The sequence below is a fragment of the Dendrobates tinctorius genome, unplaced genomic scaffold, assembly GCF_039654945.1.
Source record: "Dendrobates tinctorius isolate UK_male_01 unplaced genomic scaffold, ASM3965494v1 ptg000086l, whole genome shotgun sequence".
Classification (NCBI taxonomy): domain Eukaryota; kingdom Metazoa; phylum Chordata; class Amphibia; order Anura; family Dendrobatidae; genus Dendrobates; species Dendrobates tinctorius.
Genome location: NW_027361754.1, coordinates 21,101,758 through 21,245,936, shown reverse-complemented (window position 1 = coordinate 21,245,936; position 144,179 = coordinate 21,101,758). Strand labels below are relative to the sequence as shown.

Sequence of the window (144,179 nt, the reverse complement as noted above, 5' to 3'; positions counted from 1 at the left end):
GAGGATGCATGTAAAAGGGCATTCACAGAAGTCTCCTTTCTGTATAGATCAGTATGGATATGACCATCGTCCTGTACCTTTAGAATGACATCAAGGAATGTAATTTGGCGATGGTGAAAGACATACGTGAGATGAATGTTGAAGCAGTTTTTGTTCAGACCACCCACAAACTCATGTAACTCAGAGACAGGGCCCTGCCAGATAAATAAGATATCATCAATATATCTGAACCATCCTGCAATTTGGGGGGCGGCATGTGAACCATCCGAGAAAATCTCTTGTTCCCAATATCCCAAAATACATTTGCATAAGATGGCGCACATGCCGCCCCCATTGCAGTGCCCTGCCTCTGTAAAAAGTATCTATCCTTAAAAGTAAAAAAGTGGGTGAGAACGAACTCCAACAACTCCAACACAAGCTCACGCATATCTGGATCCAAATTACTTGTTTCAAGGAAAAATCTGGATGCCCTCAATCCATCTATATGTCGAATGCTGGTGTACAGCGATTTGACATCCACTGTCACCAAGATCATATCCGCATCCACGCACAGACCATGCATTCTCCTTAGGATGTCGTTGTGTCTCTGACATAGGAGGGTAGCGTCTCGACTTGCGGATGCAGATAGTATTCAATAAACTTACACATCGTATCACATAACCCCCCTGTTGTGAGTTCATTCTCTGGTCCACCAGTTTTGAGTTCTCCTTGCAGACTCCCTCTGGTGGTAACAGGAGGTAGTGAGGCTGATTTAATCAGTAGAGATCTGCCACCTGATAATGAGGATGACGATTGGACCTCAGGAATCTCAGACTGGATTTAAGACAGCCGACGCCCTATTCTGGTGCTGGTGATTCCTTGTGGCTTGTCAGGTCTTGGTTTTCAGCTCTGTTCCAGTCATCTAAAGCTAAGTTTTTCTGCTAATGTTCACACTTGATTTTGTTGGTCTATTCAGTTTTTTGTGTGGTCAGCATTTCCACTCTTATTTATCTGTATTTGCCAATTTGCTTTTTGTCCCTTACTAGATTGGCCTCTTGTTGCTCTGTCTCAGAATATTTCAGAGTGCTGATATAGTGGGAGAAGTCTAGTGACTTCAGGGTTAATTTTGCTATCAGAGGAGTTGGACATTATTTTTGTAGGGTTTTTTGCAGATTGCAGACAATGTCTTTCCTTTCCTTTCCTTTCTAGTTAGTTTGGGCCCCATCGTTTGCTCAGCCTATTTTCCTGCCTGTGTTTGTGCTTTCATCTTGTTTCACCGTCAATACATGTGTGGGGGCTGTCTTTCCTTTGGGGTCTGCTCTGGGGCAGTTAGTTTTCCCCTTTTCATGCTTCAGGTTTATTTAGTCCTCCGGCTGTGACGAAGCATCTAGGAACATTGTAGGTATGCTGCACGGCTGCTGCTAGTTGTGTGGTTAGGATCAGGGATCTGCAATCTGCATAGTTACCAACCTTTCTGGTTTTCTGTGACTTAGCTTGTTTTGCTTTTTTCTCCTCTGTGACCCATTCATAAAAGAATCACCAGCCATGCCGCAGATTCTAGGGTACTCAAAAGCAGGAAAAAGTTGTTAAAAAAGAAAAAAAAAATTGTCAGAATTTTTCTATATATTTTTTCCAGTGTACAACCTAAGTTTCTTTTGGCAATTACTCTGATCTGCTCCTTATCCACGTTTTCCACGAAGGCTTTTGTGGATTCAGGAGCAGCGTTGAATCTGATGGATTTGGACTTTGCTAAACGTTGTGGTTTTTCCATGATGCCTCTGCGGACGCCTATTCCTTTGAGGGGTATTGATGCTACTCCTTTGGCGGAGAATAAACCTCAGTTTTGGACCCAGGTGACAATGCGACTTGCCCCAGACCACCAAGAAAATTGTAAATTTTTGGTGCTGCATAATTTGCATGATACTATTGTTCTGGGTTTTCCTTGGTTGCAAACTCATAATCCAGTTTTGGATTGGAAATCTGGGTCTGTGGTGAGTTGGGGTTGTCAGTGTGTTCTTAGGGACGCTCCTGTTTTCTCCACCTCTCCTCAGTCTCATGATATTCCTGATTATCTAGCCGATTTTTCTGATGTATTTAGTGAGAGCAAGTCTGCGTCTTTGCCTCCTCATAGGAGTTATGACTGTGCAATTGAGTTGATGCCTGGGTGTAAATTTCCCAAGGGTCAGCTTTTCAACTTATTAGTACCTGAACATGATGCTATGTGATCCTATATTAAGGAGTCGTTGGAGAAGGGTCATATTAGACCATCCTCGTCACCTTTAGGTGCTGGGTATTTTTTTGTGGCCAAGAATGATGGTTCATTAAGACCGTGTATTGATTATCGCTCCATAAACAAGATGACGGTTAAATACCAGTACCCGTTACCTCTGATGTCTGATTTATTCTCCAGAGTTAAGAGTGCCTGCTGGTTTACTAAGCTTGACCTCAGGGGGGCGTATAATCTTATTCGCATCAAGCACGGGGATGAATAGAAGACGGCGTTTAATACTCCGGAGGGACATTTTGAGTACCTGGTGATGCCTTTTGGGCTCACTAATGCCCCTTCTGTCTTCCAGTCCTTTATGAATGATATGTTCTGTGACTTTGTGGATAAGTTTTTGATCATCTATCTGGATGATATTTTGATCTTTTCTAGTGATTGGGATTCTCATGTGGAACACGTCCGGACTGTGTTCCGGATTTTGAGGGAGAATTCCCTGTTTGTTAATGGATCAAAATGCCTCTTTGGTGTACAGAGGATTTCATTTTTGGGATTTATCTTATCTCCATCGACTATTGAAATGGACCCGGCCATGGTACAGGCCATTTATGATTGGGTTCAGCCTACTTCTTTGAAGGTCCTCCAGAAGTTTTTGGGTTTTGCTAATTTCTATCGTAAATTTATAGGTAATTTATCTGGTATTGTCAAACCACTGACTGATCTGACCAAGAAGGGCGCTGATGTGCTGAACTGGTCTCCTGAGGCTGTCTCAGCATTTCAGGAGCTTAAGCAGAGATATACTTCAGCTCCAGTTTTACGGCAACCTGATGTCTCACTTCCTTTTCAGGTGGAGGGAGATGCTTCTGAGATTGGTGCAGGAGCTGTTTTGTCCCAAAAAGACCCTGTGACTTCTAAGATGAATCCCTGTGCCTTCTTTTATTGATAGTTCTCCCCATCTGAACGCAACTATGACATGGGGAATCGGGAATTGTTGGCCATGAAATGGGCATTTGAGGAGTGGAGACATTGGTTGGAGGGAGCTAGACATCAAGTTGTGGTCCTCACCGATCACAAGAATTTGATTTATCTGGAGTCGGCCAAACGCGTGAATCCTAGACAGGCTAGATGGGCCTTGTTTTTCACGTGTTTTAATTTTGTGGTCTCTTTTCTTCCGGGCACTAAGAATGTTAAGGCAGACGCCCTTTCTAAGAGTTTCTTTGTCGATTCTCTTAATGTGACCGAGCCTACTACCATCCTAGGTGAGGGGGTAGTTCTTTCTGCCATTTTGCCCATTTTGAGAAGCGCCCTGGAGGAATTTCAGGAGGATAAACCTGAGCGTTGCCCTATGGGAAAATTGTATGTTCCTGACCAGTGGAGAAAGAGAGTGATGTCTGAAATTCATTGCTCCGCATTGGCTGGTCATCCAGGTATTTTTGGTACCAGAGATTTGGTGAGTCGGTGTTTTTGGTGGCCTGCCTTATCTTGTGACGTCAGGAATTTTGTACAGTCCTGTGGGACTTGTTCTCGGTCTAAACCCTGTTCTCGTTCTAGTGGGTTGCTGATGCCCTTGCCGGTGCCCAAGAGGCATTGGAACCATATCTCAATGGATTTTATTTTTGATCTTCCTGTCTCTCAGAGAATGACTGTTATCTGGGTGATTTGTGATAGATTTTCGAAGATGGTCCATCTTGTACCACTCCCAAAGTTGCCATCTTCCGCTGAGTTGGTGCCCTTGTTTTTACAACAGGTGGTTCGGTTACATGGGATTCCTGAGAACATTGTGTCCGACAGAGGAGTCCAGTTTGTTTCCAGATTCTGGAAAGCCTTTTGTTCCAATCTGGGAATTCAGCTATCCTTCTCCTCTGCGTTTCATCCCCAGACCAATGGACAGACTGAGAGAACAAACCAGACCTTGGAGTCTTATTTGAGATGGTTTATATCTGCTGATCAGGATGATTGGGTCTCATTTTTGCCCTTGGCCGAATTTGCACTGAACAATAGAGCTAGTTCTGCCACTTTGATGTCACCCTTTTTCTGTAATTTTGGGTTTCATCCTCGATTCTCTTCAGGGCAAGTGGAATCTTCGTCCTGCCCAGGTGTGGACAAGAGAATGCAGCAGATATGAGACCAAGTGGTGAATAAATTGTCACTCTTTCAGGAAAAGGCCCAGCGATTTTCCAACCGGTATAGGACCTTTGGTCCCCTGTTTAAAGTGGGTGATATAGTTTGGTTGCCATCTAAGAATATTCCTATGAAGGTTGCATCTCCTAAATTTAAGCCAAGACTTATTGGACCTTATAAGATTTTGGAGATTCTTAATCCTGTTTCATTTCGATTGGCTCTTCCACTTACGTTCAAGATCCATAACATATTTCACAAATCTCTGTTGAAGAGGTTTGTTGAGCCAGTGGTTCCTATGGCTGCACCTCCTGATCCTGTGTTGGTTGACGGCAATGTGGAATATGAGGTAGAGAAAATATTGGATTCTCGTTTGGTTAGACGGAGACTCCAGTATTTGGTCAAATGGAAGGGTTATGGTCAGGAGGATAATTCTTGGGTCTCTGCCTCTGATATTCATGCCAATAGATTGGTTCGTGCTTTTCACCGGGCCCATCCTGATCGGCCTGGTGGCGTGGATGAGGGTTCGGTGATCCCTCCTCCAGGGGGGTACTGTTGTAAGTTCATTCTCTGGTCTGTTATGATTGAGTCACCGTAGGAGGCAAAAACAGAAATGCTAGCTAAGTCCAGAAAACCAGAGAAGTTGGCAGCTATCGGATTGCAGACCCCTGAACCTATCAACACAACTAGCAGTAGCCGTGGGGGGTTCCTACAATGCCCTAGACCCCTCGATCACAGCCGGAGAATTAAATAGGCCTAAAGAAAGAAAGGGAAAATCTAAACTGCCCCAGAGCAGACCTCAAAGCAATAGGCAGCCCCCAACATATAATGACGGTGAAGCAAGATGAAAATACTAACACAGACAGAAAGATAGACTGAGCAAAGAGGGGCCCAAGCTAACTAGATAGAAAAGGACAGGAACGCTGCTGTCTGCAATCCATGAAAAACCCTATGAAAATAAGAGCCAACAGACTGACAGTGAAAAAGGCCCTGAAAACGCTAGGCTTCAAAAAAGCTATGTCAGTACTCAGGAATATACTGAAGACAGAGCTGCAGGCAAAAGGAGATTCAGCTCACCCCAGCAGGGAATGGCAGAATACTGAAAAGCAAGGAAAGCAAAAAACAAAACAAAAAGCTAACAGGCAAAACAGAAAACTTAGCTTTAGAGGAGCAGGAATCAGACTGGTGTCCTAGAAGTCCACAGAGAAATCACCCGCAGGGCAGAAGGGCGTCAGCAGCCTTATATCCAGTCCGTGACTCCACTCAGCCAGTCATCCTCATTAGACTCAGGTGCCTGATAATCAGGCTCATTACCTTCCTTTACCAGAATAGGGAGTTCACCAGACCCCAGTGACGAAGGGGAAAATGAACTCACAACACTGGTCCACCAGTTTTGAGTTCTCCTTCCAGACTCCCTCTGGTGGTAACAGGAGGTAGTGAGGCTGATTTAATCAGTAGAGATCTGCCACCTGATAATGAGGATGACGATTGGACCTCAGGAATCTCAGACTGGATTTAAGACAGCCGACGCCCTATTCTGGTGCTGGTGATTCCTTCTGGCTTGTCAGGTCTTGGTTTTCAGCTCTGTTCCAGTCATCTAAAGCTAAGTTTTTCTGCTAATGTTCACACTTGATTTTGTTGGTCTATTCAGTCTTTTGTGTGGTCAGCCAGCCCCGGCTGGGGCTGTGCTGAATTTCCACTCTTATTTATCTGTATTTGCCAATTTGCTTTTTGTCCCTTACTAGATTCGCCTCTTTTTGCTCTGTCTCAGAATATTTCAGAGTGCTGATATAGTGGGGAAGTCTAGTGACTTCAGGGTTAATTTTGCTTTCAGATAGAGTTGGACATTATTTTTTGTAGGGTTTTTTCAGATTGCAGACAGTGTCTTTCCTTTCTAGTTAGTTTGGGCCCCATCATTTGCTCAGCCTATTTTCCTGCCTGTGTTTGTGCTTTCATCTTGTTTCACCGTCAATACATGTGTGGGGGCTGTCTTTCCTTTGGGGGTCTGCTCTGGGGCAGTTAGTTTTCCCCTTTTCATGCTTCAGGTTTATTTAGTCCTCCAGCTGTGATGAAGCATCTAGGAACATCGTAGGTACGCTCCACGGCTGCTGCTAGTTGTGTGGTTAGGATCAGGGATCTGCAATCTGCATAGTTACCAACCTCTCTGGTTTTCTGTGACTTAGCTTGTCTTGCTTTATTCTCTTCGGTGACCCATTCATAACACCCCCCCATGCCAGACACAATTGGACGTCCAGGAGGAGAAACAGGATCCTTGTGGACCTTGGGGAGAAGATAAAAAGTAGGGATCACTAGAGTATGTACCATCAGACCATTCAATACTTTTTTTGTTATTATCTCCCTTTCAAAAGCCATTTCAAGGATATTGTGTAATTTACTCTGGAAAGAATTGAGAGGACTATTTGGCAACTGTGAATAAGTTTCCTTATTTCTCAGCTGTCTCATGGCCTCCATTTTGTATCTATCTGCAGGCCAGAGCACCACGTTTCCCCCTTTATCCGCTGGTTTGATGACTATATTATCTCAGCTCCCAATTTCTTGTAAAGCCTGTCTCTGTTGTGAGGTCAAATTATCACTTTTTTTGTAGTTTGTAATTGTTTTAAGATCTTCAGTCACTAATCATGTGAAAATCTCCACTTGGGGACAGAGTGAAAGTGGGGGAAACATGGTACATCTGGCTGTTATAGGGGGCAATGATACACTTACCGAATCTTTGTTTGATTCGCTCTCCAATTCCTCCAGAGTACGTATTGCCTCAATTTCTAAGACTGACAATCCTCGATCTGGCAAAGGGCGTGAATGTAATCTTCTAAGGACGATCTTGCGAGAAAACAGGTGGAGGTCCTTTACCGCTGTAAAATAATCAAAATTACTTACTGGAGAAAAAGATAAACCAAGTTGCAACACATTTTTATGGAGATCAGAGAGAACATGTGAGGAGAGGTTAATTACCTCCAATGTGTTTGTACGAGCCTTTTTATCACCTTTAGGTGAATTAGTCATTTTCCTTTTATTGGATTTTCCATTTTTCCAACGTCCATCTCTCACATGATCCCTCCTATCCCACAAAGATCTCACACCATCTGGACAATTCGTGGATTCTTCCATAGATGAGACTGATGATACTGAGGTGGATCTTCCTCTTATGGAATTCTTATTAATATTTGTTTGGCGAGTACGCCACCTGAACACACGATCCTGTTGTCGATCAGTCAAATCAAGCTGATATTTTTTAGTTTTTCTCTGAACAATCTCCGTTTCCCATTTCTTTAAGGCTATATCCACCTCCGTCTTAACCTTAGTCACCATCTCACTAGTGAGACTCTTGTTAATCTCATCTTGTAATGATCCAATTTCAACATCCAATTCTTTAAGTTCTTTTTCATTATATTTAGATAGTAATTCCATATATTTCCTTGAGCATGTGGAGGCAGCTTCCTCCCATTGATTGACAAAGTCACTGTCATTGATATTAAACGATGGAAATACTTGTATCCGTAAGCCTGTAGGTATGAGGCCACAGATTAGGTACTTTTCCATAAATGCCTTATTCCACCACAATCGCGTGCGTTTATTGAGTAGCTCTTTGTATTTCACAATCAAAACACTAGTGTCACCAAGTTTACAATCCGTATTAATACCAGATCCTTCATTAAACACCTTATCAAGCTCAGTCTGCCACGCTTTCTCGCGTTTGCGGAAATCCATATGTTCCTTAATGGTAACTGTGATAACACAGATAGCAAGCATATAGAACAAAACCACTTGGAACAGATCAATTATAGCCCCAATGTAGTCACATACCCTGTAGCAATGACTGAAAGTAATGACGTTTTGGGTGAGAAAGATCTGGAGGGTTTTATGGTGTGATAGCCTTATCTTATGGACATTATATCAAGACGGGATGCAGTGGAAATAATTTTATCACATATTGAGAATGATTTGTATTTATTAGGCACGTCGTGCATATATATTTTTTTTTTTCTAATGCTTGAAATTATTTGTGTTTTTGATCAAGTATTATATATGCATATAATGTGAGCACTCTTTTATAATGTTGTGATGAAGTAGTATAACATGGAATAGATTTGTATGATGTATTTATAGATCACTATCTGCATCACAAAGTATGCACTTGTTAGGCACAATCTACATTATTTAGGCGTAATATACACTTTAAAATATATAACTGAAGTATATGCCACTATTTACACTTTCTATTCCCTTCATCCAGTCGTATTGCAGGAATTTAGGCTCCAGTGCGCATGTCTGCGGTCTGTGCCCTTGGTGCATTGATGAGGCGCAGTTTGTGTGTCGCTTGCGTGCCAGTGACGTCACTGCGACGTTCTCTGACACGAGACGCCATATTGGTCGCCGGAAGCAATGCAACTTCCGGGGCATGGGACCGGACACATGCGCCAATCAAGCGGGGCACCTGCAGACAGGATATTTAACTATAGCCCCTCACACAACACATCACCGCACCTTGAAAAAGAGGCAAAACGCACGTCGGTGGCGGCGCTGCAGTGTCCTGACGAAGTTTTATAATGGGTAAGCACTATTGCATGGGATAAATGGGGGTATGTTTTCAGGATGCGCACCTGTTTATGATCTTCCTTCACTTTTGAGTCCCTATTTTATGGCCCATTATTAACAAAAGCACTAAGCTTTCTATATATAGTGATTTCTTTTTCAGGACTAAAGCAGCCTATATTATCTGATCCTGTAATGTAAATTTGTTATGTCAGTACTATATATGTAATAAATTTGATATCTATTTTCAAGATTGGACTTGTACTCCATTTTTTCATGTTGAAGATGGATCTGGATAAGTTGGGAACTTGGGCCGAAAGGTGGCAAATGCAGTTTAACAATGATAAATGTAAGGTTATACACATGGGAAGAAGGAATCATCATCACCATTGCACACTGAATAGTAAACCACTGGGTAAATCTGACATGGAGAAGGACTTGGGGATCCTAGTTAATGATAAACTTACCTGGAGCAGCCAGTGCCAGGCAGCGGCTGCCAAGGCAAACAGGATCATGGGGTGCATTAAAAGAGGTCTGGATACACATGATGAGAGCATTATACTGCCTCTGTACAAATCTCTGGTTAGACCGCACATGGAGTACTGTGTACAGTTTTGGGCACCGGTGCTCAGGAAGGATATAATGGAACTAGAGCGGGTACAAAGGAGGGCAACAAAATTAATAAAGGGGATGCGGGAACTGCAATACCCAGAGAGATTAGAACAATTAGGATTATTTAGTCTAGAAAAAAGACGACTGAGGGGCGATCTAATAACCATGTATAAGTATATAAGGGGACAATACAAATATCTCTCCGAGGATCTGTTTATACCAAGGAAGGTGACGGTCACAAGGGGGCATTCTCTGCGCCTGGAGGAGAAAAGGTTTTTCCGCCAACATAGAAGAGGATTCTTTACTGTTAGGGCAGTGAGAATCTGGAATTCCCTGCCTGAGGAGGTGGTGATGGCGAACTCAGTCGAAGGGTTCAAGAGAGGCCTGGCTGTCTTCCTGGAGCGTAACAATATTGTATCTTACAGTTATTGTTAGGTTCTTTAGAAGGACGTAGATCTGGGGATTTATTCTGACAGAATTTTATAGGCTGAACTGGATGGACTAATGTCTTTTTTTGGCCTTACTAACTATGTTACTATGTTAGTTGTAAGGGAACTCAAAATGTGGTAGTGTATTCAAAATATATAGGCTGCAGCAGAGGTGTGAGAGTGTGTATGTACTGTAGTAGAGCTGTGTGGATGTGTGAATGTAGCAAAGGTGACTTTGCATGTACTCTGCATGCACCAAAGTTGTGCACATCAGAGTATACAGTGTGCCTGCTGTAAAGCTACATATGTATAATACACATGTTGCAAAGATGCACTAGCCGAACTAGTATCCCCTATATCACCCTAGTGCTGTTGACTCAACTCCTTTCTTAAACTTATACTTTGTATCTCCCCCACCTCATTGTAGATTGTGAGCTCTCACGAGCAGGGTTGTCTAATTTTGCTTTAATTATTGTATTGTTAACGTCGTTACTTATGACTTGTGTTTTGAAACTGTTAAATTGTAAAGCGCTGCGGGATATGTTGGCGCTATATAAATAAAGATTATTATTATTATTATAATTATTTTTATTAAACCACCAGGGAAGCTATTAGTAAAAAACTTGTTTTTCCTATTTTTGCTGTGGAAACCTTTGATGGGTCTTATATTAAGGTGCATCCCATAAACCAAAAAAATATAGTAATCGATGCCTAATACAATGAGGTCACCTTGGGGGGGTATCTTGTCGACTTTGGGCAATTGGCAGAAGGGCATCACCATTTTCTGGATGATTAAACATTCTTCTCCTCCTTTTATTAGTATCAATTCCAACTCTTTTTTTATATTCACTTTTTGAATATGAAAGTAATTTCAGTCAACCTCCATAGGTCATTTTATCGGTGTAAGATTTTACATTCATAAAGACTGAGTCCAAAGTACGACACTCTCCCCTTTGTCCTCAAGAGCGCTGAGGTTTTTTTTTATTGCTTTTCTTTGTAAAATGGGTGAGAATATTCTCTACATGTGACTCAGGGATGGGACTGAAATTCCTATTTACTAATTTCAACATCAAGATATTGATCAAGGACAAAATGACGAGGGTAATAAATAGTGATGAGAGAATTTGTTTGGAAAATGATCGCCAAACATAAACTGGGCATGAGTATGATACATTCGGATTCGTGATCGGAAACCTGAGTAAAATTTTATAAAATCGGTAACATTCTGTAAAAGTGCGGGAAAATATTTGCGCTGCCACAAAAATATTTTCAGCACTTTAGCAATGATAATGGTGGTGTATCATGAGCGTTTTGCACGTGTTTGATGAGTGGAGGGGGTTTTCAGAGCCCAGAGGTGCGGTGTTCTTGTAAGCACAGCAGTCTTTTAAATATTCCTTTATGTGTGCACATTGCGGCTAGCCAATCAGGACGCAGAAAAAAACACCCACAATGTCCTGACGCAATGGCTTGTGTCATTGGCTGCTGAAGTCACATGTCCCTCTCCATATAAATAGCAGATATCTTGTTTTAGCGCCATTTTGACATTGTAAGGCTGTGTGCCAAAGTTGCATTTTTTAAGCGTTTTTGCCGCGATTTTCGGCGCGAAAACGCTTAAAAAACTCATACAGAACGCACCCCATGCATTCCTATGGCATTCCGCACATGCTGTGCTAATGCTGCGTTTTTTCCGTGGCAGAATCGCATCGCGGAAAAAAACGCAGCATGCTCATTCTTTTTGCGGAATCGCCGCGATTCCGCACCCATAGGAATGCATGAGATCCGCTTACTTCCCGCATGTGGCTATGCCCACCATGCGCAAAGTGAGCGTCTCATGTGCGGATGGTACCCACGGCTTGGAGGAGAGGAGACTGTCCTCCAGGCCCTGGGTACCATATCCCTGTAAAAAAAGAATAAAAACTAAAACACAGGGTTATATTCACCTTCCGGTGTCCCGCGCAGCCTTCCCGGGCCTCAGCGACGCTCCCTTTCCCAGTAATGCTTTCGAGACCTTTGATGAAGTCGCATTCTCGCGATAATGTAGCGGTCTCGCGAGAAATAGGGACCACTACAGTAACGCGAGACCTCATGTCATCAAAGGTCTCACAAAGCATTACTGGGAACGGGAGCGTCGCTGAGGCCCAGGAAGGCTGCGCGGGACGCCGGAAGGTGAATATAACCCGATTTTTTATTTTTTTTATTATTTTAACATTATATCTTTTACTACTGATGCCGCATAGGCAGCCTCAATAGTAAAAAGTTGCTCACACTAGTCAAACACTATGTTTGACGAGTGTGACCAACCTGTCAATCACTTTCCAAGCGATGCTTCAAATCGCTTGGAAAGTGCTTGAATTCCGCACACGAAAATCGCGGCAAAAATGTGAAAATAACCGCGATAAAATCGCGCAAAAATTGCACAGAAAACGCGCGGAAAAAAAACGCGCGTTTTCTGGGAAGGAGTCCGGTTTTATGTTCGGTTTTAAAACGCTACGTGGGCAGCCTAACAGTGCAGAGAGGCTACTCCTGACACTGCCACTGTTAACAGCAAGATTTTAGTTAGTTAATAAGGCGGTTGTATATCAGTCAGAGAATGTATCTAGATAGTGTCCAGTGTGGCTGTAAAATTTACCTTTTGTGCTTTTTTTTGGGTGGGGGGACATCTCTGAGGTTCTCAGACAAAGCCCTCAGGGCACATGTCCTACAATTGTGCTGTGCACTGCTTCTATTGTCCTCCATGCACAAGTATAGCATATAGTGATGGGTGAGCACTAAAATGCTCCGGTGCTCGTTTCTCGGTTCAAGCAAATTGGAACGCTCGGGTGCTCGATCCAATCAATGAGCCCAATGTAAGTCTAAGGAAACGCGAGTATTTCTCCGGTGGCCCCCCTTGGCGGTCTGCAGAGGGACTAGAAATTGCGGAAATCGATGGGAACAGTGCTCAAATGACATGGGACCAGCATGGGGAAGACCCCTGGAAGCAATTCTGACTCCCAGGTCACTGCTGTGAATAATGTTGTCAGAATCTTACGCCACTTTTACAGACTCACAAAAAAACATACAAAAACAAAACCAAAATGGATTTTCCTGGGAAATATATTAAGGAACATCTTTTCCTGGGTAAAGACATGACTATAAGGCAAAATATATCACCCCCCAAAAAATGCTCCTCCACACCTTGGGCTATGTTTACATGTTGCGTTTTGATGCGTTTTTGAACCTTAGCATTACTTTCAACCAAGACAAATGCATTCACTGGGAAATGTCATTTTAACATTTTACAGTCTTATCTGGCCATGTGGTGTGTGACACATCTGATACAAACTGTTTTATTTATGAAGGAGGGACTTTGAAAGTCACAAAGCCTATTTTTATTGGGTCATCAGGTGGCCTTTACTATTCTTAAAGGGCCAAAAGTCGGCCCTTACTATTCCTAGAGAGCCATCAGCTGACTATGCTTTGTTGTTCCCATTATTAAACCCTTAATGACCCCTGCTTTTTTCGGTTTTGCGTTTTCATTTTTCGCTCCCCTTCTTCCCAGAGCCATAACTTTTTCTTATTTTTCTGTCAATATGGCCATGTGAGGGCTTATTTTTTGCAGGACGAATTGTACTTTTGAAAGACATCATTGGTTTTAGCATGTTGTGTACACGAAAACGGGAAAAAAAATTCCAAGTGCGGCGAAATTGTAAAAAAAAGTGCAATCTCACACATTTTTTGTTTGGCTTTTTTGCTAGGTTCACTAAATGCTAAAACTGACCTGCCATTATGATTCTCCTGGTCATTATGAGTACATGGACACCAAACATGTCTAGGTTCTTTTTTATCTAAGTGGTGAAACAAAATTCCAAAGTTTGCTAAAAAAAAAAAAAAAAAGACAATTGCGCCATTTTCCGATACCCGTAGCGTCTCAATTTTTCGTGATCTGTGGTTGGGTGAGGCCTTACTTTTTGAGTGCCAAGCTGATGTTTTCAAGGATATCATTTATGTGCAGATACAATCTTTTGATCGCCCGTTATTGCATTTTAATGCAATGTCACGGCAACCAAAAAAACGCTATTCTGGCATTTTGATTCTTTTTCCCGCTGCACCGTTTAGCGATCGGGATAATGCTTTTTTTATTGATAGATTGGGCGATTCTGAATGCGGTGATACCTAATATGTGTATGTGTGATTTTTTTTTCATATTTTTAAAAACTTTTTTTTTAAATTTTGGCATGCTTCAATAGCCTCCATGGGAGGCTAGAAGCTGCCCATTGTCTGATTGGCTATGCTACATATAGGCTATGAGCAGATTGCCTATATGTAGCTGAATTACCACCGGGTGGCGCTCATAGCAATCCGGCATTAACAACAATAGAGGTCTCCAAGAGACCTCTGATTGTTATGCCAACACATCGCTGACCCCCGATCACGTGATGGGGGTCAGCGATGCGCGTAGTTCCTGCCCAGCGGGCAGAAGCGCTTGTTAAATGCCGCTGTCAGCGTTTGACAGCGACATTTAACTAGTTAATAGGCACGGGTGGATCGCAATTCCACTTGCGCCTATTGCGGGCACATGTCAGCTGTTCAAAACAGCTGATATGTCCCGGCTTTGATGTGGGCTCACCGCCGGAGCCCTCATCAAAGCGGGGGATATGACCTTGGATGCACTATTGCGTCCAAGGTCAGAAAGGGGCTAAACCATGGGTCTCTTATACTGTTATTGCGTATGCAGTGAGTGGCAATGCTGCCAAAAATTTGGACGCACCCTAATACCCCTTTGACGAGCTGTACAGGAGGGCCTCATGAAAAAATGTTCCCATTATTAGGAAGTGGGTCTCCCATAGTGTTTGCCTATGCAGTGAATGCAAGGGCTGCCAAAAAATTGGAGGCACTCCAATGCCTCTTGGAAGAGACATGGAGGAGGGCTTCATATAAAAATGTTCCCATTAGAAAGGAGCGGGTCTCCTATACTTGTAATGCCCATGCACTAAGTGTATGGGCTGACAAACATTTACCCTGGGGGGTATACATGAACACACTGTCTAACAAATTGTTTTTATGGGCATCATAAACATCCTTTACAAAAATTTTGTGGGTGTTGCATCACGGACCACGGTCACCCTCAAGATATGGTGGTGGTTGATGAGGATGAGGAGAAGGAGGAGGACAACAGCAAATAGCCAAAATCAGGAAGCATATACCCATGTGTGGATGTGAAGAGATGCATGGGAATAGACCTCCTAAAAAAGACACTGGATTTGAGTTTATGTTATGCTGCTATCATTCAGTGGTGTAGAGAAGTCTGGCCTAATCCAGCCCTTGTTCATTTTTATAAGTCAGCCTGTCAGCATTTTCAGTTGACACGGGGATGCACTTATCAATTATAAATCCACCAGCAGCACTTAAAACCAGCTCTGACAAAACGCTAGCAGCAGGGCAGGCCAGGACTTCCAAGGCAAGAGAGCCAGTTCATGAAACGTGTCTAGCTTGGACACCCGATAATTAAAAGGCACAGAGGAATCACGGATGACATGCGTACAGTCAGCAAGGTACTCCCCCAACATCTTCCAAAACTTTGCACTCCTTGTGAGAATACCTCCCACACCTCAGGGCCTGTGCGATGGGAGCGTCTGAGAAAACTCTCCCAGAGAGTTTGCCAGTGTTCCCCTGCCTCTGCTGGATTGGAGTTGTGTGTCTCTCGTCTGTACTCCTTGGTTGTCCAACGAACTGTGATCTCTGCCGCCAGCGTTTCCAGATGGGAATTTTTTTTAATAATTCCGCAACAAGGGCCCTCTGGTACTGTCCCATTTTAGTAGACTTGTCCACCTAGGGAATAAGAGATAGAAAGCTCTCCTTGTAGCGTGTGTCTAGATGTGTCACCAACCAGCAATGACTGCCACCCAAAATATTGAGAATGCGAGGGTCACGAGAAAGGCAGCATAACATAAACTCAGCCATGCGTGCCAGATTGCTAACAGGCAAGAATTCCGTGTCCTCACCAAGAGAACGACTGACCATGCTCTCCTCCTCCTCACCCTCCCTGTCCTCAGGCCATCCACGCTGAACAGACGACATGACAGTTGTACACAGAGTACCATCTATAGCGCATGAAACTAGCTCCTGTTCTTCCTCCTCCTCCTCGTCCTCATTGTCACCCAGTCCACCTTAGCAACTGTACGGTATATACTCTTTGGCGCCATCGCTCTCATTCTTTAAGTCCCCCTTGTTCACATCTGGCAGCTGCCAATTTGCCTCCAACACTTTTCCTTTCACTTTTTCCCTATAATGTAGATAGGGGCAAAATTGTTTGGTGAATTGAAACGCGCGGGGTTAAAATTTTGCCTCACAACATAGCCTATGACGCTCTCGGGGTCCAGACGTGTGACTGTGCCAAATTTTGTGGCTGTAGCTGCGGCGGTGCAGATGCCAATCTCGGACATACAGACATACATACAGTACACATCCACATTGAGCTTTATATATTAGATATACAGCTCTGGCAAAAATCAAGAGACCACTTTCAAATGTTCAGTTCATCTGATTTTTCTCTTTATATTTTTGAGTAAAATGTAAATTGCTCTTTTATTCAGTAAACTACTGACAACATGTCATATCAATTTATGGTATGCTGTGGACCCCTGGCTGACACGCTTAATTGAGTACTTATGTTTTCGGTGGTGATACACTAACAGAGCCTTTTTCTATTGATAAGTATTTAGGGTGTGTGCATACGTTGCGGATTCTGCTGCGGATCCGCAGCGGATTTGCCCTGCGGATCCGCAGCAGTTTCTGCTGCGTTGACCAGTACCTTTTTAGTCTATGTAAAAAGAAAAGCGCAGTGCCCATGTTGCGTTTTTTTCTGCGCGGATTTGCTGCAGTTTCAAAACCGCAGCATGTCAATCCTTTGTGCGGATTCCATGACAGGTGTCAGACTGCAGGGGAAAACCACAGGCTAAACCGCACTAAATCTGCAGATAAAACGCAGGTCTTTTGACCTGCGGATTTGGAAAAATCTGTGCGGAAAAATCCGCAGCAGAATCTGCAACGTGTGCACACACCCTTATTGTTCCTCAACCATTTCTATGAAATGGGTTGTTAGAAGGTTTACCTCTGTCGCACATGTGCTATACTCAAGTGCTACTACAGGAGACCAAACCTTAAGATGGGCCGCGGGCCCGCGTCACAGTGGGCCACTGCATTGTGCTTGCCTCCCAGGCTAAAATGTGCCAGCCAGCCCCTGCTTCCTACCTAATACACAATCTCTCCCTCCCTGTATTCTGACTTTGTTGTGTGTCTTCAGCTATGAAAAGAGCAATCTCTCCCTATGCTTGTAGAACGGAGGCTCCAGAAGCAATATGTGTAATATGGCAGCGGCAGGGCTTAAATAGACCTTATGACCCTGGGCGGCCAGCCAGTCACAGTAATGCCACAACCAAGATGTCTGCGGAATTACTGTGGTTGGTTAAGAAGCCTGTTAAGAAGAATGTTTAGTGGCTCCCAGGGTCGCCATCAGGGTATGACAGCCCTTACTGCTGTATGGGGCCCGGTGAACAGCAGTACAGAAGGGGGCCCCGCAGATCAGGGGCCCCGCTCCTGTGCTTCTAGTCATCGGGCCCCAAGTGCTGTGCATCATCGGGCGTCGGTCGGGCCCCAAGTGTGCGCTGCTGTCGGGCCCCAAGTGTGCACTGCGGCTGGGCCTGCAGCGCACACATCAGCAGGGCCGCCACAGCAGCCGACATCAGAGCTACAGTGATGAAGGACCTGTGGTGACGTCATCATTACCACAGGCTTTCACAATTGATCAGCCCGCCCCTGATCACATGACAATGACATCACCACAGGTCCTTTCAGCTGAGCTCACACAGCAGCAGCATCTTCACCGCAGGAGCGCGGTCAGGTAAGAAGAAAGTTTTTATTTTATTTTATTACTAGCTGAAGAGCCCGGCGCTGCCCGGGCATAGTAACTAACTGTGGTTAGTTATAGCAAATTATAATTATCCTCCATCCCATAGTCCTGTGCCCATATACCCATCATACATATCCTCCATCCCATAGTCCCGTGCCCATATATCCATCATACATATCCTCCATCCCATAGTCCAGTGCCCATATACCCATCACACATCCTTCATCCCATAGTCCCATGCCCATATACCCATCATACATATTCGCCATCCCATAGTCGAGTGCCCATATACCCATCACACATATTCGCCATCCCATAGTCCCATGCCTATATACCCATCACACATCCTTCATCTCATAGTCCCATGCCTATATACCCATCATACATATCCTCCATCCCATAGTCCCGTGTCCATATACCCATCACACATCCTCCATCCCATAGTCAACCATTATGACATGCAGTATTCATCACAAGCATAACACACCTCTTCAACATGTCACTAACAACTGGTGAAACATACCTCAATCACACCCATCCTCAAAAAGCCCAGTCTTGATCCATCCTCTGTGTCTACCTATTGCCCCATGTCAATTCTCCCGTATGCCACTGTACTGCGCCGGGTCCGGAATTGTCAAGGCTGCGTCCCAGGTTGTTCGAGGGAAAGAATAGCGGACTGGACATACTTAGTGACCTGGAAGCAGGGGGCGTGGCACAAGGGAAAGTGCCCAAAGTGATGGTTAGTTTCCCGCTGGCGGTGACAGAGCAGGTGTGTGCGCTGCGTGCACCGTGTGCTCCGCGTGCACTGCACCACAACGTACCGTGGGCGGCTTCACACGAGCAGGCCATTGAGACCAGCAACAGAGGAAGGGCCTTGGGCTCCATTAAGCTGAGTGCTGCACGCGGTCACCGGAATGGGGGTAGTGTTCAGGACTGTTCGTTGTGGCCCTCTTTGCCGGACAGCACACCACAGACCCCCCTTGTTAATAGACTGCACGCAATTCCCTTGACTTTGGCTGCACAAGTTTATGGACTAATTGGCTCAACGGGTAAAAATCGGAGACCGCCTTTGCCGCCAGAAGATATACCATGAGCTGTGGAATCCCCTCTGAGGACACTGCACCAGCCGTTGCTGGGACTACAGCCCTCATCGGATCATCCATGGCCGAGGAAGCTAGAGCTTCATAAGTTGATTGTGTAGACTGTTATCACATTGTGGTTGTCTATTTCCCTATCATTTGCGCCTTTAACGCTTCATCTCCCTGCAAGGAGTATCATTACTTAACCCTTGCTCTGCCTCTCTTGTGTCACTGCATCCCTCAACCTGCTTATACCACCAAACTACTGGAATAACATGTCCATTTTGAACTGTCTTCTCACCTCTCCTCTTGCTCCCTCTTTGACCGCGTACAATCTGACTTCAGACCGCACCATTCCACCAAATGTAAACCTACGCAGGTTTGTCCTCCTTTTTCTCCTGGACCTGGTATCTGTCTTTGACACAGTGGACCATTCCGTCTTACTACAGACGTTCTGATCTGTTGACATTACAGACTTGGCCCTTTGTTGGATCTCCTCATACCTACCAGACAGGACATTCAGTGCCTCCCACTCACATACCACCTCCTCATCTCGCCCCCTATGTGTCGCTGTCCACCAAGGTTCAGTTGTGGGACCGGGAACTATGCTTACAGGGTGCACTCGCGCACCCTCCCTCTTAAAGGGACCGCCTGCATAACCTAAGGTATTCTCAGCCTATAGCCGGGCAACCCCTTCTATTTAAGGCTTCTCATCCAATATGGATGGACCTGAGCTAAGTTATTAGCTTGCCTTGCATGCTTGCTAGTCTACCATGTACCCGTCTGCTCTTACCTGTCTGTGCTCTTTTGTCTAACACCCGGTCCAGCTCACACCTGCCAGTGCTTTTCTGTTTCTCAGCCGGTCACATATCTACCCGTGGTTCTAGAGTCCCTACAGTGCCTGCCTGCATTTTTTATCCCTCCTTTGGGCCTTAGCAGCTTACCCGCTGTAGGGGGTCAGCTGTCACATTCTGTAGGTCAGCCATGGAGTAGCACCTGGTGCCACCTCTTTGTTCCTTCTTGAGTTGCAGTTTTCGCCTGCTGCCACTTGTCCAAGTAGGGATTTGGTAGGAAACCTAGTTATGCCCCTTCCAGGCTTTCAGAGGGATACAGAACAGTGATTCCACCACCTTACCCGTTACAGTTTCCATCTCTGGGTTGGCTGTAGTGCAAGAGGTGTGGGTCCCCGCTATACTAATTCTACTTTATTGCAATTGATGACACTTTGTTGGTGTCTGCCACTATTTGTGTAAATGTGTTGACTCCTGGATGGGTCTCCTGCATGTGTGTTGCCTGTAGCAGTAGGCCTCTGAGACAGTCAGGCCTCCACTTCCTTGGACTCAACTACCCGTGTTACTATCCTTAAATTTTTCTGACAATGGTAGTCTACAAAATTGATATTTGCGCCAACGGAGTGTGGCTCAACATGAAAGTAGGTAGAGGTGTTGCATGTGGTATCAGGGCTCCCAGCAAAGGGGCCCTACACCGATCCATCACCCACTTCGTCTTACGGTGACGTTCAATTAAAAACTGTAAATGCAGTCCCATGTCCCGATACCTCATGCCTGGCTGATTGCTGCAGTGCCATGCTAAAATCTGTACTGCGGGTGAATTGAGGCCCCTCTCCTGATGTCTGTCCCTCATTTGATGTGTCTTGGCAGCATTTGGGGCCATTCTAAGGTGCTGTGCATGCGTTGGTTTTGGCCTCCCATTGGGGTGAATGGTGTTCGGTTATGTTTTGTGAATATTCGACAAATTAATTGGCGAATATTGCAAATTCAGCTAACGTAATCAGAACCAAACATTAAAATATCAGTTCATCTCTAGTAATAAATGCTAAGGTGAAAAATTAAGGGTTAGTTTGATTTTAGTGTATTGTGGGTAGGGCCGACTCTTGGTTTATGCAGCTACTTGAGAGACAGCATCCCTCTTGGCTCCTTAACGATTTTTCCTCCTCGCCTTCCACATGCGATAACTTTTTTGGGGGGCTGATAGAATTGTAGCCGGGCTTGTTCTGGTGTATACTAGCTGCAGTTTTTATCATTATGGGGTCTATATGACTTTATGATATCTTGCCATTTAATTTTTGGGCGAGTCATAGTCACTAAAAAACAGCAATTCTCCTTTTTTTTTCATTTCAGTGCTCCTCATATAGACTGAATATTAGGGTATGAGTTTGGACAGCTATGTACATGGCAATATCAAATGTTTTTTTTTTAGATATTTTTAATTTACATTCTAAGAAAATAGAGTGATATGAACTTTTTAGATTTTTTAAACATTTTTTTAAATGTTATGTGTATATGCTTTTTTTCATCTCCCTAGGGGGATCAAACCTACTTGATCATTTGTGCAATATATTGCGATAGTGTAATTTTCCAGTGTATTGAAAAATTACTTTTCTCCTATGAAGCCCAGAAACAAGTTGGACTTCATAGATGTGCAAACATGGTATGGCTTTGTTGACTTTGTCACAACTGACAGCGGCATCTAAGCAGTTAAATTCCTGCAGCCATAGCCAGCTAACTTCACTGTAGCTAGACTCGGCGCCAGCTGTATAACGCAGCTGACACTTGTATGCCTGAGTCTGTTCTAGATATGTAGTGCACACATCCGCTATGCTTGTACCCAGCGCCGTAGACCTCAGCACATGCCCGGGTTTGCCAGGTGCTGGCACTGGCCATGATCATATTCAACAGGTAAATAGTATTTTTAAATAAGACAGTTTGTATTTGATCCTTCATATATTTTTGGGTTGATTTTGCATTGTTCTACCATTTTCAGTAATGTGAATTCTTCCTCATTTTTTATAAACATATCGGACTTAAAAGTTATTGGGGATAAAAATGTGCACCATTGTTGGAAGCTCTTCAACCCGTGTTTTTTTTACAGACTTTTGTTGGACTCTGACTTCTTTTATTGCCTGTCTCTAGAGATGAGCGGACCCGTGGAAGTTCAGGTTCTCATAAATTTATTCTCTCTTCTTCCACCTACTCCTCCTCTTCCTCTTGTTCCTCTTCTTTGTCTTCTTTTCCTTCCTCTTCTTCATTCTCCTCTTGTTCATCCTCTTCTTCTTCCTCTCCTTCCTCCTGTTCTTCCTCTTCTTCAACTTCTTCTTCTTTTCTTCTTCTTCTTCTTCCTCCTCTTCTTCTTCTTCTTCTTCTTCCTCCACTTCTCCTTCTTCCTCTTCTTCCTATTCTTCCTCCTTCTCTTCTCCCTCCCTCCTCCTCTCCTGAACATTGCAACAAACTTCCGGGAGAAGTCCGTGATCGGTGTTTAGCACTGGACAATAACTAGTATTGCTCATCTCTACCTGTCTCTGACAGTCAGAATATTGCCCTTAAATAACCCAGAAATTGAATTTTCTATTTTTTTGCTAATTTGACAAAAATATCAAGTAAGGGGTATTAGGACCAGGATGAAAAGTATAAGCTATGAAGATAAATGGGAACCTAAAATCTTTATTTCCTGACCCCAAAAAAACTTAGCTCACGTACAATCTGAGATTTCACAAGGTCTTGTTTTTGGAAGGATTCCCAGATTGATGTTAGTTAATTTCTTGAGAATTTTTAAAGAGCAGATAATTGATGTGCTGAATCTGCACTCTGGATATTGGCAAGATTAATTCTAGATTAAGATGCAAAAACATATTATTTGTTGATGTGATTAGGAAATCCACATGCACTGACACATTAGGAGAACATGCAACCTCCTCCTAAAAGCCTTTCTGATGAGTCAAGGAAAGATAGAAGCCAGGAACAATATCGTCCAGAATGTGCAAAAACGTAAATTCAGGACCAAATGTGCAAGTTAGATGAATGATTGTCACATTGTATCACTAGATGTATCGCCGGGTTTGGATTCATTTCTTCTCATACTGTATGTCATGATCCAGACCGGGTTTTGAGTCCTGTCCTCCCCTTTTTCTGGTCTAGTCATGCCAGGGGTTAACTTTCTCAGCCTCAGTCTGATCTCAGGTTTCCTATTTATCTTCGCTGCTTTCTGCAGAACATGTCAGTTATAGTTTCTGCCTACGGCGTGTGTAGCTGACCCCATTAGTCCTGATTTATCCTGCTGCTTGCTTGCTGAACCAGTGTCTGTTTATCCCCTCTTCCCTTCCCGACTCGGTGTTTCCCTTTCGTGTATTGACCCCCTGGTTTTGACTTGGCTTGGACCCTGATATGTTGTTTTGTCTCTTATATTTGGCATATCTTCTCCTCACCGGTACTGACCCACTTGCCTGTGACTCTGTGTTTGCTTATTCCTTTTGCACTGCGCTACAGTCTTATATCGACCCGACTTGTTTGACTATTCTGATGCCACCTGGTGGTGGCCTCGACGCTGCATTGCAGGTCTTTCTATGCTGTGTGCAGTCCTCCCTCCACTCTATTGCCATCTAGTGGAGCTTGCATTTTCCTGCATTGCAGCGGCGTAACATTATAACTAACCAAACAGACAGGTTTTATTTCTCTGCTTCTCTTTCTGTGGATCCACTCCGTACCTTGGCGGATCAGATGTCTAGTTTGATGCAGATGATGCAGGATTTGTCTGTGGAACATAGGGCTCTGGCCACGTCTCATAACCAACTGCAGAGGGAGCTTTCTGAGACGGTTAAATCTCCTTCCTCCACTCTATTGCCATCTAGTGGAGCTTGCATTTACCTGCATTGTCACGGCGTGACACTATACATGGAGAAGCGGGCTGTGGCTACCTGTCCTGTGCTGGCTCCGAAAATGTCGGGGCTGTCTCCCCTGTTGTCTGGGGGAAGGAGTAAAAGACCGGACGGACCTTTGCACTGGGAAGCAGGGGGTGTGGCTGAGAGAGTACAGGGACAGCACAGCGGAAACAGTCAGTCTTCGCAGGAGCAGTTAGCGCGCAGCAGAGAAAGAGGTGCGCTCTGCCCCTTGAGCAACAGGACCACGCCAGCCTGCATCTTGATACTCCCGCCGTCACCAGCGGGGACCACAGAGGAAGAAGTGCGGTGTGCCTGGTAACTGGCAGAAAGCGATGTGCCGTGTGTGTCACAACCGTGAGTATAGCGCATGTGTCAGAGAGAGAACTGGGTGCTGAATAGACGTCTGCGACCCACCTCACCAGAATATCTATAAGAAGATGAGTCGAGACAAAGTCAACGGTGTGTGGTACCCTTTAAAGCTGGAACTATCTGGGCTGTCACCACTGTTGGCGGGAGAGATTTCCTCTGAAAGGGAGAGACCTTTCTGTCAGACAGCAGGGGGCACGGGATACATAAGGAGACCTGAGCACGGGAATGGGTCAGACTTGGCGGGAAGGCGACAAAAGATGGTTGACTCCCTCTCCGCTGCTTACACTGACAACCTCACTTTTCCCAGACCTCCGTGTGCTGACCTAAAGACTTCTCGTGACGCTATTAAGTTACCGTCTATTCCCGCACAATTGGATACCCCTGTTTTACCCGAGATACAGGACAAACTGCTTAGAGACTAAGACCACGGGCTGTTGCAGCTTATACACGTGCTCACGACCCGGTCACGGCGCCATTTCTGAGGAATCCACATAAAGGACTGTTTCCACGTTGCAGCACACCCAAGTCAAGCAGGACTGAAAACATCAGCACTCTCAGGGCAGCAGTGTTACTCTTTTCTCTGTAGCAGAGCCAGAGACTTTGTGCATCATTTGAGACGCCGGGAGAATTTCCAGCATTCCGCTTGCCAGAACTGCAACCGTTACGTTTTTCCTGTTTTATTGTATATTCTTTCTTTGACTGTCATCACCTCCCTGGGTGGAGTATTACTTGTTGTTGATTGTTCAGTAAATCCTTGTTAACCGATTCTCTGTCTCCGATTACTCACTGCATCCCACGAACTGTTGGTCCCTTACATTTTTGGCTTAGTCGGCAAGATGCAGTCTGGTAGCGCTGGGCCCAGAACCAGTATCTTTCTGGGGGCCATGCTAAGCAACTTGCCGAAATTTACGGGGTCTAATACTATGTTCTGCAGTTGGACGGAACGTATGAGGGGTATGATGAGAATGCACCCTATGACCACCGCACTCAAGGCTGAGGTGGCCATTATGGCTTTGGATGCAGAGGCTCGAGACTCCGTGATGCTGCGTACCCACCAGGACCGAGACACGTTTGCTAAAGTACTCCAGATTTTAGAGGCGACCCATGGGGACCCCACTGATGTAGGGGAACTTAGGGCACGCCTGTTTAGCCATATGCAAAGAGAGGGGAGACGGTTACACAGTATATGAATGCCCTACAAGAATTACACACCGCCATTGTCAGAAAAGATGGGATGGGCATAGGGACGACAGATGTCATGCTGTGTGACCTGTTGGTGACTGGCCTGCGGGATGCCCTGACTAAACAAACCCTGAGAGAGTGGGTACGGGTAGACCCTCGTTTTACTTTTGCTGATATAGAGAATAAGGAGAGAGACCCGCTCACGTGAAGAGGAGCAAGGGGTGACAGTCCCGTTAGGGAAGGTCCAGAGTGGTGAAGCAGCAGTGTATTCGACAGCTGAACCCCAATAGGTTGAAGAGATGCGAAGGGAACTGGCCCAAATGAAAGAGAAAGTTGAGACCGGCCAGTGTAACGCCGGAAGTTAAGGGGAAGCAAATGCCCATAACGAGGGCTGAAGGGTTCGTCAGCTGAGGTCTTTCGCATGTTATAACTGTGGAGAAATAGGATATTTGGCTAGGGAGTGGCCGCGACGGGCTGGGCCCCGTCCACGCCGCCCGTTAAAGGGAATCTGTCACCCTTTTTTTGGACTATCAGCTGCCAGCATTGACATCAGGGGCTTATCTACAGCATTCTGTAATGCTGTAGATAAGCCCCCGATGTAACCTGAAAGATAAGAAAAACACGTTAGATTATATTCACCCGGGGGGGCCGTCCGGTCCAATGGGTGTCGCGGTCCGGTCCGACACCTCCCATCTTCATACGATGCCGTCCTCTTCTTCCCTTCCTGCAGAGGCTCCAGAATAGTGCAGTGCGCAGGCGCCAGACTTCTCCCGATGCCTGCGCACTGGAGGACTCTGTTCTGCCCTCAACAGGGCAGAGCAGTGCGCCTGCGCCAGAGACACTACAGGAAGGGAGGAAGAGGACGGCATTGTATGAAGATGGGAGGCATCGGACCGGACCACGACACCCATCGGTCCGGACCGCCACCCAGGTGAATATAATCTAACGTGTTTTTCTTATCTTTCATGTTACATCGGGGGCTTATCTACAGCATTACAGAATGCTGTAGATAAGCCCCTGATGTCAATGCCGGCAGCTGATGGTCCAAAAAAAGGGTGACAGATTCCCTTTAAACTAGTGGGCTCCGAGCTTGGGGGACGTCGCCCGGAGCCAGAATGGAAGATAAGAGTAGTGAAAGTCCCACGAATCTGGTGTCTACATGTCTGCTGGTATGGGCTGAATTCGATGGTTGGGCCGTGTGTTGCCTGGTGGATACTGGGTCACAAGTGACCATGATGCCAGAAGCGTATTTCCGCTAACACTTCCCAGTGGTGGGTGTTTCAACAGTTGATTCATATAGCCCAAGTGCAGGAAGTCTTCAGTCAAGGGGAAACGTTAGGAAAAGTGATGGTGCCAGCGTCCGATCTGCTCACCCTACCACCAGGACATTCTGTAATGCTGTAGATAAGCCCCCGATGTAACCTGAAAGATAAGAAAAACACGTTAGATTATACTCACCGGAGAGGGCGGTCCGGTCCGATGGGTGTCGCGGTCCGGTCGAACGCCTCCCATCTACATACGATGCCGTTCTCTTCTTCCCTTCCTGTAGTCGCTCCGGCGCAGGTGCACTGCTCTGCCCTGTTGAGGGCAGAGCAGAATACTGCAGTGCACAGGCGCCAGACCTCTCGCGACGCCTGCGCACTGGAGGACTCTGTTCTGCCCTCAACAGGGCAGAGCAGTGTGCCTGCGCCGGAGCCACTACAGGAAGAGAAGAAGAGGACGGCATCGTATGAAGATGGGAGGCGTCGGACCGGACCGCGACACCCATCGGACCGGACCGCCCCCCGGGTGAATATAATCTAAAGTGTTTTTCTTATCTTTCAGGTTACATCGGGGGCTTATTTACAGCATTACAGAATGCTGTAGATAAGCCCCTGATGTCAATGCCAGCAGCTGATAGTCCAAAAAAAGGGTGACAGATTCCCTTTAAACTAGAGGGCTCCGAGCTTGGGGGACGTCGCCCAGAATGGAAAGGAACGAGTAGTGAAAGTCCCACGAATCTGGTGTCTACATGTCCGCTGGTATGGGCTGAATTCGATGGTTGGGCCATGCGTTGCCTGGTGGATAACTGGCTCACAAGTGACCACGATGCCAGAAGCGTATTTCCGCCAACACTTCCTAGTGGCGGGTGTTTCAACAGTTGATTTGTATAGCCCAAGTGCAGGAAGTCTCCAGTCAAAGGGAAAAGTGATGGTGCCAGCGTCCGCTCAGCTCACCCTACCACCAGGACAGACTGTGTTTACTCTACCCGTCCGAGCACATGCCCCGCTGGAGGGAGTAGAAGTCCAATTGGAACCCCCGGTAGTACAACAACCACCTGCAGGACTCCTGGTAGCTCAGACGCTGGCCATGGTACGAGAGGGAACGGTAGTGGTACACTGTGTGAACCTCACTGATCAGTAAATTGTCCCACGCAGAGGTGAAATAGCCCGGGTAGTGGGCATGCCTTAAGAAGTCATACCGCCCCAGAACACACAGCTAGTGGTGAATCCGGAAGACCCATGGTCGGTGAAATTCACTGCCACTTCGACGGCTGAACCTCAATACATCCAAGAGGGTCGGCGCGTCTTAGAACAAATGCGTGCTGAATTGTCCAAACTCACGTCCACCCAAGTGCATCAAGTGGAAGTGTTACTGGGGCGATATCAGTCCGTTTTATCGAACCACGAAGATGACTTCGACTACACAACAGCAATTACTCACGAAATTCCCGCAGAAAATACAGCACCCATTTGAGAGCGCTACCTGCAGATTCCCCCTCAGTTATATGGTTTAGTTATAGCACCATCTAGTGGTGGCTGAATTTATAGCTGTGTCTTGAATAGCATTTACAGCCTGTGTCTTTAACAGAAGCGTTGCACTGTGGGATTGATGCAATGCATGTGGGAATGAAGCAATGTATTCTGGGATAAGGAAGATGCTATTTTCTTGTGTGTATTTCATAAGGACACATGTGTTTATCTGTCCTCCTGTAACTCCCCTACTTGAGTTCGTTATCTGGGTAAAGCATATCTGGTAAGATTAATATCTTTCTTGCAATGCAGTTTTGTTCAAAGATGTTATTAACTGTATGGCAGCCAGTGCACAGCAGATGTAATTAGACACCTGTATTTCTATGTATTTCTATGTAAAGTTTGCATCACACTGTATACTTCTTGTTATTGTGTTAGCTGTGTGTTCATCTGCCCATTACTTACCTACGGTATGTCGTTTGCATTTTTTATTGTTCTACCGCATGTTCTATACTTTTCACCAATAAACAAGTTAGACTACAGAGAACATTCTGCTTGCTTTGGAAGATAGAAGGTGGTTTATGCTGTATGCTAGATTTCACACCGTGTCAACGTGTATGAATAAAGATAAAGGATGGTGTGCACTCAGGTCTGTAACGGGAGGAGGTGCTGGTGGATTGGACTAAGAAGCCCTGAATATGGAAAAAAGGTATAATCCACCGCACACTACTACTTGATGATTTGCAAAAAATAAGTAAATTTTATTCAAGCGAAGACATCCAGTCTAGACAAAGAATAGTGCCACAACTTCAATTGTAGTATATACACATAGGTTTTCCAGTAAGCTACCCAACGTTTCGATCCTCCCGGATCTTACTCAAGAGGTACTATAAAATAAGGAAAACAATACATAAAAATAAAGACATTGCATCAAAGATTCCAACAAAAAGAGAAAATATAGACTGGCAAAGGGAACATAACACATGTAAAAAAGGGGACAATAAAATAGACCAGGAATTAATATGTCACATACAGTTAAGTCTTATACAAAACAAAAACAAAAAAAAATGAAAAACAACAAAAAACGCTAATGTACAATTTGTTAAAACACAGGAGTTTTCAGAGCAGAGGAGAGACCTAACGGTCTTATTACCTTGGAGAAAAAAGTGTCAGTATAAGGTACTTATGAGCAGAGAGTGGTCACCCTTCAGAATAGTCCCAGGTACTGTATTGTGTGAGGACAAGTTGCATCTATGGCTGCATAAACTTTAAAGAGAGGCACAATTATTAATAGGATTAGGTCCTATGTGTAAAAGTAGTAAAATGGTTGTGACAAGGACCTTGTTATATACCTTAGAATTAGAATCAAAATTGAATAGGGGCTGTGGTAGCCGTCATGTAGGTTCTTGAACCTGAGAGGCAAAGTAGCATAGAAAGGTGGGGTATATAAAAAAATAATAGTGTGATAAAAAAAAATTTCTACTTAACGGGTATATAGAGAATAAAATAACCTAAATGCCTGTACCTTAAATAGCCCGTCGGAATAAGATGATAATTTTGTGGGCCGCTATCAGCGGCGAACCTATAGTAGAATTAGCATAATATTAGAGGGTGCTATTGCTGGCATTTAGTAAGAAAAAAGGAAGGAGGAGGGAGTTTTCTTTATATACCTTGTGGATGCAGCAGAAGCAGAATGGTTACTGTTCAAAGCGTCTCCAATGGCAGACCTATGGAGAGCAAGTGGCAGATTCTTAAATAGCCCAAAATGGGTGGTGGTCTGATTCAAGGTCAGGAAGTAAGGACAAATACCTGGGAAGGTGTCGGGGTCAAGATAGGAGCCTGAGGTCGGGGCGGCACTCCTACGCCTTTCCCTGTGTGTCCTGGATGTGCCAATGTGGGCACTGAAGGGAATTTAAATAGGGCGCCGTGCACCGCCGGACCAGAAGTGACACGGCGTCCAGATGAGATGGTGCAGGGGCAGTAGTGGCTATAGCCGCCATGTTGGTTGGGGACATGATTGAGAATTGCGCATGCGCGATGGCGGTAACGGCCGCCATCTTGGTTGAGTACTATCTACATAGAGAAGGAGGCAATATTAGAGGGCTACAGTGGCGCGCTAGGTGCAAATATAGTCCACATACATAGCCAAATAGGCGGACAGCCAAGCCTTGGATTTAGGGGTTAAATAGGGAAACATCAATATGGTTTGTATAAGGGCAAATAAAAAATGAAGTCAAAATCATAAAAATAGGGAGAAAAATAAATAAAAATAAGAATGATAAAAGCAAAAATAAAAATAAAACTGGGGGAGTAAATTAAAAAAGGGGGAATTATAATAAAGAAGGAAAATAATAAAAATGGAAAAAAATCTCAAAATGAAAAATAAAAAAAATAAAAGAATAAAATAAGAAAAACTATGAAAATAAGAAAAAAAATGGTAAAAATAAAAAATCAATAAAAAATCGGTAATGAAACACTTACCCTGAGCGGTGATTGATTATTGTGTCTGAAAAAATAATAATAGACATAATTAAAGTTATAGTAACCAATTGATTTCTCTGTTCAAGCCTTTTGGCAATAGGGTATCTAATATATGAATCCAAAAAGTTTCCCTTGTTTTTAATAATTTAACATGGTTGCCCCCTCTCCTTGGTTTTGGTACCTGTTCAATGACCTGGTACTTAAGCTGTGCTACCGTTTGCTTTTGCTTGGCAAAATGGTCTGGTATTGGTAGCCATGTCTTGCCACATCGTATGGTGGATTTATGGCTCGCAATTCTATCCCTGACATGTTGTGTCATCTCACCCACGTATAGGAGGCCACAAGGACATTTAATGACGTAGACAACAAAATTTGAGTCACACGTATGGTATCCCCGGATGGGAAATGACTTTGCTGTACGTGGGTGAGTCACTGTGTCAGATTTGATAATATTGGAGCATGAAGCACAGCTAAGGCTAGTTTCACACTTGCTTTTTTTTGCAGCGCGTTTTTCCCGCAAAAAAACGCATTGAAAAAACGCATACATAAGCATACAACTGCTGCGTTTTTTTCAAGCATTTTTATGAGCATGCATGAAAAAAACGCAGCGTTTTTATGCATTTGTATGCGTTTTTAGCGCGTTTTTACCGCGTTTGCGTTTTTTTCCAACATTTTTAGGTGGCCCCTCACACTACCCAAACCATGACTTTACTAACCCTAACCCTGACCCTAACCCTAACCCTAACCCTGACCCTAACCCTAACCCTAACCCTGACCCTAACCCTTAACCAAATCATACTTAACCCTAACCCAAACCCTAAACCCTAACTAACCCTAACCCTAACCCTAACCCTGACCCTAACCCTAACCCTGACCCTAACCCTGACCCTAACCCTAACCCTAACCCTAACCCTGACCCTAACCCTAACCCTAACCCTGACCCTAACCCTTAACAAAACCATACTTAACCCTAACCCTGACCCTGACCCTAACCCTAACCCTAACCCTAACCCTAACCCTAACCCTGACCCTAACCCTAACCCTAACCCTAACCCTGACCCTAACCCTTAACAAAACCATACTTAACCCTAATCCTGACCCTAACCCTGACCCTAACCCTTAACCAAACCATACTAAACCCTAACCCTGACCCAAAACCCAACCCTAACCCTGACCCTGACCCTAACCCTAACCCTAAACCCCCTTAACTAACCCTAACTCTAACTCAAACCCCTAAATTCCATGGTTAAAAAAAAAAAACGCATATGCAAAAAAACGCTTACATGAGCATGCCAGTGCGCACATATGCGCATCCATAGGCTATAATGGCCCTTTTTAGCGCAAAACGTGCGCATATGTGCGCATGCGCTTTTTTGCAGGGCCAAAAAATGCAACATGATGCGTCTGGAAAATCCAATCGCACACCCCAAAAAAACGCAGCGCATGAAAATCGCATACATGCGCTTACAAGCGCGCAAGTATGCGCACCCATGTTAAAGATAGGGGAAAAAACGCATGCGCAGGTTAGCGTTTTTTTCCAGCGCTAAAAAACGCAAATGTGAAACCAGCCTAAGGCAAGGAAAAGTCCCTCTGCGACGAGTGGCAAGATGACATTGTATGGGGCCTGTAGCCTTGCTCCCAACATCGGCTCGTACCAATCTGTCTTTAATGTTTTGAGCTCGCCTATGCACATAAGGGCGGATGTGGTAAAAGTCTCATTGTTGGGGTATGCCCTTGAAAGTAGTGGCCAGTGCTTGCGTATGATTGAATGGACCCTTTGCATTAGGGGATGGTATGTGTGTATGAATGGAACTCTTTCTGGTTTAGAAATGGCCAAATCTGAAGTTGGTGGATCAAAGATCCGTATCATTTCTTTCTCAAGTAACTTATCTGGATAATCCCTATCGCTAAATTTATTAGACATCTCTCCTAACCGAACAGGTAGTAAATTAGGATCAGTGACAATTCTGGATATCCATGTAAACTGAGATCTTGGAAGGCTATTTTTTGTGGTTTTAGGGTGGCTACTTGAATAATGTAGGAGGCTATTACAGTCAGTTGGCTTAGTGTATAGATCCGTAGTAAGGTTCCCCTGTGGATCTTTAACTACTCTAGTATCTAAGAATGGAATGGATTCTGTGTCATGATGGATGGTGAATTGTAACTGTGGGTCCTGAGAGTTAAGATAGGTATAGAATGACTGCAGAGAATCTGTAGATCCAGTCCAAATTAAGAAAATATCGTCAATGTAACGATGGTACTTTTTATGTGTAGCCGAAAGTCTTCAGTAGGGTAAATAAATTGTTCCTCAAAGGAATTCATGAAAGCATTGGCGTAAGCCGGCGCGACGTTGGAACCCATGGCGGTCCCTCGTCGCTGGACGTAGTATGTGTCTTCAAATAAAAAGAAATTCTCATACAGTACTAGTGTGAGTAAGTTGAGGCACAGTTGAATAGAGTCAGCTGTCATGTTAGAAGTCTCTAATAGAGACCTAGTGGCTTGTAGGCCTTTGGTGTGAGAGATGGATGTGTTCAGAGATTATATTAACTGTATGGCATCCAGTGCACAGCAGATGTAATTAGACACCTGTGTATTTCTACTGGAGCGGTGTGCATGCGCATCTCATGTCTGCTATCCTGCTTGTTCCCTAGAGCAGTGTACACACTCACCTCATGTCTGCTGAGCTGCAAGATACCTGCGTTTCTGCTTTGCCTTCTGTGATCTTCTCGTCATGTCTAGAATCCCTGATCATGTGTCTTTCCTAGGATCCTGCACTGTCTGGTTCTGCAATCATCTCGTCATGTCTGAAACCTTGATCATGTGACGTTTCCTAAGATCCTGCACTGTCTGGTTCTGCAGTCATCTCCTCATGTCTGAAACTCTGATCATGTGACCTTTCCTAGGATCCTGCACTGTCTGGTTCTGCAATCATCTCGTCATGTCTGAAACTCTGATCATGTGACCTTTCCTAGGATCCTGCACTGTCTGGTTCTGCAATCATCTCGTCATGTCTGAAACCTTGATCATGTGACGTTTCCTAAGATCCTGCACTGTCTGGTTCTGTGATCATCTCGTCATGTCTGAAACCCTGATCATGTGACTGCGCTCTGAGATCCTGGAGCATCTGAACTAGGAAGTTCTCCCCTGGTCCTGACCCAGAAGAGGAGGTGCTATGCCCTATATTAGACCGCCCCTTCCTATGCTCAGGGTGTGTCCCTGCATGGTTGCTTGGTCTGTGGGGCGCTCCCTCTATTCTGTGCCCTTGCACTTTGCTCTGTCGTGTGTCTCTGCACACGCTCCGTGCTCGTACTCCATCTCTGGTCCCGTGCCTTGTCTTATGTTTGTCCGTTGTGCCATGTTCGTCTTTGTCCTGCTTGGACTTGTAGTCCTTCTGTTATTCTCTGCCTTGCCTGTTTTCGCTATGCCTTGTTTTGTACCTTGCCTTTCTCTGCCTTGTTCCTCCCTATGGTCTCAGTCTTTGCTTGCTCTGCCTCGCTCTCTCCTATGGTGCTCTGTAGTGCTCCCTGGCACACGCACCATCCCTCCTTTCTTTCCTTTTGTGCTCTTTTCCATGTCTAGTCCCAAGGCTCTGCCTTGGCCCGGCTCTGGGCTTCGGCCTACGCTCCGCTGCTAGACTCTTTCCTATTATGCTCTCTTGCACGTTTCTAGGCTAGTCCCAAGGCTCTGCCTTGGCCCGGCTCTGGGCTTTGGCCTACGCTCCGCTGCTAGCTCTGTTCTTGCTCTGTTCTTGTTACGTGTTTCTGCCTATGCTTCCGTTCTTGGTTCTGTACTCTGTCTAAGCTCTGCCTGGTTTCTTGTCTTGTCTTCCCTTGCTGCTTCGTGTGCTCTTTGCATGCGCCTGGCCTTCCTAGCCTCCTGTTTGTGCCTCAGCTGTGCCCGCCTGCTTGTGCCTCAGCCGTGCTCGTCGGTCAGTGACAGCTGTGTCGCCTGCCATGCCTCAGTCGGGTTCGCTGGAGTCTTGCCCGTCTGTCAGTGCCGCAGCCCGATCAGATAGCCAGTGCCCCAGCCGTGCTCTGTGCTCCCTTGCACCTCACGCTGTTTCTGCAGTGTGCTCTACGTGCTCTCTATAGCACACGCAGGCCTCGCCTGCCCATGGCATACCTCCCCGTGCTTCTTTAAAAGTGCACGCAGGCTTTGCCATGTCCCCTGTCATGCCCTCTTGCACACACAGGCCCTAACCCTGTCCTGGAACCCTGACGCTGGCGTGCCTCTCTGCATGCGCAGATCACTGCCTCGCCTGACCCTGGCGTGACACTCTGCACGCGCAGGACTCTGCCTCGCCTGACCCTGGCATGCCCCTTTGCACGCGCAGGATGCTGTCTAGTATCTTGTGCCTTGGCGTGTCTCTACACACGCACCCTGTCTTGTTTTGTGAACCCTGGTGTGTCCCCTACACACGCACCTAGCCTTGAACCCTGGCGTGTCCCCTACACACGCACCTAGCCTTGGACCTTGGCGTGTTCCCTAACACGCACCTAGCCTTGCACCTAGCCTTGGACCTTGGCGTGTTCCCTAACACGCACCATGTCTGGATATCTGACGTGCCTCCTTGCCTGAACCCTGGTTTGCCTGCCGGATGCCCGGAACCTGCCGATCGCTGCCAGAGATCGTAAGATGGATGACTGCGGCCTGATGTCCAGAGCTGATGTCCGCAGCCTGATGCCTTGATCATGTCGATCGTTGCCAGCGGTCCGGAGTCCGATGCCATTGTGCCTTTACCTGTACCTAGGTGTGCCACCTGGCACGTACTATTCTATGGACCTTGGCGTGCCCACGCACGCACCTTGCACGTTTTGCTTGTTTTCATGTTTGCACTGAATGTGATCCTGAAGATCTTAATGAAGATACCTTGCACTTACCTCTTGTCTTGTCTTTTTTCCTGCCTGTCCCTGGTCATCAGACACTCCTATAGTGTCCCCCTGAGCCGGCCGTCTGGTCCCAGCAGTCGTGGTGGCTCACCCCCTTGGTCTTGCCCCTGACACTCCCTGTACAGGGGGTGGGTTCTCACTAGGTCAGCTCGCCCTAGGTGGGTTGGTGCCACGGCCCAGTGGGTCCACTCTAAATAGGAAAATGGGCTCAGCAGTAGCCAAGTCCGTCACACACACTGTATACTTCCTGTAATTGTGTTAGCTGTGTGATCATCTGCCCAATACTTACCCATATTGTTTGTAATCTTTATAGTTTTACCGCATGTTCTATACTCTTCACCAATAAACAAGGTAGACTACAGAGAACAGTCTGCTTATTTTGGAAGATAGAAGGTGGTTTATGCTGTATGCTATATTGCACACCGTGTTAACGTGTATGAAGGCAGAACAGAGAGAAATGCTTGGTCAAATGCTGCAGGCTGGTGTCATTAGGGAAAGCCAGAGTCCGTGGGCAGCCCCTATTGTGCTAGGGCAGAAGAAGGACGGGACCCTGAGGTTCTGAGTGGACTACCGTAAACTTAATGCCTGTACTGTGCGTGATTCATACTCTCTGTCTGCATTGGGGAAGGCCAAGATCTTCTCGATGCTGTATTTCGCCAGTGGCTACTGGCAAGTGCCCATGTCGGAAAACGATGGGGCAGAGATGGCCTTTATACTCCCCATGGGCCTTGTGTTGCACCTCTGGCCACTATAGTGGTTGGTAACGCAACACCATGGAAAAAACATTATTTCATCTGAAATTCAAAGAAATTTGAATTACCAAAAGCCTCTGAAAAATATATGGAATTGAGAGTCCTCAGTGGTTGATACCTTTTAATGGCTAACTGAAGAGATAGTAACATGAGGTCTCTTCATCAGGCATAGAATAATACAAAATCTGAAGAAACACATATTTATACACAATACAGCACAGAACTGTCATTATGGGCGATTGATAAACAGTTGTGTCCATAAAATATTGGAACGGTTCATAGATAAGGAGTGAAAGTTTTATTTTCCTCTGATTGGGGTCTGGTTCTGTGTTGTGATGCCCCCACAAGGTCTGAAGAGCAAATTGGTGTAAAATGACATAAATCCATGCGACACATTCATTCCTGCACTGACTGTGTGAAAGGTTGTCATACGTTTATACTCCCAGACCCTTCTGTCACTCTGAGATTTGAAATGACCTTTCAATGCAAGTAATTTCAGGTCCATGGTGCTGTGATCAGGGATACAAAAATGTTTGGCCACAGGTAGATCCATTCTTTTTTCTCTTATTGTGTGGCAGTGAGAATTCATCCTTGTTCTAAGCGTTTGCCCTGTCTCCCCTACATACAGACCCCCAATTGGACATTTAGTACAAATAAGTACACCACATTAGATGTGATGCAGCTGAAAGTACCTGGGATCTTGAGAGTCTGGGAGTATAAACTCATGACAACCTTTGACACACTTAGTGCAGGAATGAATGTGTCGCATGGATTTATGTCTTTTTACATCAATTAATGAATTTGCTCTTCAGACCTTGTGGGGGCATCACAACACAGAACCAGACCCCAATCAGAGAACAATAAAACTTTCACTCCTTATCTACGAACTGTTCCAATATTTATGGCAACAACTGTTTATCACTCTCCCATAATGACAGTTCTGTGCTTTGTTGTGTATAAATATGTGATTCTTCAGATGTTGTATTAGTCTTTGCCTGATGAAGAGACCTGAGTAGTCTCAAAAGCTTGCAATTTATTACCATCTTTTCACTTGTTGTGTGCAATGCGAGAAACTCACGCGAGTCTCTCGCCTCAATACCCGGCTCTGCCACCGGCGGTTCGGACCGGAATCTTCAGCTGCAAATAAATACATGCAGGAACACACTCCAGTCTCGAGTACTGGCCGGGTATTGAGGCGAGAGACTCGAGCGAGTTTCTCGCATTGCACTTGCAAGTGTGACCCCGGCCTTAGCCATTAAAAGGTATCAACCACTGAGGACTCTCAATTCCAAATATGTTTCTATCTACTGGCTAACACGGTACAAAGATATATATCTTTCCTGTATCAAAAGCCTCTGGTAAAAGATCAGTAAATCCTGTGGAAAAGGCAAATATTTCCGGTCATAGAAACCAGGAAGTAAATATCTATCATATTAGTCATTGATATCTAATCTTTGTTTAGCACTGTCATATTCTTCTCTGCTTTCAGCACAGAATCACACAGATTGCAGCTTTATCACAGCTGCAGTGCACTCTATTGGTGGCAGCTATAGTGCCTAATGGGTATATTGTGTTAGGGTCCAAAACTACGGCCATTTCTGGCAGCCTAGGAATACTCCGTATAAGGCCACGTTCACACAGTCAGCATGTGATCAGTATTTTACATCAGTATTTGTAAGTCAGAGGAGAAGTATAATAGAGACACATCACCGCTTCTGTATTTATCACCCACTCCTGGTTTTGGCTACAAATACTGATCTAAAATACTGACCAAATACTGAATGTGTGAACGTGGTCCAAAACAGTGGAACCCCTACCTATGCATGTACAGTAGATGTTCTGTACAAGTGTAAATGGTCTGATTTAAAGCAGCACCCTGCATAACAAGATCCACGAAAAAGAAAAAAACAAGGTGATGAGATCAAGAAATACCTGCACTTTGTTCATGGTAGTGTTGGGTGTTACATTTGCACTACTGAAAACGACTAAAATGCACATATAGACGTGCGGCTTTAGTTCAGGAATAAATCCTACCCTTTGGAGTATTCGCAATGTGAACACAAGACTGATCCGCTGCTGGTTATCTGCTCTGCAATCTGCACCGAACTGCGCACATTATTTTTACATATTCCTTTAGAGAAATATGGCAAATGTCACATAGTAAAAGGTGGAGTACAGAATCTGCAGCATGAACTGACAGTACAGACTAGTGTTATCTACTGTATATAGAGGGGTTATTAGTCATAGTACAGGAGGAGGTGAGCTGTGACATCACCTATTGTGAATGGTGAATCCTGTGTTATCTGCTGTATATAGAGGGTGTCATCAGTCATTGTATAGGAGGAGGAGGTGAGCTGTGACATCACCTATTGTGAATGGTGGATCCTGTGTTATCTACTGCATATAGAGGTGTTATCAGTCATTGTATAGGAGGAGGAGGTGAGCTGTGACATCACCTATTGTGAATGGTGGATCCTGTGTTATCTACTGTATATAGAGGTGAACTTATGATAACAAAAAAGACAATGAGATAAATATTTAATTTTACTTGTTTTTATTATGTGAAATCGTTTAATAATTTTGAACATAACAGTTAGAGATTTGATTTTATTTGGACATTGAAAAGTGAGTAACAGGAGTGGAGCCAGAGCTGAGATCGACCGTCCTCCATATCATTCGCTTGTGCTGAGTAATATACATTGTCAGAGTAACTGCTTGAGATTACAGACATAGGTGGGATTCCCCCAGACGACATCAACCACTTTAATCCTATGAGGATTGTAGACGCAGTCTTCCTCCTGGCCGCTCGGATTCATGCCGCAGTGCGGTGGCACCCAGGCAGTGTTATAGCCATGCTGGTGCCACGTCTTCTGTAATGGGTGGTTCTGATGGTCTATTTTTTTTACTTTTCCAACATTCACCCTCAACTTCAACACAACCTTTGTGGGATCGTTGTTCAATGGGTATTTCATGGCCTTATTGATGTCTCGGCTCACGTAGACCCCTGGCCCTAACATGCCATCGTTGGATGGTTTGAATCCGTGTTGGATGATCTGCACGGCGGCGGCGTACGTTGTGCCGTGGTACATCACATAGATCTTATGATGAGTCGGGTGCTGACTGCTCTGAAGGCAGAGTTCTTGAAATGTCGGCAGACTCTCTTCATGCCAAATCTTACATGGATCTGCCACAAATACAGGGCACGGAGGGCAATTCTGCGGAACGACGTTCATGTTTTAGCTGAAAAAATACATATATAGAAGGTGAAATGATTATTCTGTACGAAGGAGCATCAGTGATAAAAGTGCAGAAAGTGATGCGGATCTGATTGCCGCCATCCCACCATTACATTTCCTTTGTAAAGGTTTATTGTTTTGTTACAATTTGCCTTTGTTCTTCCGCTCACTGTTTATATATTATTGTAATTTACTTCTTAAAGATACAAAACTTTAATTTGCCAATATTGTTTATTGCAATTTTTATTGGATGCAATGGCTGCCAGGAAGAAGAGACATGCACAAGCAGATCAAAATCTGTTGCCGGTTTTGGTCTGTTACTGCAACATTCTCTCCATACTTTGTTTTTGCCATTTTGTAAAAAAACAATAAAAATAAATGGCCAACACCAACATAGGGATGAAGTTTGGTACAATTACTGCTTGTTGTGAGGAGAGGAAGAAGAGAGAGAAAAGAAATAAAGAGTGAAGAGAAAGAAGTAAAAGGAAGGGACAAAAGAAAGGGAAAGAAAGTGTAGACAAGTAATTAGAGGGACGGGAGACAGGAGAGAGACAGAGGAGAGAAAGAAGAAATATAGTGGAGAGAAAAGAAAGTAGAGAGGGGAGAAGAAAGAAAGAGTAATAAAGAGAAAAAGAAAGAAGGAAAGAGAGAAAGAAAAGGAGAGAGAGAAAGAAGAGAAGGAAAGAAAGAAAAGGAAAGATAGATAATAGACAAATAGATAGATAATATAGATATTATAGATAGATAATAGATATTATAGATAGATAGATAATAGACAGACAATAGACAGATAGATGGAAGGATAGATACCATAGACAGATAGACAATAGATAGATAGATAGATAGATAGATAGATAGATAGATAGATAGATAGATAGATAGATAGATGGAAGAAAATTAGAGCAGCACAAAGAAGGAAAGAATCTGGGTGCAGAACCCCCCAAGCAAATACCAAACCTTAATTATAGAGATCCAGGAAAAACTGGAGGCAGCACACCGTTTGTAGTGTAAAAAAGAGCTATTTAATGTGCCCAAAAATCACCTTTTGGACTTATTAAATAGCTTTTTTTTCACTTCAAATGGTGTGCTGCCTCCAGTTTTTCCTGGATTTTTAGATAGATAAATGCAGGATAGCCGCATAGAAATACATAAAGCTGTCACAGTCGGGTAGGGAGAGCCGCCGGCCAGTCCGTGCACTGCGTTCCAATCTTGTTCCGATTGATACGGCCATCTGATTGCACCATAAAAGCGACTGAGGCATTTACATCACAGGACAAAAAGAAAAACTTACAATTCAGCTGAGAAGTCACCAACACTGGAAACTATTCTTCACACAACTGCACGTAGAGGAAAGCGCTGCTCAGCATTTATAGGTTGTGCAATATTGTGGGGGAATTGTCAATTCTCAGGAAAGAAGAATGTGGCACAAATATAAAAAAAAAATCAAAGGCGTTATCGTTCCAGGAAGCAAATTGACTTTTCTCAAGAAGCAAGAACTTTCTCCAAGTGTCACACCCGGGCTGGGTGAGAAAAAAAGTTAGTTGTTTAAAAAAAAAAATGCATCTGGGAAATAGGGGTTTCCAAACCAAGAAACCCCCTTCAAGGAGAACCTGAACTTCCCCCAGGCTGCACTGAATAAACTTGCCCAAGCATCAGGGAGTCTGTACCAGTATCTGTGTTCACATGTCCAGTAGCTGTTTCTGCTTTTCAAGGACAAAAACAGAAATAAAATGACCCAGTACAGAATCCATTCAATCAAACGGGAGGAAAATGTCCTAAAATGGTTTCAGTTTGGCTGCAACCCAACGGTGATCTGTTCAGAGACACTTCTAGTAAATACGGATTCATTACAAATCGAATAAAAATGGACGCAAAATGGAAACCAAAGTCAGATTTGTTCAAAAATATTACTTTTCATTCCGCAACAGTTTTTGCTCCTTTTCATTTTTAATATTGGATCAGTTACAAAGGCATGAGTGCACATGTGAACAGAGCCTGAACTAATGAGATCACGTTCTATCTGTTAGTATCAGTGGCTCTGCTGGTTTTACTGTTGATATAAATGATCCATGCACACTGGAGGAAGCTTTGGGGTGTACGGGGGGCTGCTGCTGAGAGATGTGGGCGAGCTGCTGCTCCATGACGCCCTGACACTTTACAGGAAAATCGTGTCCCACTCCCAATGTGCAGTCATATGTACGGTGCGTTACACTCACTTTTAGGCCGCAGACCTCTGCTGTCTCCATCTTCCGGAGCCACCGCACATAGATCAGGGGACACCCAGTTCGTTTCAACACACAGCACTTTACTGGACAGTTCAAGTTTATCAGATTGTAACACACAGTATCAGGCACAACACTTCTTATTTCTTGTTTTCTTAATACAGTACATTTTCAGCATTCCTATCCGTTCTTCCTGGACTATCCCTACATTCACTGATGTGGTCAGTCGCAGGGATTCCCAGTCCAGTGCTGCCGTGATCAGTTACCTTTCCCACACCACCTTAACCATGTACCATCTGGTTGCCGACCACTTCACCCCAGGGAGATCTAGCTGGGCCCATACCCACTTCTCCCCCCTTTTCTTTACCTGGGTTAACGTATTTACTTGAACAAGGATATACTCCACGCAGGGACTAAAGCAGTTTTGCAGGGTTATTACTAGTGTTGAGCATTTCGATACTGCAAATATTGGGTATCAGCCGATATTCGCGGTATCGGAATTCCGATACTGAGTTCCGATACTTTTAGCATATCGAATACCGGAATCGGAAGTTCCCATAATGCTATGAGCCAGTTTGATTTAATTCAGCCAATGACAATCCTCAGAAGTGTGGGCAGATCCTGTTAGGCATGTAGGCATGTTAAGTAATGGCATGGCTGTGATTGGCTGCTGGAATGATGTCATGATGCACTATAAAAGCCGCCGCCATTTCTGATTCACTCTGCTGTGAATTCAGTTAGGGACAGGCTGCTGTTCAAGACTGTGAGGGACAGTTAGACATAGCGATTTTCCAAATCATATTGTGCTTTACCCAAGCTACATAATCAACCACTCTAGCTTTCTTTTGCCTTGCAGCAGTGTTCACAGCTGTCTACAAGGTCTGTGTGAGTGCAGCTCCTGCTGTGTAGTGTGTCCTGCAGCCACGTCTGGTTGTAGGCCGCTCAGCGTGCGTCACTGCCTCATACATATTTTTCTTTTATTGCAGCTCATTTTTCATTCTGCTATTAGTGTGCATCCATCCGTATCCATATACGTTGGTTGAAAACACTATAGGAGTAGACAGCGGAGCCTTTCTGCAGCCTTTCAGTGCTAGTGCCCAGTTATCTGCACTGTTCACGGCTGTCTGAGAGGTCTATGTGTGTGAGTGCATTTCACGCTGTAGTGTGTCCTGCAGCTACGTCCGGTTGTAGGCCGCTCAGCGTGTGTCACTGCCTCATACATATTTTTCTTTTATTGCAGCTCATTTTTCATTAATTCTCCTATTAGTGTGCATCCATCCGTATCCATCTACATTGGTTGGTTGCAAACACTATATAGGAGTAGATAGAGGAGCCTTTTTTCTGGCTTGTGCCCTTCAGCCGCAGCCAGATTAGTATTACCCTATTTTTTGGAGCCTCATCTTTTGCATTGTAGGTTACCTTCCTGCATTGTAATAGCTTCAAAAAGTTTGTGATACTATCGCTTTCAAATCTTTGGTCACATCCTTTTTGTTTTTTGAAAAAAAAAACCCAAAATAAAGTTCACCAAACACTACATTTGACAGTTGTGTAGGCCACATTAGCTCATATTAAAGTGTAATCCACACACTTTATAAGATTAGTGTTTCTTATACCTGTTAGCAGCTGTTCAGGTATAAGCACACTAAGCCCCCCTTTTGTATTTTTCTGCCTATCTTTATCAGTCTACCAAGATGAAGAAGGCAGGGAGTAAGGCACGTGGGCGTGGAGTTTCAGCAGGGAGAGGACTTGGGGATTCTGCAGGGAGAGGACGTGGGGATTCTGGGCCTGCTGCGGGCACCAGTGAGTCAGCATCCCCCAGTTTTACCAGGCAACAGTCCTTTATGCACAGCTTTGTAGGACCTCGCCGTACCCCACTGCTGCGGAACAAATTGAAGCCATTGTCGGATAGATGGCAGCTAACGCATCGACTTCAATGATTTCCACGTCCTCTCAGGGCCAGAGCACTGAAGAGCAACCATCTGTCTCTTGACCACCTGCCAAATTGCCCAGGCAGTCAGAGAGCCCTGTACAGGAGCCATCACAGTCTCTACTTCTGTTCTCTGAATCTGTTGGCTTTGAAAGAGGGGGCCAGCCAAGCAGCATTCAAGAATGTGAAGAAGAGGGAGTATGCAGTGATGCGCAACTGCTTTGTCCCTCTAAATCTGACGAGGCGGGTGGGCCAGTGCCTATGGTCAGCACACCTCAGTACGCATCAGATGATGACGAGATTCAGGTGCCACTTTCTGGTGTGTACGGTGCTGGCCAGACTACCCAGGAGAAGCAGGTGTTTGAAGAGGGGAGTGTAGATGATGAGGTCCTTGACCCATCATGACCTGAGGAACAGGAAGGTGGTGGAAGCAGCTCTGAGGAAGAGATTCCCCGAACGGCCAAAACAGGAGGGAGAGGGAGGAGGCAGACTTGGTTGCCTGTAGCGTCCACTTCGGCACCCGTTAGGAGCATTCCTCGTCCAAAAGCCAAAACGGGTGCTCCCAAGACTTGCAGTGCGTGGTCCTTTTTTGACACAGTTGCAGATGACAATTGCTTTGTCAAATGCAAGCTGTGTCACCAGAAAGTCAAAAGAGGGAAAAGTGTCAGCAACCTCAATACCACAAATATGTGGAAACATGTGCGGACCAAGCACGTGGTGGAGTTACAAAGACACACTGAAGACGTAGGCCAACCTACAGCACCACCTACCACCTCTTCAGCTCGTGTTGTAGCTTCTCCCTCCAGCTCACACACAGCTCATTTGGCTGGATAGGGAGAGAGTTAAATTAACCCTTCACGGTTGAGCCAGTGATGTCCAGATTATTCCACAGAGTGTTGCTAGCAACTCAAATGACCAAACGGAGACGTGTCTCTGTATGGGACGATCCAAAGAGATCGGTAACCCGTTTATTGTAGTCACTTCTTTTATAATATTTTGCTTAATTATGCAAAGTTCTCAACTACCAATAAAATCATTTCACTTTATAAGCCAATAATATTGCAAGGAAACCGGAACTGCATATATGTCCGTACTTAGATAGCGTAGAAAGTAGTATAATGGCATATTCAGAGCAATACACCCCCCCAAGCCCCTTATCTTTGCACCTGATGAGAATAGTCTGGTTTCATGACAGCCCATGCCAATTACAAAAATTTATCTTACAGCAACAAAAATGAAGAAACAAAACCTTCAGAGAAATGGAGAAGTGAAACTTCAGCTCTGATTTTAGTTTTAACCCTTCACAATCCCCCTAGATAAATTTTTCAACACATATGCAGCATCAGAGGTGCTATCCCAAGCTAACAGCTTGAGGGGTACTGGTCTTCACATGACTGATGCCGTGTTACCAGTCATGGCTGTCACGGCGCACCCGTCCCCCCTGTATACTGCAGTTCACGAATAACAATTTTTGATGATGGTGGTGGGGACCTTTTGTAGGTAGGCATGTGCTTGGCTTCAACATCTTCATCAAGTAGCCTTTTGAGATCGGTGCAGAGAAGAGCAGGGGCAACGACACCTTTGGTATCATCATTAGCTGTCTTAGTGCAGACTTTCCTAATACATACAGAAATACACCAAAGAACAAGTTTTAATATCACATATACAACAAGGATACAGGTAGCAATGTGTAGCAAGCTCTGTAAGATCCCAGCTATCCAGCCCCCAATTCCCTTAAACCAATTGGCTGGATTGAGAAAGGAGAAGGTGTCTGACCACCAACTGTCCTTAGTACGATCATTGTCTTTATTGTATTGATCTCTGAGTCTTTGAATATCTTCTAACTTTAACTTTAACTTCATAGTACTGTTAGGATCTATATAATGACAGCAAGAGGGTCCAATGACCTGACACAAACCACCTTGTGCTGCTGTTAAGTAGTCCAGCACTATAGTATGTTGATTAGTGACTATAATAACTTGATTTTGGACAGCAACAGTAGTGTTAAGTATATCCAATATATCCCAAATTTGATCATCTAGATAGTCTGTGGCCCTAACCAATCTATCCCACATTTGTGTAATCATAGGGTAAATGAAAATAGAACTGACAATTTTATTGGCCACACTCATCTGCACTATATGTGGTCTCCCTGAAGGGCAGGGTGAATTGTCCGCAGCTCTTTTGTATAATGTATGTTTGGGTATAGCCTGTGTATCCAACTGTTTGTTTGGAATAACAAAGGTGGCCTGGGTCAAGCGACCCAGAGAACAAGTACCTCTTACCCCTACTGGCAACCATTTATAAGCATTGTCTCCACATACCCAGAACATGTCATCAGGTAAATCCCATAGGTCTGAATGTTGTAGCACCAATCTATGAACCAAGTCTATGAATGTAGATGCATTCTGAAGCATACACCAAGCTGGAGATTGTCCTAAAGGACTACAATAATCTACATCGGGATTTCCACAAGTGGGGGTTCCTGGCACATATTCAGAGGATTCATTACAAGATATATTGCCAGGAATACTGGCACAGGTTTCGTTAGAACCCTGGGGAAACAAATTAGAATATTCCCATGACAGATTATGCAACCTTCTTTCTAGCAACATTGGTTTGAAAGCGTCAGTAGAGTGTGAAGTTACATTCATAGAATCATAGAATCGTAGAGTTGGAAGGGACCTCCTGGGCCATCTGGTCCAACCCCCTGCTCAAAGCAGGATTCGCTAGATCATCCCAGTCAGATGTCTGTCCAGCCTCTGTTTGAAGACTTCCATTGAAGGAGAACTCACCACTTCTCGTGGCAGCCTGTTCCACTCATTGATCACTCTAACTGTCAAAAAGTTTTTTCTAATATCTAATCTGTGTCTCCTCCCATTCAGTTTCATCCCATTGCTTCTAGTCTTTCCTTGTGCAAATGAGAATAAAGTTGATCCTTCTACAATGTGACAGCCCTTTAGATATTTGTAGACAGCTATTAAGTCTCCTCTCAGTCTTCTCTTTTGCAAACTAAACATTCCCAAATCCTGCAACCTTTCCTCATAAGACAGGGTTTGCAGACCGGTCACCATTCTAGTCGCTCTTTTCTGAACTTGCTCCAGTTTGTTGATGTCTTTTTTAAAATGTGGTGCCCAAAACTGGACACAATATTCCAGATGAGGTCTGACCAAAGAGGAGTAGAGGGAAATAATGACTTCACGTGATCTAGACTGTATGCTTCTGTTAATACATCCTAGAATTGCATTTGCCTTTTTTGCTGCTGCATCACACTGTTGACTCATATTCAGTCTGTGATCTATTAGTATACCCAAGTCTTTTTCACATGTGCTGTCACTTAGCCCTATTCCTCCCATTCTATATATGCTTTTTCCATTTTTATTGCCCAGATGTAGTACTTTGCATTTCTCCCTGTTAAAAACCATTCTGTTAGTTGCTGCCCACTTCTCCAGTTTATTTAAATCTTTTTGAATCCTCTCTCTCTCTTCTCTAGTATTAGCTATCCCTCCTAGCTTTGTGTCATCAGCAAATTTAATCAGTTTACCCTCAATTCCTTCATCTAAATCGTTGATAAAGATGTTGAACAATACAGGGCCCAGGACAGAGCCCTGTGGTACCCCACTTGAGACATTCTTCCAACTGGATGTGCAGCCATTTACGACCACTCTTTGGGTCCAATCACTAAGCCAGTTATGAATCCACCCAACAGTTGCCTTGTCCATTCCATACTTAATCATTTTTTCAATAAGGATTGTATGAGAGACTTTGTCAAATGCTTTGCTGAAGTCAAGATATACTATATCTACAGCATTTCCTTGATCCAACCAATCAGTGATACCGTCATAGAAGGAAATTAAGTTAGTCTGACATGACTTATTAGTTAATTGAAACTGACTTGTAGACCATACGTTGGAACTTGCCCTAGATTGGTTAGACTAGTCTTATTCTTAGGGACCCAAGCCCCTCCTTTGTAGGCCAAATATTGGAGTTGTGTACTGCTTCCTGAAAGGTTACCTTGCCACCAGGGGTATCCTACCCATCCCACAATAGGTATACCAACAGTTAAATTCCATAATTTAGCATTATCTGTGGCATTATTAGCGAGTGTGTCAGAACAGTTAGTCCAAGCAAATAACTCCTCAGGTGGAACAGGGATAGCCAAAAAGGGGATGCTCATGGCTGACACTGGTGAATACGTGCAGATCCAACAGTCTGCCAGAGACTGGGAATTATCCAACAAATCTTTCAGTAATTTTTTTATGATGTTGTATAAACTTATTATTCAAGGACGTTGGGGAATTTAGGCTGTCCCATGCAGTTACCAATAATAATATGGAAAATGCGAAAGACCAAAACATTATGCCCCCTTATTTGCTATTGGCTTGTTTGACCAGCTTGCAGTGCGATGCGTGGATCCAAGTCGGTCTTCCTTCTAGTTTCACTGATGTAGGGGTGATGAGGAGGACTTGATAGGGACCGTCATACAAGGGTTCTAGTCCGTGCTTCCTGACATGCCTTTTCACGACTACCAAATCACCAGGCTTCAGGTTATGACAGGTGACGGTTTATGCTGAATCTAGAAGAGAAGAAGAAACTAGAGCATAGGTGTTAGCAAGATTATTACTAAGCTGAATAACATATTGAACATCACGGTCAGTTTCTTCTGATAACTGCTGGGGCTGGAAATTTGCAACTGGGGGCCTAGTACCAAACAATATCTCATATGGGACAGGCCATGTTTTGCAATAGGGGTAGTACGAATGTGGTATAGTACAATGGGTAGGAGCTCTGGCCATGGAGCCGTAGTCTCCTGCATCATTTTGGTCAGTTGTCCCTTCAGTGTGCCATTCAACCTCTCAACTTTCCCACTGGATTGTGGGTGGTACAGAGTATGGAGGGCTACAGTGGATCCAAGCATTGTCAGAACTTCTTGGTACACATGAGAAGAAAAGGCCGGGCCTTGGTCACTTTCAACAACTTCTGGAACCCCATATCTGCATATAACTTCCATCACCAGTTTCTTCGCTGTAGTTTTTGCAGTCATGTTGGTAACGGGGAATGCTTCCGGCCAACTGGAGAACATGTCAACAACAACCAAACAGTATTCATACCTTCCAGACTTAGGCAACGTGATATGGTCCACCTGGAGCCTTTGGAAAGGATAGTCAGGCTTAGCAAGATGCTTCGGGGGCACACGTTGAAGTTGATCGGGATTACAAGTCTGACAGATATTACAGGCACGGTTGAGCGCTGACAAAACTGGAAATTCCCGGGGCCCAGTAGAATTTTTGCACCAGTGCGAGGGCCTGATTCTTTCCTCAATGTATAGGCCCATGTGCCCATGTGGCAATAGCAGGGTACATCCGCTTAGGGAGACACACTCGTTGGTCCTTTTTCCAGAGACCATTATCCATTCGTGCCCCATCAGTCTTCCATTGCTTCACCTCTTCCTTTGGAGACATTCTCTGCATCGTCATTAAGCGGTCTCGCGGGGTCCAACAGAAAACTTCAGTCTGTTGTAGATAATCAGGTTCTTGTAGGGTCAGTTTCTTGTAACTGTTTACGCTGAGAGCGTGTGGTCACCATAGTTGGTATGGTTGGTTCAACGGGTAAAAGAGCGGCGGCTTTTGCTTGCATATCCGCAAATGCGTTGCCAACAGTCTGTGGACTGTTCCTAGGACCGTGCGCTTTAACTTTGATAATAGCCACCTGAGTAGGTAATTTGATTGAGTCCATGAGGGTTTTAACAGCTTCAGCATTTTTCACTGGGGTTCCGGCAGTAGTAATAAACCCTCGATTGGCCCATAGAGCTCCAAAATCGTGAGCAATACCAAATGCATATCGTGAGTCCGTGTATATGTTAGCCCGTCTGTTCTTGGCCAAAGTACATGCAGTAGACAGAGCCTGGAGTTCTGCTTCTTGTGCTGACTGTGAAGGCGGAAGTGCAGCTGCGTGCAATACAGTGTCCTCTGTGGTAACAGCGTATCCAGTGTGGAATCTACCAAACTCGTCAGCATATCTTGAACCATCCGTGTATAACACCAGATCAGGATTTGGGAGTGGATTCTCACTGACATTTGGTGGAGTAGCTGTTTCTTTAGTCAAAAGTTGGGAACAATCATGTTGGAGAAAATCCTCATCACTGCCATCTTTCTTGGGGACCGGCAGTAAAGTAGTGGGGTTGACTGTTGTACAGCGATGCAACTTGACATAATCAGGCAAAAGGAGTGAACACTGCAGCCGTAAGTGTCATTGCACAGTCAAATGTCTTGGTTGCTGAAGGCTCAGTATTGCTGCAATATCATGCGGGGCAAAAATGTGGGTTTCATGTCCAAGAATTATGTCTGCAGTCTTGTCAAGCAATGAGTGAGTGGCGTGAACTGCCCTCATGCCACTTGGTGATGCTCGGGCCACTGGGTCGAGGCGGGCTGAATAATAGCCCACTGGTCGTTGCCTGTTGCCATGTGATTGTGTAAGTACCCCTGCTGCATGTCCTTCATTCTCAGACACATACAAATGGAACGGTCGAGTATAGTCCGGGATGCCCAAGGCAGGGGCGGAAGCAATAAGCCGCTTCAACTCAGAGAAGACATGATGAAGGCTTTCCATGCAAACCGGTGATCTTTCCTTGTAGCTCATTATACCGTCTTTCAAGGCGTTGTAAAGGGGTTGCATTATGTGGGATGCATCCGGTATCCACTGACGACAATAAGTGCAGTCCAAGAAAACGCTGGAGTTCAGTTTCATCTTTTGGGAAAGGGAGGGAGCTGACAGCTATTTTTCTTTCTTCTGTGAGGTGTCTGACACCCTGAAGGAGACAGTGACCCAAGAATATCACTTGACCAAGGCAGAACTGAAGTTTCGAGGCCGAAACCCGACAGTTCAGTGCTGCCAGATGCTTGAGGAGGCTGACAGTGACAACAATGGCTTCCTGCTCCGTTCGTGCACACAACAAAAGATCATCCACATACTGAAGCAGCGTGACCTGGGGGTGATCTAACTGCCAGGGCAAGAGACACTCGCTCATGTTTTTTGCAAACTGGTTGGAACTGTTTTGGGCCCCTCGTGGCGTAACCGTCCATGTTAACTGTCGACCCTGAAAAGTGAATGCAAACAGAAACTGGCAATCTAGGTGTAACGGAATGCTAAAGAAGGCATTGGTAAGATCAATGACTGTAAACCAAGCAGCATCCTGGGGTATTTGGGACAAAAGAGTATGTGGATTAGGTGCCACTGGAGTTTCCAGAATAGTAGCTGCATTAACTGCCCGTAGATCTTGTACCAGCCGGTACACAGGGGGCTGGCCAGGTGGGGTCTTTTTCTTAACGGGAAACAAGGGCGTATTACATGGAGAAACACAGGGTACCAGAGCACCGTTATCAAGTAAAGTTTGTATTTGTTCCTGAAGGCCCCGCTCCTGATCATGTTTCAAAGGATATTGATGGACTTTGGGAAAAGGGGCAACAGGTTTGAGAAACACTTTTACTGGTTCTACAGGCATTTTCCCTATATCATTTGGCCCTTTTGACCAAAGTTTAGATGGTATCTCTGAGAGGTATGGGGTGAGTCGTTGATCCTCAGGAAATATTGGGGGTGGATCTGGGCCTATCAGGGCCATCATAACTGTGGGAAGGGCATGCAAAATACAAATTTCCTCACTGTCTTCATCTGCATAGGGGTTATGTAACGCAAGAACCATCCGACCATCATCTTGGAATTGTATTCTGGAGCGGAACTGTGATAATAAATCTACCCCCAGTAAATTTACTGGACATGTGGGAGAGATTACGAATTGAGCAGTAACCTCGGGGAAAGACCCCACAGGGATGGGTTTTGTAAGAGTATGTTTATTGGGTCTGCCATCTACTCCAATTAAAACAAGCTCTTGATCTGAGAATTGAATAGGGATATCTGTAGGTACATCTGATGATTTGATTATAGAATTGGCCGCCCCAGTGTTTACCATGAACTTAACAAGGGTGTCCCCTACAGGGAGCGTGACGGATGAGCATGCCCCTGGTTTGGTGGAGGACATTGTGATGGCAGACCCTGGTTGGCTACCCCTTCAGTATGGACAATTATCAGGATTTTGGGGCTGTCCGTAACCGGGGTATCCTCTGGGGTTCCCAGTATTTAGATTACGATTGGAAGAGGGAACTTGAGGGTAGCATCTATCAGCGGGAGTGTGACAGTCTCTCTGAAAGTGACCAAGTCGCCCACAGCGCCAGCATTGCAAACGAGAATTAGTACGGCGGAGCTGGGGAGGAAGGCTCCTATTCATAGGATTAGGAGAGATACTGGAGTAAGGAGCTGAAGTCTGAGGGGGGGGCCAGAGTTTGCTGTGTGCTCCAGTGATAAGGAACCAGCTGTGTACTCGCAGCCACGCTGGGCACAATGGTGGGGGCTGCTGTTATTGGAGGAACTGGAGCTGCTACAGCTGCAGGCTTATTTTTCTGTTTCCCTGCCACTGCAGAATATGTTAAATTCTTCTGAAAACGTTTTATTACTTTCAAAGCATCATCCGGAGTGGAATTCTCAACATCAGGTCTAACTGACATTATCGCCTCTTGCAATTCGGGTTTAAGGCCGGACATCAAAGCTGCCACAAAAAGATGTGTATGGGCTTTATTATACAGTGAGAATCCCAGATCTCTAAATACTACCATAAAGGGCATGTCACACTAAGAGATATCGCTAGCAATATCGCTATAACTAGTGACGTTATAGCGATATCGCTGTGTCTGATACTTACCTACGACCGGCTCCCCCGCTGATTATCGCTGATCGCGCGAAAACGTTCAGGACTGTTTCTCGTCGTCAGCTTCCTGCGGCGCTTCCTGCTGTGAAGGCGAGCGACTCGTGGAGCCGGGCGGGAGGACGCAGGATCGCCTAGTGTGATAGGTAAGTAGCGACCCCCGTCCCCAGCGATGTCGCTGGTGAGATCTGCCTGTGTGGCAGCTCACTAGCGACCACTTAGCGATGTACCAGCGATCCTGACCGCGTCATATCGCTGGTCGGGATCGCTGGTACATCGCTAAGTGTGACAGTACCTTAAGACGCCCATAGAACTTCTCTGCAGTCTCCCCCTTGTCCTGTGTGACATCTGTGTGAGAGGTAGCTTGGTCCGCCAATCTATCTTGTGCCCAAACTTTTAAAGCATTGCAGAAATCAACACCACTCTCATAAGTTCCCCCATCCAGATCCACATTATACTCCCTCAATAATTGGAAAATACCCCTCCCCAGCTTTTACTCAAAGTATGTGTAATAGATCTCTTCGGGGAGTGGAATAAATGTCTCGATTTGATGCCATTTGCCTGTAGAAAGCCATGGGGGAAGTCTCTGGATCGGGTAATAGATTGCAAACAGTGTCTATTTGTGATGGGGTGAAGGGAGTATACTTTGGCCTGTCAGGAGTGCTTTCCACATTATCTTCTTCAAATTCGGATATTACTGACAACTCGGGGGTAGGAGGTGGCGGTAGTATGGGCACAAGAGGCATCTGCTGTGGGAGCTAGGCAGGAGGCTCTGTTACAGTTAGAGATTGTATTGCCTGATGGGCCGTTAAGCGGCTGTCGAGGACAAATCGGACCTCTTCCAATTTTATGGGGTTTTCCTGTATACACTGCTCTATTGCTGATACTATGACCATGGCGGCATCCTTCCTGGGATATTGAAAAATACCAGCAGAGATTAATGGTATAGCCACTGTACGTTGAGGCATCGTACTGGGGGGGACAGAGGAGGCATACAGGATTGCGTTCTGGACAGCCTCAGTAAGCAATTGTTGGGACCTAGGAATATTGATAGGGTCATATCGTGGTCCCACTGCATGTATTACATATTGACATGGCAGCTGTCCTGCTCTGGTTGCTGCAACCTGTCCTGTTTCTACCTGGCCACACATTTGTATATATGAATCAGATTCTTCCTGTATCATGGGTCCGCCTTTCTGTGAAATTTCTGCGGCAAGTCCTCCAGCATGGCGGAGTTGATTATTCGCGGCATTTACTATGGCCCCAACGTGCTGCTTCGTGAGATCCCCTGTCCCTATCCTAAAGAGCACATCATAACAGTGGGGTCCAGGAATAATATTGGAATACATTTCCTGGAAATCTTCTATCTCCTCTGAGCATCCTGTCTCTTACCTGGTAACTAAAGTAGGAGGGGGTGTATATTCATAACCACTAGCAATATTAGGCATACCGGGGACTGGGGCTGGCTGCGGATGATAATAAGTACCGTCAGCATTCAACAGAGGAAAGGTGGGGGCTGCTGCACCCGGTCTTCTTGTGCCACAATTATAACAGACCTCTCTCCACTGAGGATTAGTAACTCTGCATACAGCACAGATCCATAGGGTGGGGGCATACTGAGTTTCGGTAGTCCAGGATACATCGGTGCCTTAGGGTTAAGGGGCACAGAGCTAACAGTCGGGAGGAGAGGCTTGATTTCCTGGGGAGGGACCTTATCATCTAGCAGGGAAACTTGTTTCATATCATTCTTAACCATTTTCCTGCCCGACACATTAGCCTCGATCTCAGTGTCTTCTTTAATCACATTCTCAATTCTTTCCTGTACCACAACACTTTGTCTTTTTCACAGTGTTAGACAATATGCCATTTTCCACATAGCAATAAAAACAATCAGAATTCACTTGCTGTTCAATTTCCACATAACCTTCATTATACAATTCATGTGCCAAGCCATGGAATTCCTCAGCGCCTTTAAGTAATCCATCATCAGTCAACCTCCCTTTATTTTTTTTTTTAACTCCTTCATCCCATAGCGTAGGCTGTAGCCTCCCGCCCTTAGGAAATCCCAAAATCGAAAATATTTTTCCTGCATTCCTGACAGATTTCTTTCCTCGTCTTTGAATCATAAGACTAACAGTATCTGATCCTTCACACAATTCCAGACTTTTCTTTTTCTTCCACAGAAACATAATTCTCTCCTTTAGAGCTAAATACCCTTACTTCTATTGTGCACAATACTGGAGCGGCCGTACAGTTTGTTCCACAGGGTCAATAATCCCCCTCTGGGATTGCCCAAAATTTGCGGTACTCAGTGAAAGGAGGAGGGCGTCTCAGACTATCCCTCCGGACACCTCTGGTTATATATATCTATCTATATATACCTGAGTTACGTATCCTACCCAGTCTTCGATCACTCACCACGCCTGATTCTAACAGTGAATTTGTTACACCGCTCCGCCATACTCACCCGACCTCCGCTCCCATGCCGCAGTCGCCCTCCGCTCCTACGCCGCAGCCTCTCTCCACCCGACGGCCGCGGCGGTCACCTGAGACAGGTCCGCGACCGATGCCTTCCCTGCATGCTATGCGCATGCGCCATAGGCCGCGCCTCCTTCCTGCTTCTTACGCTCCGGCTGTGCCCTAACCCGGAAGCACCTGTGGACCAATGGCTGACCAGACGGGGCCATATCAGGCCGCTTCCCCCTGAGGGAGGCGCCTGATCGTTGTGTTTCCTGACACTCTGGCCTCGCTCCTTCGTGCACACACTGCTGCTGCAGTTCCTGTCTCGGCTGCTCCTCACAGCAGCTTCTCAGTCCCGCTACCTGTGTTCCTGCCGACCTACTCCAGTCCTGCCTTGTGTTCCTGCCGACCTTCTCCAGTCCTGCCTTGTGTTCCTGCCGACCTACTCCAGTCCTGCCTTGTGTTCCTGCCGACCTACTCCACTCCTGCCTTCAGTGTTCCTGTCGTCCTACTCCAGTCCTGCCTTGTGTTCCTGCCGACCTACTCCAGTCCTGCCTTCAGTGTTCCTGTCGTCCTACTCCAGCCCTGCCTTGTGTTCCTGCCGTCCTACTCCAGTCCTGTCTTCAGTGCTCCTGCCGTCCAACTCCAGTCTCAGTCTTACTCCGGTCCATCCTGAGCCGCCCCTCTCAGTAACGGCTACCGTGGTACTCGAACCCCTGGGCCTGCTCCTAACGGTCCCTGTATAGGGGTCGGTTCCACCTGGCAGCTCGCCCGGGGCCCCTCGGTGCCACGGTCCAGAGGGTCCACTCTCGGAGTTCCCGCTCCTGACCACCCGCGCTAACAGTACGATCAGGCCATGGACTCCGCCGGTACTACGGCTGCTACCCAGAAAGAGTTGCTATTCCTACGGGAGAATCAGGGGCGAATTATGTCAATCATGAAGTCGATGGACACCCGTTTGTCGGCCTTAAAGGTGGCCGATCCTGGAAATGCCACTCAGCTGGCCAGTCTCCAACAGGAGCTGGGTCAGCAGCAAGATACTCAAACCCACATTTTGTCCTACATGGCCTCCTTTGATAGTCGCTTGTCGACCCTCCAGGCTGCCGCTGCAGTGCCGACACCTCCCCCTGCGTCAGCCGCCTCGTTTCACTGGGGATCCCAAGCTCTGTAGGGGGTTCTTAAATCAGTGTAGTCTCCACTTTGAATGGCTGCCGCAGCAATACCCCTCGGACCTGGCCAAAGTGGCCTTCATCATGTCCCATCTGGAGGGAGAGGCCCTTTCTTGGGTAAACCCGCTCTGGGAACGTGACGACCAGGTCGTTTCGAGTCTCCCGGTTTTCCTGGATATGTTTCGTAAGGTTTTCGATGAGCCGGGCCGGTTAGCCTCTCTCACTGAGTCACTCTTTAACTTACACCAGGGCTCTCTCACGGTCGGACAGTACGCTATTCGCTTTCGCACTATTTCCTCCGAGCTCGGCTGGAATAACGCAGCTTTGGTGGGGGCATTCTGGCGCGGTCTTTCTAGTAAAATAAAGGATGAACTCGCAGGTCGAGATACCCCGTCCACCTTAGAGGACCTTATCTCGCTGGCTACCCGCATTGACCTGCGCTTCCTGGAGCGCACTCGGGAGTCAGTGAGAGACAGGCGCTCCTCCAGGTCAGTTTCTCCTTTCACTCAGTCGGCCAGCTCACGTTCAGTCGGATCTTCTTCCCTCTCTTCGGGTGAGCCCATGCAGATAGATCATCTCAGGTTGGCCAAGTTACGTCAGAGAGAGAGACGGGCACAAGGTCTGTGCCTCTATTGCGGTCATTCGTCACACTATATCCACACCGGTCCTAAGAGACAGGGAAACGACTCCACCTAGGTCAGGTAAGAGAGGCCTTCCTAGGTGATGATGATGATTCCTCTCAACCCCTTACGATTTCTGTGCTTTTGGTTTCAGGAGGGAGGCGTGGTTCCGAGGTGGCCTACGTGGATTCGGGCTCAGCGGGTAACTTCATTCGGCCGGAGGAGGTAGACAAATACCGAATTCCTGTAGTCACTCTACCTAACCCAATTCAGATTGCCACCGTGGATGGCAAACCGCTACAGGTGTCCGTCACCTTAGTCACTGAAGAGGTGGAATTGCAAATCGGAGCCTTACATTGAGAGAAGATAGCCTTTTACGTTTTACCTAAGCTCTCTCACGCCATTCTACTCGGTCTTCCATGGTTAAGGACTCATCAGCCTGTTCTCGACTGGTCTTCTGGGGAGATACTCCGCTGGGGGCACCCGTGCCAAGCTTGCTGTCTGATTCCTGTCCGCCTGGCGGCCGCTCCACGGTCACCTCCAGACCTCCCGGGTCTTCCTCCAGCTTACAGCTCCTACGCCGATGTTTTTGATAAGAAGGAAGCGGAGGTCCTCCCTCCACACCGGCCGTTTGACTGCCCAATTGAACTTGTTTCTGGTTCAACCCCCCCAAGGGGCAGAATCTACCCTCTGTCTCCCGTGGAGACCACCGCCATGTCTGAGTACGTCCGAGAGAACCTCGCCAAAGGCTTTATACGGAAATCCTCTTCGCCCGCAGGAGCCGGGTTCTTCTTCGTCAAAAAGAAGGACGGGACTCTTCGGCCATGCATCGACTATAGGGGCTTGAATGAGATTACCATCAAGAACAGGTACCCTCTTCCACTCATTCCAGAACTGTTTGACCGTCTCAGAGGGGCTCGGGTCTTTACCAAGCTGGACCTCAGAGGAGCCTACAATCTGGTCCGTATCCGTGCAGGTGACGAGTGGAAGACCGCTTTCAACACTCGAGATGGCCATTACGAGTACCTGGTTATGCCCTTCGGTCTTTGCAATGCTCCTGCAGTCTTTCAAGAGTTCGTCAACGAGATCTTCCGGGATCTCTTGTACTCCTGTGTGGTCGTGTACTTAGACGACATCCTCGTCTTCTCGCCGGACCTCTCGTCCCACAGAAAGAGTGTCCGCCTGGTGCTTCAGCGGCTTCGGGAGAACCGTCTGTATGCAAAGATCGAGAAATGTCTCTTCGAACAGACCTCTCTGCCATTTCTGGGATACATTATCTCCGACGCTGGTCTAAGGATGGACCCCGAGAAGTTGTCTGCCATCCTCAAATGGCCTCGCCCCGTCGGATTAAAGGCGATACAACGATTCCTCGGGTTCGCCAACTATTACCGGCAATTTGTCTCCCACTTCTCCGCGATCACAAGACCCATTTCTGTGCTCACCCGTAAAGGGTCTACTTCCAAGGATTGGTCTCCTGAGGCAGAGCAGGCCTTTCTGACCCTAAAACGGGCTTTCTCCACGGCTCCGGTCCTGCATCGCCCTGAGAGCGATCGACCTTTTGTACTCGAGGTGGACGCTTCCTCAACTGGTGCCGGGGCGGTGTTGTCCCAGAGAACCGTCTCCGGTCGCCTGCACCCTTGTGGCTTCTTCTCGAAGGCCTTTTCTCCATCCGAGTGTAACTACTCGATCGGTGACCGGGAACTTTTGGCTATCAAGTTGGCCTTGGAGGAATGGCGCCACCTCCTGGAAGGAGCTGTACATCCTTTTGTCATCTTCTCGGACCACAAGAATCTGGCCTATCTCCAGTCTGCCCAGAGACTAAACCCTCGCCAGGCTAGATGGTCTTTATTTTTTGCCCGATTTGATTTCGAGCTCCGATTCCGTCCCGGCAACAAGAATTCCAAAGCCGACGCCCTGTCCAGGGTCTTCCAACCACACGAATCCACGGAGGAACCGTCACATATCATTGATCCCACTAGGATCATCACCGTGGCTCCAGTGAACTGGCTTACTCCTCCGCCTGGCAAGACGCTTGTGCCAGAGAATCTCAAGCAAAAGGTTCTTCTATGGGGGCACTCCTCCAAACTGGCCGGCCATGCCGGAACTAAGAAGACTCTTGACCTTATCAAACGTCACTACTGGTGGCCCTCACTTCGCCAAGATGTACTCGACTTTGTGGCTTCTTGTCCATCCTGTGCAAAAAACAAGGTGCCACGGAGATCTCCGTCCGGCTTGTTGCTTCCGTTGCCTGTCCCTACGGTTCCTTGGGAGAACATCGCCATGGATTTCATCACCGATCTACCCTGCTCTGCGGGCTGCACAGTCATCCTGGTGGTGGTGGATCGTTTTTCCAAGATGGCTCACTTCATCCCTCTGCCGGGCCTTCCCTCAGCGCCAGAGCTGGCCAAAATCTTCATTCATCAAGTCTTCAGGCTTCATGGTCTACCTCGACGCATTGTGTCTGACCGAGGGGTTCAGTTTACCTCCAAGTTCTGGCGTTCGCTTTGTAAGCTCATGAACGTTTCCCTCGACTTCTCCTCGGCCTACCATCCACAGTCCAACGGACAAGTAGAGCGTACCAACCAGACGCTTACGGGATACTTATGCCACTTCTCTAACGCCCACCAGAACGATTGGGTCAACTTACTCCCCTGGGCAGAGTTCGCTTATAACAACCATGCTGGTGAGTCTTCGGCCAAGTCTCCGTTTTTCATTGTTTTTGGCAGACATCCTGGTGTTCCTCTTCCGATAACCCCTGCCTCTGAGGTACCCGCGGCAAATGCCTTGTCCTCGGAATTTTCTAAGATTTGGGCTGAGACCAACACATCACTCAAGAGATCCGCTGATCAGATGAAGAACTATGCTGACAAAAAGAGGTTGGATTCTCCTCCGTATCGTGTTGGCGACAAGGTCTGGCTCTCCTCCAAATTCGTCCGACTAAAACTGCCCTCTTACAAGTTGGGTCCACGCTACATTGGTCCGTTTGAAATTCTGGGATGTATTAACGAAGTTGCCTACAAATTGAGGTTGCCTGCTTCGCTCCGGATCCCGAACACCTTTCACGTCTCTCTCCTGAAGTCTGTGGTGCGGAATCGTTTCCACTCCTCGCTTGATCTTGGTCCTCAGCCGGTGGGGGCCAACAACATTTTTGAAGTACAGGACATCCTCGCTGTGAAAAGGGTTAGAGGTAGGACTTTCTTTCTCGTTGATTGGAAGGGCTTTGGTCCTGAGGAGAGATCCTGGGAGCCTCGGGAGAATATTAATGCTCCCCGTATCCTCAAGAGGTTTCTTGTTAACCTCCGGGGGGGGCGGCTTAGGGGAGGGGGTACTGTTACACCGCTCCGCCATACTCACCCGACCTCCGCTCCCACGCCGCAGTCGCCCTCCGCTCCTACGCCGCAGCCTCTCTCCACCCGACGGCCGCGGCGGTCACCTGAGACAGGTCCACGACCGATGCCTTCCCTGCATGCTATGCGCATGCGCCATAGGCCGCGGCCGCGCCTCCTTCCTGCTTCTTATGCTCCGGCTGTGCCCTAACCCGGAAGCACCTGTGGACCAATGGCTGACCAGACGGGGCCATATCAGGCCGCTTCCCCCTGAGGGAGGCGCCTGATCGTTGTTTCCTGACACTCTGGCCTCGCTCCTTCGTGCACACACTGCTGCTGCAGTTCCTGTCTCGGCTGCTCCTCACAGCAGCTTCTCAGTCCCGCTACCTGTGTTCCTGCCGACCTACTCCAGTCCTGCCTTGTGTTCCTGCCGACCTTCTCCAGTCCTGCCTTGTGTTCCTGCCGACCTACTCCAGTCCTGCCTTGTGTTCCTGCCGACCTACTCCACTCCTGCCTTCAGTGTTCCTGTCGTCCTACTCCAGTCCTGCCTTGTGTTCCTGCCGACCTACTCCAGTCCTGCCTTCAGTGTTCCTGTCGTCCTACTCCCAGCCCTGCCTTGTGTTCCTGCCGTCCTACTCCAGTCCTGTCTTCAGTGCTCCTGCCGTCCAACTCCAGTCTCAGTCTTACTCAGGTCCATCCTGAGCCGCCCCTCTCGGTACCGGCTACCGTGGTACTCGAACCCCTGGGCCTGCTCCTAACGGTCCCTGTATAGGGGTCGGTTCCACCTGGCAGCTCGCCCGGGGCCCCTCGGTGCCACGGTCCAGAGGGTCCACTCTCGGAGTTCCCGCTCCTGACCACCCGCGCTAACAGAATTCAGGATTTCAGGATATTTTGACTATAAAGAGAGTCACAATCACTGGTCAATCTGGGGTGTCCGTCCCTTATGAGGTACGGTTCGAGCACTGGGCCCCCAACGGGACTACACCTCTATATGATTCCACCCATGAATAACCCCACCACGGGGACAAACTTCAGATCCTCTTTGCAGTAACAAGCACAGGAAAACCACACCAAACAGTCAGTCTGAACATTACAACTGCCAACTTACTGTGGCTGTCGTGGGGGATGATCAGTCCCAATTTTCCAGCCCCTGTGTCCGCTCCGAGGGTCCTTTGTCTTGTTGTCCTCCGGGGGCAGTGGCGTCCCTGTTCTGGGGCCCCACGTTGGGCGGCAGCTGATAGGGAGTGTTAAATTAACCCTTCACGGTTGAGCCAGTGATGTCCAGATTATTCCACAGAGTGTTGCTAGCAACTCAAATGACCAAACGGAGACGTGCCTCTGTATGGGACAATCCAAAGAGATCGGTAACCCGTTTATTGTATAATATTTTGCTTAATTATGCAAAGTTCTCAACTACCAATAAAATCATTTCACTTTATAAGCCAATAATATTGCAAGGAAACCGGAACTGCATATATGTCCGTACTCAGATAGCGCAGAAAGTAGTATAATGGCATATTCAGAGCAATACACCCCCCCGAGCCCCTTATCTTTGCACCTGATGAGAATAGTCTGGTTTCATGACAGCCCATGCCAATTACAAAAATTTATCTTACAGCAACAAAAATGAAGAAACAAAACCTTCAGAGAAATGGAGAAGTGAAACTTCAGCTCTGATTTCAGTTTTAACCCTTCACATGCTTCCTCACAGGATCGCCATGGAAGAACCTCTGGCACTGTTGTCCGGAAACCCAGTGACATTCCACCCACAGCACCACGTTCCCGTTCATCCTCACAATCCCAGGCCACTCTACAGCCAACGGTAGCACAGGCATGGGAGAAAAGGCGGCCATACTCGGCAAACCATCCCCGAGCACAGGCTCTGAATGCTGGCATTGCCAAAATTACTGGCCCTTGAAATGCTCTCATTCACGCTGGTGGAGACTGACACCTTCCGGAACTTCATGGCATTGGCAGTCCCAGAATACACCGTGCCCAGCTGCTTTTATTTCAGCAGGCAAGCAGTCCCTGCCCTGCAAAAGAATGTGGAGGGAAAAATTAAACATGCGCTACTAAACGCCGTCAGTAGCAAGGTCCACCTGACCACCGATGCCTGGACCAGTACCCATGGACAGGGACGATACCTTTCCCTCACTGCCCATTGGGTCAATGTTGTGGAGCCGGGTACAGATCTTGAGAGTTGCGCTGTACGTGTTCTGCCAACTCCAAGGATTGCAGGAATCCAGTCTGTACACATTGACTCCTCCTCACACTCCAGTTCCTCAGAATCAGCGCTGCAGGAGCCTGTTACGACCGATATGAGCACAGCCGTGGCCAAACGTCAACAGGCCGTACTGAAATTAATTTCTTTGGGGAATCGAAGCCACACAGCGCAGGAGCTCTGGAATGCCATCAAGCAGGAGAGCGACGTGTGGTTTTTGCCAGCGAATCTGCAGCCAGGCTTGGTAGTGTGTGACAATGGCCGAAATCTGGTGGCAGCTCTGGGCCTAGGCAACCTCACTCACATCCCATGTCTGGCACATGTGCTCAACTTGGTCGTGCAGAGCTTTCTGAGGGACTATCTGGATCTTGATGCACTGCTGCACAAGGTCCGCATAGAGTGCGCTCACTTGCGGCGTTCCAGCACGGCAAGATCGCGCATTGCAGCTCTGCTGCGCCGATTACGCCTTCCGGAACATCGCATCATAAGTGACCTACCCACCAGGTGGAATTCAACGTTACATATGTTGGAGCGGTTGTGTGAGCAGCAGGCAGCAGTAATGGCGTACCAGCTGCAGCAGGCGCAAACAAGTTGCACTGTGCGCCGGTCACACTTCAGCACCACTGAGTGGGCCTCTATGAAGGACATCTGCCTCGTTTTGCGTGCCTTCGATGATTCCACGCAGATGGCGAGTGCAGATGATGCACTAGTCAGCATGAATGTCCCCCTTATCTGCCTGCTTCAAAAAACACTGCAAGCACTAAGGGAGGAGGTTTTGGAAGAGGTGGAGGATGAGGAGTCACAAATGCCATCTGCTTCTGGACAGTCTGCGCTACGTGGTTCCTCACAAAGGCCTAGGCAGGGGACACTTTGTGAAGAGGATGAGGAGTCAATGGAGGAGGAAGAGATCTCTCCAGAGGAGGGAGGTACACAATGCTCTAGTCAGTATATAGAGCGAGGGTGGGGTGATGCAGAGCAGGCAGAGATGACACCTCAAGCAGGGGACAGCGTTTCTTGGGCAGTTGGGAGTCTGCAGCACATGGTTGATTTCATGCTGCAGTGCCTGAGAAACGACCGCCGCATCACCCACATTCTCAACACAGCTGATTATTGGGTGTACACCCTCCTAGATCCTCGCTAACGGGACAACTTACAAAGCCTCATAACACCGTTGAACCGGGAGCGTAAAATGCGGGAGTACCAAGAGATACTGGTGCATTCCATCATGTTCTCCATTCCACCCGAGAGCAGTGCTGCTAGTGCTTTACAAAGCAGCTCTGTGCGTCGAGGCAGTGGAGGAAGCTCTGCACAAAGAGGGAGCAGAGGCAGCGCCTCAGCACAAGGCAAGACCAGTATGGCCCAAATGTGGCAAAGTTTTGTGTGCCCGCCACAAATGTCTACACCATCACAGACGGCTCCAGTCAGCAGGAGGCAACGTTTCCGTCAGATGGTGACAGACTACATGTCTTGCCCTGTCAGTGTACTCCCAGACGGCTCTTCCCCTTCAAGTTTTGGGTCTCTAAGCTGGATACATGGCCAGAGCTTAGCCAGTATGCATTGGAGGTGCTGGCTTGCCCTGCTGCCAGTGTATTATCAGAACGCGTCTTTAGTGCCACAGTTGGTGTATTAACAGACCGTCGCACGCAACTATCCTCCGATTACGTTGACCGGCTTACTTTTCTGAAAATGAACAAGGCCTGGATCTCGCCAGAATTTGCCAGTCCTCTTCCAGAATAAATAATTGGTTGGCAACAGTATCCAGGTCCCCTGTTGTGTTCATGTTTCTATCACCTGAACTGTAATCCCTGGGCTCCAACATCGCCAGTTGTTGCTCGGAAGTGCCGTCCGCACAGAGAAAAACACTAGTTCCTGTGTCAGTGGGGTTCAGTAACGTCAGCTGCTCCCCTGCTGTGTGTCCGGCAATATCTCCTGCTCCCTTCACATTCAAAATAGATCATATTTTCAACTTGCTCCAAGTAGGCCTCAGACTACTGCTGCATGATTGATCCTGGGCTTCAACACAGCCAGTTGTTGCTCGGAAGTGCTGTCCGCACAGAGAAGAACACTAGCTCCTGTGTTAGTGGGGTTCAGTAACGTCAGCTGCTCCCCTGCTGTGTGGACGGCAATATCTCCTGCTGCCTCCACATTCAAACTAGATCATATTTTCAACTTGCTCAAACCCGGATGGGTTTAGCAGGTTCTGGAGGACCTTTGTCCCAAATCCTGTTGTAAATCTTTTGTGACAGGCAGAACGGAAGGTGTAATCTTCAAACTTTTATAGATAACAACTACAGGAATGTCTTCCACAAATAAGAATATGATGAAGAAGAATAATAGGAAGGTGAAGAAGTAGACTATGAAGAAGAATAATAGTTGAATAAGAAGAATATGAAGAATGTGAAAAAAAGAATAGGAAGAAGGTGAAGATGAATAAGGTGAAGAAGTTGATGAAAAAGATGCTGCTGCTGAGGATCATGAAGGAGAAAGTGTGGGAGAAGTAAAAAAGGTGAAGAGCATGGAAGTAGTGAAACATACATATCTGACAAAATATAAAAAAGGTTAACAGTCAATATCTTTGTAACTCCGAACGTCTTTTAAAAAAAAAAAAAAAAAAAATTTATTCCTGCTATTCCATTTGATTGGGCTAAACCTCTATGCTTTTAATGTCTCCTCCACCTCCCCCAATACATTCTACATTATTCTTAGTTGTTTTTCTTCATGTAGAATTAACCTACAAGGAAAGAAAGGGTTTTTTTTAATTCCGATATTTCTGTCCCATTGACTTGAATGGGACTTCCGGTATCGGAATCGGCGATACCCGATACTTTTTGGAAAATTGGCCGATCCAATCCGATCCGATATTTCTCAATATCGGATGGTATCGCTCAACACTAGTTATTACAGTAATAGGGGAAAACAAGGAAATAAGATGAATGGAGCAACACCGGTGATGAGGTGTAAACGCGTTTCTAAAGGATAACTTATCCGGTCAGATGACTTCCAGGTGCTGGATTCAACGATGTGGAGCGGTGTAGCCGACAGCAGTGAGCGAAGGCTTGTTCCGGTGGAGTCCTGAGGTAAGCGAGGATCCGGTGGGGTCTTGGCAGATAGTTTGTCTCTGATTCTCTACACAGGGCTCTCAATCTGGGGATTGTGGTCGCGAGTAAAGTGTGGGCTGCAACACAGTTCCAGCCCACTGTGGCTCGGCCGATATGGACCGGTGAGTCAGGGCACAGTTCACGGACACGTACCCAGTCTCTCTGAAGCGGTACGTGCGCGGCACAAGCAGGCCCAGTGTTCGGCACCCTGGTTTGGGAATGCCAACGGAGGCACTCCAAGTCTCTGCGGGTGGCCGAGGGGAATCCCGGGCACAGGCCTTCGCTACTCTGGTGCCACAGGGACAGTGCACACACTTCTCCTTGCCGCGCACTGTCTGATCGCTTTTGCACATGCTCCGCTCTGCCTGAGCTAACCACGCCCCCGCTACTGAGTGCAAAGGTCGGTCCTATTCCTTAAGCTTTCCCCTGGACAATAGAGGAGACAGCGCAAGACGGACCCGGCGCAGACGGACCTGGACCAAGAAAGGTACCCCCAGCCCAGTACTTCTGCTTACATCTTCAGGCGCAGGAACATGAAGTACAGTCCACACCTTTACCCAACCAATTATAGGTGATCCCGACATTTGGATGCAGACGTGCTCCAGGAGTGGTGACCCCGCCATGCCTGAAATCACTGGGTGTGAAGGACAGCACTTTTGCTTGCGCCCTTTTTCTGGACGACATTGTGGCGTAGGCCTGTTTTACACATCCGTTTGTCACCATCAGTCAAAATCCGCCGATTTGCAAAAAAAACGGATCCGCCATTTATCTTGGCGGATCCGTTTTTTCCCCATTGACTTTCATTATCGGCGGGTTTTGACTGAGGATTGTCCGTTGCATCCGTATTTCTGCGGATCCGCCAAAATTTTGGCGTCCGCTGAGCTCACCAAACGGACAATGCAACGTTTTTTTGTTGTCCGGATCCGTATTTTCGTCTTTTGCTACATGTTTAACCCTAAATCCAATCTGGCTGCTGGATAAAAAAAAAATCTCTCTCCTCCACTCACCGCGTCATCGTCCGAGATCTCGCCTCATCGCCCAAGATCTCGCCTCCACTCACCGCGACATCGCCCGAGATCTCACCTACTCTGCCCGCTACATCGCCAGTAGTCATTTTTTCTTTTCAGCCACAGTTCCTTTAAAATTCCAAAATCGGCAGATCCTGGCGCACCAACGGTCCGGTGGCTCCCGTTGGTGTTTCATCGCCCACGGATCCGTTATCCGTCATTTTAGCGGCTGCCAATGCACAGGAAAAACGTAAGTGTGAAACAGGCCTTAGATGGAGCTCTTTTACATTTTGTGCCTGAAATTTTGGCGTTTTTACATTATATTACTTCACTATTTATATGCGTGTCACCGTGTGCTCCTTACAAGGACCTCGCAGGGTGCAATGAACGGTCTAGGGGGTGTAAATTGGGCCATGGGGTCCCTGCATTCTCCAGGCTCTCGTCCTCCAGTCCGAGCTTTTGCTTTCATTGGAGTGGTAGCCCAGGTAGATGCAGAGAGGGCAAGCTTCACCAATAAGAGTCTGCGATCCCAGACCTTCAATGTGGTATCTGGTACAGAGAAACAGGGTAAGCTTTAATGGTAGCTCTTCTCCTTTCGAAGTGCCTGGACATAAACAGGCTGCATCCTTGAGCAATTTTATGTGAGACACTGATCAAATTTTTTGCTCGCTTGGGCAGAGTGCACGATCTCAGGGTACTAAGAAACTGTTAGCTGCACGGACATTGACCAACAGTTATTCTGAGGGTATCGGGATCCTGAGAGATGTTCTTACAGCAGTGAATTAGGAGGAAAATCTGCCGTGAAGAGTAAGAAAATGACAGGTCTGATGCCCACCCTACCTGCTCTTCTATGAAAATCCAGGTCCACGCCGCTTTTATATTTTTTGTAATAACTAATAACCCTTTAATTGAGATTTTACCTCGAGTCCTATGTAACATCACAGATAATAGTGATAACTCTGCGGGTTTATATAATGTAGTAGATTTCACCTGTAGTGCTTAGTAACAACACAGATAACTTTAAGTACAGATAATGTAGATTTCACCTGCAGTCATATGAAACTTCAGATAACACAATGATAACTCTCAAAGTACAAGTAATGTAGTATATAGCACCTGCAGTCCTATGTAACACCACAGATCACACAGTGAGGACTCTCACAGTAAAGATAAAGTTAGAGATGTAATATGCAGTCCATCACACAGTGATACATCGCTGTGTACAGATAATGCAGCAGATGTCATCTGCAGTCCTATGTAACACCACAGATAACAGTTGTGACTCTCGGAGCACATATAATGTAGATGTCACCCACAGTCCTATGTAACACCACAGATCACACAGTGACCACTCTCAGAGTACAAATAATGTAGGAGATGGCACCTGCAGTCCTTTGTAACACCACAGATAACACAGTGATGACTCTCAGAGTACAGGTAATGTAGTAGATGTCATCTGCAGTCCTATGTAACAGCACAGGTAACAGGTAGCGTAGGCTAATGAGATAAGGTTGCACATTGTCCGGTTGTAGATCTGGATTGTGTACCACATCTAACAATAACACGCTATATTCTTTTTCTTTACAATGCTCTCTGTTCTTTTCCACCCTCTGGTATTAAACCTGACATTACAATTCTCAAGAAATGTTTTGACCCAAATCTCAGGTTGTAAGAAAAGGTTACAGGAGCAGACACGTCTCTTTCTTGGCTGCAGTCACACATCCGTATTAAGGCTCTGAGAGCTGCCAGATTTCTTCGTTTTGAGTAACACTCTTCATTTTACTTTATAATGCACTGAAAAACAAAGAAACAAATTCCAAATAGGGCAAAATAGTGAACAAAAAAAATTCACTCACCCTCCTCCACATTATCCAGCGCAAAATTTTTTTTAAAGACAATCACATTTTGTATTGCTAATCAATGAAAAAGATTATACAATACATACAGTAAATAACTATAAAATAAAGACAGCTCCTGACGAAAAATGCAATAAAATACTAAAATGCTAGAAAGCAACTTGCCTACATCGACTGTAAAAATAAAAAAATATTTTACTAAGTTCTGAAGATAGTGAGTCTATACATAATATATAAAAACCTGGAAAATCACAGGTCATTTTTATCCCACAAATCGATTCCGTAAAAACAAAATACCCCAAAAGCAATACTGGAATTTCTTTTTTTATTTTCACCGCACTTGGATTTTTTCCCCCAGTTTTTCCAGTACATTACATGGGTAAAATGAATGGTGTCATTCTAACATACAACTTCACATGCAAAAAAAAAAAAAAAAAAAAATTGCATGGACAAAAAAAAAAAAAAAAAGTTATGGCTCTAGGTAAGAAAAAAAAAAAAAAGCGCAAGAAAGCAGAATTACCTGGTCAGTAAAAGGTTAAACTGTCATTATTAATGGGGGCTGACATTGCAGTCACCTAAAAGATGACTCTACCCCATAGGAAATTACACCTATAAATTACATGTGATAGTTGGGGTCCCAGAGCGTCATTTTTGGCCATTAGGGTGGCCAGCAGAGACGAGGCTCCATTGGGCTGTTGCAGGGTGAGGGTAGACACAAGGGGCGCAGAGCATGTGACAAAAATAAGCATGTGACATTGTAAAAAGTTTTAACACAAGGGGGCAAAAAAAGTCATTAAATATTTTACCTCCTCCCTGTCTAGTTTTTAGAAATGTCTGTACATCATCCAGCTCTACCAAGAGGTGTACAAGATTAAGAACCTAAAAAGGTAATTTACTTATTTTCAGAAATTGTGCCATTCTTGCTCATGGGTTTGTCTGGTATTGCATCTGATAACTGAAAGGGATGGAATGGAAATCATCCCATTTGGACTATTAGTATGTAACACAGGACTCAGGCCGGATGCACACGATTCGGAAGTAGCACCACTATGGACGCAACACATATTCGCTGCGTCCAAAGCGCTGCTGTCTATTGTACGCAGGTGATTCCGCATGTGATCACTGAACCGTGCGGATCCACCGAGTTCAATACATTCTCAAGCGAAACTGACATATTGCGGTCTGGAGAGACGCACCCCATGTCCGTTTCCGCGGGCATCTGTGGACGAGAGGGGACATGGGATTTCTTGAAATCCCATCCACGATGCTGTAACATCTGGCCGCTGCGGGTTGGACACTGCACAAGTACGCAGTGTCAAACCTGCAGCGATTACTGACCGTGTGAACATACCCTCACACACGTTCTAAGTTTTCTGCAGCCAAATTTGCACCAAACTGTGCACATTATAATGTGGACTCCTTTCCGGAAATGCTGCAAATTTTCCGCTCTACGATTCCAGATTGAAAGTGTGCATCCTACATTGACAGGCTGTGAGCTGAAAATCTGTAGGTCAATTTCTGCACAGTTAACTTTTGTAAATTCTCATCCACAATGTCCATGGTGACACACAGCAGATTTTAGCCCTGAAAATCTAACGCATGACCGTCCTGTGTGCACATATTCACCAATAGTAATAATCGTGTCATGACTGAGCTTCTATGTCACGTTTATTCCACAACACAATAACTCCTATGCTACAAAATATTTCCTAGGAAGGAGACGCTTGTAAAGTTGCATGCTGACTCAAACACCTTTGTACAAGTCCTCCAATCCAAAGAGTGGAAATTACCAACGCTCAATATCCATATTTTTATATATTTATAAAAAAAAAAAAAGTCATATTGCACGTATGAAATTGACGAAGAATAAACCATTCCTTATTCCTATGGTAAATCAGTCAGAGGCGGAGTGTCCTAGCTAGTCGTCGTCAGAACTTTCAGAGCTCTCATCTTTGGCCACCTTCCAGTTGGTCCTCCGGCTTTTCCTGGATTCCATTTCAGAGTCTTTTTTCGATTTTGCTCTCCGATGAGGTTTCCTGCTGGATTTTTCAGTCCTTCGTTCCTTATATTCCTGTGTATCGTGATCCTCGGAGCCGCTCATCTCATTGCTGGAGGCGTCGCTGTCCTGTCCGGAGGAGGACGGCTGCTTTTTTGAGTTCTTTTTCCGAGTTTTCTTCTTGCGCTTGGATTTCTTTGCTTTCTTTTCCGTGTGGTCCGAGCTGTCGCTGTCACTCGAGGACTCTGTGCTGCCCTCCTGCTCTTTTTTCCTTTTCTTCAACTTTTTGTGTGATCGTTTCTTCTGCTTTTTCTTATGAGTTTTTTTGGATCGTTTGCGTTTATGAGATTCTTGCTCCTTCTGTCCTTTGCGTTTGGGTTTCTCGGCTCCGTTGGTTCTTCTTTTGCTTCCTCCTTCCTCTTCATCACTGAAAAAAGAAGCACAAGTCATTACCTTCCAATACTGGTACCTGCACTTTTGATCCCCCACCTGGGATGCATCTATTGTAATATATGCTGCGATTTTACCCTTGGTGAAATATTTGATGACAATCCATTACATAAATTAACAAGTTGTAGATATGAAATCCACAGCTCTGCTTAATTTATACTTTGGATTTTTTCCACAGTGGGTGAAGATTTCATGAAATTCTCATCCAAAATAATCATATCATGATCCACAGATTTCCCGAACTGGAAAAACAACATACAGTTGTGGCCAAAAGTATTGACACCCCTGCAATTCTGTCAGATAATACTCAGTTTCTTCCTGAAAATGATTGCAAACACAAATTCTTTGGTATTATCTTCATTTAATTTGTCTTAAATGAAAAAACACAAAAGAGAATGACACAAAAAATTGATCATTTCACACAAAACTCCAAAAATGGGCCAGACAAAAGTATTGGCACCCTCAGCCTAATACTTGGTTGCACAACCTTTAGCCAAAATAACTGCGACCAACCGCTTCCGGTAACCATCAATGCGTTTCTTACAATGCTCTGCTGGAATTTTAGACCATTCTTCTTTGGCAAACTGCTCCAGGTCCCTTATATTTGAAGGGTGCCTTCTCCAAACTGCCATTTTTAGATCTCTCCACAGGTGTTCTATGGGATTCAGGTCTGGACTCATTGCTGGCCACCTTAGAAGTCTCCAGTGCTTTCTCTCAAACCATTTTCTAGTGCTTTTTGATGTGTGTTTTGGGTCATTGTCCTGCTGGAAGACCCATGACCTCTGAGGGATACCCAGCTTTCTCACACTGGGCCCTAACATTATGCTGCAAAATTTGTTGGTAGTCTTCAGATTTAATAATGCCATGCACACAGTCAAGCAGTCCAGTGCCAGAGGCAGCAAAGCAACCCCAAAACATCAGGGAACCTCCGCCATGTTTGACTGTAGGGACCGTGTTCTTTACTTTGAATGCCTCTTTTTTTTCTCCTGTAAACTCTATGTTGATGCCTTTGCCCAAAAAGCTCTACTTTTGTCTCATCTGACCAGAGAACATTCTTCCAAAACGTTTTAGGCTTTTTCAGGTAAGTTTTGGCAAACTCCAGCCTGGCTTTTTTATGTCTCGGGGTAAGAAGTGGGGTCTTCCTGGGTCTCCTACCATACAGTCCCTTTTCATTCAGACGCAAACGGATAGTACGGGTTGACACTGTTGTACCCTCGGACTGCAGGGCAGCTTGAACTTGTTTGGATGTTAGTCGAGGTTCTTTATCCAACATCCGCACAATCTTGCGTTGAAATCTCTTGTCAATTTTTCTTTTCCATCCACATCTAGGGAGGTTAGCCACAGTGCCATGGGCTTTAAACTTCTTGATGACACTGCGCACAGTAGACACAGGAACATTCTGGTCTTTGGAGATGGACTTGTAGCCTTGAGATTGCTCATGCTTCCTCACAATTTGGTTTCTCAAGTCCTCAGACAGTTCTTTGGTCTTCTTTCTTTTCTCCATGCTCAATGTGGTACACACAAGGACACAGGACAGAGGTTGAGTAAACTTTAATCCATGTCAACTGGCTGCAAGTGTGATTTAGTTATTGCCAACACCTGTTAGGTGCCACAGGTAAGTTACAGGTGCTGTTAATTACACAAATTAGAGAAGCATCACATGATTTTTCGAACAGTGCCAATACCTTTGTCCAACCTCTTTTTTATGTTTGGTGTGGAATTATATCCAATTTGGCTTTAGGACAATTCTTTTTGTGTTTTTTCATTTAAGACAAATTAAATGAAGATAATAATTTGTGTTTGCAATCATTTTCAGGAAGAAACTGAGTATTATCTGACAGAATTGCAGGGGAATCAATACTTTTGGCCACAATTGTATCTGTCTCATGTCCAGGACTGTGGAGCCAGAGCCCATTTTGGTGGAGTCGGTATAAAATGGACAGACTCCTAAAATATATAATAAATTGGGTGCAGTAGTTCAATGCAGTTTGTGGGCAATATTTGTTTCATAAGAATTTGGGAAAGTTATGAAATGTCCTATAAATGTCTGTCCTATTCCTGATCTAAAGTCTAGACTTTTAGCCGAGATGAATCTGTGCTGCAGTTTATGTTCATAAGTTCTCTACAGATAAGGGGAAAAAATAACAAACACACAGGGAAGGAATGCCTGTATTAATCTCAGAACCTCTGGAGTGAACAGGAAAGCAGGATTAAGGTAAGTATTTCTTACAGTATATCTATACTTTCAATAATCTGTGCATAAATCAATAGTCCAGTATATGTTGTCGCTATATGCTTGATGTTTTAGTTTGTTTTTCCTCTTAGCTCCTGTTTGGAGAAATTAGCTGCTCTGATTACTTATATACAATATACATAGTATATAAAGGAGAAAAACTGTTTTCTAACATCTCAAACTCGGAAATACTGTAACAGGATCGATGAGGACGTGTGTGTTCTGGAATATGATTCAGCACAAACATGCTCGCTCCCTCCTTCCCTTCTTCATAGACTGTGAAGAAATATGATGTGAAGCATTTAGTGAGCTGTACCCTGCTGAGACAAGCATGACACTGAAAGTTCAGAGTAAAGCTAACAACATATTTTATAAACCTTATACAGTTAGGTCCATATATATTTTGACAGAGACAACATTTTTCTAATTTTGGTTCTAGACATTACCACAATGAATTTTAAACAAAACAATTCAGATGCAGTTGAAGTTCAGACTTTTAGCTTTCATTTGAGGGTATCCACATTAAAATTGGATGAAGGGTTTAGGAGTTTCAGCTCCTTAACCTGTGCCACCGTTTTTAAAGGGACCAAAAGTAATTGGACAGGTTAAATAATTACAAATAAAATGTTCATTTCTATTACTTGGTTGAAAACCCTTTGTTGGCAATGACTGCCTGAAGTCTTGAACTCATGGACATCACCAGACGCTGTGTTTCCTCCTTTTTAATGCTCTGTCAGGCCTTCACTGCGGTGGTTTTCAGTTGCTGTTTGTTTGTGGGCCTGTCTGAAGTTTAGTCTTTAACAAGTGAAATGCATGCTCAATTGGGTTGAGATCAGGTGACTGACTTGGCCATTCAAGAATATTCCACTTCTTTGCTTTAATAAACTCCTGCGTTGCTTTGGTTTTATGTTTTGGGTCATTGTCCATCTGTAGTATGAAACGACGACCAATCAGTTTGGCTGCATTTGGTTGGATCTGAGCACACAGTATGGCTCTGAATACCTCAGAATTAATTCGGCTGCTTCTGTCCTGAGTCACATCATCAATAAACACTAGTGACCTAGTGCCACTGGCAGCCATGCATGCCCAAGTCATCACACTGCCTCAGCCGTCTTTTACAGATGATGTGGTATGCTTTGGATCATGAGCTGTACCACGCCTTCGCCATACTTTTCTCTTTCCATCATTCTGGTAGAGGTTGATCTTGGTTTCATCTGTCCAAAGAATGTTCTTCCAGAACTGTGCTGGCTTTTTTAGATGTTTTTTAGCAAAGTCCAGTCTAGCCTTTTGATTCTTGATGCTCATGAGTGGCTTGCATCGTGCAGTGAACCCTCTGTATTTACTTTCATGCAGTCTTCTCTTTATGGTAGATTTGGATATTGATACGCCTACCTCCTGGAGAGTGTTGTTCACTTGGTTGGCTGTTGTGAAGGGGTTTCTCTTCACCATGGAGACTATTCTGCGATCATCCACCACTGTTGTCTTCCGTCGACGCTCAGGTCTTTTTGCATTGATGAGTTCACCAGTGCTTTCTTTCTCAGGATGTACCAAACTGTAGATTTTGCCACTCCTAATGTAACAATTTCTCGGATGGGTTTTTTTTTTGCAGCTTAAGGATGGCTTGTTTCACCTGCATGGAGAGCTCCTTTGACCACATGTTTCCTTCACAAAAAAACCTTCCAAATGCAAGCACCACACCTCAAATCAACTCCAGGCCTTTTATCTGCTTAATTGAGAATGACATAACGAAGGGATTGCCCACACCTGTCCATGAAATAGCCTTGGAGTCAATTGTCCAATTACTTTTGGTCCCTTTAAAACCAGGGTGGCACATGTTAAGGAGCTGAAACTACTAAACCCTTCATCCAATTTTAATGTGGATACCCTCAAATGAAAGCTGAAAGTCTGAACTTCAACTGCATCTGAATTGTTTTGTTTAAAATTCATTGTGGTAATGTCTAGAACCAAAATTAAAAAAAATGTTGTCTGTCCAAATATATATGGACCTAACTGTACTTATCTGTCCTATTGATTTATGCAAAGATTGTTTTATTTCTATCCTAAATTATCCCTATTCTTGCAAGAATTACAATATACTTTATTTTTTTACAGGAAAAAATTATTTTGAGCGAATTTACATAATTACAAAATGTCTAAGAAGCACCTTATGATGTCATCTGTATTTCAGCATTTCACAGTGACTCAAGATAAAAAACATTTTGTGTGTCAGTGTATAAGTGACCCAAATGAAAACAAATGCTGTGATGCCAAAATCACTGCGTATTCAGGCAGTGATAAAAATGTTCCTTCAAGAGCCTCCAATCTAAAAAGACATTTACAACGCTGCCACCAAGAAGTTTACAAAGCTGTGATTGAAAAAGATCACAGCAGCACCAAGAAACCAGAGCCCAGCACTTCCCACCAGGCAAAGGAGGAAAGAGCGTCTGAAACATCAGTTACAAGATATTTTGTAAGTGATATAGTTACTGTACCAATGACAGCAGATGTGTATAAAAGACAGCTCATTGAGCTTGTTCCGAAGGACAGTGGACCATTATCAATATTTGCATGACCAGCTTTTACAGCTCTTAATGGAGAAAAGGCCCGCAAACTTGGCGTTTCTCTTGAAATAGAAAGTAATAGAAAATTAGTGATTGAAGAAGCCCTTAACCAAAAGGAAGACATTAAAAAGACTCTCAAGAGACGCTTTGTGTTTCTTAAAATGGATGCCTGCACACGTCACAGAGTGAACTATTTTGCTATCAATGTTCGATATGTTTGTGACAACAAAAACATTGTTACTAAGACGCTGGCAGTAAAAGATACTAAACTCATCACAGCAGCCAGTTTCTCCAGACCTTAGTGGAAAAAGTTCTTCAAGATTATGAACTCACAAAAGAACAGGTTCTTGCTATTGTAACTGATAATGCTTCAAACAAGAGAAGTACAATTAAACTGATGAATGAGAATAAAGAAGGTGAACAGCAGCTAGAAGAACATTTCACATTCAGTATGTTGGAGATGGAAAGCCACAGTCCTGTCCCCATAACAGAGGAACATACAGATATTATTACAGAAGAACAGCAAAATGATTCTTTACAATTAGATGATCTTGTTGAAGCTGCTTCACACCTCTTTCCTATTTATCACATGCGCTGTGTTGTGCACACGCTGCAGCTGGCAATAAGAGACAGTCTGCAAGAGGGACATGCTGGAACTCTGACTAGCAAAGTGAGGAAATTGGCTATTGCTGCCAGAACCACTAAAATTGATTCCATCTTGAAGAGACGTGCTGGGAAAGGGGCAATTGTGGATCAAGCCACTCGGTGGGGCAGCACCTATTTAATGATTGAGCGATTGCTTGAGCTGAAACCCTTCCTTGTCGATATGGCGAACCCTCAGGTAACACGAGAAGAAGGTCAATGGACACAGGTGGCTGAACTGAAGGAATTGCTTCATCACCCATTTACAGTAACTAAACAGTTACAAGCTGAGGATTTAACTCCTGGCATTTTTACAAAGGAGTGGAAGTACTTGTTGTTTAGCCTGTCCCAAAGAGGACATTTAATCGCAGATGGCATTGCTGCTTCAATGAAACGGAAAGAGTCACTGCTATTAGAAAACAAAATTCTTCTGGCAGCTGTTTATGTGGACTCGAGTCATCATATATTGCTGGATGATCAACAGTTTACTAAAGGAAAAGAAGCTCTAATTGAAGTAGCAGTTAGGATGAGTGGGTTACAGAATGGCCAAGAGCATGAGGACTCGGGTCCTGTCATTTCTTCATCCTCATCAGATGAGGAGTTTGATTTTGACAAGTATTTGGACGACATGGAGCAGGCAAAGCGTTGCCGCAGGGAAAAAAAGATTCTACTCCCATAGAAAACAGATTGACCATATTTCAGCAAAATTTTTCACTTGCTCTCAAATAAGTAGAAGAGTTCAATCGTTCATCAAAACTGACTATGCATGAGGCAATTCCTTTATACCCTGAAATTGTTAGAGATGTTGCCCATGTGGTTACGGCTTTGCCACCAACCCAAGTTAGTGTGGAGAGGTTGTTCTCTAGCCTTAAAATAATTAGGTCAGATTTGAGGTCATCTATGAAGGAGGCTCTGATGGAGGTGATACTATTTCTCAGAACAAGTACGGTTTTGTTGAAAACTGTTTTTTTCCCCCACTTACTGCATAGTGTATAATAAATTGTAAATATGCAAAAGTTTTTTTGCTCTAAAGTTGTTTTCCAATAAATATATTTTATGTTCTATCTAAATGCCTTGATTATTGTAGCATAATAATGATTAAAAGCCTCATGTTACCATTTAACTACAGTAAATTTATCAATGAAACATGAGCCATGTACGAGGGGGTCGAAGTCATTGAGTCAGAGTCATGGAAACTGAGGAGTCGGAGGTTTGGCTTGCCGACTCCACAGCCCTGCTCATGACTGGTCTCTCCCTATATACGCAGGCAGGGAGAGACCCGATACTCCAGAAGAAAAGCCGCCGAGAACCGTCTTTCCAACTAGTCATCTGTGCGGCTCAGTCCAAGGCAGCTTTTAAAGTATGTTTTTTCCCTGAAATGCCGCAAAGTTTCAGAGTCAAACATACCTGGCTGAGATCATACAATCGGTGTCTGATTCACGCTGCCACTGGGAAAAAAAGAACCCCAAGGGGCAACAGCAGGAACGACAAATAAGCAATGGGCGGCTTATTTTTGCTGTCCATTGGCTGTGGGATATCAAACTGCAATGTCACCGGTTCTTCCTCTACCTTACTTCTTAAAAGTCATAATAAACTTCAAAAACTTTTTATGGCTCCACACATACCTGTCTGACTCGAATTCATCTGGATACAGCTCCTTGTAACCGCTATGTCCCCACCTGGAAAAAGTAAAAAGACGAAGGTTTTCTGTAAGAATAAAAATGTTAAATGTTTTGGGAAAAAAAGAAAAGAGATTACCATATTTTTTGGACTATAAGATGCACTTTTTTCCCCCAATTTGATGGGAAAACAGGGGTGCGTCTTTTAGTCGGAATATACCATACTTACAATTAGCGAGGTGACAGCAGGAGTCGAGCTATTCTTCCTGTGGCCGGAGCGGCAGGGCGATGACCTCACTCCCATCCTGGTGCAGCAGGTCGGCGGTGCTCAGTGATGCGGGGGGCTCCGGCGACATTTTTGGAAAGCCCAGAGCTAGCGCACTTCCATTGCCTCAATGCTGTGGCCTCCGGGAAAATGGCCGCCACAGGCGGCGCATGCGCAGATTGAGATCTCAGCATCAAGATCTCGTCTTCTGAGTGCGCGGGCTCCGGGTTTTCACAAAATGTCACCAGAGCCCCCCACACCACCACCCCCTGCTGCACCAGTCTGGTTCATATCATCGCTGGACCATTAAACACCCGCTGTGACTCCTCTCCACCAGTGCTGCTGATTCCCCCTAGGGTAAGCTGAATTCAGGACTGTAAGACAAACCCCCCCCATTTAACGCAATAATTTTTTTCCCCCCCATTTTCCTTCTGAAAATTTGCGTCTTATAGTCCGAAAAATACGGTATGCAGCATCCAAGTTGATAACCTGATTGCCAATGCAATGGTTACATCAGAAGCTGCACAAACATCTCATGTGGCTAATATTACCTGGAGATAACATTAGAGCTTTGTGTTATATTTTATAAATTTCCATGCTGGATAATAAAGGAGAACACTCACCTGTCAGCAATGCTGGACTCGCACTCGTAGTACTTCTTGGTCAGGGCTCGCACGCTCAGTGCGGCCGGTCTCGGAGTCGCTTCTTCTGCAATCGCCTTTCTCACAACTTCTTTGCCTCCTTCAGCATCAAAACCATCAGATCTCATACGGCTCCTAACATTAAATAATCACTTTGGTATGCACTTTCCAGACATTTAATTTTTCCAAGGTCAACCACTATAGCACGAGTTCATGGAACACTTTCTTAAATACTAGACCAGACACAACAACTACTCCAGCTGATGAACAAGCCGACAGGAAGGATATTTGAGATCTATGCAAGTGGATCATCCAGTGCGTGACAATGTCAGGAGAGTGAAACATACATGGATATGCCAGAAGCCTAAAACGCCTCGACTGAAAAAGATATGCTCCCAGTGATGGGCAAATGCAATAGATTTTTTATGCTTTTTGCTTTTGTCCGTAGATTAAAAAGGAACCTGACAGATCCAATAACAATATTTAACTACAGATACAGGGTTAATCTGCAGGTCTATAACGGTATGAAGGTGACCGGTCACCACACTGAAAGTTTATTTCAGCTTTATTTTAAAAAACTTTATTCCTCCTGGCTTTCGGTCATAGAAGCGTGCCGATGCGGTTTTAAACAGCGTTCGGAAGCTATAATCACGCCCTGGCATATTGACTGATAGGTGACTCAGCAGTGCAAAGCTACGCCGTGCTTATAGTTGCTGATCACTATGTACTGAGCGGTGACTGAAGTTGCTGCGGATGCACCTTTAAGACTGAAAGCCGGTGTCTCCTGGGAGGAATAAAGTTCATTTTCACCCAGAAGCAGCTTTTTCAGTACAATGTCCGTGCACCTCCATAATGCTATTACTCCTATATTTTTATATACCTATAAGCGGCAGGATGACTTCTGAAATAGTTTTACTCCAGTGGCTGCTGTTACCACAAGCGCACTGCAGGTGGACTCTAGATCTGGCGCGCACTGCAGGTGGACTCTAGATCTGGCGCGCACTGCAGGTGGACTCTAGATCTGGCGCGCACTGCAGGTGTGACTCTAGATCTGGCGCGCACTGCAGGTGTGACTCTAGATCTGGCGCGCACTGCAGGTGGACTCTAGATCTGGCGCGCACTGCAGGTGGACTCTAGATCTGGCGCGCACTGCAGGTGGACTCTAGATCTGGCGCGCACTGCAGGTGGACTCTAGATCTGGCGCGCACTGCAGGTGGACTCTAGATCTGGCGCGCACTGCAGGTGGACTCTAGATCTGGCGCGCACTGCAGGTGGACTCTAGATCTGGCGCGCACTGCAGGTGGACTCTAGATCTGGCGCGCACTGCAGGTGGACTCTAGATCTGGCGCGCACTGCAGGTGGACTCTAGATCTGGCGCGCACTGCAGGTGGACTCTAGATCTGGCGCGCACTGCAGGTGGACTCTAGATCTGGCGCGCACTGCAGGTGGACTCTAGATCTGGCGCGCACTGCAGGTGGACTCTAGATCTGGCGCGCACTGCAGGTGGACTCTAGATCTGGCGCGCACTGCAGGTGGACTCTAGATCTGGCGCGCACTGCAGGTGGACTCTAGATCTGGCGCGCACTGCAGGTGGACTCTAGATCTGGCGCGCACTGCAGGTGGACTCTAGATCTGGCGCGCACTGCAGGTGGACTCTAGATCTGGCGCGCACTGCAGGTGGACTCTAGATCTGGCGCGCACTGCAGGTGGACTCTAGATCTGGCGCGCACTGCAGGTGGACTCTAGATCTGGCGCGCACTGCAGGTGGACTCTAGATCTGGCGCGCACTGCAGGTGGACTCTAGATCTGGCGCGCACTGCAGGTGGACTCTAGATCTGGCGCGCACTGCAGGTGGACTCTAGATCTGGCGCGCACTGCAGGTGGACTCTAGATCTGGCGCGCACTGCAGGTGGACTCTAGATCTGGCGCGCACTGCAGGTGGACTCTAGATCTGGCGCGCACTGCAGGTGGACTCTAGATCTGGCGCGCACTGCAGGTGGACTCTAGATCTGGCGCGCACTGCAGGTGGACTCTAGATCTGGCGCGCACTGCAGGTGGACTCTAGATCTGGCGCGCACTGCAGGTGGACTCTAGATCTGGCGCGCACTGCAGGTGGACTCTAGATCTGGCGCGCACTGCAGGTGGACTCTAGATCTGGCGCGCACTGCAGGTGGACTCTAGATCTGGCGCGCACTGCAGGTGGACTCTAGATCTGGCGCGCACTGCAGGTGGACTCTAGATCTGGCGCGCACTGCAGGTGGACTCTAGATCTGGCGCGCACTGCAGGTGGACTCTAGATCTGGCGCGCACTGCAGGTGGACTCTAGATCTGGCGCGCACTGCAGGTGGACTCTAGATCTGGCGCGCACTGCAGGTGGACTCTAGATCTGGCGCGCACTGCAGGTGGACTCTAGATCTGGCGCGCACTGCAGGTGGACTCTAGATCTGGCGCGCACTGCAGGTGGACTCTAGATCTGGCGCGCACTGCAGGTGGACTCTAGATCTGGCGCGCACTGCAGGTGGACTCTAGATCTGGCGCGCACTGCAGGTGGACTCTAGATCTGGCGCGCACAGACCTCTATGGTTGATTAATGGCTCTTGGTTTGATACTACAGCAGGGGAACGCTCACTAGAGACCAGTTACACCTCAGCACTAGGTTCTTCCTACAGTGCACAAGTGAAAAAAAAAGGTGCTGCAGTCAACTGCATTTCTTAAGTAATGCTGTCATTTATCTGATGAGAACATTCTTCATAAACAGTAATTACCATGAAGAAGGAGGGAGACACCTACCTGTTATCATTAAACTCTTCTGGATACAGCTCTTTATAGCCATTGTGATCCCATCTGCACAGGAGAGGTACAGTCATAACCACACAGAGAAATAACAAATTACATCTCAATGCTCAATGAGCAAAGAGATGTTCACATCAAATCCTTGTAAACGAGAGATGCAAAGAAGTGTTCATATTGCATTTGGGCCGCACCTCAGTGGCTCAGTCTGACACCCTGAGAATGGGATGAAGGTGAAACCTCTGACAGGGTCATTCACTGTAATAAGGTAGATGGAGCAACGTTTTCTTGTTTTAAGCATAGGCGGAACAAACAGTAACGGTGGGATATGTTATCAAGATTATTTGCAAAGCAGTTTATTTACTTTTTTGCCCTTTGCTACTTGAATTTTGCATTTTTATTTTTTAAAGTCACTACATCGGCACATAGGATAGATCCTCAATATCCGGTGGGTGGGGGTCTGACACTTGGCTCACCCACTGATCAGCTGCAGCGGAGGTCGGATGCACACAATGTAGAGAGTCAGACCAGCACAGCGCTGTACACTGTGTAGTGGCCATACACTGGTACTGCAACTCAAAGCACATTCACATCAAAAGAAGTTGAGCTGCAGAAACGAAAGCGGAAACTACAGAGTACGGAGCTGTGCTGTCCTATATACATCCAGCATGAGATGACAACAGCTGACTCCAGGGGCTGCCGCAAGGCTTTCTAGGAGGTAATAGCCAAACTCCTTCAGACGGAACCTGAAAACCCACCTCTTCAAGAAAGCCTACAGCCTGCAATTACCCCGCTACCTCCTGCTCTCTCACCACCACCGGAGATATCACCTCAACCAACACCAGAACTGCTGCAACCCCCAAGCTACTAGATCCTTCCCCACCATCCTGTAGCATGTAAGCCCGAAAGGGCAGGGTCCTCTCTCCCCTCTGTATAAGTCTGTCATTGTAAGTTTGTTTACTGTAAGTGATATCTGTAATTTGTAGGTAACCCCTTCTCATGTACAGCACCATGGAATCAATGGTGCTATATAAATAAATAATAATAATCTGATATTGATGACTCCTAAGGATGATCCGTCAATATTTAAAAGTCCTGGAAACCATCAGTGAGGGTCCAGGTCTTGAGAACCCCGATGAATGCACAAGTGTCCTTTTAGAAGAGACAGGAGCGTACACACAGCGGAGTACACATGCAGTACAAAGTCATAGGCCGTGCATTACTAATAGGTCTTTTGAGCAGATATTGGAGGGTTGGGAGAGATCTCCGGACCCGGACCCCCCCGGCGATCTGCTCAGAATTAAATAGTCTAAAACATAATTAAAAATATACAAAGAGTTTACTTACTCCTTAGGTGGCTCTATGAATGTGCCCTGCCAAATACTGACAGTGTCTATATCTATGTATATATCTGACCTGTTAACATCCGGCGACACGCGTCTCCGCTTTGTCCTGGTATCTTCCGTCTGCTTCTCCATTTCCCGAATCTTCCACATCTCAGTTTCTTCTTGGATCTAAATACAGTAAACATGAAGGTAAAACATGTTTTTTACATTATCAGATCTTGTATTTTGCTGTGGTCTCACCGCTCCTATGTGGGTGCAGACAATGAGAGCGAGCAGGAGGAAGGAAAGCAAACAGGGGGGTGCACTAACAAATGATGGTGGGTAAAAAAATACAATCCGAGGGTCCGTGTATACACCAAAGATGCAGCATCCAGCTGTGGGAAAATCCCTTCCTTGCAAGTCCTGCTGCCAGGTGAGGGTCAGGTTATGCTGTGAAGCTTGTAGCAGCTTCTTAACAGCAGAGTGCCCATAGGGGGGTGCAGCAAGGCCGGCGAGCGCCTTCTTACAGAGCTACGCTGCACAGACCTGTGATCCCACCGCGGCCCTCACCTGTTCCTGTCTGAATCCAGTTCATATCTAGTAACTCACCTGTTGTGGACACAGATTAACAATTGCTGCCGGAGCATTATGTGCTGTGGACGGGATCACTCACCTTGTTATGTGCGTCTGTGTGCCGGATAACATTTCTCAGCAGAACTTTTCCAAGCGGCACTCGGGACATCCCAGAACCTAAGAAATGTGAAATGTAACTAGAGACACTACATCCATCCTGCAGCCGGACCGCGTGTCCCCCCATACACAAATCACAGACGTACACATGTACTCTTTCCCCACGTACCAAAGCCTGGTCACATATCCCCCCACACATGGCGAGGCAGGTCACGTATCCCCCTCCCCACATACCGGGGGGGCCTCGTCACTTATTCCCCCCCCACAAATACCGGGGGGCTTCGTCACTTATCCCCCCACAAATACCGGGGGGCCTCGTCACTTATTCCCCCCACACACATACCGGGGGGCCTCGTCACTTATTCCCCCCACACACATACCGGGGGGCCCGTCACTTATCCCCCCCCCCTACATACCGGGGGGCCCGTCACTTATCTCACCCCCCTACATACCGGGGGGGCCCGTCACTTATCCCCCCTACATACCGGGGGGCCCGTCACTTATCTCCCCCCCTACATACCGGGGGGCCTCGTCACTTATCCCTCCCCCCACATACCGGAGGGCCTCGTCACTTATCCCCCCCCAAACACATACCGGGGGGCCCGTCACGTATCCCCCCCCCTACATACCGGGGGGCCCGTCACTTATCCCCCCCCCACATACCGGGGGGGCCCGTCACTTATCCCCCCCCCTACATACCGGGGGGCCCGTCACTTATCCCCCCCCCCTACATACCGGGGGGGGCCCGTCACTTATCCCCCCCCCACATACCGGGGGGGGCCCGTCACTTATCCCCCCCCCCACATACCGGGGGGGGCCCGTCACTTATCCCCCCCCCCACATACCGGGGGGGGCCCGTCACTTATCCCCCCCCCCACATACCGGGGGGGGCCCGTCACTTATCCCCCCCCCCACATACCGGGGGGGGCCCGTCACTTATCCCCCCCCCCACATACCGGGGGGGGCCCGTCACTTATCCCCCCCCCCACATACCGGGGGGGGCCCGTCACTTATCCCCCCCCCCCACATACCGGGGGGGGCCCGTCACTTATCCCCCCCCCCACATACCGGGGGGGGCCCGTCACTTATCCCCCCCCCCACATACCGGGGGGGGCCCGTCACTTATCCCCCCCCCCACATACCGGGGGGGGCCCGTCACTTATCCCCCCCCCCACATACCGGGGGGGGCCCGTCACTTATCCCCCCCCCCACATACCGGGGGGGCCCGTCACTTATCCCCCCCCACATACCGGGGGGGCCCGTCACTTATCCCTCCCCCCACATACCAGGAGGCCTCGTCACTTTTTCACCCCCTCCCCATACCGTGGGGCCTCGTCACTTTTTCACCCCCCCACACACATACCGGGGGGCCTCGTCACTTTTTCACCCCCTCCCCATACCGTGGGGCCTCGACACATCCCTCCCCCCACAGCGCTCACACACATTAGAGCAGTACACACACCAGCCCCATACACGTCCGACCTATGCTCACACAGCAGTAACATGCCATCACCCCCTCCCTCTGCTACACACCCCAGCACCGCTCAGTCCCGCTGACGTCCGCTCGGCGGCGCTGTACACAGACTGTCACTATGACAGGGCCGCAATCTCCCACCTCAGGCCCCCAGTGTCGGCGCTTCCCTTTCCTTCCGGAAATACTTCTCAGCAGCAGCACAGATCCAGGAGCGGAACCTGTTGTGTGAAGCTCCAGTTGTAAGGGGGAAATAATTGACTGCTGCACCGCGTTCTAGTTTCCATAGAAACCCAAGCGGCTCTGAGTCTGCTTTGCCTCTCGGACTGAGCTCGTGAGTATAACTGATCGCCCTCACACCGGGTGTGACCCGTCGCCTTCTTTCAGACACACGGCGCAGAGTTTCATCTGATAACACTGGACGGCGGCGCAAAAGAAGAGAAAAAACGTTACCGGCCCCAATCGCGTCACGTGACTAAACGGCTTCTCTAGACTAGAGCGTTGGTCACGTGACGTCCTAATGACGTCAGCGGCAGTTTAGGCGGGAAACTGATAAGAAGGACATGGCGCATTTCCTGAAAGATCTTCCATCGCACAATAACACAAATTTTACCAGATATCAGGCACAGACGATGTGTAAATCCCCATACAAGCGTCTGTCAGCTCACCTGCCCACCACAGAGACCGCATCTCCTCAGGCCATCGTGGCCGACCACTCTCACATCTTGCTGCACTACCTGCAGCAACGAGGGGAAAAAAACGCCAAGAAAAGAAGCCAGGACCCAGGAGAGACGTCCGCAAAACTAACTGCCCAAAATGGCTCTAACTGAGAGCCAAAAGATGGAGCGAGACCTGTAACCTCCCAACAAGTGCCCCCCCATGTGGAGGATCAGACACCAGGATAACTCCAAACGCAAATCTGACCTCCATGATCGGCTCCTGCGTTGTATCTGAGACCCGTAATAATGCTGCGAAGAGCAGGAAGAGGGGTTAAATTAGAAAAGAAACCTTATCGCCTCCTCGAATCCTCCCCGACAGAAACGAGCATAAAGACTTGGCACAAATGTCATGGAAGTAGAAATATTTAATTTTTCCTCTCCAATTCCCAATGATTCTGCCTGCTGACATCCAGTTTGATGGATTCTTACTGGGGTCTGGAAAGGGATAAAAATAATAAAAGCAGACACTCCACTGTGTAAGAGCCCCCCCCCCCGCTCGCTCCACTGTATAGGTGCCCCCTGCTAGCTCCACTGTATATGAAGCCCAGAGCCCCCTGCTAGCTCCGCTATATAGGAGCCCCCCCGCTAGCTCCGCTGTATAGGAAGCCCAGAGCCCCCTGCTACCTCCGCTGTATAGAGGCCCCGCAGTTCCCCACTAGCTCCGCTGTGTAGGGGCCTCAGCCCTCCCACTATCTCCTCTGCTTACTCCTTTGTGGTTGCTCATGCAATAACACTCACTATATAAGGTCCCTGCAGCCTCCGTTAGCTCCTCCACTTGCTCTGTGGTTGCTCATGCAGTGAAGCTCCTCTGTATAAGGGCTCCTTAGTTCCCCGCTAGATCCTTCACTTGCTCTGTGGCTGCTCATGCAGTGATACTCACTGTATAGTGGCCCCATAGCCCCCCCTCTTGCTCGCTTGCTCTGCGTGCTCTGTGACCACTAATATGGTGATGCTCCACTGTATAGGTGCCACGCAGCCCCCCACTAACTCCTATTCTGGCCTTATGTCTGCTCTTGCAGTGATGCTCCGCTGTATTGGGGTGCTCTCAGTTTCCCGCTAGCTCTGTGGCTGCTCGTGCAGTGACGCTCTGCTGTATTGGGGCACTCGCAATTCCCTGCTAGCTCTGTGGCTGCTCGTGCAGTGACGCTCTGCTGTATTGGGGCACTCGCAATTCCCTGCTAGCTCTGTGGCTGCTCGTGCAGTGATGCTCCACTGTATTAGGTCACTCGCAGTTCCCCGCTAGCTCTGTGGCTGCTCATGCAGTGACGCTATGCTATATTGGGGCGCTCTCAGTTTCCCGCTAGCTCTGTGGCTGCTCATGCAGTGACGTTCTGCTGTATTGGGGCACTCACAATTCCCCGCTAGCTCTGTGGCTGCTCATGCAGTGACGCTCCGCTGTATTTGGGCACTCGCAGTTCCCCGCTAGCTCTGTGGCTGCTCATGCAGTGATGATACGCAGTATTGGGGCGCTCTCAGTTTCCCGCTAGCTCTGTGGCTGCTCATGCAGTGACGCTCCGCTGTATTGGGGCACTCGCAGTTCCCCGCTAGCTCTGTGGCTGCTCATGCAGTGTAGGAGCTCTCCCAGTTCCCCGTTAGATCCTCCACTTGCTCTGCGGCCGCTCATGTAGTGACATTCCGCTGTATAGGGGCTCGCGCAGCTCCCCGCTAGCTCCTCCATTTGCTCCATCTGTGGCCACTCATGCAGTGACTCTTGCTGGACCGTACTCGACCATATGTGAGGCCTAGTCCTGGATGATCTGGAGCAGGGAACTGTGGTGGCCCCTTAGCTATTGTAGTGTTGGCTTTTATTATTTTTAACTCTTTCCCCTCCGTTTCTTTTACTGTAACGTCTGGAGAGACCACGGAGCATTGTAGACGGCTTCTTGCCATCATTTGAATTCGGACGATTTTTAATCTGTTCAAATTTAATTTGACTGAGGCGAAATTGATTAATTTCTTATCAGAGTGGCGCCAGTGCTCCTCTCCGATCTGTACTTCCTGCAGCGATTACAGGTCTTAGGCCGGCGTCACACACAACGATAAAAAAATCGATCTGATTTTTACGGACCAAAATCGGACAAATGTTTCATGAACAGTGAAACGTCTGTCATCCGAATTTCCTGCGATGATCCGATTTTATTCGCATCTGAGCATCCATTTGACATCCGTCTGGCGATATTTTCTTGGAGGCTTGCAAAATGGACATATAATGGATCCCTATGGCAGGTTAAAACCCAAAATGAAAGAATAGATATAGGACACACAGAATATATATATATATATTGAGGTGCCAAGGGGAGAGGTACTAGAAAACAGGTATATTTCTCCCCGTTTCATTTCATATGTCTCCCTGTACTGATGATGAAGCCAGTTTATTTCACTGTGATCCAGTCCTGGTTTCCTTAGTGATCAGCATGGGAAGGATTGGTAGTTCCCCCTACACTAATTCAATCCAGGTTTTGGTTTCCTGACTGGTCCAGCTGATATAATCAGGAGGAGCTGGGAGCTCTCAGTCTATCTCGTCTGCTGAGCTGGGAGCTGACACAGTAAGGGTGGTTTCACATTAGCGCTTTTTAAGCGCACGCACGGCCGGGGGTAGCTCCGCCCCCGAGCCGGCTCTCTGCCCGGCGTGCCCGCCCCTTGCTTGTAGCGCCGCCTCCTAGCGCACAGCGGCGCCTGCGATCGGCGCACCCTATCTTTAGCATAGGGTGCGCAGGCCGTGCGCTAGTTGCGCTTTGACCTGCGCTGCGCACTTTTGACGGTGCGCCGTGCGCGCCAAAATCAAACTTTTCGGATTTTGGCGCGCACGGCGCACCGTCAAAAGTGCGCAGCGCAGGTCAAAGCGCAACTAGCGCACGGCCTGCGCACGATCTGCGCACCCTATGCTAAAGATAGGGTGCGCCGATCGCAGGCGCCGCTGTGCGCTAGGAGGCGGCGCTACAAGCAAGGGGCGGGCACGCCGGGCAGAGAGCCGGCTCGGGGGCGGAGCTACCCCCGGCCGTGCGTGCGCTTAAAAAGCGCTAATGTGAAACCACCCTAAGATTACATGGACTTCTTTGCTGTTATATAGGTTTATTTTGTAGTTAGCCTGCTATTGTTAGTTAGTGGCCAGAAGGCCTTAGATGTTTTATTTCATGTTTGGCATGTGTAACATTGAATAACACGTGTGCACAATAAATATGCCATGTCAATATCCATGTGGAACTTGCTAGTCTGCTGTAGTGACTCCATAGCCACACGCTTGTGCCAAAGCAAAGATCCCAGCTGAGCTATCTATTCCCCACAAATGGTGTTTCGAATGCGGGCAACTGTGGCTGCTGGACTGTGACTGCAGAGAAAACGCTGTGTATGTCCTGGGTGAAAGCTTCTGTGCTTTTGAAGAGCCAAGAGTCCAGTAGTATGGAGGAACTAGTGAAGCAGTTATTGCAAGCAAATGTGCAACAACAGCAGACTAATGCTTGCTTCCAGAAGGCTCTGGAGCAGCAACACCAGATGCAGCAAGAGCAGTTGGAGGCAATAAAACAGGCCTTGGTTCGGTAACCCCAAGATGAGGGAGACCGTTTACAAAGCGTTGCTAGTGCGCAGAAAGCCGTACAAAAGACTGCTTAAAATGACCGCAGACGATGATGTGGAAGCATACTTCACCGTGTTCGAACGTATTGCAGAACGTGAGCACTTACCGCTGGACAGATGGGCTGAGGTAGTTGCTCCGTTTCTGAGCGGAGATCCACAAAAGGCCTATTACGATCTGAGTGGAGCGGATGCTATGGACTATATCAAACTCAAAGGCGAAATCCTGGCAAGGCTGGGAGTAAACACGTATGTACGGGCACAGAGGGTGCATTTATGGACTTTTGTGGAGCATCAGCCAGCCCGCTCACAAATGCATGATCTCATCCATCTAGTAAAAAAATGGCTGCAACCAGAGGCTTTGACGTCCGCACAGATGGTGGAGCGTGTTGTTCTAGACAAGTACCTGCGGTCCTTACCCGCTAAGATCCAGAGGTGGGTTGGACAGGGTGACCCAACTACCGCTGACCAGTTGGTGAATATGGTCGAACGCTACAATGCTTCTGAAAGCCTACTCCAAGGGACGTTAGTGTCATGATCTGAAGTGATCTGACAGTTTTAAAAGCACAGAGTGAACTTTTTTCCTTTTGGCAAGTTGCCAAGGTGACTTGACTGTCCCCGGTGGTGGTTAGTGGTATCGCACCTTAGGTTTTCAGTTTAAAGTTCTCTGTAATTATGATTCAGGTGTGGGGCTCTATAAATGAGTCTCAGGGTGTGTAATCACTGCTGGTGATACTGATTCATTCTTTCATGGATTCTGAGTTGGTGAGAGCCTGGTGGAAGGATGGAGCTGAGGAGGAGTCCTGCGCTGCGTAGCCAGGGGGGACGTGTGTCAGCTATGGTGTCTGGACGAAGGGCTGGCATGGCGTGGTGGGGTCGCAGTGATGGTGTCAGCGGGAAGTGTCTGCATGGACTGGTGGAGTGGCGACTATGGAGAGTGGCACTCACCATGTGGGACTTGGCTGCTGAGCTGGACTCAAGCATGCTTGACTTTGTGTCAGAAGCTGAACTCATCTTTGGGACTCTGTTACTAAGCAGCAACAACTGGTGGTGGACTCTGCTCCAAGGCTGCACTATGGTGAAGGATCCTGTTATGGTGATGGATCTGGGTGGAGGAGAAGATGCATGCAGGTGGAGGGCTCTGTTGCAGGAGCATAAGCACAGAGCATAAAGCTAAGTGGTGTCCCCCTGTATTGTCTCTTTCCCTCGTGTGTTGTTAGTGCAGTGGTGGGATTAGTTTCCGCACCGACCAATTCCCTAGTGAGGGTTTAGGGTCAGGGCGAGCAAGGGCATTGAGGTACGCGTGCGGCGCCCGGTGCGGACCGGCATAGGGAACGTTAGGAGTGCAGGGACACTGGCTCAGGGGAGCTCAGGAGGTCTCCAATTCCCTATCGCAGGGCCCACCATTGTTAATGTTTCCCAGGTCCCCCTTATTATTTAAATTCGCCGTACTGGAGTTTCCAGAATTTATATTAACGTGTAATTCCTAAATTCGCCAGGTGGAGGCGGTGTATCCATCTGCACGTTTTATTATTTAAATTCGCCCCACTGGAGGCGCTGTATCCAGGGTCACGTGTGTTATGGGTTCGCCTTGCGGTATCATCTGCATCCAGACACTCGTGACCATGACAGCACCCCACTGGCTCCGCAAGAAAGCGCTGGAGAGTCCTGCGAAACCTACTTCATCTTCAAAAGAAGAGAACGTCACGATGAAGGGTGGCAGACCTACAAAGGACTATGGAGGTGGTACGGGCTCACAGCAAGCCAGCAGACCTCGTCTGAGATCTCCATCGAGGAGGCAAGGGCCTATACAATGTTGGCGATGTCGCGGGCTTGGCCATGTAGCAGCTAACTGCCCAATGACTACAGAGCCAATGGACTGTAACGCTATGAGGCGTCTTTCGTTATATGTGCAGTCAGTCTGTGTGGCGGAGACCCTCACGGGAAATGAACAACACGTGTGCCACGTCGAGGTTGACGGTTATAGTGTGAATGCCATCTTGGATTCCGGCAGTCAAGTAACTTTTGTACATGCCAGTTTGGTGGATTCTAGCGCCCTAAAAAACTTAACCATGGGCATTAGTTGCATCCATGGGGATACTAAGAACTACCCCACTGCCTGGGTTACTCTTGCCACGCCAGTAGGGACCAAAAGACATCAGGCGGCAGTCATAAAGTCTTTGGGACATAGTGTAATCCTGGGGAGAGACTTTCCCTTATTTTGGGACTTGTGGAACTTCAAAAGTGGCATGAACCCTCTAGTTGATGACGGTATTCTGGAGCTAGCCCCTGAACCATTACAGCAAGACGATGGAGAACCCATCGCAGAGGAAGTACCAGGATCTGTGGACTCTCCTCTGGCTGTGTATGCAGGCAAGGCAGACGAGCTAGAGGATGTTTTAGAAATGCCTGATCTTGAGCTGGCCCGTGGTAAGTTCGGGACCGCTCAGCACCAGGATCCTACTCTTGCAAGGGCGTGGGAAAACGTAAAGGTCTCCGAGGGAAGACCATTGTACCCAGGGGCTCAAACCGAGTTCCCACACATAGCGGTGCAGCAGGATATGCTGTATCACATAGACAAGGTGCAAGGAGTTGTGGTAGAACAACTAGTGGTACCTAAGTCCTTTCGCCAGGTAGTTTTGGAGTTGGCACATAAACATCCCTTGGGAGGACACCTGGCGGTAGAAAAGACAAAGCACCGTATTCTGCAACGTTTCTTTTGGCCGGGTCTAGTGGGAGACGTGACCCAGTACTGTCGGTCATGTCCTACGTGTCAATTGACCGCACCTATGTCACATTTTAGAAGCCCCTTAGTGCCCTTACCAATAATAGAGGTGCCCTTCGAGAGGATAGCAATGGATATAGTCGGACCGTTAGTTAAATCTGCCAGGGGTCATCAGTACATTTTGGTAGTATTGGATTATGCCACGCGTTATCCCGAAGCAGTGCCCTTGCGGAATGCCAATGCGAAATCAATTTCAAAGGAGCTGGTTAATATGTTTTCCCGCACCGGCATTCCGAAAGAGATACTTACGGATCAAGGGACCCCCTTTATGTCTCGTATACTTAAGGATTTATGTAAACTACTAAAAATCTCCCATTTGTGTACCTCAGTATATCACCCTCAGACTGACGGTTTGGTGGAGCGCTTTAACAAAACCCTAAAGGGAATGTTGAAAAGGGTGGTGGATAAGGACGGTAGAGATTGGGATGCCCTACTACCATACCTCCTGTTCGCTATACGTGAGGTACCCCAATCCTCCACAGGCTTTTCACCTTTTGAGTTGGTTTATGGGCGGTGTCCTAGAGGCCTGTTAGATATTGCCAAGGAGACTTGGGAACAAGAGGTGACTCCTTATCGCAGTGTAATTGAACACATAACACTTATGCAGGACCGAGTTGCAGCAGTTATGCCAATAGTTAAAGAGTGTTTAGAGCGCGCACAACATGCCCAAAGCACGGTATATAACCAAGCGTCTAAAACACAAGTCTTTCAACCCGGAGACAGGGTGTTGTTATTGGTACCTACCGTAGAAAATAAATTTCTTGCGAAATGGCAGGGACCATACTAAGTGCTGGAACGAATAGGTGAAGTAACTTATAAGATACACCAACCAGACAAGAGAAAGCCCGAACAAATATACCACATAAACTTGCTTAAGGCCTGGCGGGACAGAGAGAGTCTGGTGGCAGGAGCTGCCCTTGAGGATGCGCCTCGAGGGGCACCACCTTCTAAGGTAAAGGACCCCCAGGTAGCTCTGCCAGAAGTGGGTATTGCAGACACGCTATCCGAAAGCCAAAAACGAGAGACCAGGGAGTTCGTACAGAGGAACGCAGATGTTTTCTCGGAACTTCCTGGCCGGACTCACCTAATTAAACATGACATTGTTACTGATCCACAGGCGCGGGTACGGCTAAAACCATATCGAATTCCGGAGGCTCGGAGACAAGCCATTGCCCAGGAAGTGAAGAAGATGTTAGAGCTCGGGTTCATTGAGGAGTCCCGGAGTGATTGGGCTAGCCCTATCGTACTGGTGCCCAAACCCGATGGGACTGTCCGATTTTGTAACGATTTTCGGAAAGTAAATGAAGTATCGAAATTCGATGCCTACCCGATGCCAAGAGTCGATGAACTGATAGAGAGACTGAGTTCGGCCAGGTACATATCCACTATTGACTTAACAAAAGGTTATTGGCAGATTCCCCTCACGGAATCAGCCAAAGAGAAAACTGCCTTTGTTACGCCCCAGGGATTATTCCAGTACCGAGATATGCCATTTGGGTTGCATGGTGCCGCAGCCACCTTCCAACGTCTAATGGATATTGTCCTAAAACCCCATGGCCAGTATGCGTCCGCATACTTGGACGACATCATTATCTTTAGCGATGACTGGGACACGCATTTGTCAAAAGTACAAGCCGTCTTAGACTCCCTAAAAACAGCTGGGTTGACTGCCAATCCCAAGAAATGTACTTTGGGATTGGAAGAGGCTCGCTATCTGGGATATAGCATAGGGAGAGGAGTCGTGAAGCCTCAAGCCAATAAAGTGGACGCTATTCAAAATTGGCCACGACCGGTAACCAAAAAACAGGGAGCTTTTTTAGGGATCGTTGGTTATTATAGGCGGTTCATCAAACATTTTGCGACCATCGCAGCTCCTATCACAGATCTTACTAAGGGGTCGAAATCTGTCACAATAAAGTGGAACGCAGAAGCAGAGGAGGCCTTTCAATGATTGAAAACAGTCCTCTGTCACCATCCAGTGTTGGTTGCACCAGACTTTAAATGGGAGTTTATTGTCCAAACGGACGCCTCTGGGGTGGGCCTCGGCGCGGTTTTGTCTCAAGAAGTAAATGGCGAGGAACACCCAGTGGCCTATCTAAGCAGAAAGCTTACGAGAGCAGAAAAGAACTACAGTGTAGTTGAGCGGGAAGCCCTGGCTGTGAAATGGGCCCTGTGCACCTTGCGCTATTATTTACTAGGTCGCCAGTTTAGGCTAGTGACGGACCATTCGCCCCTAACATGGATGCCCCGGGCAAAAGAGGGCAATGCGCGGGTGACACGCTGGTTCTTAGCATTACAAGGGTTTAAACTAGGACTACTGGACTCGTGACCCCGCCTAGAACTACTGAAAGGAGTCATTTTGACTCCTTGCTTGTTTTCGTTTATTTTTAGAGTTTCATTTGTGGTTATTTATTAATAATTATATTTTTTGTAATGTATTATTATTGTGAGATCCAACAGTAATGCTTTTGATTGTTTTTTTTCTGCTTTTCTTATTTTTCTACAGAAAATAACAATAATTATAATAGACGTTTTTCAAACATTTTTTTTTATTCAAGTGCACACATATAAACAACAACTGAAGAACAAAAAGCAGAGAAAATGTAGGTGGAGGAGCATAAAAATGAAAATATGGCACAGAATTCACCTTCTAAACATTTGGTGTTTCGCATTTTAGGCATTGCCTTTGATTTATGGCAGTACATTGCCCACACAAAGACTTACCACAAGTCTTACAATTGCCGACAGATCTATTTTTCTTGCACTTTTCTTTGATCTGGCAAAATTTTGTTTGAACCATCACTTCTGAGCATGTAGAAACTTGGGACGTGGAACCCTTTTCCCTATCTGTGACATAAGGACCACTCAACTCTCTCACAAGCGTTTGCAAAAATGCCTTGCGTGACATTTTTTGGTGGGTAATCTCCTTGAATATTATCCATGCATTTATACCCGCAAAGTCTAAGGCATTTTCAAATGCATGAACAGGCCATCTCCTTGTGCATGTTCGTGTGGTATATTTTCGTGCCATCTGATCCACTACATCTACTCCATATTTTGTTTCATTGTAAAACTTGACCGTTTCTGGAGTTTTTTTAGCGGAATCAGACGCAACAACAACATCTGGATGGACGGAACTCAAAATGACAACATTTTTGTTGGGCTTTCCTTGATATACTGTAAGTGTAAAATTGTCTTCATTTCTAAACACTTTAGTGTTGTACAATTCCTCTTTCATGGATTTTATTTCTTTAGGCACTTCTCGCCTTATCTTGTTCAGTGTTCCCACGATGGTTGTTCCTTTGCTTTTTAGCTGTTTAGCTAATTTTACTGAAGTAAAATAATTATCGGTTGTAACATTGCGACCTTTTTTCAAAAACGGGTCCAATAACTTCATTACCACATGGTCAGCTAAACGGTCCTCAGCACGGCGTGTGTCATCTTTTGCCTAGATAAGGGAAGCCATTTGCCAGATATTTGCTCTCCTTATCAACAGCTAGCCAATATTTGTGGCCATATTTATCTGGTTTGGAAGGCATGTACTGCGTGAATGAACACCTAGTTTTGCTTGGGAAAAGTTGCTCATCCACCGTTATGTATGGGCCAGGTTTGTAACACGCAATACAATTTTCAATAAACCTGTCCCACACAGTAGAAAATAGAGCAAACTTGTCCGTTTGCAGTCTCTCCGATCGAGTAGATTTCTCATCAAATCTGATAAGATAAGAGCCTAGAGTAAACAAGCTATTTTGTTCAGTATTACACAGTAATACAAGCAGGTAAAACACAAGGAAAATGTGAAAAGTTGACATGTAAATTGAACTACATCTATATGAACATCAGGGTAAATAAGACAGAGTGAAAAAATTATGCACAAAACTTTATAGCAACATTTAGTGACAAAAGGACCTCAAAATATAGTAGGGAGTCAAAATGACTCCCTTCAGTAGTTCTTGGTAAATTTTGAAAAAAACGCGCAAATTTTTCACCAAAATTATTTATTCTCACAAAATCTTTTTTCACATCATATTTGAGGAAAAGTCACCGAGTTTCAAGCCGGAATTCTGAAAAATGTAGTCACAGAAGAGAAATAAAAAACGAAAGGAGTCAAAATGACTCCATCAGTAGTTCTAGTGTTAAATTTTCCGTTGAGCACAGGGCGGACACAGCGCACAGAAATGCAGATGCGTTGTCTAGAACGCACTGCTTGGTGACTCGTCGTGTCCAACCCCACGGGCTCGAACAGAGGAGGGGGGTGTGTGAGGTGCCAAGGGGAGAGGTACTAGAAAACAGGTATATTTCTCCCCGTTTCATTTCATATGTCTCTCTGTACTGATGATGAAGCCAGTTTATTTCACTGTGATCCAGTCCTGGTTTCCTTAGTGATCAGCATGGGAAGGATTGGTAGTTCTCCCCTCCACTAATTCAATCCAGGTTTTGGTTTCCTGACTGGTCCAGCTGATATAATCAGGAGGAGCTGGGAGCTCTCAGTCTATCTCGTCTGCTGAGCTGGGAGCTGACACAGTAAGATTACATGGACTTCTTTGCTGTTATATAGGTTTATTTTGTAGTTAGCCTTCTATTGTTAGTTAGTGGCCAGACGGCCTTAGATGTTTTATTTCATGTTTGTCATGTGTAACATTGAATAACAAGTGTGCACAATACATATGCCGTGTCGATATCCATGTGGAACTTGCTAGTCTGCTGTAGTGACTCCATAGCCACACGCTTGTGCCAAAGCAAAGATCCCAGCTGAGCTATCTATTCCCCACAAAATATACATGTAATTGAGACACATATATATGTATATATTTATATTTATAATTCATATAGTTCTACATAGCAGAATAGCCGCTGAAACATTTGCCGGCTTTTGTAAAATCATTCCCCAACCCGACATGAAATGACACATGGTTTACATACAGTAAACCATTTCATTTCATGTCATGTTTTTTTTATATGTCTTTCACTAGTAATTAGATGAGGGTTTTGTGCAAAATTTTGGAGGTGTAGGTGTTAATTTAAGGGGTTAATTAGTTGTAAAAATTTGCATGGGCTCCTGCGGTAATTTGTCAACCAGAGAGGTAAAGCAGGTGAGTGAGGGCAGATTTTAATAGCCATGAGAGGGACCATTGTGTTTGCCCCCCCCCCCCCCCCGGCTTCAAAACTGCCCCCAGACACCCCAGAAATGGCGCATCTATAAGATGTGCCATTTCTGGCACTTATCCTCTCTATTCCTATTGACACCTCTCCATTATTAATCGGCTTAATGTCACCTTACAATCCAATTGTGACATTAACCCTTTGTTATATTAACCCATTAGCCACCACTACAGGGCAATGGGAATAGAGAGGATAAGTGCCAGAAATGGCACATCTTATAGATGCCATTTCTGGCACTTATCCTCTCTATTCCCATTGCCCTGTAGTGGTGGCTAATGGGTTAATATAACAAAGGGTTAATGTCACAATTGGATTGTAAGGTGACATTAAGCCGATTAATAATGGAGAGGTGTCAATAGGACACCAATCCATTATTAACCCTATACTATGAAAGGGTTAAAAATCACACACAGACATTAAGTAAAAAGTCTTTTAATGAAATAACGACACCTAGTTTTTGACAAATTTTTATTACTCTGGTAATCCAAAATAAAACCATGACCTGCAAAAAAGAATAACATAAAAAAATCACCAATATCCTTACCTCTCTGCCGTTCAGTCATGTCCCACGCTGTAATCCATCAGAAGGGGTTAAATAGTTTACAATGAGGACCGTGTTAATGCGACCAGCCCCACTGTAAACTACTTCAGAATGAATTAATTCAGCTCTGCGCAGCCTCAATGGCTGCCTGGAGATGAACTAATTGCCGTGGGAAAGTTTCTGTATTTTTTCCCACGTTCATTAGTTCTCTTCAGGTCAGCCGGGGACTCCCGCTGACGTCACTGAGGCTGAGGGGAGTCCCCAGGCTGACCTGAAGTGAACTAATGAGCATGGGAAAAAATGTAATCCGATTTTTAATCGCACCCATAGACTTGCATTGGCGAGTCCAATCCGAAAATCGGTGACAATCACAGCATCCTGCGATTATCTCGGTCCGAGGAAAAGATCAGAAAAAAAATCGGATGATGGGAGCAGCACCATAGAATAACGTTGGGAAGATTGCAATGCGATTTTTTATTGCATTGCATTCGTCCGATTTTTTTCGCTAGTGTGACTCCGGCCTTACATCATGTGACTGCTGCAGTCAATCACTGTATTTAGCGGTTTTGCTCTACACATCACCGCTGAGTGGTGCAGGGGAAGTAAACCGAGAACAGGGAGGACCAACAAAGCAGGTGGGGGAGTGTGGGTTGGTTTTTGTTTTTTCCTTCTTAAATTTCTTACTGATCTTGGCAACATTTTACAATCTCTTTCATTTGTGCTGCAAATGCGTGTTGAAAAAAAGAAAGCAATACCTTACTGATTTGTGCCTCTTCACCCCTCAGGTTTCTCCATCATACTGCGATGTGGGAACTCAAGTGCAGTCATTGACTGTAGAGGATCCCGCTGCGGCCATTGATTGGCTGCAGTAATCACGTGATTGGATGTCATTCCAGCGTTAATTACTAGAGACTGTCCGCTGACTGGGAATCAGAAAGAGATAGGGCACAGACAGCTGTATAAGTCTGACCACAATGCACGGACAGCCCCGCAGCTCTCCTGACCCAAGTGTGACAGCTTCATGTATTTCTGTGCAGTTATACTCAGGTCAGGAGAGCCGCCGGCCAGTCCTAACATTGCAGTCCGATATACGGTGGTGTTCAAAAGTCCTGCATAGGATAAATTGATTTTTCAAGTTTTAAACGTTTTCTGTCGAATATCTTCGATGCTAATATGACATATTATATATGATTTTGTTCAGAATACAATTTTGCATTCTCTCCCTGTAATATTTTTAGCTTTTGAAGCTGTTTTGCCTGAAATTATTGCAACAATATGGGAATTGAAATCTGGTCGGCCCAGAAAGTCAACTAAAAGGGAGGATAGAGTACTGATAAGAACATCCCTTGCCAATCGAAAGCTCACCTCTCCTCAGCTTCTGCGAGAATGGCAAGAAAAGTGCAATATTAAGGTAGCAACATCAACTGTTAGGAAGAGATGTTTGGAAGCAGGATTGAGAGGGTGCAAGGCCCGAAAGAAGCCATTGATGACAGCCATACAAAGACAAAGGCGAAAACTGTGGACATTGAAATATTAAAAATGGAGGAAGGAGGAGTGGGAAAAAGTGCTATTTAGTGAAGAAAGCACTTTTTTGCATTTTAGGAAATGATGGCAAGTCTTATGTGAGAAGGTTCCCACATGAAGAGTAAGCCAGAGTATTTGAGCTTCTCTGTGAAACATCCGATGAAAGTTCTGGGGCTGTATGGCAGCCAACGGTGTTGGAAGGCTTCATATTGTGGAGGGTATGGTTAATGCAAAAAAATACATAGACATCCTTAATAAGAAAATGGTGCCTTCTGCTCAACACCTGTTGTCAGGGGATTATATCTTCCAGGATGATAATGCTCCTTGTCACAGAGCTAAGACAGTAACGGAATGGAAAAAAAAGCACAAGGTGGCTACTATTGACTGGCCAGCTCAGTCCCCGGACCTCAATCCAATTGAAAATTTGTGGCACAAGGTATCATTAGAGATATCTAGAAAACAGCCAAGGACCAAGAGTGAGTTGATTGAGGCTCTGATACAGGCCTGGAACCACATCATCACTCGTGAACATCTGCAGAAGCTTGTTAACTCAATGCCACACAGATGCAGGCTGGTGCTCAAGAGCAAAGGCTGGCCCTATAAAGTATTAGAAGCTAAAGATGCACTCAAAAGGCCCTTTTCAGGACTCTGAATTAAATAAAAAATAATAAATCTTAATAAGTAAAATTTAAGTCTGTGTGAACTTGCATTGGAAGTTAATGAACTTAGAAACCTGTTCACCATTCTACACACTGTACTGGTGTAGGTATGGTTATGCTGTAAAAAAAATTATCAAAAATGCGCATACCATAACAATTTATACACTTGGGACATTCAAAAATGAGTATGGCATACAATGAGGGATTACAAAAACATATATGTTACACCAGTTTCACTGTAGAGATGCAGAAGTATGAAACATATAGTTTTCTTCACGCCTATGCAGGACTTTTGAACAACACTGTACACTGCAGTCTGACTGCGCCCTTAGAACATGAGCCGTGGGGATTCTGCGAGGTGAATATTCCCTGCTTTTTTTTTACCAATTTTCAGCATTTTGTGAAAAAAATAACTCCCAGACAACCCCATTACAGTCTGTAATTGTAGTGCAAAAATCTATGGCTACAAAATAAACCAGCCCCGATATGTTTTTTTTTTTTTTTTTTGAACATGCGTACAAAAAAAATACCTGCATTGCATTTGTGCCCAAAATCCATTACTAAAATTCTTATCGGCTCCAGAACGAAGTCCATGTTCTTATACTATTCCTTTATACTAGTTGTGAATGTGATCGTATTGCTGACCAGTTTACTGCTAGCAAAAGTGAATTTATTCCATAAAGGATCAGTGAACATAATAATAATCTTTTATATAGCGCCAACATTCTGCAGTGCTTTGTGCTTTGCAGTTTGCACACATTATCATCACTGTCCCCGATGGGGCTCACAATCTATATTCCCTATCAGTATGTCTTTGGAGTGTGGGAGGAAACCGGAGTGCCCGGTGGAAACCTATGCATGCCATATTACAGATGGTCTGCTTTGACCCTTAGCCTCTAAGCAGGGCAGGCAGACCAGGCAGCTGCCTAGGGCCCCCGCAGCTATGGGGTCAGTGGGGCCTGCCTGCGGCCATCGCCGACCCCCCCCCCGCCATCGCCGCATTGAACTATACTGGCGTCATTATCATTATGACGCCGGTACAGTTCAAAGCAATGATGGGGGAGAGAGCTTCAGCTGACACTCCCTCTCCCATCATTCCCCTCTGACTCTGTGGGTGCACGATGACGTCACTTCATTGCGCACCCACTGTGCAGCATCTGCACAGGTGACGGTGGTCGCCATATTGGCGGAGCCTGTGGCGGCAGCAGGGACTGGGAACAGGCGGCTCCGGAGGGGGGGTATTCTCACCTCTCCGATCCAACTTTAGGAGCTGGCAGGGGCGCATGGACCGAGCGGCTCAGCCATCTGGAGGATCCGAGGATGAACATGGAGGTGTACGGGACCGGCGGCAGTGAGGTGTGTCTTCTGCCCGTGTGTTGCCGTGATGCCGTCCTCAGTCCCCAGTGTCCCCAGCCCCCTGTGACACCAGCCCCGTTTCCTCCATGCTCTGCCCTTGCCCCATGTCCTCGTAGGTGCACATTATACTATGTGGAGGACTATGGGGTGTATTATGCTAAACAAGCAAAATGCAACTTATTCTCATGGGTTAGGACACATTCAGATGTCCGAGATGTGGGATTGCAGTACACAGACTGACCTCGGGTCTTGTGTGATCTACGGCCAATCCGTGCATTTCTGTTTGATCTAAGATCAATTTATACGGACATCTCAATGCTCGCATGGCATTAATAATAGTAATAATCTTTATGTAGCGCCAACATATTCCGCAGCTCTTTACAGTTTAACAGTTTCAAAACACAAGTCATAAGTTACAACGTTAACAATACAATAATTAAAGCAAAATAAGACGACCCTGCTGGTGAGAGCTCACAATCTACAATGAGGTGGGAGAGATACAAAGTACAGGTGTGTATTTACAATGATGTATTTACAATGAAGGTCCAGCCATCTTGAGGGAGTGAGGGATGGATGGAGATAGTGAATAGGCTACACACGCACACTTACACATAAAATGACTTTAATTAGTGAACGTGATAGACTGCTCTGAACAAATGTGTTTTGAGGGAGCGCCTAAAACTGTGAAAATTGTGGATAGTCTTAATTTCTTGGGGTAGAGCATTCCAGAGGACTGGCGCAGCGCGAGAGAAGTCGGGAGTGGGAGATACGGATTAGTGCAGAGGTTAGTCGAAAGTCGTTTGCAGAGCGCAGCAGTCGATTAGGCCGATAGACAGAAATTAGGGAGGAGATGTAGGGGGGGTGCTGCACTATGGAGAGCTTTGTGGGTGAGAACAAGTACTTTGAATTGGATCCTATAATGAATGGGCAGCCAGTGTAAGGACTGGCATTACATTCTGAAGCCCTAATCCTCCTCAGGGTATGTACTTTGAGTATTTGCAGCAGAAATTTCTGCACCAAAATCTCATTTCTTTGCAGGAAAAAGGCAGTAAAATACGCATGTTTTTACCCGTGCTTGAATATGTTTTTGTCCCCCCGCCATTCACTTGTAAAAACATGGAAAGAATTGACGTTCTTCAGATCTGCAAGGAGTTCTCCCTGTGTTTGCGTGGGTTTCCTCCAGGTTTTCCGGTTTCCTCCCACATTCCAAAGACATACTGATGGGGATTGTAGATTGTGAGCCCCATCGGGGACAGTGCCAGTAATGTCTGTAAAGCGCTGTGGAATTATGGGGCTATGTAAATGAGTAAAATAAATAAATAAAAATTTGAAACTTCAGTGGATCTGCTAGGAAAAAATAAGCAGTGTGTGCATGAGATACAGGAAATCTCATTCATTTTGCTGGTACAGCTATGCAGCGTTTTTAGTTGAGAAGTTTTTTCTACAAGTACTAAATGTTTGCACATACCCTTAAGGCTGTGTGCCCACGTTGCGTTTTTTAAGCGTTTCCGACTTTCTGCAGCGCTTTTAGACAAGCGTTTCTGCTGCAGAAACACTTAAGAAAAGCATCTAATGTAATAGAATGGAAAACGCACATGTTGTGCTAATGGTGCGTTTTTTTCCGCTGCGGAAACGCTTAGCGGAAAAAACGCAGCATGTTCATTAATTGTGCGGAATCGCATGCCATTCCGCATACACTGTAATTGCAAAAACGCATGTCAAAACGCTTAACAATCGCATCAAAAACACGTGTCAAAAAGCGCATGCGTTTTCCCTGGCAAGAGCATGCGTTTCTGCTCAGGAAAAAAACGCTTGAAAAACAACGGTGTATGGTCCCATAATACATGATTTAATGGAGCATGCCATATTTTTATTTTTACTGGATTCTTTGAAAAAAATCTAATGTAGATCTCTGTATGGAACCAAACGCATGGCGTTACGGTATGCCCCATAGATTATGGATCTGTCGTTTCTTTTGTATTTAGTGTTGCCGATTAAAATAACTTTTTGTAAATTTGGTTACAAGTGTCCACTGGGCGGCTCCAAAGCCAGGAAAGTGCTCTGGCTCTCATCAGTAAACTCCTATTTGTCGTTGATTGATGAGATTTCTCTGCTGGACACATTATGCCAGTGCCATGATATTAGTCAATTGACACCATGGGGGAAAGTTTAATGAGGCGAGTCAGTGTACTTGATTGGCTTGGGACCGCAAAAGTAACCATATTTTCATAAAGAAAAAAGTTACAAGTAGATGAGAGAGAGAGAGAAAATGCATTATTTTCAATGAGGTTTGAGTTTTGGTACCTGACCCAAACTTTTTACAAATATCGGTTTGGGTACCAGAACAGTACCCAAACCCCATTGAAAATAATGGATTCTCTTTCTTTCTCTTTTTCTTACTCTATTTCTCTGTCTCTTTCTTTCTCTCACTTTCTTTCTCTCGCTCTCTTTCTTTCTTTTTTTGTTCTCTGCTTTCTTTTCTAGATTTTCCAGATCAGCTGTATAAAGCTGCTATGGCATCGGTAGATGTGAATGTTAGATTATTTTTGCTTACATTGGATTACAGGTTAGTTCATAATCGCATGCTGGTGCATTAAGAAGTGGCAGCTCAAGATATCACATCACATACACTCCTCATCATTGAAATTGCAGCACCAAGAAGAACAAATCTTGGAATTATGGAAATGGAACTACGGTGCAATCAATGTCTTCCTTCTCATCCACTAAAAGTGTGGGCTGAAAAGTCCAAACATTTGCTCTGTTATTATGTTGGTCAGAACTGGTCTGCATTTGACTTCTGTTTTCGATTTCTTCATTTGTCATTATCTCTTTTTCTCTATTAGAGAACAAAGACCATAGCTTTTCTGCCAGAAATCAAGATGGACACGAGTATGACCCCAGAGCAGTTGTTATCTCAAGTCAACCACTTCTGGAGCACGCTGGACGACATGGCCGAAAACAACCCGCAGAGCTACCAGAAGTTCATACAGCGACATCTGGAAGAAGGGAGGGAGTTCATGGCGCCCCCTGAACCACACTGGTGTCTTCAGACAAAAATACTGGTACAGTTCTATTCATTGCAATTTGTGAATTCATTAAATTGGCTTAAAGACATAGCATTCGACACAGCGTAAACCCCTTTCATACGTCCTGATATTTCTGGTACTGGAAAACCCAGTACAGGTGCTATCCATGTCCGTGTGTATAATCCGTGTGCTACACGTATGTACCATCCATGTGCATCATCAGTGTGACACGTACGGGACTAGAATGCAGAATTGTAATGACAGATGTTTAGGTGTTAAATGTGCAAAGATAGATGATAGAAATACTGTATATCAGTGACATATATAATTATAGCTTTGCGTGTGTAATTTTTTGTACTCGTATGTAGCTAATAATTAAGTGTATGAAAACATGGCGTGGGGTCATCCTTATTTTTACTAACCAGCTGAGGGAATGCAGACAGCTGGGGGCTGGCGTTATTATTCTGGGAAGGGGCCAATATCCATGGAGCTTTCAGCCTATTAATAACATCTCACAACTGTCTGCATAGCCTTTTTTGTTATTAACCCCTTAACGTCAATGACGGACACAGTCCATCATTGTACATCTCCCCTGCTCTGATGTGGGCTCCGGCAGTGAGCCTGCATCAAAGCCGGGACATGTCAGCTGTTTTGAACAGCTGACATGTGCCCGCAATAGGAACAGGTGGAATCACGATCCACCCATGCCTATTAACTAGTTAAATGCCGCTGGGCCGGAAATTCGCGCATCGCTGACCCCCGTCACGTGATTGGGGGTCAGCAATATGTTGGCATAACAACCAGAGGTCTCCTGGAGACCTCTATGGCTGTTGATGCCGGATTGCTATTTTATTTTTGAATTTTCTGTAAACTTTTATTTTTTAATTAACTGAGTGAAGGGGGCAACGGTTCCTTTCTACGGCCCGCACTCCCCTGAGCCAACAACAGGCAAGCACTCAGTGTATACCTCCCCGTACACTTTCCTGCGACGACTGGGGCTGATTCTTCTGGCGATGGATCCTTTACGGTCCCAGTACTCCTCACGGATACGAGGGTGAGCGCACGGAGAAGATTTGACCAGCATTTTCGGATGCCCTGAATCAGCCCCATAGCTCTCCGTCCCCCTGCCCATAGGGTGGACCGATTGAGCAATACCCCTGTAACAACCTCTCCGGCTCTGCTACATCACCCGGGAGCTTTTTTACATCAGGATCTGAGATGGGATGAAACCTGCAGGCTCCTAGACAGCACAGACGGAGCGAGCACCGGATTGGAGGTATGGGGTCGGGTCCTGGTTCCTGGGAGAAGCACTGACCGAGTCTCAGCGGCGGCCTACCGGTGCCCTGTCGTGGCCCCCCGCTCCCCCCTTCACCCAGCGCTCGCCGCGGGTCGGCCCAAAAATTTAGTCCCCGATTTTTCGGCCTACTAGGCCGCAATTTACATAGCGCCGCCCACTGCTAGCGCCGCCGCCCACATCTTTGGCGCCTCTCGCTCTGTACGAGAGGCGCCCTGCTAGTCTCGGGGGCCATGTCCTTAACCCCTTCTCTGCTCCTCGGACTCTGTGACGGCTGCGGGGGTGTGCGCACGGATGGACAACACCTGGTGACGCTACAGGGCCACCGATATTCCTCCCAGGGACACAGCGTCAGGACCGCAGGTAAGCTGCATCTGCTCTCAGAGAAAAGCTTAACCCCTTCACTGCACATTCCCTGCAGCTGCAGTCCAGACTCTGCTTGTAACCCTTTCACGGGCACTATGTCTCAGTCTAAGGAAGCAAAAAATAGGGGGGCTAATAAGAAGCGCACTGCGTTCTTTACCGCTGGTACCTATTGCAAGACTGCCTTGCCTAGTACCCAGACTAATCCGCTATGCATGGATTGCGACCCGGCTTGTGCTAAAATGCCAACCGCTGCAAGGTGCTCCCTGCGTTTAGTCCCCCTGAGTGGGCTTGCGTCCTTGTCACGGTCTGTGGAGTCACTGACCAAGGCTATAGACTCCTCCGGGAATCCTCTTTAAGTCAGAACGCGTCTTTACCGCCCGAGAAGGACTTTGGCGATGGCCGGGAACCGTCCGCCAGCAGGGGCCGTGCTCGTTCAAGGGATCCTCAGGTCTCTAGAAAGCGGACCCATGACGCGTCCCCTAGTCACGCTCGCGACTCAGCATCGGCGAGTTCTGTCTCTCGCTCTCCCTCTCCTAATGTTCGCAGAGAACATGTCTCTTTATTCGAGTCTGACATGTCAGTCCCTCAGAATTCCCCAAATGTCCATGAATCGCTTGATTCTCTGACAGAGTCAGTCAACAAGTTTCTGACGTTGGAAGAGGAGAATATTCCCGCTCCAGAACACGTTATCTTCTTTAAGAAGACTAAATGTGTATGCAGGGTATTTGCCAGCAGGAGTTGAAGGACATTGTCTAGAAACGTAGGAACCGACCACATAAGTGGTTCACAGGGCAAAAGCCTATCGAGGCTAAATACCCCTTTACTCCAGGTCTAATGAAGGATTGATTACAGTCCCCCTTGGTGGATCCTCCTGTATTGTGCCTTGCTCCTAAAATGCTTTGATCCGGTTCTGAGGGCTCTTCAGTCAGAAACACCTCCGATTGTCAAATTGGCTACCTCGCCAGTTCAGTTTTTGGAGCTTCAGGAGCGGCTTTTTTCCCATCTTTCGCGGCGACTTGAGTGGCTAAGGCAATGGCCACTTGGGCAGAAGTCTTAATTACTGTCTTCCAACTTAAGGTAGCAATCCTCCTCCGGAGACAACCAGTGTCACCAAGCAGATAGTTCACGCAGGGGATTTTGCAGTAGATGCCTCTTTAGATGCCGCTAATTGCGCTGCTAAGGCAACCGCTAATTAAGTCTCCATCAGAAGAGCCCTATGACTACGCGACTGGCGGGCAGATTCCACCTCCAGAGACTTCTCTGCCGTATCAAACTGGTCGCCTGTTTGGACAAGAAACTAGACCAGCTCATTTCTGACACCTTCCGGGGGGAAGAGTAGGTTTCTTCCCCAACAAGGGGCTAACCAGCCGTTTTCGGAATCAACAGCCGACTCGTTTTTCGACCTTTTTCACAACAGCTCCAGCTGGTACTCCACAGCCTTCTCTTCCGGATCAGGTCGGTCCCCGCGTGGAGACAGAGGTTCCCAGGTCTCTCAAAGACCTAACCGCTCTTGGAAACCCAGGCCGACAGCATCTGGATCTAAGGAAGCAGATTCCATAGATCCTCTACTCAATGACTGGTTGTGGTATCCGGCAGACACCGACAAAGTAGGCGGCCGTCTGCTGTCATTCAGTCACAGCCTTCCTTCGGGCCGTTCATGCACTGCAAAGGGACAGAGTCATCCTTCCGGTCCCTCAAGACGAATGGTTCAGCGTTTTTTTATTCAAACCTTTCTTTGTGGTTCCAAAGAAGGAAGGAACGATGCGGTCCATACTGGACCTCAAGCTGTTAAATCAGTTTGTCAAAGTACGGATGGAATTCCTCCGTTCGGTGTCGTCTCCATGCAAAAGGGAGAGTCCCTATCATCCAGCAGTTCCTGCGTTTTGCAATTCGAGAAGAAAACTTCTAGTTCCTTGCCTTGCCCTTCGGTCTCACCACCGCCCCCAGGGTCTATACCAAGGCCATGGCGGCTGTCATGGCCATTCTCCACGCTCGGGGAGTGGTGGTACTGCCATATCTGGATGACCTGCTGATCAACGGTCCATCCCTTCCAGCCTGCGATAAATCCGTGGATATCACAATAAATACACTTTCTCGCCTGGGTCGGAAGATAAACTTCGAAAAGTCTTCCCAACACCGGTCCAGCAGATTTCCTTTTTGGAATTGATCTTAAACTCTACCCACGGGTTGGTCATTCTCACTCCAGAAAAGGCCGGAGCCTTACAATAAGCAGCGTGGACTCTTTCCCGACCGGTTTCTCACTCCATACGTTTTCAGCAAGATAGTTCTCGGAAACATGGTGGCAGCGATGGGAGCGGTCCCATTCGCACAGTTCCATTTCCGCCCTTTACAACATGCGTTGCTGTTAACTTGGGACAAGAACCTGTTCTCCCTGGACCGCCGGTTCCTTCTGTCCCTGCGGGTCAGACTAGCCCCCAAGCGGGGGATAATGAAATCGTCCCTGAGTTAAGGGAAATTCTTTCTCCCAGTACGATGGTCGGTGGTGACCATCGACGTCTGTCTCCTAGGCTGGTGAGCGTTTTTTTCTTCGTCACCACACGGCACAGGGTCGTTGATTATTTAGAGTGTCACGTCTCCTCATCAACATCTTGGACATTCGAGTGATCAAATTAGCTCTACTGAGTTTCCACCATCTCCTCGCAGGTCACCTCATCAGGATCCAATCCGACAATGCCACGTATACTGTCCTCATACACGTTAGCAGGGTGTGCAATGAGACATGTAGCTAAACCCCCTGTCTTCTTTTTTGAAAAGAGGCTGTAAAATTATAACCTTCTTTCATTGATTGCAGATGTGACAGGAAAGGGTGAAACTATAGGATGCAATAACAGGAGCATTTCAGAATATATAACTGCACAGAGCATAAAATACAGATAGTCTGCAATACACAGTAACATGAGGTAATACATAGGTACCATGAGGTAATACATAGGTTCCATGAGGTAATACATAGGTACCATGAGGTAATACATAGGTACCATGAGGTAATACATAGGTAACATGAGGTAATACATAGCTGATGATTACCTATTTAAACACAGGATTATAACACCTAGATAGTGCTTACCAACTATGCTTAGAGCAGGCTGTTTAAGATGCATGAAGAACACGAATGGTGTAGTTTCTCCTAAGACACATGGAGGAATAATGGCTGCTGTTTCCCTCACAGTGTCATAAACAAGACTATGATGTAACAGGAACAATCCCACAATACATTGCAAATTAAACTAGAATCTATGCATTAAACGGCCAGCAGGTGGTGCTGTTACCTTAGAGTATGAAATATATGAAGGATTAATACACACAAAAATACAGTGTCTGTAATAATCGAAGACATAAAAAATGACTAGACCTTCTAGACAGCAATTATATGGCTGGACAGAACACCACGGCTGTGGCGTATATCAACCTTCAGGGGGGTACTCGGAGCAGGATGGACATGTATGAAGTGAGTCACATCCTCCATTGGGCCGAGACCAACCATTCGCCCATCTCAGCAATCCACTCCCCGGGTGTGGACAATTGGGCGGTGGTTTTTCTCTCAGTCGCCAAGGCCTTGCCTCAGGAGAGTGGTCTCTTCATCCGGAAGTTTTTTTGTTTTTTTTTCAGCAGATCTGCCATCGCTGGGGGACTCCGGATGTGGATCATATGGCCTAAAGACTAAACAACAGGGTTCCTCGATTCATTACCCGATTGCGCGATCCATGCGCCATCCGAGCGGACACCCTAGTTCTTCTTGTGGCACCGGTTGCGGCTCCCGTGCATTCTTCCCTTGCTCCCGAGGGTCATCAAGAAAATTAGAGCAGAGGGAATACCAGTGATCCTAGTCGTGCCAGATTGGTCGCGCCGGCCATGGTATGCAGAACTAGTACAACTAGTCGCCGGCGTTCCCTGGCAACTTCCAGATCGCATGGATCTACTCTCACAGGGCCCGATTTACCACCAGAACTCTGGGGCCCTGTCTTTGATGGACTGGCCGTTGAATCCTGGTTTTTAGCACAGGCTGTTTTTTTCTCCCGATGTGATCTCCACCATGATTAATGTTAGAAAGCCGTGTCCATGCGCACTTATCACCGCACCTGGAGAACCTTCTTCTTGTGGTGCAAGGACCATGGTCGATCCCCACTGGTGTTTGCTATTCTTTCCATATTGGAATTCCTACAATCTGGATTAACGTCAGGTCTCGCGCCTAGCTTGCTCAAGGGCCAGATTTCAGCCTTGTCAGTGCTATTCCAATGCAAAATTGCCACCGGACTTCAGATGAAGACATTCATTCAGAGAGTCTCCTAGGTGGTGCCTCTATACTTTAAGGGCCATTGGAATCATGGGACTTTAACTTGGTTCTCGGAGCCTTACAGGAGGCTCTTTTCGAACCACTGCAGAACGTATCACTAGCTATTCTCTCTTGGAAGGTGGTCTTTCTAGCGGCAATTACGTCAATTACACAAGATTCTGCATTGGCAGCCCTGTCCTGCCGTCCTCCGTTCCTGAATTTTCATCAGGACGAGGCAGCTCTCAGGACGTCCCCGTCTTTCCTGCCCAAAGTCGGGTCTTCTTTTCATCTCAATGAAGAAATTGTTTGGCCTTCCTTCTGTCCGGCTCCAGTCCATTGCATTAGGAGGGCCTTCCACACCCTCGATGTGGTCAGGGCTCTGAGACGGTACATCTCGCGGGCGGCTCCCTTCCACAAGTCAGATGCCCTGTTCGTACTTGCACAGGGGCATAGGAAGGGTTTAGCCGCTTCAAAAACCACGCTAGCCAGGTGGATTTGCTTGGCTATTCAGGAATCCTACTGTGTCTGGGACACACCTGTCCCAGCAAGGATTCAGGCGCATTCTATCTGCTCAGTGGGCGCCTCTTAGGCCATTCGACACCAGGCGTCGGCAGAACAGGTCTTCAACACTGCGACTTAGTCCAGACTGCATACCTTTACAAAACATTACCAAATTCATTCTCAGGCCTGTCTGCAAGGCTGCGACTTGGTCCAGCCGGCATACCTTTACAAAACATTACCAAATTCATGCTCAGGCCTCTGCGGATGTAGCTCTTGGCAGACGCATCCTGCAATCTGCAGTACCACAGTGTTAAGCCAGTGGTACATGGGGTATTAGCAATTGTATGCTCCCCACCCAGGGACTGCTTTAGGGCGTCCCACTGTCTGTGTCCCCCAATGAGGCGTAGGAGAAATAGGGATTTTTGTGTACTCACCGTAAAATATTTTTCTCCGAGCTAATCATTGCGGGATTTAGCACCCACCCTGTTTGGCCTATTGGCTCACTGTAGCATTTTTAGGTTTTGACAGAGTTATGATTATTGTCATTCGTTTAATGCTCCTACTGCTTTTTTCACCGAACTGGGGAATTCCCAGCCAGCGAGAGGGTGTATACTGCAGGGGAGGAGTTAACTTTTTTCTGTGTTTACTTAGTGTCGTCCTAGTGGCAAGCAGTATAACACCCACTGTCTGTCTCCCCCAATGATTGGCTCGGAGAAAAGGATTTTACGGTGAGTACAGAAAAATCCATATTTTTAAAAATATGAAAAAGTAAAAAAATATAAAAGTTCAAATAATCCCCCTTTCCCTCCATTCAAAATAAAACAATAAAAAAAAATCAACCATACACATATTTGGTATCGCCGCATTCAGAATCGCCCGATCTATCAATACTAAAAAGGATTAACCCGATCGCTAAATGGCGTAGCAATAGAAAAAAAAGCAAAACGCCAGAATTACGTTTTTTTGGTCGCTGTGACATTGCATTAAAATGCAATAACGGGCGATGAAAAGAACGTATCTGCACAAAAATGGTATCATTAAAAATGTCAGCTCGGCGCGCAAAAATGTCAGCTCGGCGCGCCCTCACCCAACCCGAGATCCCGAAAAATGGAGACGCATCGGGTCTCGGAAGATGGCGCAATTTTTTTTTTTAACAAACTTTGGAATTTTTTTTCACCACTTAGATAAAAAAGAAACTAGACATGTTTAGTGTCTCTGAACTCGTAATGACCTGGAGAATCATAATGGCAGGTCAATTTTAGCAGTTAGTGAACCTAGCAAAAAAGCCAAGCAAAAAACATGTGTGGGATTGCACTTTTTTTGCAATTTCACTGCACTTGGAATTTTTTTCCCGTTTTGTAGTACACGACATGGTAAAACCAATGGCGTCGTTCAAAAGTACAACTCATCCTGCAAAAAAACAAGCCCACACACAGATATATTGACAGAAAAATAAAAAAGTTATGGCTCTGGGAATAAGGGGTGGGAAAAATGAAAATACAAAACCAAAAATACCCCTATTTTTAATAATCAACAAATGCTAAACAGACAGCTGCAGGCTGATATTAATAGGCTGAGCAGGTACCATGGACATTGGCCTCCTCACAGACTAATAACAGCCCTCAGTCTTTCCAGAAATGGTGCATCCATTAGATGCACCAATTCTGGCGCTTAACCTTAGCTCTTCCCAATTACCTTGGTACGTTGGCAATTGGGGTAATTGTTTTGAGGTTGATGTCAGCTGTGTAATGTCATCAAGCTAAGGGGTTAGTAATGAAGAGGTGGGGTTAGATGTGTGCAGTCCCATAGAATTAAATGATTCTACGTGTGAAAACTGTCGCCGCATGTACTGGAGACTCTGAAATGTGAAGGAGGCCTTACAGTGAAGCCTCTTAGTGCTGCGGTTTGCTGACACCAGCAGACGGGAATGGAGACTATACATAGTGATTTATACATGGGTACTGGATTTATGTAAGCTAAGCTTGTCTCACTGAGGCAGGGTTCTCACATCTGTTATAGTCTGTTATCAAAGCACAATTTACGGCCTGACTGACAGTTCACCTTACCGGAGCTAACTACCTTATAGATGCCTGTAAAGCAGTTGTTTCAGGTCAGGAGGTTTGTCAGTTGGGCCGGGCATTTCAATCTGGGTCATCGCTTTCATGGGTAGATCTTCCTGTCACATTCATTCAATGGTGGTCAAGGCCTTGTGGTCTGTTGGATATTTTACTTCCATTCTCAGGTTAGCAAAGCTGCCACTTGGGACAGGGTTTGTACCTTCAACTAGTTCTTCAAATTTCTCATCATGGCATCTGCCGATGCTAGTCTGATGTGTAAGGTCTTGCAAGCCTCTGTGTGCTAGGTGGTCTGCACTTGCAGTTTTTGGTATTGCCCACCCTCTGGGACTGTCCTAGAATATCTTATGGTACTGAGTCCCCAGGAACATTTGATTTTTTGCCTTAAAGGAAAACCCTTTCTCATTGAATATAGTGGAGGACACAGATTTCACCCTGGTTTATTGGGTCACCATCTTGGAGGTAGTTCAGGTTGCCTTTGGTCAACTTTCTCTTTCCAGAGTTCAATTCCTTTTGGTTTTTAGTTGTTACAGATCACGTTTTTGCTCTTGTACTCCTTTTGCCTCTTAGCTGAGTTGCCTAATATCTTAGACTCTGAGGCTATAGACCACAGTCAACCACTTTTAGCACGGTGTATACCCTCAGACCTATGTCTTCCAATGTATTCAACAAGAAAGGGATTTTACTGTCAGTACAAATATTCAATTTTTCCAAAAGAGGGGACCCTAAAAATCCTAATATGCATAGACGGATATATTCACATTATTTAACTATATTTGAATTACCGGTACTTTATTAACATTTAACGTGTGTATTGAAGTTTCTTATTAACTATACGTGTAGGATCCAGATGAACGATTGTTTTTTATTAACATTTGTGGATGGAGAAGGGTCCCGGCTCCTGAATCTGATGGACATCCTGTGCCCCTCGTAGCTGGGGAGTTAGGGGACTTGACGGATGGAGCAGGTGAGAGAGAACCAAAATTATTTCTGCCAATCCAGGACTGGCAAAGAAACATAGTAAATTGTTATTATAAATTTTCTACACAGGAATGTAAAAAGATGGGCATGAGTAATTGAAAGTTGAAACCTGTTATCACTGTTATTATCTTAGAAACCTAAGAGAATGAAGTGACTAAGAAAAAATAAGATTGCAGCCTTCTCAGCGTCATTCAGATTCAAAGGGAAAATCTACCTTTTGTCTGCTGTCTACAGCCAGTTTCATTCATGGCTCTAGTATGAACTGCAGTGTGTGGAGCAGCCGTGCATCTCCTGACCCAAACTCAAAATATGAGGCTGTCAAATTCGAGTCAGATCTGTGGCCAGTCCAGACATCAATGCCTGTACTCCGACTGTGAATGTCCAAGGTGCAAAACCGACCTTATAATGCGCAGGTGTTGTGCAGACATTGGTGAACTCTGATGGGTCACACATTGCACAAACTTTGGAGGGAAGAGGTGAGGTCCTAGTGCTGTTCACTTCTGCATTGGGAGGTGAGCGACGTCTGAACGTGTGTACAACTCATACTGCAGCTATTATAGTCAGTGGGGTCTGTTGGGAACCGCTGAAGTCCATTATGTGAAGGTTCCAGCACTTCCATCATATTAATTTTTTTTTCTAAAAATGAATTGATAAATGCAGAAGTGAACAGAGCCTAAAGCACCTGCCCAGACACTGTCAGACATGATGTTTTTCACCTGATGTGATGCACGAATGACGGATGGGGGTCACATAACTAATGCCATTTCTAATCGGTTTCCTGTAGCCCTATTATGTGTTACACAGGCTTTACCTTTCTTGGTGCATGGACCGATGTTATACAATGGGTATATCACGAATAGGGAAGCAGAATTTTAATTATATGTACTGTATATTAGAAAATTGCATTTTTCTTATTCTAGAAACTAAATGAGAAAAAAGACGCATTTATCGACTCTTGGTGATTGTAGCACTGAAGATATGGAATTGTGTAGTGACTATGTGTGATGTTTTCTGCCAGTAATTAGCATTGCCTACAGCCCAGAGGTCCTGAAGAAAGCTGATGAAGACCCGGTAGAAAAAGACCAGCTCATCCGCCTAGCAATGAAGTATATAGAACAGCAGCTCCGTATTGTCCTCTGCCATTCTTACCGCATCGCTCCATTCAAGCTAAAAGGTGCCACAAAGCAGATGAGGAACAGCTTAGAATTAAAAGGAAAAAAGCCCAGAAAGACAAAAGGGAAAACGGACGAAGGTGAATGAATGTGTTCTAATAATACATTTACGTTAAGGTCACTCGTTGCATATCTGTTTTTGTTATATTTGGTGCAGATTTTACACTAATGTCCCAAACATATCCTCCATTTCTGGATGAGATCTCTTGACATGCTGCACTTAGTCAGTGCTACATTTCGCTGCAGACTTCCACTTCCTGTGATTCTGTATGAACCTTCATCGTTTACTTCCAAAGGATAGAAAATCATTTCTGCTCAGTGATGGACTCTAATAACCTTGGTCGCTCTTCTCTGCACCCGCTCCAGTTCAGCTATGTCTTTCTTATACACCGGAGACCAGAACTGTACACAGTATTCTAAGTGTGGTCGCACTAGTGACTTATATAGAGGTAAAATTATGTTCTCCTCATGAGCATCTCTGCCTCTTTTAATGCATCCCATTATTTTATATGCCTTTGCAGCAGCTGCCTGACACTGGCCACTAAATGTGAGTTTGTCGTCAACCCATACACCCAGGTCTTTTTCAGTGACAGTTTTGCCCAGTGCTTTATAATTAAGCACATAATTATACATCTTGTGTGTTCTACCCAAGTGCATGACCTTACATTTATCCCCATTAAAGCTCATTTGCCATTTATCAGCCCAAGCTTCTAGTTTACATAAATCCTCCTGTAATATAAAATTGTCCACCTCTGTATTGATTACCCTGCAAAGTTTAATGTCATCTGCAAATATTGAAATTCTACTCTCTATGCCCCCTACAAGGTCATTAATAAATATGTTAAAAAGAAGCGGGCCCAATACTGACCCCTGTGGTACCCCACTGCTAACCGTGACCCAGTCTGAGTGTGCTCCATTAATAACCACCCTTTGTTTCCTATCCCTGAGTCAGCTCTTAACCCACTTACACATATTTTCCCCTATCCCCATTGTTCTCATTTTATGTATCAACCTTTTCTGTGGCACCGTATCCAACGCTTTTGAAAAGTCCATGTACACCACGTCCACTGCATTCCCTTGGTCCAGTCGGGAACTTGCCTCTTCATAAAAGCTTATCAGATTAGTCTGACAGGAACGGTCCCTCGTAAACCCATGTTGATATTGGGTCACGAGGTTATTCTTCTTCTGATACTCCAGTATAGTATCTCTTAGAAAACCCTCCAGGATTTTACCCACAGTTAAGGTTAAACTAACTGGCCTATAATTTCCAAGTTCAGTTTTAGTCCCCTTTTTGAATATTGGCACCACATTTGCTATACGCCAGTCCTGTGGTACAGACCCTGTTATTATGTAATCTTTAAAGGGGTTGTCCGGGCTTTTCACATAATCTCAGTGCATATCTGGGCTGCCGAATGATGACAATAAGTAATTTACCTTCTGTCACCAGTTTGCAGGGTTTTCTAGATATCAGTCTCTTACTTCTGAGCAGAACGTCCAAGGGGGGGTGTTCTGGCATTGAAATGAGAACTGGTCGTTTCCTCCTTCTCTACTACGATTTTCCCTCCTCACTAGAGTTTCACTTTCCATAGATCACTGTTCAGTGTGTGTCTGGGGGAGGAGCAGCTGGGTGGTTCTGCTCTCTACACTGAGGCTGCTAGAGGGGGAGGATTTGTTACTGTGTGAGGAGGGCTTGTTCATGTGGACGGGGAGGGCCTGTTGCTATGGAGGGTGGGGTTGTTGCTATAGAGGGCAGGTTTTTAGTAGAGTAGGAGGAAACGACCAGTTCTCATTTCAATGCCAGAACACACCCCCCCTTGGACGTTCTGCTCAGAAGCAAGAGACTGATATCTAGAAAACCCTGCAAACTGGTGACAGAAGGTAAATTACTTATTGTCATCATTCGGCAGCCCAGATATGCACTGAGATTATGTGAAAAGCCTGGACAACCCCTTTAAAGATTAAAAATAATGGTCTATCTATGACTGTACTTAATTCCTGCAGTACTCGGGGGTGCATCCCATCGGGGCTCGGGGATTTGTCAATTTTAGTGATTTTTAGACACGCCGTACTTCCTGCTGGGTTAAGCAGGTGACATTTAATGGAGAATTTTTAACCCTGATCATGTTATCCGTCATGGGATTTTCTTGTGTAAATACTGTTGAAAAAAGTCATTTAGCATATTGTCTTTACCTCATCCTCATCCACCATTTCACCCAGACTATTTTTAAGGGGGCCAACACTATCATTTTTAGTTTCTTACAATTTATGTAGTTAAAGAATATTTTGGGATTATTTTTACTTTCTCTGGCAATGAGGCTCTCTGTCTCAAACTTTGCTGTCGTGATTTGCTTTTTACAGAATTTATTTAATTTTCTGTATTTATTTAATGCCTCATCACTACCTACTTGCTTTAATTCTCTAAATGCTTTCTTTTTGTCACTTATTGCACCCCTTACAGCTCTATTTAGCCATAGTGGTCTCCTCCTATTTGTAGCATGTTTATTCCCATACGGTATACACTATGCACAGGTCCAATTCAGGATGCTAATAAACGTCTCCCATTTTCTTTGTGTATTTTTATGTCTCAGGATATCGTCCCAGTTAATTGCACCAAGATCATCTCTCATCCGTTGGAAATTTGCTTTCCTGAAGTTTAGTGTCCTAGTTACCCCTCTACTACACATCTTATTAAAGGATACATGTCACGCCCCCTACCGGCGCTGTCACTTACTTGCGCAGCTCCAGGCGCACCTCCCGCCGCGCTCCCACTCCACGGCGCGTCCCCGCTCCCGACATCCGGCCTCCTAGACGTCGGTCCTGCGCGCATTCGTCCGACGTTCCACCCGGCGCTCAGACTGATGGGACCTCTGACGCGGTGGCTCCGCCCCCATCATGGCGGCGCCCACCGGCTATATCTTATCGGCGTCTCCCTAGGTAAGACGCCTGTTATTCTTATGCGGTGTCGCTGTCCAATCGGCCAGCGTTCGCCCATTCTTCAGGCCCTGTCCTGCTTCTGTGTATTCTCTGCTGGTTCTACCGCTAGCAGCCTCTGTGTCCTCCCCCATTGCTCTCCCTGTGTCCCTGTCTTTCCGGCTCTTGTGTCTCTCTCTCCCTGCTCCCATCTTGGGTAGGCTCTCTGTGTGTCTCTCGCTTATTAGAGTCTTGGTTTGTTCCTCCTGAGCTCCGTGTCTTACATGTTATCATATATCTCCTCTCTTGCAGCCTCCAGTCTCCGCCTGACCCGGGTACTCCCTGTCTCTTAGTTCCGCAGTCTCTGTTACCTCCCTCTGTTGTTGCATCTCGGATTCTCTGCTTCTGCTTCCCTGGTGCCTACCCAGTCGTCCCATTGGCTCCGGATGTCACGGTTTCATCCCTTGTGGGCCTGCCCCTAACACTCCCTGTATAGGGGGTGGTTCCACCTGGCCAGCTCGCCCGCAGGGGCTCTGGAGCCATGACCCAGAGGGTCCACTCCGGGTTGTACTAGTCTCCTTACCTCTCCATAGCACAACCGTAACAATACATGAAAACTTATTATTTTGTGATCACTATTACCCAAGTGACCCTCAACCCTTACATTTGATATGCGGTCTGGCCTGTTGGTTAATATTAGGTCTAGCAGTGCCCCCCCTCTTGTTGGGTCCTCAACCAGTTGTGAAAGGTAATTGTCTCTCATAGTTGTCAAAAACCCATTACCTTTGCTGGAACTGCAGGTTTCGGTTCCCCAATGTATTTCAGGGTAGTTGAAGTCCCCCATATTAATGACTTCTCCTTGAGTCGCCGCTTCATCTATTTGCTTTATGAGGATATTCTCTGTTGCTTCCATTATTTTTGGAGGCTTATAACAAACCCCTATCAGTAATTTATTATTTTTTCCCCCTCCCCTTATCTCCACCCACAGGGACTCTACATTTTCATTATTCATATATATTATCACGCAGGATGGGTTTTAAGGATGATTTTACATATAAACACACACCTCCCCCTCGCTTATTTGTACGGTCATTTCTGAACAGACTATAGCCCTGCAAATTAACCGCCCAGTCGTGGCTCTTGTCCAGCCATGTCTCAGATATCCCCACCATGTCATAATTATGTTCCAACAAAATTAATTCTAATTCTTCCATTTTGTTGGCGAGGCTTCTGGCATTAGTATACATGCACCTTATGTATCTCTATTCTTTCTTAAATTCTTAACTGTTCTAACCCCCACCCCCAATTTCATTATTTGTGCCCAGTTCTCTATCTGCAGTCTTCCCCTCCTATAAAAGGAATACCCTCCCCCCCAGTCCCTAGTTTAAACACTCCTCCAACCTTCTAGCCATTTTCTCCCCCAGCAAGGCTGCACCCTCCCCATTGAGGTGCAGCCCGTCCCTAGCGTAGAACCTGTAGCCAACTGAGAAGTCGGCCCAGTTTTCCAGGAACCCAAACTCCTCCTTCCTACACCAATTCCTGAGCCACTTATTAACCTCCCTAATCTCCCGTTGCCTTTCTGGTGTGGCACGTGGTACAGGAAGTATTTCCGAAAATACCACCTTGGAGGTCCTTGCTTTAAGCTTGCAGCCTAATTCCCTGAAATCATCTTTATGGACCCTCCACCTACCTCTAACTTTGTCATTTGTGCCAATGTGCACCATGACCGCTGGATCCTCACCAGCCCCTCCCAGTAAACTGTCAACACGATCAGCGATGTGTCGGACTCGAGCGCCAGGTAGGCAGCACACCGTTCGACGATCCCTGTCTTTGTGACAGATTTCCCTATCTGTTCCCCTAATAATTGAGTTCCCCACTACCAGCACCTGTCTGGCCTGCCCTGCTCTCCTATTTCCCCCCTTACTGGAGCAGACACTCCTCCGGCTTTCAGAGGGCATGCCTTGCTGCAGCAGTGCTACCCCTGTACTGACACCCCCCTCATCTGCCAACTTAGCAAACTTATTGGGGTGTGCCAGATCAGGACTAGCCTCCCTGGCGCTCTTCCCTCTACCCCGCCATTTAACTGTCACCCAGCTAGCTGCTTCATTGTCCTGCAGCTCCAATCTAGCATCCCCCCCTCATCTATCCCATTGAGTGTCTGCTCAGTGAGCAGAAGACTCCTTTCCATATTGTCTATGGATCTCAGTGTTGCCAGCTGCACATTTAGATCCAGTATCTGGGCTTCCAAATGCACAACGTGCTCACATCTCGCACAGCAGTATGCACCCTCGACCGGCTGTTCAAGGATTTCATACATGCGGCAAGACGTACACTGGATGGCATTGGCAATAGTGGAGCATATCCTAATGGGGATTTCACTACACAGAAAAGATAAGTAAAAATAAATAAAGAGTATCAATAAAATATAACAGTAATTCAGTAATACCTCCCTTGGAAACTCCCTGAATCCAAAGTCACTGAATCACAAGTCACACACTTACCACAGTTCGCACTTACGCTCAGGTCACACTTAGCTCGTTCACGCTCGCTCAGGCAGAAGATTTAAAAGAGTTTTTTTTGTTTTTTTTTTCCCTTTTACCAGCAAACCACCCTGCTGCTCAATGCACTTCCAAAAGGAGCCAACCATTATTCATTGGATGTAGGATTTTGTTGAACAACAGTAAGCAAAGAACTTAAGAAGTTAGAAAAAAAAGATACTGGAAAATTGTGTACATTTTTATTATGCAAAGAACATAATTATTTTATGAAACAATAATACATCTTTAAATTCCTGTATCTGTAGGTGAGTGGAATTGGTGACCTCGCGTCTGTTACCAAAGCCTGCCAAAGCCTAAGGTATCATGCTCCTATGCCATTCTCATCATTAGGGCTCATACTCACTTGCGAGAGACTCACGATTCTCGTGTGAGTCTCTCGCTTGAAAACCTGGCACTGCCGTTGGCACTGTGACCGAAGCGTGAGGCTACATGTATTTCTATGTAGCCGCACGCTCCGGTCCCAGTGCTGGGTTTTCATGCGAGAGACTCGCACGAGAATCGTAAGTCTCTCGCAAGTGAGTATGAGCCCTTAGGATGTGTGCATGGTACCTAAAAATTGTGCACCTGTCCCAGCGGACTTTAGTAGACATCACCAGTCTTGCTCACCTCCAATACAGAAGTATGCAGACCTGGAATATCTCTTTAAACTGGTCCTGCAGTGATCAGGACAAAGAGCACAAATTGCTTATAGGACAGCAAACATATAGGTCATGCACCTCTATATCAGCATTGCTGTCCACTTCAGAGGCATAATCAGCGTGAAAAAGAGTTCAACCCAAAATCTGCAGCTTTTTCATCTGAATTGAGTCAATACCCAACTGAAGAGAACATTATGGGCATTAAGTGTGAAATTGTGCTGACCAAAGACTTCTCAGGCTCCCAGCATGCCCAGGGGGTTCATGTGTTTTTTTATTTATTTACTGAAGTGCATTCAGTTCTTAGCTAATGATCTGTTCAGGTTATTAATACTGCTTTTGCCCCTCAGTCCCAGACAGATCATTACTGGAGCAGCTAGGAAACATAGCCTTGAAAGAAGACGAGAAACCTAAAATATCCATAGAGAGAATGACAGAAAGCAAAACTAAGCCGAAAGTAGGCCTGATAGAAGTGATCTCCAGCACAGAACTGCATAAGGATCTGCCGCCCCCTCCGCAATATGACCTGACTCTAATAAAGGACAAGTCTGGGAAAACACAGAAACTAATTCTGACAGCACAGTTACAAGGGGTGCGCTCTGTCTCCAGCTGTGATCTAAATGTATCTAAGGTAAGAGGATCGAGCTGTTGCCGCCATGAGTTGCATCATATATTTGATAAATCTGTTTCGTCAATCACAGACAATAACTTTCACATGGGGTAAAATTCTGTCACTTTTTCTATGGCAGGCTTTGGGGTGGAGAAGAGAAGCAACTTTTTTTTTCTCTTCATGTGACTTTACTAAATAGATGTCATAATTTTGGCCGGGCTGGCAATAAAACAAAAAAAAAGTTTTATAGATGCTGAAATGCAGAGAGGCAAAGGAGAAAATTGTCTGATTATTAAGAGATTACAGTATATATTAAATGATGGTGCACACTCTCACCAATATATTAGATACTTTTGTCATTTTTTTAAACTTGTAGCAAGCTTTGAGTATAGTATTTTTCTAATAGGATTGTCTAGGAAATATAGCCATAAAAGATGCGAAGGTTTAAGAAAAAAATTAAACAAAACCTGGCCTTGAAAAAGTCTTTTTTAATACAAGTAAAAAAAAATATTCCACTGAAAAATGCTTTGTAAAAGAGGTCTGGATGTGAGGCAAGATTTACAGGCCAGTTTACACGTCCATCATTTATGGGCCTCGTCTCTGGTACAGTACATGGCCTCTCTGGCCAAGGCTATAGATCTTTCCACCTCACGAGAGTCCCCCTCAGAGCGGCAGAAGATACACAAGTCCCCCCTGACACTCTTGTGCCTCGGTGTCCTCAGACTCTGCTTCATGCTTCCCCTCACCAAGGGCTTGCTGCTAACACGACTCAGAATACGAGTCTGATGTGGCTGTAGTCCCGGACTCGCTAGACTACCAGTTGTCTCTAGATTCTCTCATTGATGAGGTTAATAAAATCCTGATAGTAGACGCAGCAGTTCGGACCATGCCGTGTCTTTCTATAGGACTTAACATCCTCACAGGGTTTTTTGCCATCCACCCTGAGTTTACGGACATTGTTCAGAGGCATAGAAGTTGCCCGGACAGGCGCTTCCCATGGCAAAAGCCGCTGGAAGCCTCCTACTCTAAGAAAGGAGTGGACTCAGTCCCCCGCAGTGGCTCCACATATCACTGCTCGCTTCCAAATCTCTCCTGTCTCTGACTGACGGCTCTTCTATTAAAACCCCACTGACCGACAGACAATCTTGCTCGGTCAGTCTTTGAGGCTGCCGGAGCAGCATTCTTTCCTTCCTTTGCCGCCCCCTGGTGGCCAGACCTATGGTAGGCCGGGTAGAAGCTCTAGCTAAGTCTGATCAAGACATAGATGCGGCTAACTGTGTAACACTTGCAGCTGCTAACGTCGTTACCATCAGGAGAGCCCCTAGGGCTCTGGAAGTGGCGCGCAGACTCCACTTCCAGGAAATCTCTAATTGCCCAGCGCAGGGATAGGGATTCTCAAACTGGCATTCAAGCCCTCATTCTTGGAGACTCAGACCCTCTCGGAGCTGATCCAAGGGTCCCTCTTCCCACATGTTTTCTGCGCTATGATTCATTCCGGTATCCGGAAGACACAGGCAGGGTAGGTGGCTGTCTGCTCTTCTTTCAACAGGTCCCACTGGCGGTCATTCAAGACCGAGGGGTCAGAGATCTGGTGTCCCCCGGACACTAAATAGAATTTGCTTCTTCCCTGCCAACACGCTTCTTCCAGTCGCATCTTCCGGGGACAGAGGCGTGTGCAGTTCCATTTTATCAAGGACGAGGTGGCTGAGTGGTTAAGGCGATGGACTACTAATCCATTGTTTTCTGCACGCGTGGGTTCGAATAAATCTGAACCATGCCCCCCTCCTAGACCTAAAACTGCTAAACAAGCTTGTCAAAGTACGTCATTTCGGAATTGAATCTCTCCGTTCTGTTATCTCCTCATTGGAAACGGGAATACCTCACGTCTGTCGACATCAGGGATGCGTATCCACATTCCACTCTTCTCAGGCCAATCGGAGACTGACATTTTCGGTTTATGGCCTTGCCCTTCGGTCTCGCCACTGCCCCAGAGTGTTCTCCAGGGTCATGGCTACTGTCGTGTCCATTCTGCACTCTCAGGGCGTGGTGATTCTACCCTACCTAGATGACCTCCTCAAGGGATCGTCTCTGCAGATCTGTGCAGAAGGTGTCAGTGTCACGGTGGACACTCTCTCTCTCCCTCTCTCGTCTGGGTTGGCTAGTGAACCTAGACAAGTCCTTTTCAGTCCCATCCCATCAAATCTCCTTTTTGGGGATGATCATGGACTCTCCCCCGAGGGATGGTAATTCTCCCTCCAGGAAAGATCTCGACACGGATCATGGATTCTTCTCCGAGGGTTGGTAATTCTCCCTCCAGAATAGATCTCGACGCGGATCCGGGGAACCCGGCCGTCCCCACTCCCTGCGGTTCAGTATGCAGGTCCTGGGGAAACTGGTGGCGTTGATCGAGGCAGTACCGTTTATTCAACTTCATTTCCTTCCTCTACTGAGGCATTGCCGTCGGCTTGGGACGTTAACCCAGCCCCCCCCTGGACCGCCGTTTTCACCTGTTACCCCGGATTAAGCGATCTCTCAGGCGGTGGATGTAAACATCCTCACTGGGTCAAGGAACGTCGTTTCTTCCGGTCCACTGGTTGGGGTGCGTTTTTCCGTCCCACACTGCCCAGGGACGCTGGTCCTTTCAGGAATCGCGTCTCCCGATCAATATCCTCGAGATTCGGGCAATCAGGATGGCCCTTCATTGTTTCCATCGACTTTTGGCCGGCCGTCCCATTCGAATCCAGTCGGACAACGCCACAGCGGGGGCGTACATTAATGGCAAGGGGGGCACATGGAGCAGAAGAGTGATGCTCGCAGTAGCATTCATTCTGCGGTGGGTCAACACTCACCATTCAGCCTTTTCTGCAGTTCATGTCCCGGAAGTAGAGAATTGGGCGGCAGATTCTCTCAGCCGTCAAGGTCTGGCCTCGGGAGATTGGTCTCTTCATCCGGAAGTTTTTTCCAGCACATTTGTCAGTGCTGGGGTACTCCGGATGTGGATCTCATGGCCTTCAGGTCTTAAACGCCGAAGTTCCGGCATTCATAGCTCACTCCCGAGATACATGGTGCTTCAGTGCCATCACCTTCGCCTCCCTTACATTTTTCGGCCGCTTCCGCTTATCCCAAGCGTCACTCAAAAGATCAAGGCGGAGGGTATCCTGGTGATTTTCGCCACACCAGACTGGCCACGCCGAGCGTGGTGCGCGGAACTAGTGCAACTAGTCGCCGGCGTTTCCTGACTGCTACCGGACCGCTCAGACCTCCTGTCAGGGGCCTATTTACAGCCAGAACTCAAGAGTGCTGAGTATAACGGCCTGGGAATTGAAGCCTGGATCCTAGCCCAGGCCGGTTGCTCGCGACTCGTAGCGTCCACCATCATCATCATCAACGCCCGGAAATTTACCTTCAGGCGTATTTACCATCATATTTGGGAAGACCCTTTTTTCTCTTGGTGTAAAAGAAAAAAAAAAAAAAAAAAACACGGATGTTCCCCACTTGTGTTTGCTATTTCGTCCATGTTGGAGTTTCTCCAAGCAGGATTCGATTCAAGCCTGGCACTGTCTTCTCTCAAGTGCTATCCATCCTGTTCTAGCGAAAAATACCTTCCAAATCTCAGGTCAAGACCTTCATACAGGGAGTGCCACACCTTATTCCTCCCTACAAGATGACTTCGGAGCCTTGGGATCTTAATCCGGTCTCAGGTGCTTTAGAAGTGGCCCCCTTCAAACTCGGGACGTATCACTCACCCTTCTTTCTTGGGAAGTTGCCTTTTTCGTGGCAGTAACATCCAGCAGGCGGGTCTCGGAATTGGCGGCTTTGTCTTGCAAACCCTCCATTTCTGGTCTTTCACCAGGGCAAGGTGGTGTTAAGGACGTCTCCGGCCTGCTTGTTTAAGGTCGTTTCTTCTTTTCATCTGTATGAAGACATAGTCATGCCCTTGTTCTGCTCAACTCCGGTCATCGTACTGAGAAGGCTCTCCGCCCTTTGGATTTGGTGAAAGTGCTCAGGAAATACATTTCCAGAACAGCGCCTTTCCATACATCGGATTCCCTCTTTGTGTTTCCAGAGTGACATAGAAAAGGCCTACCTGCTTAAAAATACTTACCGTGTCAGAGGTCAGCCAATCCGGAGAGGCTCATGGCAAAATCCATTCAGTGGGGGCTTCCTGGGCCTTTCGGCACCAGGCGTTAATACAGCAAGTCTCCATGGCTGAAACTTAGTCCAGTCTTTATACGTTAGTTAAGTACTACAAGATTCATTCGTACTACAAGATTCATTCTCAAGCCTTTTCAGATGCTGCCCATGGCAGACAAGTTCTGCAATCGACAGTAGCGCATCTGTAAACCAGATTAATCGCTGGGTAGTTAAGGTTTCAGCTGTTGTGCTGTTTCCCACCCAGGGACTGCTTTAGGACGTCCTGTGTCCCCCAATGAGGCGAAGGAGAAACAGGGATTTTTGTGTGTGCTCACCGTAAAATCCTTTTCTCCGAGCCAATCATTGGGGGACACAGCACCCACCCTGTTAGCTTGTTGACTTGTGGTTGTCCTTTATGTTTTTGACATATGTTGCATTCTTTGTTGGCTATCTGTGAGTTCCTACTGCTTTAGCACCAAACTGGTTCAGGATAGAGCCAGCAGAGGGTGTATACTGCGGAGGAGACAATTTTCTTTGTGTATTTGCTTAGTGTCCACCTAGTGGCAGCAGCATAACACCCATGGTCCTGTGTCCCCCAATGATTGGCTTGGAAAAATTTTTTTTACGGTGAGTACACACCAAAATCCCTGTTTTTGTCAACCAGCTAACATAAAGCAGACAGCTGGGAGCTAGTATTCTCAGGCTGGTAAGGGGCCATGGATATTGGCCCCCCAGCCTAAAATAGTAGCTTGCAGCCGCTCAGAAAAGGTGCATCAATTAGATGCACCAATTTTGGAGATTTGCCTGGCTCTTCCCACTTGCTCTGTGACGGTGGCAAGTAGGGCTCATATTTGTGGGGTTGATGTCACCTTTGTATTGTCTGATGACATCAAGCCCACGGGTTAGTAATGGCGAGGCGTCTATAAGACACCCATTCATTACTAATCCTATAGTTATATTTTAAGTAAACACACATCCAGAATAAAGCCCTTTATTTGAAGTTTAACCAAAACACTTTTTTTCCCTTTTTTATTTAAATAGCAAAAACATATTTATACTCGTGTAACGCCCATTCCATTGAAGCCCTTGTCTCCTGTAATAAAACTAAAATAAAAAAACAATATCTCACCTGTCCGTCGTTCTGTCCCACGCCGTAATCCATATCTAGGGATAAACAGTTTTCTACCTGGACTGTGCCAAGATGCGACCGTGCTGGCCAAGGATCACTGAAGAATGAGCTGCTCGAGCAGCAGTTACATCGAGGTTACCTCAGGTCACTGAGGCTTGCTTCCCAGCCGGGCTGAACTGTGGTGACCTCGGCACCATGAGAAAAAGTTAGTGAGTTCACTGAGCTGAAATGTGGTGAACTCAGACTGAGGTCACCGCAATTCAGAGGCCCAGCTGGGAACGCAGCCTCAATGACCAGCGGTAGCCTGATGTCACTGCTGCTCGCTGATGTGCTCGCAGCAGCTCATTCCTCAGTGGTTCTCAGCCTGGATGGTCGCATCTTGACACCATCCAGGTTGAAAACTGTTTATGCTCAGACATGGATTACGGCGTGGGACAGAATGATGGACAGGTGAGGGATATTTGTTTTTTATTTTTGTTTATTAAAGGGAGACGAGGGATTCAATGGAATGGGCGTTAGACGAGTATAACTGTTTATTTTTAAACAAAAAAAAGGAAAAAAGTGTGTTTTGCTTTTATTTCTATTAATGGACTTTATTCTAGGCTGTGTCTTTATTTACAATATACCGTACATACTCGTGTATAAGCTGGGATTTTTCAGCATGTTTTTTTTTGTGCTGAAACCGCCCCCTCGGCTAAAACATGAGTCATACGCCAGAAAGCCAGCGGGGGGGTACAGGGAGCAGCTGCAGCCGCCAAAGGGATCATACTCACCCTCCTCCGCGCCATCGATGGTCTCCGTCCCGGGGCCTGCAGCTTCATCCTGTGTTCAGCAGTCACATGGTACCGCTCATTAATGAATATGCACGCACTCCACTCCCATAGGTGTGGAGCGCATCTTCATTACTTTAATGAGCAGTACCACGTGACCGCTGAGCACAGAAGAGCTGCCGGCCCCCGGGACAACAGAGAAGCAGGGAAGTGCAGAGACCGCACCAGGAGGGTGAGTATGACGAGGAGGGTGAGCCATGCAATATTCAACTGTCCTCGTTCCACCGCTGGGCTGTGTCTTCTTCGTCCTCTGGCTGTGACATTCAGGTCAGAGGATGCGATGACGTATTCACTGCAGAGACCCGGAAGACAGAGTGGCGCGCGGCGGTGGAACGGGGGGCAGGTGAATATTGCAAGTGCCGGGGGCCTGAGCCAGCAGCGATACCGTCACCTGGCCCCCATAGCGCGCCAGTGTCCCCGCCTGCTCAGGACCCCGGCACCTGGCCTCCAGCGACAAGAGGTGAGAATGTCAGTTTTTTTTTGTTTTTTTTTTTAATCGCAGCAGCATATGGGGCATATTATTCTATGGAGCATCTTATGAGGTCATCAACCTTTATGGAGCAGCATATGGGGCATATTATTCTATGGAGCATCTTATGGGGCCATCAACCTTTATGGGGCAGCATGAGTCATATTATTCTATCGAGCATCTTATGGGGCAATCAAACTTTATGGGGCAGCATGAGTCATATTATTCTATCGAGCATCTTATGGGGCAATCAAACTTTATGGAGCATTATGGGGCATATTATTCTATCGAGCATCTTATGGGGCCCATCATGAACTGTATGGAGCATTATTTGGGGCTCCTGATTCAATATGGATGTTCAAAAACATTTAACCTACTGCTGTCGCAATTAATTTTACTTTTATTGGTATCTCTTTATTTTTGAAATTTACCAGTAGCTGCTGCATTTTCCACCCTCGGCTTAAACTCGAGTCAATAAGTTTTCCCAGTTTTTTGTGGCAAAATTAGGGGCCTCGGCGTATATACGGTAACTATTATTTATTATGCACTGCTCATATAGCGATATCTTATTTTGAAGCGCTTTATATACATTATCATCACGGTCACCTTTGGGGCTCACAATTCAGATTCCTGATCAGTATGTCTTTGGAGTGTTGAATGAAACCGGAGTACCCGGAGGAAACCCACGCAAACATGGGGAGAACATACAAACTCCTTGCAGATATTATCTTTGGTGGGATTTGAACCTAGGACCCCAGCGCTATAAGGCTGCAATACTAACCAATAAGCTATAGGATTAGTAATGGATAGGTGTCTAATAGATGCTTCTCCATTACTAACCCGTGGGCTTGATGTCACCAGAAAATACAAAGGTGACATCAACACCACAAATATGAACCCCACTTGCCACTGCCACAAGTTAAGTGGGATGAGCCCATTTTTTTTGGCTGGGGTGGGGGCAACAGCCATGTCCCCATACCAGCCTGAGAATACAAGTCCCCAGCTGTCTGCTTTAGCTTTATTTAAAAAAATACAGCATGTGGACACCTCTGTCCCTGATAATTGTCAGCTTTAGCAAGGCTGGTTCAGGTTTGAAGGTTGCAGCTGTCAGTTTTGCCTGGCTGGTTATCAAAAATACAGGGGAACCCACGTCATTTTTTTTTATTTATAGTGCAGGCGGCGGCTGATGAATGCTCTTATCAGCTGCCATAAAAGGAGAAGGAGTTCCAGCTTCTGGTAAAATATCAAATGTAGTCTTTAGTCCATCAAGGTTTGAAAAATCAGAGACAGGATGGTCAGCAAGCAACGCATTTCAAACAGGGTTGTTCTTTGTCAAGCTTGACAAAGAACAGTGTTCGAAACGTGTTGCTTGCTGACCCCTTCCGGTCTCCAATTTTTCAAATCTTGATGGAATAAAGACTACTTTTGATATTTTACCAGAAGCTGGAACGCCTTCTCCTTTTTCTACATTTGCCAGGATGAGTGGTCTTCTCTCACTGTTAGCAGGCGAGAAAGTTGAGTTGTATTCAACTGATAACAGCGAGAGAAGACCACTCATGCTGGCAAATGTAGCAAAAGGAGAAGGGGTTCCCGCTTCTGGTAAAATATCAAAAGTAGTCTTTAATCCATCAAAGTTTGAAAAATCGGAGACAGGATCGTCAGCAAGCAACACATTTCGAACACGGTTCTTTGTCAAGCTTGACAAAGAACAACCGTGTTTGAAACGTGTTGCTTGTTGACGATCCTGTCTCCGATTTTTCAAACTTTGATGGAATAAAGACTTTTGATATTTTACCAGAAACTGGAACGCCTTCTCCTTTTTCTACATTTGCCAGCATGAGTGGTCTTCTCTCGCTGTTATCAGTTGAATACAACTCTCAACAATCTCAACTGCTATCGCTGATCGCAGCATGAGAAAGGGCTAATGATGAGAGCTGTCTTCATCACCAGGTGCTGAGTAACAAAGCTAACATTACCGCTGCTTGCCAGGCGCCGGTAGGTGTCACACTGATAACACAGGGATGTCATCTGTGTACACCTGGGTTCCCCAACTCCAGTCCTCAAAGTCCACCAACAGGTCATGTTTTCAGGATTTCTTTAGTATTGCTCAGGTGATAATTGCTTCACCTGTGCAATACAAAGGAAATCTTGAAAACATGATCTGTTGGTGGGCCTTGAGGACTGGATTTGGAGAACCCAGGTGTACAGGACTTAGTGCTGCTGTTAAAAAACGGACATGTCAGCGTGTTTTGCCCATGGACACACTTTCTGTGGAAACACACAGACATGTGCACAGACCCATTCACTTGAAAGGTTTCACATGTAGACCCAATCACCACACATATCGGACACACTGACATCTGAAAGAGGCCTTAAGATGTGCCGAAGGTTTCCTGAACAGGACTCAACATTTGGGTCAGAGGATGCTGAGCCAGTCCTCACATTAAGGCCGGGATCATACATGCAAGAAACTCAGACAAGTCTCGCATCTTATTACCTGGCACTGCCGCCGGCACTTGGGAGCGGAGCGTGCGGCTGCTGCATAGAAATACATGCAGCTGCACGCTCCGCTCCCGAGTGCCGGCGGCAGTGCCAGGTATTAAGATGCGAGACTCGTCCAAGTTTCTTGCATGTATGATCCCAGCCTAAAGTCCATCCTTGGTCTGTGAATGCCAGATGTGTGAATCAGCCTAAGAGAAGTTGGTTCAGAAATGATGTGTTATAGGGAATATTTGTATGCAGTAAAATTAGCAGATCTGGAAATTAAGAGAATCTATCACAAGGTCAAAAGTGGCCACTGTTTTGCTCTTATTTTATTCCCACAACTTTTCTGAGTATTCAGATTTTTTTTTCCATGTGTTACTTTTTTTTTTCCTGTGGATTAATAAATCAGACAATTAAATTTCTTTTACTTTTTAGGATGATTTGCTGCTTGAAGTCCCTGGAACATACAGATTGTGCTTGGATCTTCCAACGCTGGTGAATGAAGATACGGTCACTGCAAAGTACAACAAAGCAAACAGCAGCCTGACAGTCTCCATGTCTGTACTGTAGCTGAACCTACCGACAAACCTGCAGTACGATGCCAGGACCACAGCCTAATATCCTATAGCAGTGGAGTTGTAATGTCTTCAGTTTGTTCACAGCTTCTTTGCAGTGTGCTGGCCTGAATGTAGCGTTCAGCACTTGCAGCATCCTGTGATTTTATTTTCTACCACGTATTCACACCCAATTGCAAAACTCAAAATGGATAAATCCAAAGCAGCACAATATGTAACAGGAGGGAAGGATCCAGCGAGAAAATAGTCTAAAAAATAACTTTTAATCCATTATTTAAAACATGGACGGCGCAAAGTTATCAGGCAAAAAAAAAAACATTGTCAGATCAACGCGCTTCGACGCTGCAGTCTTCGTCAAGATCTCGAAGATTTTTTTAGACTGCTATTTTGTCGCTGGATCCTTCCCTCCTGTTCCTACATACGTTTGCTTCAATGGAACCGTGCTGAGTGCCAGCTGTCTAAAGAGGAGACTACACAGTGGTGAGCTGACTTCACAGTTTTTCTTTTTTTCCAAAGCAGCACAATAGCTGTAAAGGCTACAGCACAGTAGCGGTATGTTCAGGAGCCGGGACGCATTCACACTGGAAGATTATCAGGAACGCTCGTTTGCCGATTGTTGTTCTGCCTAAGTAAACTATGAATCCACAGACAAACGAGCAGAGGTTGTCTTTTGTCAGGTGAAATGATTATTAAACCTTTTGTAAAATCATTGTTCTTGGCAGCACATTGTCCTGTGTGAACATGCAGCTATTAGTGGTATTTTATGTGCACAAGCTTGCGCTAAATGTTCTCTGTGCATGAAAGTGCTGCTAACCTGTCTGACCAGCTACCATTTAACAGCTAACTTGTTTTTTTTTTTAGTATAAATGCATCCTTAGGCAGTGTTTAGATGTGTGATGCTATTTTTCAAAAATGTTAAATCTTAGCCATTTTTCAATGCGCTCAAAATATCAGTGCAAAAGAAAAAAAAAATGCAAATGCATTTGTGAACACAACCCTAGGTTACATCTAAACAGAAAATCATAGCCACATAGAAAATCCAGATTATAGAAGAAGCCACGAGGACGGTCTGAATACCCCATTAAAATGCTGTGAAAAATAAAGTCTGTGAAGGGAGCTGTCATGTGGATTTTCAAACCCACAACATATCCCTTTCTGCTGAATGTTCACCCTTTTGATTTAGAGGGGTGAAATTTGCAGGAAAATGTGAATTTCACTACATAATATATCTCCGGTTAAAGTGTAGCAGCAGCTATTCTTTTTAATAGGTGGTGCTGCAGTAGCTGGCAGTGACCAGCAGAGGCCGCTACACTTTAGAGCAGCTGAGCTCAGCCCTGTCCACCCACCACAGCAAAGATCAGCTGATCAGTGGGGGCAGCAGGGGCAAGGCTGTTCTTAGGTACATATACCTATGACAAGAGTTATATTAAATTTGTACTCCACTACTGCCATTACAGAATAGCTTTTCAACAGTTGCAAATGTTGTAGCTTAAAATCCCTGGATAATGAAAGGCTCCCCCATACTGTACGTAAAAAACATCTTGTATAAAAATGGAACAAAAGTAAAAATCTTAACTTTCACTTTTAAAAAGAAGAAAGAAACTGAGGCCAGGTGATGGTGCAGATCACCACATCTAATGGTACAGAAACTGATATGTTTTCCTCTAATTATTTTAATAATTGGAAATTCATACCTTAAAATATATTGTAAGCTGCTACAGATATAAAAGTTAGTCTTCCCCCATCTGAAAATATGTATACTGTATGAGTAATATGTGTTACACGCTATAAATAGCGGTGTAGGGAGTAGTGCTGCAAACGGATAATGCCCACCACCATCTACAGATATTATTCATACTGTTTCCGTCACTCCTTCAGCTGTCCAGCCTTATGGGCTGAAATAACATTCAACCTTGGACTTGGCTGGTAAATCCTTTCTATGCAACAATATAAAAAGAAAAGCGCAGCTAGCTCCTGCACCGGGAAGAAGGTGCGGGGGTCAGGGTGTTCTATGATAGGGAACAGGACGGCATCTTCACTTACCTGACCCCGATCCACACTTCAGGGAATTCCCGGCAAGTCTGGAATTGCTGATAATAGTATACATACTCTGATAATGCATTATCGAATTGTTACTCCTCGCACGTGCTAAAACAATAAATCCGTCTCATCGATGTCTAAACAGACATTTATTCATCCATTGCCAAGATCTGCAGACCTCGCATGTATAATCAGACGACCTGATTTGATAGCAAGGATTTAAAACCATCTAAGAAACATTGACCTTTGTGAGAAGACACTGATGACCTGGATGCAGCACAGTTCTCAGGAGATCCGGCACTGGAGTGATCTGTACGGCCACACAATTAGGTGTTTTTTTTTCCCCATTTGTTCGCTTAAATAAAAAAAAAAAGTTACATATATGTGAGTGTTCGGAGATAGGAGCTTATAAATAATCCTATGAGCGCAGCAGATGACCCACGGGAGAGGAGATCCAGCAATCTATAGCAGCATGGTGGTCGGCTTCTCCAGGAATTTCTTGAATTCAGCCAACCACTGAGCACCAACAGCTCCGTCCACCACGCGGTGATCGCAGCTCAACGTCACCGACATGATATTGGCAACGTCAAACCTGGAATAAGATGAAGAAATAAAGCTAATTAAAAAACATGGACATTTTTTTTTTATTATTTCCTTCCCTCCTTTCAAAAATCATAACTTATTTTAGCATTCAGCCACGAAAGCTTTTATCTTTACCGGTCGAGTTGTATTTGGGAATGACCATATTAGCCATAACTTTTTTTATAGGCTGAACTACATTTTTTTGGTTCAAATTTGGAGTATTTTATTTCCTAGCCTTTTTTGGGTGGTGATATGGCCAATACACAGCGATTCTGCCATTTCAAGGTTTACTGTATTGGATTAATATTTTGATATTTTGTTGGTATTGTAACAAATCTATTTGAACTAAGTAATATTACAAAAAAAGTCACAATGGCGCAGCCATCCACTGATTTTAAGGGGTGACATGAGGCATCATTTAGTGTGCAGAGATAGAGCACTTTTCCAGGACTGGTTCCGCCCTCGGAGCATTTGCCAGTTCATTGACATGATTGAACAAACTTAATTTTGTCTACGTTGATAAATCGATCTGCAGCCACTCACATTTACTGTATATTTATTTTCGTGTATTTACAGACCGCCATGGCAGCCACATAACATCCTTACCCTTTCTCATTATCTGCTGGCACTAGTCTGTTCTCCGATCCTCCCACAGCCAGGATACATGCCTGAGGGGGGTTAATAATTGCAGAGAAGTTCTTGATCCCATACATACCCAGGTTGGAGACAGTAAAGGTTCCGCCCTAGAATAGATCACATGGATGACGATTAAATGGTCGATGTCACTTTGGATTTTATAACTTTATTTCAATGATTTTACATCGCACACAAACCTTCATGATTATCTCATGGCTTTACCCTCTCATACATCAGAAAAACATGGTGGCTATATTCCAAAAACAAGCTTGGCTCCACTGAAGTGAATGGGGCTTGGCTATAGTATCACATGCAACCTGTGGAAAGGTAGGGTGCCGTTTTGGTAAAAAAGTAGCCAAGTTTTTCCAATGAACACTGTGTAGATGCCTCCTTCACCTAAGTCTCTTCAAGCTCAGTAGCCCAGTGCTAAGGGGAGAACTTACTAATTGACAAGGCACTGAGACCACCAGCAATGCCAATACTGGGAATATGTGGTGCCCTGCTTTAAATAAGGTAATGGTGCCCAGGAGCGACCTCAGTCTCATCTATTTTCTATAAGACTGCTAGAGAAAGCCGAGGACAATGCTCTATTATTTCCAGCAGTCCCATAGACAATGGCTAGAGTTCGAGAACGCACACCTCACCTATATTGAGGACAGGTCAGCAGAGCCCGGTAGTCAGAATCGGTCTGGGACCCAGAGATCAGACCCTCAGCAATTAATAACTTATCCTTTGTGGTACATACCTGGAATTCATGGGGCTTTAGTTTGCCGTCTCGTGCCCGTGTCGCTAAGGACACCACGTCTTTGCTGATGGATGCGAGGCCCTTTATGTGAGCATTGAAGACTATGGGTGTAATGAGACCGACGGGGGTGCTGACCGCCACGCTGACGTCCACTACGTGGTTTCTAAAAATACGGATACGTAAAGATTAGACACAATGAACCATTGTGACGCCGCTCACCACCGGACAGCTGGACCGGACTTACTGCCTAATAACGGTGTCCAGCCAGGAGGAGTTTGCCTCGGGCACCTTCAGACAAGATAAAGCTGAGGCCTTAATAATGAAATCATTGACCGAGAGCTTAATGTTTTCAGACTTTGTAACCTGTAAAACAGAAAGATATGAAAAACCGTAGCATGGCGATCACTGCGTGATGCAGATATTGGTGTGGGGCGCAGCGCATAAGATACAGTCACTCACCTCGTTTAACTCTTTCCTTAACTTCAGTATTTCTCCCATGTTTATGTCGATAGACAGATAGTAATGAGGTATGGTTTGTTTGGACTGCATGAGCCGCTGGGCGATCACCTGCGGGCAGAGATAGGGGAGGTGGTCAGAGACGTTGGGGAGACCCTATTGGCATGGCCGTGTGGCACAGCAGAGCCAGCTCCATACAAAAAAGGTCAGAGCGTTTGGAAACTGAAAACTAGGATTGTCACATCTATCCGTCCATTGCGAGGAGACTCGATCAGGTCGATCGGTCCTGCCTGACTGTTAAACCCACAGGATAAGAGTATATTAAAAACTGCTGTGCCTGAAATTTCCTACTATTTATAGAAATAAAAATTGAGGGTTTTTTGGCAACATGAATAGTAATTACACTGCAGCAGCTTTTTATCTTCCATTTTTCTATGACCGACAACAAGATCTCACCTTCCTGATGTTGCTTATAGGAACATCTGTGAAAACTCCAGTAGGAACGGCGCCCACGGCAGGAGATGGTGGCGCAGGAGCCGGGGCAGCAGGAGACTATGGGCATAAAAATGATCAGGAATAAGCAGCACTGAGCTTTATCATCATGGCTGGATACAAGTTTATTCCACATCCTCTGTATTACACACTTGCGGGGCAAATAATGGATGTAACCGGCGTATTACGGGCCGACAAGACGAGACTGGAGAGAATTATCTGTAATTGTTGAAGATAATAAAGTGTCAGGGAAACAATAAGTACACTGACCGGCGCGGCCTTGGGAGGAACAAAGGACTCGATATCTTTCTTCGTAATTCTGCCATCCGGCCCCGTACCTGGAATATTACCGGAAGACAAGAATGACAGCTGAAATGACTTGGACGACCCCTTGTTTTATGAAAAAGAGCCCTATGTAAAATAAAACACGCATACACTCGCCTCCAGGACCGGCACCATGTCTGCAGAGCTCGCCCGACAGTATGTCATGTCATATACACATCACTGTGAGGTCCTCTATACGGTCACACACATACGGCATCACTGAGCGGTGCAGGCGACACTATTTTATGGAAGGTGGTACAGATGACGCGTGGCACGCCGCACTTACCCCGCACTTGCTTAATATCGATGCCTCTTTCTGTTGCCAGCTTCTTAGCCAGAGGACTCACAAACACTCTCCCCTTGGATGCAGGAGTCAGGGGATGAGCTGGTGCAGACGGAGGAGCGGCAGATACAGGTGGAGCAGGAGGTATGGCTGCAGCCTGCAATACAGACATGGTTCCATGTGAGAAGGAGGCACAACTAGTAAAGATAAAGAACCAATTATCTGCGCATTTCTCGGACTGATAAAGCTCCTGGCTGGGTAACAGGAAGGAGAATGGGTGTTGTATTTGTCATTTTCATAGATGACTGATAACAGAAGTTTCTGGGAAGCGACAGGTTACTAAAGGCAACTGCTCCAGATTTAACAAACCTTAGAATTGGAGAGGTCACTTGTAGCATCTACCAGAGCTGGCGAGTGATGGCTGGGCACGTGTGGAGATTTGTCAGAGCGACAGACACTTTAATGGGAAATTGAGGTCCCTATAATTCAGTGATGGCTCTCTGGCTTCGCTGGGAACCATTGTGTAACAGATCCAGCAAAGTGTTCTGCCTTCTGTTATAAATGGGGGGGAAAATGACATTTAGGTAGAGACTTGTGCAGAGCCTCTCTGCTGTGGAGAGACGCTGCTTACAGGGGTGAGAAGGGGGCCGCTGGGCACCCAATATAGGACTCGTGCAAGAGACCTGCCATTAGTACAGTAATGAGAAGTTCTGCACAGTGACTTCAGACTCTGGACGCCATGGACTTGCATGTAACCATGCAGCAATTCCCATGTACGCAGCCTCATTTGAGGGTGCAAACTTATGTGTGAGATGCCAGGACTTTTGCATTAGGAAGCCCCAATCCTGGACTAAAAACAAGCGATGCTGAGACCCACCAAGTCGACATTGTAAGTCACTGGCATGCCTTCCCGATGCAGATGTGAACCGAGCCTCAGGTTATGTGCACACAGAGGCGATTAAAAAGAATGAATTTTATAGAGAAAACCTCAGGAAGCACTCCTTTTTTTTTTGGAGGGGGGGGGGGGGGGGGGTTAGTGGAGTTTTTTTTGATTTCCTGAAGATGTAAAAAGTTTTTGGAGAGATTTTTTTTTCCTTGAAGCCTTTTGATTGATCAGTGGTTAGTTTGGGCTATTGAACTAAATAGTCTTTCAAGGTTTTATTTTCATTATTATTTTTTCGGACCCACGTCCGACATCTCTGTGTGCACAAAGCCTTACTTCTACGATGGTTAGTGACTGCTGACAGACGAGCCCGTATGTCTCACGTTACGTACCGGGGATGGATGTGGCTTAATATCCACTGCTACAGCCGCTTCCTTGTAATCCGCAAAGCTTCCAACATCAGACTCCTTCTCCACTATGATGCAGAGGGGGGTCCCGAGAGGAACGTCACGGGTGCCCTCAGCTATCAGGATTTTGGCCAAATACCCTTCCTCTTGTACTTCAAAACCTTGCAAAGTGTAAGGAATGAATGTTATTAACCCTTCAAACCGAATCTGTAATATAATCAATTATCCACATTAACCCATCACTTACTGGCAGCTTCAATCCTATGATAAAGCTTAGGCTAGTTTCACGCTAGCGTTTGGAGGCACAGCGTACGCTCGCCGTGAAGCTCCGCCCCGTCGCGCCTCCTCCGGTCAGCTCCGCCTATGGGCGCATGACGCTGCATGCGACCTGCGTACCCTATCTTTAGCATTGGGTACGCAGGCCATGCGCAGGTTTGCTTTTGCTGGCGCATGCGCCCTTTTGACAGTGCATGAGCCGCACCAAAATGCAACACGATACGTTTGGCGCACCGTCATAAGGGCGCATGTGCCGGCAAAAGCACACCTCCGCACGGCCTGCGTACCCAATGCTAAAGATAGGGTACACAGGTCGCATGCAGCTTCATGCGCCCATAGGCGGAGCTGACCGACGGAGGCGCGGCAGGGGGCCGAGCTTCACGGTGAGCGTACGCTGCGCCTCCAAACGCTAGCGTGAAACTAGCCTTAGAGGCCTAGACATGCAAAAAGGACAAATGCCTCTGCCAATATGTCTGATGGGAAGCACATATCTAACTGGATGTGCACCTGTCTCCAGAACAGGAGTCCCCCGATTCCCACTGCTGCCCGACCACAGGAGAGGTGGCTTACAAGCGCAGGTTCACGGCCACCTCTCTCACCATTGCCATCAAGCACCGGTCAGCATGGTACATTGTATGGACCCAGTTCTGGATAAAGGTGCAGGACGCAGAGGTAGATAAGACATTTAAATGTCCGTCGTGACACAACCCCTTTAAGCAGGATAACTGGTTCCTCGTGTAAGGATAAAATAAACTATTATTATATTCCACCCTGTGTCTGAGGGAAGATACCTATGGTGGCTTTGTCCGTTTCGATCTCTGCCAGCAGATCTCCCTCACTGAGCTTTTCTCCGACCTTCTTTTCCCATTTCTGTATTGTGCCCATGGTCATTGTAGGTGACAGTGCAGGTAACATGATCTGTGCAATAAGAGAAAATAGTGATATTATTTATTTTACTCATTTATATAGTGCCATTAATTCCACAGCGCCGTACAGACATTACCATCACTGTCCCCAATGGGGCTCACAATCTAAATTCCCTAACAGTATGTCTTTGGAATGTGGGAAGAAACCCACGCAAACACGGGGAAACATACAAACTCCTTGCAGATGATAATATGCTACAAATCCACCGATGGTATCAAAATTAAAGGAGTCTACTCAGTATTCACGGGTTAGCGCTGGAGAAAACGCACAGCCATAAAGTAATGATATAATCACGTAATTGCAGCATCTTTGGGAAACCCAGTTCTGAAGACACCCATGCTGAAGTCTCTCCTGGTGAGCCATGCAGAACGTAAGACCACGGACAATAATTATGATGTGACGTCAGATTGCTGATTGACGACCTTCCAACAACATGAACAATACGGGACACGGCTTCTGAAAAACATTCCTGGTGGCGGCTATAGTGCAACCATTACATCTGTATGTAACCTTGAATGGTGACCTGGTCTGTGACGCATCCTGCAGACACAGACATTTATACAATGTCCAGACGGGACAGAAGAGAGAAGTCTGTTGCGGATTTGCTATTGATTTTATCGTACGCACTGCACGGAGTTGACAAATGGTGGACGTAAGAAAAAAAAAATTTTTTACACCGCAGGCCAATTTCTGCATGGAAATTATCCACCATGTGTGCAGTTATTGCAAGAAGATGCTCATTTTCCATCTGAAAATCCAGATGGAAAATCCACAGAAAATCCATAACATGCAGTTAATGGACGCCATGATGTTGTCCTTGTCTGTTGGACGACGGCAGTGTCTAGCTTACCTTCATGTGAGTGGGATAGGAGCTGCCAGGAGCTTGAACAGGAGTTTGCTGTGCAGGAGCGGGTGGTGCGGCGGCCGGGGCTGCAGGAGCAGTAAGAGCTGCAGAGTCCAAGGTGTAGTTCTTAAAGGCATCAATGAGTTCTGGCCTGTGCATAAGAAATAAAAACATATGTATTAGTAGGATACATCCTCAGTGGGCCAATACAGTGCAGACCATCCTAAACCAAGCCCTCTGTCCTGTATCAAACGTTTAGAGGTGTCAAAGCCACAACCGACTATATCATTACTCAGACGCTGCTCACTTCTGAATCAGGAGGAGAGTGGTGCTGATCATCTCACCTAACGGTCGTGTGCACCTGTTCTGCTCATTACATTGCCGGCTGCATACGCGCCCCAGCAGGTGTGTATAGACGTGACGTGAGCGGTGTTGGAATAACACTTGACTCCATCTTTTGGGTAATAAGCTGTTAAACCTCTGCCCACACATGGAATATTCACACGCTACCCGGCACTCACTTGTCTACCGTGATACAGATTATGGACCCGATGGGAACGTCTCTTGTCCCTTCTGAAATGAGAATTTTAGCCAGGTAGCACTCCTCCAGACTCTCAAATCCTACTGTGGCCTTGTCCGTCTCTACCTGTATATAAGAAAACATATCAGAGACGAGTGATTGTGCACAAGCTGCAGTATCCATAGTGGATGAAGGCACCCGCTCTCCATCACTCTGCCCTGGATGGAGGGCACATGCATCGCCTCCATGATTACCTCCGCAATCAGATCCCCTTCATTAATTTTCTCTCCTTCTTTCTTTTCCCATCGAGCGATGGTGCCCATCTGCATTGTGGGGGAAAGAGCTGGCAAAGGCACCTAAGAGAGACAAGAGCACATCCAGTCAGATGGGAGTCTCAGCACAGAATGCTCCCAACATCAAATAATGGGGGGGGGGGAAATCACTTGTAAGGCATCATTAAAAATATACTAAAACGGGGAGGATGGGGGGGGGACCAAGGTTACCAAGGAACTCGGAGGGGGGGGGGTAAAGAATGAGACAAAACTAAAAGTTTCTGGTGGATGCCAAAGACAGCAATGAATGCAGAACAAAGAACTGGGGAGGGTCGGAGCACTTTTTTGCTGTCTGCTATGAAGTCACAGACCGAGTGCACTCGCTGGATACCAACTGCATAACGCGTATTTAGGAGACAGTGCACGAGGGCCGATCCCGACGTTACCAATCCTCATTGTTAATGTCGCCGTCAGCTCTGAACAACATTGATATTTAACGCCGCACAAAGCTGCCGACACTCACAAACTAGAGGACGGCACTCTCTGCCCAGTGGCGACATTCCTTCCTGCCAGTGAAGAGGATCACATCTATTGAAAAGCCCGTCAGATGCTCGACCACAAATCTTCACTCTGGGGTTCAAATCGCAGCGTGAAAATGAGCCTTTACCTGGAGTCTGCGACATTGTATGGATAGTTATTTTGTGGTTGTAGAGGGTACTAGGGAGGGGAAAGGCCCCACACAGAGCCTGCCCACGGCGCCAGGGAGGGGAAAGGCCCCACACAGAGCCTGCCCACGGCGCCAGGGAGGGGAAAGGCCCCACACAGAGCCTGCCCACGGCGCCAGGGAGGGGAAAGGCCCCACACAGAGCCTGCCCACGGCGCCAGGGAGGGGAAAATCCCCACACAGAGCCTGCCCACGGCGCCAGGGAGGGGAAAATCCCCACACAGAGCCTGCCCACGGCGCCAGGGAGGGGAAAATCCCCACACAGAGCCTGCCCACGGCGCCAGGGAGGGGAAAGACCCCACACAGAGCCTGCCCACGGCGCCAGGGAGAGGAAAATCCCCACACAGAGCCTGCCCACGGCGCCAGGGAGGGGAAAATCCCCACACAGAGCCTGCCCACGGCGCCAGGGAGGGGAAAATCCCCACACAGAGCCTGCCCACGGCGCCAGGGAGGGGAAAGGCCCCACACAGAGCCTGCCCACGGCGCCAGGGAGGGGAAAATCCCCACACAGAGCCTGCCCACGGCGCCAGGGAGGGGAAAGTCCCCACACAGAGCCTGCCCACGGCGCCAGGGAGGGGAAAGACCCCACACATTTGCCCATGGTGCCATGGGCGGGGGAAGACCCCACAGAGCCATCACACACAAACAGGAGGACACCCTACAGATTCTGTCTGTTGTGACATTTCCTGCAATGTGTGACCGTTGCCTAATTATCACACACACGAGCCGCATAATGGAGCGTGACTATCACTGTGTAGCAAAAAAGTTTTTTTCGTCTATTAATGTGCGCCTCTGACGGGACGATGCACCGCATACCTATGTGTGATCAGGACGACCATAATGGAGGAACTGGTCGCTGTTGCCAGTAGTGACCAATCAGAGAGCAGCTCTCATGTCACACTCTGCGCTGGTAGGATGAGAGCTGGGCTGTGATTAGTCGCTAAGCTCTGGATTGCAGGACGCGGCCCCGATGATACTCCGCTGCGGCCTCGGTGCCGTCCTCACCTTCTGGTGTGGGGGCAGACTGTACCACCGCCGTCCGATCTCCGGTCCATGTAGCCCGGGCAGCCGGGCTGTACACCTCCGAGCTGGAGCCGCTGTCAGAGCCCGGAGCCGGCTGCCTGTGCCCGTGTGGTACCGCCGCAGCCGCCCTGCTTGGCTCCCATTCCCCCGGGCCGGGAGGACAGAACGGAGAGGGCCGCGGAGCCTCAGGCACAGGCGGAGCATGGCTGTGGAGGGAAGACTCAGGGCCTCGGTCCTCAATGACCTCCCCGGCGATACGGGAACACTGACGGCAGACGCTGCAACCTCAGCCTCCCCCTAGAGGTCGCGCTTTTACTATTGCCGCCATCTTAGTACACCCACGTGAAAAAAGAAAACCCCACGTAATATTACATAAAACACGTCATGCAATAGGCTGGGAGCGGTAAAACCGCTCACTGTCATATACAAGGAGCGAAAAATGTCACTGACAACATGAAATTCTCATCAGAAAAGGGGGGACAAACATGGCGGCTGGAGACTTCCGGTGACCTCAATGGTCGGGTAGAGTAAGATGGAGCGTCCTGACGTCAGCCTGCGGGAACGTGAGGTCGTTAGAAGGGCGGGACAGGGGTGTGTGTCCCTGAGTGACAGCTGCTCCTGGCAACGCTTATATCACGTGATCACAAGAGCAGCGTCTGGCGGAATTCGCTTGTGACGTCCTGATACGTCCCAAAATAACATCCAAAATCACAATGCATGTGATATACTTGTTGTAAAAATAGATAATATAGATGCACCCTGACACGTTTCCCCATCAATAACATGGTTCATCAGGAGGTTACAAAGATCATACCTCCCAACTTTTTAAGAAGGGAAAGAAGGACAAAGGTTGCAACTCGCGCGGCAAATTTTAGGCCATGCCCGACCACACCCATTTCAAAACTAGTCACACCCATGTCCATGCCCCGACCACACCCATGTCCACGCCCTAACGACACCCATTTAGCACTGCTGATCACGCTGGTACTGTGGGCACAGTGATTGGTACTGAGGAAAAGAAAGAATGAACAAAGCGAGAAAAAAGAAAACAGCGAGAAAAAGGAGAGAAAGAAAGAAAGAACAGCTAGAGAACGAAAGGGGAAAGAAAGAACAGGGAGAGAGAAAGAACAGAGAGAGAAAAAAAGAGGGGAAAGAAAGAACAGAAAGAAAGAAAGGGGGAAGAAAGAAAGAACAGAGAGAAAGAAGAGAAAGACAGAAAGAAACAGAGAATGAAAAGAGGGGATAGAAAAAAAGAACAGAGAGAGAAAAAAAGAAAGAGGGGAAAGAAAGAACAGAGAGGGAGAAAGAATGAAAGAGGGGAAAGGAAGAACAGAGAGATAGAAAGAAAGAAAGAGGGGAAGAAAGAAAAGAGTGAGAAAGAAAGAAAACAGAGAGAAAAAAAGGGGACAGAAAAAAAGAACAGAGAGAGAGAAAAAAAGAAAGGGGAAAGAAAGAACAGAGAGGGAGAGAGAGAAAGAAAGGGGAAAGAAGGAAAGGAGAGAGAAATAATAGAGAGAAAGAAAGAAAGAGGGGGAAGAAAGAGAACAGAGAGAGAAAGAATAGAGAGAGAAATATGGGAAAGAAATAACAGAGAGAAAGAAAGAAAGATCAGAGAGCGAGAAAGAAAGAAAGAAAGAAAGGGGCAAGAAAGAGAACAGAGAAAGAGATAGAGAAGGGAAAAAACAGAGAGAAAGAAAGATTAGAGGGGGGAAAGAAAGAAAGAACAGAGAGAAAGAGAAAGAAAGAGAGGAAAGAAAGAACAGACAGAAAAAGAAAGAAAGAGGGGGGAGAATATACCAGAGTGCTGATATAGTGAGCGAAGTCGTGCGACTTCAGTGTTTTTTGTGCA

General features: G+C 46.3%; 3 protein-coding genes and 1 long non-coding RNA gene across 8 annotated transcripts; 1 reads left to right on the top strand and 3 right to left on the bottom strand.

Annotated features, from left to right (window-relative positions):
• Positions 1-38,493: 38,493 nt before the first annotated feature.
• On the bottom strand, positions 38,494-40,763 carry LOC141097764 (uncharacterized). The gene is made up of 2 exons (XR_012234042.1): positions 40,484-40,763; positions 38,494-39,196 (listed from the first exon to the last, which is right to left on the bottom strand). It is a non-coding gene; the product is annotated as an uncharacterized lncRNA (long non-coding RNA).
• Positions 40,764-67,161: 26,398 nt separating this feature from the next.
• Positions 67,162-85,014, bottom strand: NKAPD1 (NKAP domain containing 1). 4 transcript variants are annotated; one of them, XM_073585159.1, is made up of 7 exons: positions 84,990-85,014; positions 83,049-83,125; positions 82,467-82,564; positions 81,051-81,104; positions 78,243-78,395; positions 77,361-77,414; positions 67,162-70,276 (listed from the first exon to the last, which is right to left on the bottom strand). In XM_073585159.1, the coding sequence occupies exons 2-7, from the start codon at positions 83,115-83,117 to the stop codon at positions 69,772-69,774; spliced, it is 933 nt and encodes a 310-aa protein (XP_073441260.1). In that variant the 5' UTR covers positions 83,118-83,125; positions 84,990-85,014; the 3' UTR covers positions 67,162-69,771. The 4 variants fall into 4 exon arrangements, with proteins under 4 accessions (XP_073441260.1, XP_073441259.1, XP_073441258.1 ...); XM_073585158.1 differs by lacking the exon at positions 84,990-85,014 and adding an exon at positions 84,681-84,818; XM_073585157.1 differs by lacking the exon at positions 84,990-85,014 and adding an exon at positions 84,599-84,731.
• PIH1D2 (PIH1 domain containing 2) lies at positions 84,738-131,605 on the top strand. The gene is made up of 6 exons (XM_073585156.1): positions 84,738-84,870; positions 103,697-103,915; positions 113,253-113,376; positions 114,409-114,642; positions 121,016-121,296; positions 130,757-131,605. The coding sequence occupies exons 2-6, from the start codon at positions 103,733-103,735 to the stop codon at positions 130,889-130,891; spliced, it is 957 nt and encodes a 318-aa protein (XP_073441257.1). The 5' UTR covers positions 84,738-84,870; positions 103,697-103,732; the 3' UTR covers positions 130,892-131,605.
• Positions 131,606-133,068: 1,463 nt separating this feature from the next.
• DLAT (dihydrolipoamide S-acetyltransferase) lies at positions 133,069-142,752 on the bottom strand. 2 transcript variants are annotated; one of them, XM_073585155.1, is made up of 15 exons: positions 142,313-142,752; positions 140,566-140,667; positions 140,313-140,437; positions 139,798-139,942; positions 138,812-138,938; positions 137,730-137,905; positions 136,458-136,611; positions 136,118-136,185; positions 135,812-135,907; positions 135,359-135,466; positions 135,144-135,262; positions 134,900-135,062; positions 134,125-134,261; positions 133,379-133,528; positions 133,069-133,291 (listed from the first exon to the last, which is right to left on the bottom strand). In XM_073585155.1, the coding sequence occupies exons 1-14, from the start codon at positions 142,532-142,534 to the stop codon at positions 133,399-133,401; spliced, it is 1,872 nt and encodes a 623-aa protein (XP_073441256.1). In that variant the 5' UTR covers positions 142,535-142,752; the 3' UTR covers positions 133,069-133,291; positions 133,379-133,398. The 2 variants fall into 2 exon arrangements, with proteins under 2 accessions (XP_073441256.1, XP_073441255.1); XM_073585154.1 differs by having other exon boundaries at positions 133,069-133,528.
• Between the last annotated feature and the right edge of the window lie 1,427 nt (positions 142,753-144,179).

Excerpts from the sequence above, each read along its gene's own strand:
- PIH1D2 (XM_073585156.1), top strand. The coding sequence starts at position 103,733 with ATGGACACGAGTATGACCCCAGAGCAGTTGTTATCTCAAGTCAACCAC. Across the intron at positions 103,916-113,252 it reads GTCTTCAGACAAAAATACTG|GATCCAGATGAACGATTGTT; the intron begins GTACAGTTCTAT and ends CTATACGTGTAG. Across the intron at positions 114,643-121,015 it reads AAAAGGGAAAACGGACGAAG|TCCCAGACAGATCATTACTG; the intron begins GTGAATGAATGT and ends TTTGCCCCTCAG.
- NKAPD1 (XM_073585159.1), bottom strand. The coding sequence starts at position 83,117 with ATGTCCCGAGTGCCGCTTGGAAAAGTTCTGCTGAGAAATGTTATCCGG. Across the intron at positions 81,105-82,466 it reads GTGTCGCCGGATGTTAACAG|ATGGGATCACAATGGCTATA; the intron begins GTCAGATATATA and ends TCTCCTGTGCAG. Across the intron at positions 78,396-81,050 it reads GAAGAGTTTAATGATAACAG|GAGCCGTATGAGATCTGATG; the intron begins GTAGGTGTCTCC and ends ATTTAATGTTAG.
- DLAT (XM_073585154.1), bottom strand. The coding sequence starts at position 142,534 with ATGCTCCGCCTGTGCCTGAGGCTCCGCGGCCCTCTCCGTTCTGTCCTC. Across the intron at positions 135,467-135,811 it reads CTATAAGCAACATCAGGAAG|GTGATCGCCCAGCGGCTCAT; the intron begins GTGAGATCTTGT and ends CTCTGCCCGCAG. Across the intron at positions 134,262-134,899 it reads TAAAGCCCCATGAATTCCAG|GGCGGAACCTTTACTGTCTC; the intron begins GTATGTACCACA and ends GATCTATTCTAG.